Source organism: Pavona decussata, unplaced genomic scaffold (assembly GCF_977016875.1).
Source record: "Pavona decussata unplaced genomic scaffold, jaPavDecu1.1 SCAFFOLD_166, whole genome shotgun sequence".
Classification (NCBI taxonomy): Eukaryota; Metazoa; Cnidaria; class Anthozoa; order Scleractinia; family Agariciidae; genus Pavona; species Pavona decussata.
In genome coordinates this window covers 656377-800555 of record NW_028145577.1, presented here as the reverse complement: position 1 = coordinate 800555, position 144179 = coordinate 656377, and the positions used below count along the sequence as shown (strand labels likewise).

General features: G+C 37.3%; 11 protein-coding genes and 2 long non-coding RNA genes across 15 annotated transcripts in view; 7 read left to right on the top strand and 6 right to left on the bottom strand.

Annotated features, from left to right (window-relative positions):
• Window positions 1–8657, bottom strand: part of LOC146464289 (protein SSUH2 homolog) — a 21269-nt gene extending 12612 nt beyond the window's left edge. Inside the window, exons 1-4 of the mRNA XM_085129983.1 lie at window positions 8523–8657; window positions 5068–5156; window positions 2875–3246; window positions 917–1060 (exon numbers count right to left, since the gene is read on the bottom strand). Coding sequence (XP_084986109.1) covers window positions 917–1060; window positions 2875–3246; window positions 5068–5125 — 574 coding nt within the window. The 5' untranslated portion in view covers window positions 5126–5156; window positions 8523–8657. The remainder of the gene's footprint in view (window positions 1–916; window positions 1061–2874; window positions 3247–5067; window positions 5157–8522) is intronic.
• Window positions 1–12406, top strand: part of LOC146464288 (uncharacterized) — a 221212-nt gene extending 208806 nt beyond the window's left edge. The window contains exons 1-2 of one of the 2 annotated variants that reach the window (XR_014868542.1): window positions 8802–9240; window positions 11363–12406. This is a non-coding gene — a long non-coding RNA (uncharacterized LOC146464288). Of the gene's footprint in view, window positions 1–8801; window positions 9241–11362 lie in introns of those variants that run through there. The other variant, XR_014868541.1, reaches the window with a different exon arrangement.
• A 2739-nt stretch (window positions 12407–15145) lies between these two features.
• LOC146464287 (uncharacterized) lies at window positions 15146–16913 on the bottom strand. Its single transcript, XM_085129985.1, has one exon. It carries the CDS (start codon window positions 16488–16490, stop codon window positions 15360–15362), a length of 1131 nt encoding a protein of 376 aa, XP_084986111.1. The 5' UTR covers window positions 16491–16913; the 3' UTR covers window positions 15146–15359.
• A 4003-nt stretch (window positions 16914–20916) lies between these two features.
• LOC146464286 (pleckstrin homology domain-containing family A member 5-like) lies at window positions 20917–23364 on the top strand. Its single transcript, XM_085129986.1, has 2 exons — window positions 20917–20934; window positions 21353–23364. The coding sequence occupies exon 2, from the start codon at window positions 21537–21539 to the stop codon at window positions 22149–22151; it is 615 nt and encodes a 204-aa protein (XP_084986112.1). The 5' UTR covers window positions 20917–20934; window positions 21353–21536; the 3' UTR covers window positions 22152–23364.
• A 2414-nt stretch (window positions 23365–25778) lies between these two features.
• Window positions 25779–27325, top strand: LOC146464285 (uncharacterized). The gene has a single exon (XM_085129984.1). It carries the CDS (start codon window positions 26122–26124, stop codon window positions 26743–26745), a length of 624 nt encoding a protein of 207 aa, XP_084986110.1. The 5' UTR covers window positions 25779–26121; the 3' UTR covers window positions 26746–27325.
• Window positions 27326–40304: 12979 nt separating this feature from the next.
• Window positions 40305–41798, top strand: LOC146464284 (trace amine-associated receptor 7d-like). Its single transcript, XM_085130017.1, has one exon. It carries the CDS (start codon window positions 40686–40688, stop codon window positions 41733–41735), a length of 1050 nt encoding a protein of 349 aa, XP_084986143.1. The 5' UTR covers window positions 40305–40685; the 3' UTR covers window positions 41736–41798.
• Window positions 41799–42374: 576 nt separating this feature from the next.
• LOC146464282 (uncharacterized) lies at window positions 42375–75412 on the bottom strand. 2 transcript variants are annotated; one of them, XM_085130011.1, is made up of 12 exons: window positions 75065–75412; window positions 73914–74000; window positions 49264–49371; window positions 48640–48730; window positions 48381–48442; window positions 47567–47620; window positions 46826–46912; window positions 46569–46622; window positions 45625–45704; window positions 44413–44833; window positions 43852–43886; window positions 42375–42572 (listed from the first exon to the last, which is right to left on the bottom strand). In XM_085130011.1, exons 1-12 carry the CDS (start codon window positions 75125–75127, stop codon window positions 42506–42508), a joined length of 1209 nt encoding a protein of 402 aa, XP_084986137.1. In that variant the 5' UTR covers window positions 75128–75412; the 3' UTR covers window positions 42375–42505. The 2 variants fall into 2 exon arrangements, with proteins under 2 accessions (XP_084986137.1, XP_084986136.1); XM_085130010.1 differs by having other exon boundaries at window positions 48381–48446; window positions 48641–48730; window positions 75065–75277.
• On the bottom strand, window positions 65976–68143 carry LOC146464283 (uncharacterized). The gene is made up of 2 exons (XR_014868546.1): window positions 68027–68143; window positions 65976–66543 (listed from the first exon to the last, which is right to left on the bottom strand). It is a non-coding gene; the product is annotated as an uncharacterized LOC146464283 (long non-coding RNA).
• A 1137-nt stretch (window positions 75413–76549) lies between the features above and the next one.
• Window positions 76550–78687, bottom strand: LOC146464281 (BTB/POZ domain-containing protein 6-like). The gene has a single exon (XM_085130004.1). It carries the CDS (start codon window positions 78651–78653, stop codon window positions 77331–77333), a length of 1323 nt encoding a protein of 440 aa, XP_084986130.1. The 5' UTR covers window positions 78654–78687; the 3' UTR covers window positions 76550–77330.
• Window positions 78688–78739: 52 nt separating this feature from the next.
• Window positions 78740–84599, top strand: LOC146464280 (ragulator complex protein LAMTOR5 homolog). Its single transcript, XM_085130005.1, has 4 exons — window positions 78740–78884; window positions 78964–79025; window positions 81087–81204; window positions 84463–84599. Exons 1-4 carry the CDS (start codon window positions 78850–78852, stop codon window positions 84521–84523), a joined length of 276 nt encoding a protein of 91 aa, XP_084986131.1. The 5' UTR covers window positions 78740–78849; the 3' UTR covers window positions 84524–84599.
• Window positions 84600–88061: 3462 nt separating this feature from the next.
• Window positions 88062–135406, top strand: LOC146464278 (uncharacterized). The gene is made up of 8 exons (XM_085130001.1): window positions 88062–88150; window positions 91792–91876; window positions 128231–128384; window positions 128958–129136; window positions 130654–130849; window positions 131997–132042; window positions 132756–132810; window positions 134747–135406. Exons 2-8 carry the CDS (start codon window positions 91810–91812, stop codon window positions 134899–134901), a joined length of 852 nt encoding a protein of 283 aa, XP_084986127.1. The 5' UTR covers window positions 88062–88150; window positions 91792–91809; the 3' UTR covers window positions 134902–135406.
• Window positions 114766–115695, bottom strand: LOC146464279 (adenosine receptor A3-like). Its single transcript, XM_085130020.1, has one exon. It carries the CDS (start codon window positions 115693–115695, stop codon window positions 114766–114768), a length of 930 nt encoding a protein of 309 aa, XP_084986146.1.
• Window positions 135407–142384: 6978 nt separating the features above from the next.
• Window positions 142385–144179, top strand: part of LOC146464277 (sushi domain-containing protein 2-like) — a 31357-nt gene continuing 29562 nt past the window's right edge. Inside the window, exon 1 of the mRNA XM_085129991.1 lies at window positions 142385–142657. Coding sequence (XP_084986117.1) covers window positions 142448–142657 — 210 coding nt within the window. The 5' untranslated portion in view covers window positions 142385–142447. The remainder of the gene's footprint in view (window positions 142658–144179) is intronic.

Genomic DNA, 144179 nt, shown 5'->3' with positions numbered 1-144179 from the left:
GTGAACACAAATAGCAATGGAATAGAAGGAAACTGCGCACTATAGTTTCAATTCAATTCAATTTATTAAAGCACATTTTTCACGAAGGTAAGGCAAGAATGCACTAGCCCGCAAATAGCATAGGCTAATCTAGGCTGGTAGTGCAGTTGATTAGTTGATTAGTTTGTTCTGTATATGCCATCCGCTTACAGTGCAACACATCACACACTAATATTTCTGTCAATTTACACATTAATTTTTCTGAAAGCCTATGCAACAAAACCGTAAGACCTGTGACATGGAAAATTTATAAATTAAACTTACAAAACTCGGACTGATGTGTATTCACCCCTAACTACAGAAAATAAATCGCAGGGACAATTAATGGTTCCCTTACTTTTAACCATCCATTACAGCCGAACTACAAATTAAATATTCACAGGCCCGATACATCTACCTTTTGGACTTGTTGTGGAAGCTCAAGGCAATAAAATCTGACAAGGTTTAGATTGAAATAGCTGTAGCTGTACATGAACATACCCAAATGTCAGTGGTCCTAAACTTTCAACCCCTTAATTATTACACTGGGTTTTTCGAAGTGCTCTGTTTTAATTCTCCCACCACAACTAAAACAAAAAAAACCCGGCCCTGGCTAACATTTTTCAAATTCTCTTTTTATCTGGAGTCACCTGACAAGTGTAATGCATTTTCTTTAAATCCAATGTCATTTTTAACTAATACATTAGCTCGACTCAACTTCGTTAGCTTCTGACACTACTTTCGGGTGGGAACTGTACTGAACTTCAACTTTTTGTTAATTTTGTTAGATGATTGAATGATTGAGATTACATTGTGCGTAAACTACTTACTTTTTCATGAACACTATTTTACAGTTTTATATTAATAATATTATTTATAATTTTATTTGCAAACTAACCGAAATTAGTATTTTCATATCCTGCAAATGTGCCAAACATGTTGGATGGTGGTGCAGTTGGGGGTGGGGGTGCAGCATTCTCATTGTCATCTGCATCTTGATCAGGGACATCTGATCCACTGTAACTTGGAGTTTGTGCCTCACCTAATTATACAAGGCAGTAGTGTATCTTACATATATTTTATTTAAAAAAAAAATAGACTTATAACAACTATTTTAAGGATGGTGCCTACTTAAACCGAAGCATTTTTGCGTGTTTTATGACTATGCGCGAAAAGCAGATCTTAGCAAGGGCTACTGGAATCCAAAAAGAAAATTGGGGGTAACCACGGTTTTTTTAAAGAGATAATTAAGCAACCATTATTCTAAAAAGCCGTAAAACACAAAGCAATGTATGGCATTTTTTTCCAAATTGAAGCTTTATTATCTCTGAAAAATGCATGGTTACCCCCAATTTTCATTTTGGATACCAAGAGCACTTGCTGAATTCTACTTTCTCCAAATAGTTTTAAACCGCGCAAAAATATCCCTGTATTAGTAGGCACCACCCAAAGGAAACCCGAGTCTCTTGAGATGCACAGAACGTATGCGCAGCTAACAAAAGTAGGCACTGTCCTTAAGCCTTTTCAGATTGTTGCTCTGGTTTTAGACAATTATATTAAATCAGGGCAGGAAACTTAGGCCGTCCGAACGTCCGAGACGGGTAGCTTTTCCATTTAGACAAGGAAAAATATGATCCAACTTGTCCGACTGGGCAACCACATTATAGGAAAAAATTAATGAACTTTTTTCTTGACTTTGGATATAGAATGAATCATTCTTTCCATACTTGATCACTTACTGCCATAAAAAAGTAGCTTTTACAGAAAATAAAATATCATTTTGCGTAAGTTGTGTTAAGTTGTGTGTTTCGTTACGCAAAGCCTGCCGCCATTAATTTCCATGTAAGTCCAGCTGTACAGCATAATTGCAGGCGCATGACAACACATGCTTGTCAGGCTACCTTTTTCTGTCGCTTGTGGAGCGTATCGACAATGTCTTTGTCTCAATCAAAATTATTGAAATTGAAAAACCTGGCAGTATTGGCGTGGATGTTCCTTCCAAAAAGAAAAGAAACGAAGATGACAAGAAAAAAGATGAAGCAAAGCGTGCCAGGAAATTTCAGCCAGCTTAGCAGAAAGAGTTCGAGTTGGTTTGTTATGAGGAACAAACAGACAAATGCATTGCTCGACTTGTCGGAAGTATCCAGAACTAGCTGATAAAAGCAGCCCAATGTACATCGGATGTGGAGATGGAGTGCAAGGATTGTGAAGGGAATCACTGACAGCCCATTCCAAAAAGTCGTTGCCATGTTGTTTGCCATATACTAGATCGCTAAATGACCAGAAACCAGAGGACAGGCCATTGGAAAAAATTTGTCGGATTTTTTGGGCAAGTACTTTTGTGGTTCGTACAAGTAAAATACACATTACACTTGTCCGAATGGACAAGCGAATTGAGAAGAAAGTTTCCTGCCCTGTATTATTATAAAACAATGTAACTGTTAAGAGCGTAAATTATACACATCAAGAGAAAGCTCGAAGAAAAAAAATCACAAGTCAAACTAAGGTCAAGTTCTGAAGTCAATCTAATTTTTTAATAGTTAAATTAAATATGGTACATGTCTGCAGATCAGATGCTAAATGGAAAAATTTTCTTAAAATTATAAGAAAATTGTCTATGAATTCACACATGAAAACTTTTAATTATTAATAACTCATCCACACTTTCTGATTACACCTTTAATAATAATAATAATAATAATAATAATAATAATAATAATAATAATAAATTATTATATTTCACAATCTGAGGAGCTACATGTAGGTAAGAAATGAAACAATACATGTATTCTTTTCAATGTATGCACATTCATGAATTAAGTAAAGTGGACATGTATGCATACATGCATATATCACCTTGTGGGGCTCCAAATGCAGGTTTTCCAGGGGGCCCATCAGTCTGGTGCATGCTGCCATAACCTGGCTGCTGACCAACAACAGGGGCATATCCTTGCTGCTGAGGGGGTGGGGATCCATATCCTTGCTGCTGAGGGGGTGGGGATCCATATCCTTGCTGCTGAGGGGGTGGTGGTCCATATCCTTGTTGCTGAGGGGGTGGGGGTCCATATCCTTGCTGTTGAGGGAGTGGGGGTCCATATCCTTGCTGTTGAGGTGGTGGGGGTCCATACCCTGCTTGTGAGGGCGGAGCACCTTGTTGTGGTGGGGCGCCATACCCCTGGGGTGGATAGCCCTGTTGAGGAACTGTGCCATACCCTGGCTGTTGCTGTCCTAAATTGGATTAAAAATTACAATTTTAATCCCCGTATTGCATAAAGTCAAAAGACCAATGCGTTTTCTAAACAAGTTCAACACCGATCACTGCATATAATTCAAATCATACCATGTACATGCATCAATACTAGTGAAGAAATCAATATTAATTTTTGATACATTTAAACAGGATTGAGGCATAAACTGTAAAATTAAAAAAAAAAAAAAAAAAAAAAAAGGAGAGAGAGGAGGGAGTGTTCTAATACTTGAGAAAGGGGCCTTCATAGAGGATTTACAGTACATGTTGACACCTCTACAACAGAGTCTACACCTCTTCACCATAAAAACAGTACCTCTATAAACATACATTCTCTGTGAAGAATTTGGACACCTTTCTGGGACAGATACTTCTCTCAGATGGGCATGCAACTCTCTAAGATGGACACTACTCTAAACACAGGCACCTTTCTAAGACAAACACCTCTTGAAGATTGGCACCTCTCAAAGACAGGTCTACAACCTCTCGAAGGTGGACACCTCTCTAAGATTTCTTGACACCACTCTAATACAGGCACCTCTCTAAGACAGACACCACTCTAATACAGGCACATCTCAAAGACAGACACCTCTCGAAGATGGACACCACTCCAATACAGGCACCTCTCGAAGATTGACATCTCTCTTAGATGGACACCTTTCTAAGACAGACACCTCTCAAGGATGGACACCTCTTTAATACAGACACCTCTGAAAGACAGACACCTCTCGTAGATGAACAACACTCCAATACAGGCACCTCTTGAAGATTGACATCTCTCTTAGATGGACACCTGTCTAAGACAGACATTAACCCACTAAGACAGGCACCTCTCAAGGATGGACACCTCTCTTATATGAACACCACTCTAAGACACTGGCACCTCTCAAGGGTGGGCACCTCTGAAAGACAGACACCTCTCATAGATATACACTACTTCAGTACAGGCACCTCTCTAAGACAGACACCTCTCGAAGATGGACACCACTCCAATGCAGGCACCTCTCGAAGATTGACATCTCTCTTAGATGGACACCTGTCTAAGACAGACATTAACCCACTAAGACAGGCACCTCTCAAGGATGGACACCTCTCTTATATGAACACCACTCTAAGACACTGGCACCTCTCAAGGGTGGGCACCTCTGAAAGACAGACACCTCTCATAGATATACACTACTTCAGTACAGGCACCTCTCTAAGACAGACACCTCTCGAAGATGGACACCACTCCAATGCAGGCACCTCTCGAAGATTGACATCTCTCTTAGATGGACACCTTTCTAAGACAGATAATTAACCCACTAAGACAGACACCTCTCAAGGATGGACATCTCTCTTATATGAACACCACTCTAAGACAGGCACCTCTCTAAGATGCAAGATATAGCAATTCAGTGAAATTTGCTCCAAAATAACAATTATTAATAATGATATATCCTGTAATGTTGTGCAAGGCTTCTCAATGACCCCTTAATATTTCTCCTCCAAAATCCTAGTATTAAGCATTTTTATAAATTAATAAATTTTAAATAGTGAACAGCAATTTCACCATACAAAGAAACTTGATGCTGAGGAAAATATATTAAGGAGAAAAATTATTCTAAACAATCTGCCATTCTTCTATGCTTTCATACCATGGCAAGCCACTACAAATTTGAAATTTCTTGTTGTCCAAACCTTATTCTCTAATCTCACAGGTTTCATATTATATGAAACCTGTGAGATTAGAGAATAAGGTTCCCCTTTTGTAGTTCATAAAACTGTACTGAATAGGTATACTGTGGCATGTGACACTGTACCTGGATACATAGGCTGCCCTGCCTGTGGTCCACCAGGGGGATATGGTGCTTGACTCATAATAATTGGAATGAGTGCTCTATCCAACCAGCTGTTAAATGTATATACAATGTAAGAAAACAAAGAAAAACAAAAAATCGTGTAAGATTCTTCACATAGAAAGATGACTGTGTACACGTACAGAACTTTTCAAATTGCTCAAATACTCATCGGCAGAAAAGAAAAATTAACCTTTATTAAATAAGTGTCAAAACATTTAGCATTGCGCTGTTATTTGGTGACACTATAAATCAGTGATTGAAATATATAATTATACAAACTGAACATAACGTATTAAATTTGTTAAAAATTCCAACTGGTGGGAGGTAGACTCTAGAGGTGGCTATTTACAAACGTTATTTGTACAGCGCATTTCTCAAACTCTGGAAAAAGATTTTGGACCTGAAAAACACAGTCAAATCCAGCTAATTGCAATTAAGCTAAACGCATGGCAGTAGCTTAAAGCATGGACTGCATGGGCCTTAAAGTACATACAGTACTGTGTTGCCCAGTTTCCATAATTTACCTGCAGGATTAACCCCTCCCCCCCCCCCTCCCCAAAAAAAAAGTTGTTTCAGTTTTTAGTCGGATTTTAGTTTCTATTATATGAAGTTATTGAGTAAACCAGATCCAACAGCAATTCTAAAAACCTGAACGTTTAACCCCGACAGCACTATTTGAAGCCACAGTTTAATATCAACAAATGTGTGACCGGGTTCTCCAAAAATGGCTGACATTCTAATTTTCTTTTGTCTGCATTCAAATTAGGGACCTCCTAACCTCGTTCAAGGTAAAATATTCTTTTGATTTTTGAACTCAGGAACAAGGTTTATAGTAGGGCTAATTATTTGAATGCATTCAAAACAACATAACATTGTGCAGTTCCAGAAAATATCCATACCCCCGCCACGGATGGTCAAAGGAAATTCCGAAGGGGATGGGGGGTTAATGGACGGAAATTTCCGAGGGGTTCGGGGTGTTCCTATGAAGAATTTCTCCAGAGGGTAAGGAAATTCACGAGAAAATCGTAAGTGACGCACAAAGTTGGCTGACAAGAATTTTCAGTCACCACTACGGAAAAATAATTATAATCCAGCACAAAAGCAGCGCAAACGATGAATCATTCTGGAAAAATACATTTTGGTAGAAGTGTTGTCCGGTTAATCCTTTAGATAAGCGAAAGTAACGCGTGACAGGTATTTTTCTGCGAAGTTCAACTTCGCGGCGTGATCAGTCAGCCTCATATCATGCCGTGCATGGCTGTGACTTCACAATCATTTGAAGTTCGAGTTTTGAATTAAATAAAAGCCCCCTTTACTCGTATTGTAGCATCAAATGAGGAGATTAAAAAGTTTCTGAACAAAGCAACTATTTTGATGAGCATGGCCTTCTCGTAGTTCCACAGGCTAGTTTGCGGTTGAAATCTATTTCTGACATTTCTGACACAACGAAATGTACAACTGCGTGCTGTGAGCGCTGTCGTGTTCAATGAATTTTTTTACAATAACTGTCCAAATTTCCGCGCGCTGATTGGCTCGTAGCTATTGTCTATAAGAGTACAGACAATAAAAATGACGTCAGATGTAACGCGCGCGCTTTCATAACGAAAAAAGAAATAGCCAATTCCGCTCGTCCTTTTTCCATGTTATTGTAAAAAACAAATCGACGGCAGTTTTTTATGGTCTATACTCTTATAGACCATAAAAGATTGAATTCCGTTGGACGTGAGACAGCGACGTTTATTTTATAAAAACCTGACATAAAACATTGAAAACACAAACTTCTTTTCCTTCTCGTATTCATTTCATTCACGATCTCAGTGCCGAAACGTGAATCCACGGATTAATTTTGAAGTTTTGAAAGGAGAACCGAGAACCTTTTGAAACTGTTCACAAAGGCGGCTTTCAATTCTTGTGCATGCAGCCGGTTTTTGACTAGGTTTTCAAAGTTCTTCAAAATTATACTTGATAAATCCAGCATCGTATATTCAATGTGCAACTTATATTCATAGTGGTTTCCTCGCGGTATTAAAATAGCAAACGTTTCTCTGCGGACCGGAGGTCACAAAGAAAATTGAATGTAAAGGCCGGTCGTTTTTAGGTGAAAAAGAAAAGTTGTAACGTGGTAGAGATAACTTCTTAAGCGCTCGAGAAAGTTATAAACGTTAACTACGCAACAAAAAAGAATAAATAAGTGTTTTATTGACGTAAAAAATCGACCATTTTAGAGTTTTTTCTAATTTTTCCAGATGTAATTTTAGCAAAAGCATAAACAAGTAAAATAGCGAAGTGTTGTAAATAGCTGAACTAGCGTAGTCGACGTTGCTTCAATAATAAAAAAATTGATCGTAATAGTGTCCATCAACAATTTTCTTGGTCTAAATGGATTTTGAACTTCTGAGGGGTTCAGGGAGAAGGGTTTTAAAAACCTGGAAATTCCAGAGGGGTGGGGAGGTCATCATAAACCCTCTGGAACAGAAATTCCGAGGGGGTGGGGGGGTTAAAATAAAAAAAAACATCCGTGAGGGGGGGGGGGGGAATGGATATTTTCTGGAACTGCACATTAAAAGCCAGCCATTTTTGCATAGGGTCTTAATATTCTCTTCAAAAATATCCTGTAAATGATTCTTATGGCATTTGTAAATTGTGAGTATTTCAACATTAAGATTAGCAGTGATCATTTTTTTTTCCATTTATTTTAATGACACTGGTGTGATTGATCCCAGTAGTAATAATACTGTAATCTGATGGACTAATTCATGCCGAGCAGTTATCGATCATTTCCGCATTACTGCAGTGGAAACTCGATTTTACGATATGACATGGGAACAGCAAACTCATATCGTTAAATCGGGATATCGTTGTAAACGAACTCCCGATTTATAAATAACTTTTGCCGGGACACAGAATGTTGATCGTTAAATTGGGAATATCGTTAGATTGACGATCGTAAAATCGGGGTTCCACTGTAGTTTAACAAATTTAAAATGGGATGGTAATGTTTGATCGTTTATCCGGCCAATGTAAGTTTGTTTCCGCGATCTGTCTTGACAATAACCTGTGAGCGATATTTTTTACTTCTGTCATGAAATACAATACACTTCAAACAAAAAATGATACAAGCTTACGAGCACGAACAAGATTGCGATTAAACAACTCACTTAACCAATATACAGAATACTCTAACACACCGAGACCGTTACATAGAAGCAGTAGCTACAATTACGCCGTGAAAGTCGAAAGAATTTGTTAATTTCTGCAAGATATCTTCACAAGCTGCCTTTTGGTTGAAAGGGTAAACATTTCCGCGTATCAGTAGCTGGCTATGCAGAAAGTATTTACGTTCTTAATGTAGTAGGGTAATCACTACCACTTTTACATAGAGACATAAAGAATTAATGGATATAACAAGAAATTACCTGGTTTAGTCGTCAAGCAAAGTGAAAATTACGGCGTTAATACTTCAAAACGGCCGGGATGTTTGTATTTGTGTCTTCTTGATCGGAGTCACCGTGAAACACCTTCATGTACGCTAGGATCTGGGTACGAGACAGAATAAGGGGAGTGGCAGGGGCGGGGGGGGGACACTCTGGTCAGGCGGAGGTCAGGCGGCACTTTTTTTTAATTTTGTATCTGCATCAACTAACAAAATCTGACGTCACATCCGGTCAAATTGGCGCCCAGCAGCCTCTCTCGGCGAAGTCAAATGATGGCGTCCGGGTCAGGCATGATTTCTTCGGATTTTTGAGCCATCAGTATCAGGAATTGTGAACTGTGGATATGAAAGATGTTATAAAGATATTGCTTCGACTTCATGAGTAAGGGTTTTCCAAAGAAGTGATTTTTTTATTGTTTTGACGGAAAATACGAGACAGCTAAGCGTCGTGTCATGGCGAAAATTTCACACTTTCAAAACGAGTGGCGTTCAGACTTTTCGCTCTTGCGGCTTCTGATCGTTCGAAAGCTGAAATTATAATAGCCTATCCCGTGTGCAACATAATGGAGGAGACATCGTCAGTCATAGTTTGCAGTGTTAACATGAGGGAACCTAATTATCTCTCGACGTGAAGTGTTGGAAGCCTGTGTCATTGAAGCTGTTCCAATTGTCTTCGTTGTAAGGGACTCGTAATCTACGAGGTGAGTAAATGTAGTTATCTTCATTTCCAGTTCTTTTCTGCTGACGTGAGTACCTTTACATTTGAGCTTTAGAGTATTAAGTCGGTTTTGTGCTTCCTAGTTCTTCAATAAAGACGCAAGTGACGTTTAAGTTATAAATAGTAATTCTCCTATCTGATATGCATTCACATCGTATTGTCCTGCAAGTGCGGGCTTGAGGAGGGGCTTGAGTCAGAAAATGTATCTGCGTGGCCTGGTTCATGTTGCTAGTGTGAGACAGTTGTTAAAGTTATTGATGTCAAGCCATCTTAAACACTTAATTAAATAGCATTATTGTAAATGACATTATTTATCAAGTATTGAAAGAAACAACACCTTCACCCTTAACTTCATCTGCACTCTCACCACTTGGGGGGTGCTCATGGGTTAAGGCTTTTTTATACATTTGTACTATAATTATGCAAATGCGACGTCAAATTGTTGTAGGTGAATTTTTTTTTATTTCACTGGGACAAATAAGAGTAAAGGGGAAGGGAGAGGGTGTTATGGGGGCGTGGTCCATATTAAGAGAGGGCAGAAAGCATGAGTAAAACTAATTATTAGTATCTATGAATTACAAATAATGGTAGCAGTCTTACATGCGTTTAAAAATCTATTACCCACTTAGTTATCCATTGTTTGTCTTTGTAATCATATTTGGTAACAGCTGCCTAATAATATAGCTTTTCCTTGTACATAGTCCCACTTCCTTCTTGTCAGTGATGCAGATTAGTGGCTTGTTGCGTCGACGAAGGAGACACTTCCCAATCGAGTCGTCCTAATACTCTCCATCATGCCCAGCGCGCATATTCCTTAGCGCAAAAAATCAAGAAAATATGTCGGTGCAAAATCGCACCGTCACAATAGCATAATGAATATGACAGTCCATCATGCCCAGCGCGTTTCGTACCCAGTGCCTACCGCTGTAAATGTTCAGCGGCAGCAGCCTACCGCTGTAAATGTTCCTAAGCGCGAGTAATCGAGAAAAGAGGTTGTATATCGGATAGGATTGTATATCGGATGGGATTGATATAATCGAAGATTATAGAGCGTCGACTTAGGCCCCTAGCCTTTTAACTGGGTTGCATAAATCAAGTTAAGATTACAGGAACCTGTAAGTATAGTTACAAAACATTAGGTTATTGTCTGGGAACAATTGTCAACAGCCGTTAGAAACGTTTTATGCTACCTGTCCCAGGTGTTTATAAGGCATCCTACCAAGGATGTGGCGGATATTTCAGAAAGAAAAGGATCTTACCTTGTCTTGTACTTTTCGTTTTGTACTTTTCGCAGCGAAACCACGAGGAAAAGTACGAAACGTGCGCGGGACGTCCAGATGCTATTGTGACGTTTTTATAATGAACGGTGAAAGAAAAGTTCCTTGGAGATGCATGACATGACCACACTGAAGAAATGTCTATGCTTTTTAAAACCATTTTTGACACCTTTTGATATTTATTTTTATTACAATTTAATTTACAGGTTCCTGTAATCTTAACATGATTTATGCAACCCAGTTAGAAGCCTAGGGGCCAAAGTCGTCGCACTATAATCTTTGATTGCTACTAGTTGGTAAATTTGTAAAAATCTTGAAGTCCTATGGCTCATTGAAAATTAAAAAGTCAAATAACCATAGCAACAGTTCAAAAACACACATCAGTTCAGTGACAGTAAACCTTAAAACTATAGGTGATCTGTTTTCAATTTCCTTTCCTTCCTGCTTGTCAAGGATGGAAATGAAAGGCCTGCTTGTAAATTTCATATTAGTTCAATTCAAAGAAGGGTTGAAAAATTAAATCACCACACCAAAACAACAAACCTCCACCCCCTCCCCCCCCCCCAAAAAAGAGGGATTATATAAATCTATATATATTTATTAACCACCTGGGTGATAGCAGACCTCAAAATTAAGAAAATTTACTGGTATGGGTGTTTAATTTCATATTATGGGTCTTGCAGGGGTAAAGGGCAGGGAAGTGGACAAATATGTTTGCAAAGAAATAGTCATACGTTAAATTACCATGGTTTAGAATTTTCCTTACCTAGATGAAATTATTAGGGGTTTAATGTTTTCAATTTTTTTTTTCAATTCTTTTGTTTTTAGAGATTTAAACAAAAGATAAAAACTCAAATTAAGGAAAGGGCCTGGCAAATCCCCCTGAGACACGGCAAAAAAAGGAAACAGATAGCGAAAGGAAGAAAGCGACAAGACCGGGAGAAACTGCGACGGCCATACAGTTAGCAGAAGACAAGGAGGAGCTTGTAAGGGAAACAGGGATTGTGGCACTTGAGACGAGTCAAAGAGACAAGAAGATCAGTTAAAAAGTAGAGCGAAAAAGAAAAAAAAAAAGAAAAAAAAAAACAGTAATGGAGGCCAAGCAGGTGGCTGCCCAGCTAAGGCTTATGGCTGGTCGGCTTGACACCTTGGCTGACCAAATTTTGGATCATACGAATGCGTCAATGTAATCAAACACGACGCTGTACACCAATGTGAGAATTATTGTCATCAGAAATTTATTAGACGTTGACATATTGTATATTATAATAAATCATATAGCTAAGCGGCCATTGCAGTTACTCCCAGTCTTGTCACATTCTTCCTTTCGCTGTCTGTTTCCTTTCTTGCTGTGTCTCGGGGGATTGACTGGTCTCTTTCCTTTTGAGTTTTTGTTTAAATCCCTAAAAATAAAAGAATTAAAATGAAAAATTCCCTAAAAATTTCACCTAGGTGAGGAAAATTCTAAACCATGGTAATATAACGGCTATAAACCCTGTTAATATATTGCAAACATATTTGTCCACTTCCCTTTCCTTTCCTCCTGCAAGACCCATTGAAATAAAAACACCCACACCAGTAAATTTTCTTAATTTTGAGGTCTGCTATCACCCAGGCCTCAGTTGTTCAAAGAGCGGATAATTTTATCCACTGGATAGGTCACTATCCGGCAGATAAAATGTGTGCAAGATTTTCCTAATAGCCCTATAATTTGTGGACAAGGTAAAAGCATATATCAAATTTAAGTATGGGATTGAGTGGAAAACTTGCCTAAAGGGCTAGGTGGAGTATATTTGCTCCACTGGATGGTGACTTATCCAGTGGATAAAGTTATCTGCTCTTCGAACAACTGGTGCCAGGTGGTTAATAAATATATATACATTTATATAATCCCCCTTTCTTTTCTTTTTTTTTTGGGGGGGGGGGGGTGGGAGGTTTATTGTTTTGGTGTGGTGATTGAATTTTTTAACCTTTCTTTTAATGGAACTAATGTGAAATTTACAAGCAGGCCTCTCATTTCCATCCTTGACAAGCATGAAGGAGAGAAAGTTGAAAACACATCACCTATAGTTTCTTTTACATTTGAGGTTTACTGTCACTGACCTGATGTGTGTTTTTTGAACTGTTGCTGTGGTTATTTGACTAATTAATTTTCAATGAACCATAGGACTTCTAGATTTTTACAAATTTACCAACAAGCCACTAATCTGAAGTGGAACTACATGTATGTACAAGAAAAAGCTACATTATTGGGCAGCTGTTGCCAAATAATTATGATTACAAAGACAAACAATGGATAAGTGGGTAATAGATTTTTAAATGCATGTTAGCCTGATACCATTATTTGTAATAATTAATTAATTAGTTTTACTCATACCCTCTCCTCTCCCCTCTCCTTTCCTCCTACCTGTCCCATTAAGAAAAAAAAAATTCACCTATAGTTATTCTTTCAATTGAGGTCTACTGTCACTGAACTGATGAGTGGTTTTTGAACTGATTGTGTGGTTATTGAATTTTTGATTTTTCATTGGTTATTGAACAGGACTCAATTTTCCTTGTCAAAATGAATTTTGAATTTCATTGTTTCAAAGGAGACAACGTTATTAGAACTTAATGCATGGGTCCATTTTTGCTGCTAGTAAACCTCTGAATTCGCAATATTTTTTACTTTATGTTCTCTCCCCCAACCTTGGACACGGAGAAAAAAGACAATTCCCCACCCTTAAATATTTGGCATCAACTAACATGACTGAAATAACTGGCAACTAATTATATGAGGTACAAATGACATTGTCAGCCATAAAGAGTGTTTAAAGTCCATTTGGCCCTCCATGTGTCCTTTGATAAGCCAAAGAGGACATCAAAACAAGGTAAGAACATCAGTCATGCCACTTGTCTGTGGCTTGTGGCATACTGTTTGCTCTTACCACAATTTGACGTTGCATGTGCATAATTATAGTACAAATGTATAAAAAAGCCTTAACCCATGAGCACCCCCCGGCCAAGTGGTGAGAGTGCAGATGAAGTTAAGGGTAAAGGTGTTGTTTCTTTCAATACTTGATAAACAATGTCATTCACAATAATGCTATTTAATTTAGTGTTTAAGATGGCTTGACATCAATAACTTTAACAACTGTCTCACACTAGCAACATGAACCAGGCCACGCAGATACATTTTCTGACTCAAGCCCCTCCTCAAGCCCGCACTTGCAGGACAATACGATGTGAATGCATATCAAATAGGAGAATTACTATTTATTACTTAAACGTCGCTTGCGTCTTTATTAAAGAACTAGGAAGCACAAAACCGACTTATTACTCTAAAGCCCAAATGTAAAGGTACTCACGTCAGCAGAAAAGAACTGGAAATGAAGATAACCACATTTACTCACCTCCTAGATTACGAGTCCCTTACAACGAAGACAATTGGAACAGCTTCAATATGGATGGCACAGGCTTCCAACACTTCACGTCGAGAGATAATTAGGTTCCCGATGTTAACACTGCAAACTATGACTGACGGTGTCTCCTCCATTATGTTGCACACGGGATAGGCTATTACAATTTCAGCTTTCGAACGATCAGAAGCCACAAGAGTCAAAAGTCTGAACGACACTCGTTTTGAAAGTGTGAAATTTTCGCCATGACACGACGCTTAGCTGTCTCGTATTTTCCGTCAAGACAATAGAAAAAATCACTTCTTTGGAAAACCCTTGCTCATGAAGTCGAAGCAATATCTTTATAACATCTTTCATATCCTCAGTTCACAATTCCTGATACTGATGGCTCAAAAATCCGAAGAAATCATGCCCGACCCAGATGCCATCACTCGACATCGCCGAGACAGGCTGCTGGGCGCCAATTTGACCGGATGTGACGTCAATTTTGTTGGATGATTCTGATACGAAAATTTGTGGAGTCCCTGGGGGAGAAATGCCACACAGAGCCCTGACTGAAACTTTACAGGCCGCCCAGCAGAGCAAGATCCAATGATATACGTGTATGCTGTATATTTTTCATGTTTTTAGTGTTACGACAGTTTTGTCTATCCATATTTCCCCTATCGCGACATTAACATGATATTTTAGATTCTTTGCTAGTTTTTACCACGTGTGAATTTATGGACAACTGTCCCCCCAGAGGGATTGTTCCATTTCTCACAAGTATAGGGGTATCGAATGGTCCCATTCAATTTTAAAGTGCTCGCAAAATTTGGCCTTTGCTCGAATTGCTCGCAAAAATTACACGGGTGCTCGCTTGCTCGTACTCGCAAAAATTTTGCAACTGCTCGCATCGTTTTAAGAACAATTTGACAAGTGCTCGTGCTCTCAAAAATAAACACACTGCTCGCATGCTCGCAAATGCTTGCAAAGACCATTCGATACCCCTAAGTATCGTACATCGACGAGAGCCCACCAGGTCGAAACACCTTTTTATAAATTAATTAATTAATTAATTAATTAATTAATTAATTAATTTATTTATTTATTCATTTATTTATTTTTTCAGCAAGAAAATTAACGATAGTAAAACAGCATGACGTTTCGACGACTTCATATCGTCATTATCAAATGAGTAAAAAGGAAATAACGGAAAGGCATATGTTATTTATTATTATGTGCAGTTAAAAAACGTATGTATGCTAAAATAGAACCACATAGGGCGCGCAGCGTAACCTATGCGATGTTAAGGAACTATAAAAAGAAAACTGCTGAGTTAAAAATTAAAAAAAAAAATAGCGATAAAATATGAAAATCTCATAAAATATAAAAGTTCTCCGACACAAAAACGATATGGAGCTTCTACGCTATTCCTTAAAGGAAAGTCAATTGACGGTAGCTTTGAATGTTCTAACTATGTTGAGAGAACTCGAAATGGTAGCCTTCTGCATCCTTGTCAATATGTCATAACCCCTGCTGCCAAAGAGCTTCCTCATTGTCAGGTCTACATCCCTTGACCATCCCCCAAGCACGTCAATGATGATGTTACATTGTTCAACGTCATAGCCAGGGTACCGCTTCTTCAGCTCGAATCGCAGTGGCCCGTACTTGACCGTCTTCTCCTCGGACTTCTTTTCTCGATGCTCCATCCACGGACAGGACATCTCCACAGCCCACACCTTCTTATTCTTGTGGTCCACAAATCGAGCGTCCACTCTGTTAGCCTTGACGATGGTATGTTCAGCATAAACTGGAACATCCCAAAACGCTAATGCCTCAGATGACTCATAGACTGGTTTGGGCACTGCACACGAGTACCAGGGAGGGACTGAATCAATTAGCCTCAGATCCCTCGTCATCTCGAAAAAGAGGACTTTCAGTGCTGCGTTGTGTCTTTCTAGGTACTTAGACTGGGCCAGGGCAGAGCAACCCGCTAGCACATGCGCCAGCGTCTCAGGCGATTTCCCACACAGTCTACACGTGACGTCGCCCTGTTCTACACCTGTTTTGTGGACTGTGTACACCTTAGTAGGCGTAAGCTGCTCGTACAACTCCATTACCCCAGCGATGGTATGGGTAGGAGCACAGGTCCAATCACGCAGCCAAGCAAAACATCCACTCCGATTTAGCTCGCTATCCTGCCACCTAGCCTGCAAAAACCGTCCATGCCACTTCTCCTCTTTGATCTTCTCTTTCAGCTTCTCCATATCTGCCTTCTTGAGATGTTCTTTGACCTTTGGCCCCTGAATCTCCGTCTCAGGATCGCTCACAGACCGGCACGACGGTTGAGGGTACTCCAAAGACAGGCTCATGCCCAGTTCCTCGGCAAACTTATGCGCTTCCTTCATCAGTGAAGTGTGTCCCTTCTCTACCGTCCTCTCTTCGAACTGTTGCACTGCCCTCATAGAGGGATCCATGTTCTGACAGAGCTTTATTGCTGCCTTGATCTTGGTCAACTTGTATTCGCGCTCAACCGAGCGCAAGCCACGCCCTCCTTTCTCTCTTGCCAAATACATTATCGCCGTTTTCACAGATGATCTTTCTAGCCTCTCTGTCGATAACTCGCAGTTCTGTGATTGGCCAGTGTTGAGTCCACATCGGATAGGTTAGGACTGGCATTGCGTACTGGTCGCTGGCTCTTACTCGGTTAATATCTGACAGAGGACTAGACCATATAACCGATAGCCTTTTCAGATACACCTTGGCTGCGCACTCAAGGGCCAGCTTTTCATCTTGTGTCACTGTTTCTTGAACTCCTAAGAACTTATAACTGGTCCCTAGCTTGAGACTCTCAACCACTGATGACTGGTCCAGCTTCGTCCCCAACGCATCTTGCACTTGGTTGCCCCTCTTGACGTGAAGGACATTGCATTTCTTAGGGTTCCAATGTAAGCCCATATCCTGCATGGCGTTGCTAGCAGACCTCAAAACTCTGTTCAGCTTGGCCCCAGTCGATGCGAACGCCTTGAGATCGTCTATATATAACAGTTGGGTTACCTTTGTTCCTATAGGCTTTGAAAGCCTATATCCCTCGGTGGCACCTAGTAACCAGGCCACTGGGTTTAGGCACAAGGTAAAGAGGCGCGGACAGAGGGCGTCGCCTTGAGGTAACCCCTTGAGAAACCGGATCGAACGGGAGATCTCAGGTCCCTGCTTCGTGACAGCAACAATCTTGGTATTCCAGCGAGCAGCAAGATGACTAATTGTTCCACATAAGAGATGTCCTGAGATGTCTTAAGCTGCCAGGGCTCCTGGGGGGGAGGTGGCACTCTCCTGGCGATAGCATCCTCCAATTCCTGTAACCATGCCGCATCCTTGTTCCCAGACCAAAACGAACTTGCCTGCTCAATATCCTCAAACATTTCCCCCTCTCTGGTACCAGTGCTGGAGATCTTCTGGTACCTAGGGCGTGCCTCTTCCACATCACACAACAAATCAAACACTGCATAAACCCGCTTTGCATCCTGAGTAAATTGGCGATTTAGAGATCTTGCCTCGCCCTGCTTTTCCCCCCTGATGTAACAAGCCTTAAGTTTACGCAACTGTGCCTTCTTCTTCTCCATATAATTCACCAACTCTGAAGACGAGATCTTTTTACACTCTTCCAACAAGAGAGCCCGGTTTTTCCTTCCCTTCTTGGTGACTTTTTTATTGCCTCTCAGTCGCTCCCACTCCGCCTTTGCGATGGATATTCTTTTCCGCAACTCAGTCGCTTTGTTTTCAAACTCCCTTCGAAACTTGTCACTGTGACCTCTTCTGCATCTAGTATGTCCCGAATGCTCCTTCTTCCAGCCCTTTATTAACAAAAACGCAATCACAGTCGAGTAGAGAGCACAATTTGCAATCCACAGGTATCCAAACGGGTTTTTCACCGGCGAGATTACATTTTGCCGCATCAGCTCTTCCACGGTCTTGTTTATGTTTTCAAGATCATTCCCAGAAGGTTTCTCCTTTGTCCTGGTGTCAATCTGGCGACTTTTGTAGTCGCCCGGGTATGAATTAACTGAAGCGAATAACTGCGTCGCCTTCTCTAACAACTTGCACGCCTCTTGTGATAAAGTGCTAACCGGCCCCGTGGGATTCACATGGTCTTGTTTTTGCACGCTATGCAAATCTAAATCAACCTCCTCATTTGCATCTTGCTGTGACTGAAAATTATCACCAATCTCAACTTTTCCCGTTTCATTACTTTCCATATTTCCTGGTCTTCGCCTGCCAACCCTATTGACAATGTTACTAGCAGCATTGCCTAATGATTTTTCCAGGCGAGCAGCCTGATCACGCAGGTTTTGGCTTGATAAATCGAGATTCTCGTAACCCATTTCGTCCCATAGTTCTTTCATCACCAGCATATAACCCTTTCTGCCTCCGTTCTCTGCTAGCGGCGGCTCATTAGACTTCACCAGCAATTGAGCACTCTTCTTACAGCTTAACAACGCAACGTTCATTTCGTCCGTCCACTTGATCCTTGGTCTAGTCTGTGACTGGACACCAGCCCCGTACTGCTCCATAAATTTTATCCGATACGATAACCACGCAATGTTATAACTCAAATCCAAAAAACTGAAATACTCGCGTCCCTTCGCTAGGAGGTACCCAGAGTCTCACCTATCCCAGGTTTGACTGTTCACAAAGTAAAAGTACTTGTCTGAATGTATACTGGCGCTCCAAGCTTGGCTTGCTTTTGTGGTAGCCGAACTTTTTAACACAGCGCTAAAACACGTCTACACTACTCGCCGCCATGTATTATTATTATTATTATTATTATTATTATTATTATTATTATTATTATCGTTATTATTATTATTAATTTTTTTTTTTTGGCTTTCAATTTGTACTCTGTCATGTCGAAGTCACGTTATTTCTTTTTTCTTTTCTTTTATTTCTTTCTTCTTTTTTTTCAGTTCTTCCGTGTGTCAGCCTTGCTTATTGCCTTCTATTTGTAGACTCTGCGAAAATTCACTTCAGTTCTCAAAATGCTAAAATACAGAATAGGTAGTAAATATGGAAATAACCTCCTTTCACGCCAGCGTGAGGTTTTCGCTGTATTTTCTGTGTGATCTGGATAGATTTTTGTTTCTTCTGAACGTAAGGAAACTAAACAGAAGCTAAAACGCTAAGACTTGCTTGAAATGGCCACAAATTTATTTTAAAAACTGCAAAAGCCGTGAACGAAGATCCTGCTTGCTTGTACGTTGGATCTCACAGGAGATCTAATCAGCCAAACTTGAAAAATAGACGATGAGAAGTCCAAAGACTACTGCAAAGCTGACACAACGTAATATATTTTAAAACAATATTTCGGCTGGCCAAACCAGCCTTCTTCAGGTTTAGATGTTACTAAATTATATAAATGAAATTACAATATTATATTATAATATATATTATTATTATATTACATTATATTATATTATATTATATTATATTATATTATATTATATTATATTATATTATATTATATTATATTATATTATACTATATTATATTATATTATATTATATTATATTATATTATATTACACGCCGCGGAGCCAAACACAAAGACAACCTCACGCTGAGGTAAGCGAAGTTTATTTCCGTATTTTAGCATTTTGTCAACTGAAGTGAGTCATCAAAGGTCACGTTCGTGTGTACCGAGCTTGGGTTGCCTGTGCAGGAGGAACTCGGCTCCTGCTAATATTTCACATTGTTTGCAACGATCAATAAATGGCCTTCACAGCAAGCGTTTCTGAAGGTGAACGCACAAAACTCCAACGGAAATGATTGCTACATAGGCTAATCAATAAATGGAAACTATACCTCCACAAATTACTGACTCAGTTACCGTGAAGCAATGATTTTCATAACTGACTGGGTCTTCCGCGACATCCACACAAGATCATACAAAATCAGGAGCCCGTGGGCTCTGTACCAACCGTTGAATCTATTTTATTTCTGGAAATCTGAAATATAGTAAAGCCGGAAAAAAGTAAGAAATGATTCGGGGCTTTGCGAGTTTGCGGTTTGAAGGAGCATTAGGGAAGGGGGAGGGGAGGGGGCGGTGGTCCACCAAGATAGCTATAGGGACTGAGACAGTTACGAAACTTTTGGATGCAGGGGACTACACGACGCAAAATAAACTGTTCTGAATACGTTCCGTTGCCGGATCTGTTGTAGTAGAAATGCACGTGCCAGACGTCACTTTACGTAAATAAACCAAACTGATTGCAGGGCTGACACCAAGAAAAGCTTATTTATTTGGCCAATATTTCAACTAGTACAACAAGCCTTCTTCAATTCAGGGCCAGAGTTACAAGACTGAGACAGGATGTAGCTTATCCCCCCTTTGGCTTTTCCCTACGGGTTCCTTTAGCTTCCCTTCCCCTTCCAAACCCATTACCTCCGACAAAACCGGGATCGGACGCTTTCTGTCATGAAGTCATTGAACTGATAGATTAAAATTTGGGACTTTTCCCGTGGAATGCATGGGACCGATAATGATTGATGTCAGGTTAAAAAATAAAGGTTTTCCCCCAATCTTTGTTACAGGAACAATGATGGCAAGAAGCCAAAAGAATGTTAAAAAAAGAAAAACACTTGAATAAAGATATCGCATCCCATGTTTGTCACGGCTACTGCCAAACTGAAAAACATAGGGCCATCAAAATTCGCTATCACATACCATGTTTGTCTATTTGTTGACCCTGTAAGCCCCTATGGTGATCAACATCTATTTTCGCCTTACAATGTCACTGCTTGATTGAACATTGAAGTCAGGAGAATAAAGGACATAATCACCAAAGATGAAATACCTTGATTTTCAAACAAAATCTTCCAACTAGTAGCATACGAAATATACGGAGGACAGTGAGGAGAACATGTATGTTGATCAGTATTGCGGCTGAGAAAATCAGAAATCGGAACTCCTGGTAACTAATACCTTCACTTCTGAGAGAGATAAGCTTCCACAAATTTAAAAATCGTAAGTTTTTAGTATTTAATAAATGTTTTTTTTTTCTCAGTTTTTATGCAAGGATTGCTTTCAATTTCAAACGCAAGGATATCATGCACAGAACTAAAGTAAAATTCGGAACTAATAAACAAGACATTTGAGTATGGTGAAAGTGATAAGGGAAATTTAATATCTTGTTTGTTCACTACTGAGCTTTCAAACACCGATGTTATTTCAGTGAACTTTCACTCCTTTCCATGTACTCGGGCTACTCACAAGATCTTCCTCACGTGCGCCAAACACCACCGTCTTTGTCAAACTATAAAAGCGCTGGACACTGGTTTTTTTTTTTTGGCCTTCGTTCTCGTTTGCAGACCGTTTGTAGCTCCCAATTCAGCCAATTGCAAGATTTGAGATCTAACGTGCATCTTAACTGCACCTGTTTCAGGGAAAATATTGTTGTGCATTATTGAGACCTATTGAGGTGCCAATCGATGCTGAGTTTTTCATCCGGCACTTGAAAGTTCGCCGGCGCTTAAGTTGGACAGTCAAAAGTTGACGGCTAATACGACACTGTAGCATCCCGACCGGAAAACAATATCTTCAGCTGGTCCAAAACGCTTGTACGAAAGATGAAGAACGCAAGCGATACAGTCTTAAAACGCGGCTACCTACTCAAGCAAAGCGAGGTCTTAAAACAGTGGCATCTTCGATATTTCATCCTTAACAAGGAATGTCTGTGCTACTATCGAAACGAGCAGGAATCGCTTGAAGACGGCGCACCGAAAGAGTTTATCTTCTTCAACGACATGTCATTGTACATAGACGAACTACCAGACAAGCACACGAAGTACTGTTTAAAGATCGTTAAGAAGTCTCTATCGCCCAAGATGTCCTCTCGGACGCTGTTCCTGTGCTGTTTCGCTGAGCACGAGCGAAATGACTGGCTGTCGCAGATTCTCCATGCGAAAGCGATCGCTCTGGTCGTAGATCCTACTGCGTGGATCGGAAATCAGGAAATGTCAGCTGAGGGTTTGGATAGTTCTGAGCTTCCAAACACACCCCGAACGGCCCGGCACGCGTCCGCAAAGCAGGTTCTGCAAAGATACCGACGCAAGTTCTCGCTTGGTGGAAATACTCGGCCAGTTCCTCCGAGCTGTCTGATTCTCGACGACTTTAGCGTACACAGAAGACGGAAGTCTACAGCCATGTCGGAAGAATGGAGAAATACATTAATGGTGATTTAGTTTAATCCAGCGAACATTTCAAATTCAACAAGAAAATCACTAAGAACGCAAAATGAACGCAAGCACAATTACTAACTATAGCACAATGAAACTAAGAGAAAATTTTATTTTCTTGTGATGTTACAAGTTTATAGCGAAGATTCAATTCATATAAATAGCAGGAACTATCTTTAAATATAAACGTTCACAAACATGTGCCAGGCTCGGGCACTGTTCAAAGTTAGCTTCATATGCATATTTAACAGTATTTAAATTGTTTCGCCTTTGAGGTTATGAAGAATTTTGAGCAACGCTACGGAGTACAAGCCTGCATTGGCAATTCAGTTCCTGTCAAACGAAACTGCGTTCCACTGAAGGGCTCATCAGTTTCGCCAAGTATATCCTGTCATGTTCTTGACAACTGAGGTATCTAAGCAATGCTGTATGGTATTTAAAATTCTCAACTTTCAAGTCTTTTAGAGGAATTTAAACGACATCAAAAACACGGCGATAGCTTTTCATATGAGTTGACATCGCCGATTTCTGTGCATTCAAGTGAGTACTCGGTTATAAGAACAAGTGTGTATTTTGGACAATTTAACACGCTCAACGTACATACGATTTTGCTGTAATAGATCCCCAAGGTATTTAAAGAGAAAAATTCATTGTCAATTTATTGGCGAACTAAACCTTGACAAGGTTGTAAACTTTCCTAAGAACGCTTTCCAAGGCGTGAGTTGTTTTTAAATAGCTATAGCAAGATATAGAGGCCCACAACAATTCTCAGATTATCATAGTTGTAAACTATATTATATACTGTTACTTATATTACAAGTGTATACTGTTACTTGTATCATTAAGCCGGTACCCTGCTAGCAGAGGTTTCTTTCTGGCAAGTCCTTTTGGCACCAACGATATCTATGAGACCCAAACACGTGATTTAAATTAATACCAACTTATAACTCTATTACGTAATAACGTTTTGAGGATGTTTTGTCACTAAAAGCAAAATAAACCCGTAATTGAATAGAAGTCTCCACTCAGATAATCAGTGAATAACCGTAAAGTTTCGTCGAAGCTCAGCTCCCTTTTATTCCAAGAATTTTTCCATTTTCTTTACGAACGTCTTGTATTTCAAGTGCTTGTGTCAGCAATTTTGCATTCATTTGTTAATGACATCACGCAGTTATGGTATGGGAATTTTCTTCATAAGTAAATAAACTTTTAAAAGCAAGATATAACGTACTATGTGACAATATGGCTTTTGCTGGCGAGGACTCGAACCTTGCTCCTGTGATTCAAGGCAGGGGTGGCCGGCGAACCATAGTTTTACATCAAACTCATCAAGTTACTTTTGTCTTTCTTTCAAACGTTTACTTAGTTTGTTCTCAATTCCTTTCATATAACAGGTCATTACAGTGATTCTTACATGAAGATATGGTGGCTGATTGGTTCGAATCTTCTTTGCTATGTGTTTCATGCTTCATTAGTAAGCTCATTTAATCCTCTTCTATTCAGACGAACCTTCCGTAAGCGACCAGCCAAATGTCAAGATTTAGTAAACAATTCCTTGCAGATTGTTTGCTTTTATGTTTTGGACCGTAGATCTTTTCAGATCCAATAGCTGTAGTTCTTTTTAACATGGTTTGGCCATCTACATGTGAAGGAAAGTTTTGGTTTTCTCATTCAACTTATTGCGACAGCGACATGATATTCCAGTTAATTCTTTTGTTCATGTTCGTAATCACGCGCTATTAAGTGGACGGATGTCTGAATTTGGGCCCATCTGAAATCGGCTACCACGTGCATTTGGTAGACAACTGCTGACGAGAGCCAACCAGCTCGAATCAGCTGTCCACGGTTGCCGCATTCTGTTGATTCTCGGCCGTTTGGTCTCTATCATGTAGCTGTCGTGTTAAGTTTTCTACGCAGTCCGATCAGCCTTGCAGAAATTTGAGTCAAGATTCACTGGTCGCTTAAGAAAGTCGAACTTTAGTAGGGAGTCTTTCCGGGAACAGCTAAGTCTGACTAATCTACTCATTCGAAGGAGAGAGCCGGTTTATTGCATACATTTTCCTAGTTATAATACGAGTAGTGCTAAGTTGTAAATGAAAGTTCCTCATACATTCTGAGTAGCGTAGTAAATACTGCGAACATGAGTCACGTGGTGGCTTAAAAGAAGTTAAAAACAATAAAGAATTATAATAATAAAGTGGTCGCGGTCGCTTATGAGAGGTGGTCGTTTGCGAGAGGTTCCAACTATAGGGCTTTGACTGGGCAAAATTTGGTGCTTTGATCGTCGCTTAGAGGTGGTCGCTTACGAGAGGTGGTCGCTCATAAAGGTTCGACTGTATTTTGTAGCCAAAATAAAGCTAGCGTTACGGGAAAGCGGCGGGCGGAATTTTGTCCTCGCAGGAGGCAATTTTCGCGCACTAAGGGAGTCAAGGGAAAGCGGCAGAGAGCAGACGCCTTTCATCCGCCGCGACACCAATATTTTTTCACACGAATAACGTGAGCAACACACACGTCTCACACGTGCTGGTCGTCTGAATACAGTAGGCGAGCTGTGATTGGTTGAGATGCCGACGTCACGGAACACGTTGGTGACCACTTGTGGTCTATTTCGAGCCTTTTCCTCAAGTCAATTGAGATAACTTTCTAATACGTTACTATGCTACAGAATCGAAAAAAGGTTCTAACTGTTGGCTCCTTTAAACAGTCCTTTTTCGAATTCCAGTGATACTGTTGATGCTATTGAAGTTGTCGTCAATTTTTAAATCTTGAAGAAAGGTTTCGCCGTAACTTCTCTTTGGTACAGTCCTGAGGAATACTCAGTAAGTGAAAGTTTCATACGGCCACAGAGGGGCTCCACCCGGAGTTTCAATTCTTTAAACTTTCAATTCACGTGCCATCTTTTACCCAAATGTTACCCCCATTCAAACACATATAACTAATAAATGTACTAGTCCAAGTCCTCACGCGCCGGCGAATCATATTTTTATATAATACGTTTATATCTTTCTTTTTCATGTTTAAAATATGAACTCTACCCCCTCATTTATTTTTTCTGTCGGTATAGGGTCGTATAGTCCTCGCGTTGCAATTTCTGCTTTTTCTATCCATTTATCCTATAAATGGATTTAATTCTTTCCTTAACAGTGCACAGTCCCTTTTGCGAGCCCTTAACATTGAAAGAAGCACCTCATTTGAACGGAGCCTTTCGACAAAGCCAATAATATGGGGTAACCCCCACCCCCGTCCCCCGGTGGGCACGGGTCCCACAGTTTACTTTGCCGTATAATGTCATTTTTCTTGTGTTAAATTTTGAGTTTCACGTGGCATTCATGGTGTGACCTACAATTTGACTGAAGAGATAATATTACTACCTTCTGTTTACTGCTATTATTAGACAAAAACCTTTTTTTAATTTTTTGTTCAAACAAATGAAGATTTACAATCTTGTTATCATTGCCGTCTACACAAAAGCTCTGCCAAATGTTTAAAGCAGCACGCTATTCCCGGATATCCTGCAAGCTATCGTGATTTCTATTATACTCAAACAAAGATATTACCTCAACAGTGCACCATTGTTCGCTGTGTAAACCAGACGCTCGTGCGTGATTGTCATGAGATTGTTTTTCTAAGTCATGCGAGATACCATGATCACTTTTAAGTCTGAAGGTCATTTTCTCAAAATACTATTTATGTCATAATTCTCGGATTTAGTTTTCCAGTGAATCAGTGAAGTGAACACGGTAGTTTTAAAGCTGACTGTCTAGCTTCTTGCGTCAGTTTCTTGGAAAGTTACCTCTTAGATTTCGAGGAATCTGCACGTTCCACGTTGTTTAAAAAGAAACTCGGCTACCTGTTGGAATACATTCACGTTTTCGAGGCAACAGAAGCAAGACTGATTCGTGTTTATTTGAAAAGTTCACTGGTGGGATTTAGTTCAGCTTTCAACGTCTACAACTGCAAAGTCCAAGGATCTGACATGAAGCGTAGAGACGGGTATCAAAAAATTGGCATCTTAAAACAGGGCTACCTGCTCAAGAAAAGCGAACTTCTCAAACAATGGAACCTTAGATACTTTGTCCTCAGCAAAGAGTGCTTGTGCTATTATCGAAACGAACAAGAGTCGAAGACAGACGCGCCGAAAGAGTTTATCTTCTTCAACGACATGTCATTGTATATAGAAGAACTACCAGACAAGCACACAAAGTACTGTTTAAAGATCGTTAAGGAGTCACTCTCGCCCAAGACCTCGTCTCGGACCTATTTACTGTGTTGTTTCTCTGAAGAAGAAAGAAATGAGTGGCTCTCGCAGATTCTCCTTGCTAAAGCGATGGCTTTAGTCATGGACCCAACAGCGTGGATTAAAAACCAAGATACTCAAACAGAAGTTTTGAACTTTGAGCTCCCAAACTTGGCTCGTGCGGACAGGATAACCTCTGCTAAGGAAGTGCTGAGAAGATGCCAACGCAAGCTTTCACTTCGCAGAAACCGCATACTTCGCTCGCCGAGTTGTACGAGTGTTTTTGACTTAAACGCTAATAACATTTTCGCCGTGAAGTCAAATACATTGATGAATTTAAGGACATTAATTGATGCCGCTTAATGTGTAGATATATTTGCTGGGCATTCTGAAACGAGGATCTCAGCGGAAAGACGGAAACAATTGTGCTTACACGGCATAAAGCCATCTACAGCATCCGGCTTTTATTTTCCATGATAACATCCGCGATATAATTCATTGGTTAAACTGCTTTTTACAGACAGATTGTAAGCTAGACAATGAGAAAAGTACAAGAGCGGAAAGATACTTTGAACACGTTTCATAACTGTTTCATAGTTAATTAATTGTGACAACGCAGTTGAGAAAATCGTAACGTTTTCATGATAAATACAGTGGGGAGAAATTCATTTGTCGAACGTTCTCTTCTCAAAATTTGCACATACGTTTGTTCTTTATCTATCCACGTTTGTAAAATCCGTTTCTTAGGAAATTTGAAAGATTTCGCGGGTAAAGGATGGTTTGTCTACCATTGCTGTAAACTAAAATGATCGCCGTTCGAAGCGATCGAAAGGAAAGCTGCCTGAAGCTTAGGTTTATTTATTACTATTATTTTAACATATTATTTGTTTTGTTGTATTTTATGGAACTAAAAGATCTTAAATAAAGGTGTTATCGCATTAAACTGTTTCCGAGTGAAAATCTCATATAAAATTACGCTTTTGAAATTTCCTAAAATGGAATTTAGGAAATATGAGCGGGAGCTATTTTGGTCACTCCGTATCAAGTATCTAACACAAGCGTCGGGACATTTGTTACTAATTATATAACAACGCAATGATACTGAATTGAAGCCCTGTCCATATAAATTTATAAGAGAACAGACGCACATTACGTCACAAGGTAGTGTGCACTTAGCACGTGCTCATGCACGCTATCAAGTTGTTTACAAGAATCAAAATTTGATCACACGATTTAAGTGTTCTTTTGAAAAAAGAAAGGCTGGTTTTATGTGTGACGCAAGCCGATAAAGATAAGCATAGGAAAAAGCAAGAAAATTGAGCTAAAACACTACGACGCAATCTTAAGAAGAAATCCTTGTGCATCAATTCATCCATCCCATCGGCTGATTTTGATAATCAAAGCGGCATTGATTGGCATCGATTGGCAACGATCATCTCTTTTCTTTGTTTTTCTAGCCGGCCCTGTTTATTCGCATTGTTGGGACCGTTGTGCGTTTCTGATACACATGTACAGCTGCAAAAGCCTTTCACCCACAACGTATAAGGTTTTGAGTACCTATTTTTAAAACAAAGGACTTTGAACACAAACAGGGGCAGTGTTACCTTCAGCAGAAAGTGACCCGACACCGGAAGTGACATTTCGAAAGCTACAACTCCTTTTGTTAAATTGAAAACCGTATTGGTGTTCATCCTTGTGCTGTATGTACACACCAGCGTAATTGTTTTCTAGGGGAAAATGACAGGAGTTATTAAAGCTCTTTCCAAAACGGTCCCTCACTAACACAAGGCGTAGGCCTTTTTGACTGAACAACACTTGAGGGTTTTGTCTGGCCTTTGGTCGCAGCGGTCTGCGGTTTTCCTGCTTTTTGGAGGAAGGTGGAATGTAAACCCTTTGTTTGGCACGTTACTAATACTCACTCAATTAACGTCTAGACGAGCAATTTTTATATGGCAATTTTTATGTGGCAATTTTTATTTGCCCGTGTAGATGATGAGAAATGATCAATTTTTATGTGACAACTGCATTTGCTGAAAAGCTGGCGTGTTAGTTTTTATGTGGCAAATAAAAATTGCCGCATACAAAAAAATTGTCCGTCTAGACGAGATGCCACATAAAATGTAACAATTTTTTCAACGTCTGGCCCGTCTTCTGACTTTCGCCATCTTGCTTTTTTGCCTTTCCATGGTCATCTCCGCTGTGCGAAATTATTACTGACGCAAATAGGCCTTATCACGGTTTCCGACGCCATTTTGACGAGTAGGCAAACAGGCTCGAAATAACAGTGTTTGTATGGAAATCCGATGTCAAATAATTTTCATGAAACAACTCTTCTGAAAAATTCATGAATTGGAAACGTTTGGCCCTAGGAAAAAGATTTTAAGAAAAAAAAATTGAATGGTACAGAAGCGGGAGAAACAAAACGAGAGAACACTCATCATAAAGAGCTTTTCCGTTTCAATCGTTTCTGTGCACCTTGTGGAAACGGAGATAGTACTTTTGTGTTTGGTGTGACGCCACAAATTCGTGCTTGCCGTTATGGGCTAAGCTTGCAAATAGCTTCCTCATCAGTAGATGGCGCATCATAAACACTTTTGTAGGGAAATTCACCCTTAAATACAGAATAGAAGCCGAGTAGAATTAAGGATTAATTTTGACGCGCATTTTTAAAGTTTTCACAAATTGCCCGATTCGCGCAGCGACGAGGGCAATTTGTTAAAACTTTGAAAATACAACTGAAAATTAATCCTTAATTATAATTCTACGAGGTCTCATTGCGATTACAGTAGTCGCAATGAGACCTGGTATAATTATAATAAAGGATCAATTTTCACTACACTTTCACTTTGATGCGTGTCAAATGCGCGTCAAAATTAATCGTTAATTCTACTCGGCCTCCTCTCTGTATTTAAAGAGGAAGTATCACGCAAATTTGTTGTCACTCCCAAACCCAAAACTGTTTGTCTGTCAGCGGAAACAAAGAAATAATTGTCAAGTTTGTTATAAATTATCACCCCATTGCAATAAAACTGTCGATTAGTGCTTCTGGCCAGAGACAGAGTAGGCCGGTATGGATTGAGACTTGAAACTGTTAGGCTAATGTTTTTCAAGTTCTTGCATTTTTGTTTCCAAAATGCGCTAGAACAGATCACGAGTTGTTCCTTTCAAGAATTGAGTTGATTTCTTTCCTCTCGTAATTCTAAAATTATTTGGCAGCTGATCATGAGCAGCTTTGTGGGGGGGGACAGGGGGGCGGGAGCCCGGGAGAATAGGGGGCGGGAGGGGTACGGGAGACGGGAGAGGAAAGGGCGGGAGGCGGGAGTTCTAAGAGGACGGGAAGCGGGAGAGCAATACAAAACGGTGATTTTTTTTACTTTTTAATGCGTTAGAATACTATCAAAAAAAGAACTCAACAATGTTGTGCAATGTTATTTGTCTTCCATTTAGCGTCCTCCGAGGCTTTACGCAATATTTTATATCCGAGGGCACACGAAAATTCGTGCTCAGGCGATAAACAGGGTTACTTCCGGTGAAATTGTAAACCCTTTTATTGTGTTAAGTCATAGCTTATGAAATGTCAAGCGTGGCATGTGTACACATGTGTGAGTGCTGCGCAAGTTTTTAGAAGTCTCAAAAGAGGTGAGCAAGGCGAGCAAGTACGTGTCTTGTAAATTTAGTATCAGAGATTCAATGTGGTGTCCATTTTAGTAGTTCTTAGTATTTTTCAGTGCGGTAGTGAGAAATCTGGGGCATGGACGACCTCTCCCAATGACCGTCAATCGGACCGTACTAAAGATTTTGCTGCATGGTGTATGGGAATTTACGAACAGAATGCTGTTTCAATGAGCACGTGGAGAGTGCGGAGTGGTTCGTTTCACGACACCGTTTTTCGTTTAATGGACAAGGCAAAATCGATTCCTATTACAATAGGCAGCCAAACAGCATGGGAAGCAATCAGGAAAGACTTTATAGAAAAGAGGACTAGGATTAGGAGTAGGAGGAGATCAGTGCAGCCTCCTCGGCACATTGATGAAGACTTCTTTTTGATGAACAGCTTGTCCGGCCTAATTTCGGACGCTTTTTGCATTTAATGCAGTAATTCTTTCCTCAGAGCAGTAGCAACGAGCTTAGAATTCACCACCAGTAACCCAGAGATTTAAACCTTGGATTGAAAGTAGGTCCTAAAGTTTCATTTTACCTTTTCCCGAACTAAAAGCGACTTTTTTCACGCAGTTTTAGGGAGTAAGGATATCGAGAAAGATATCAAGATTATAATTAGTGTATCAAGTAAACGCGATGGATCCGCAATAAGGCGCCGAGAATTAGGGAGATGTACCGAACTCTAAACTGGGGCGTTTGGCTGCCAGCTCGCCATGTCCTACTTCCTTATTTGAATTACATGATCCCAACAAATGAATAATTAAGAAATGCGACAACTATTACACTGCACGATGGACAAGACTGTTGTCACTGAAAGAATGGTTAAACCGTCAAACAAGACGAACATGTTAGTCAAAAATTGAATACAAACAGCGGTGATAAACATAATAAACTTGCGCATTTCAACTTGACGTAGCTTATGAAACATCAAGTTACATAAAATGCGCAAGTTTATTATGTTTATCGCCGCTGCTTGTATTTTATTTCTGATCAAGCTACGATGGCTCAAGAACAAAAGTCTTTATTTTAGTCAAAACTTCATTAACTCAGAGTACAAAACCTATCAATAATGTTAACGTTATTCAAAATATATATAGTAAAAAATGAATAATGAAAGGCCTACGAATGGTACGTCCTGGTACAGCTTTGTGACTAATACGGGTTTTGAAGCCTTCTAATTTACTCGGGGACGGGAGAAACGCGAAAAAGGGCGGGAGGCGGGAGGCACAGGTACGGGAGGCGGGAGGTTCTGACCCCCCTGTCCCCCCCCACAGCTTTGAGCAGGAAAAAAATTCCACCCAGGGGTTCTCTTAATATTGTACGCGAGGTGTCATCATATGCCTGGAAATGTAACATGAAACAGCCACGGTGTATTATAGTCACGCAGTTTCATCTTGCGCTTTCGAGACAAACTCGTGCCTTGCGACGCGCAGTGTTTTCCGGAGTGGTATTGTATGATTTTCCACGGTCAACTGCCGATTTTGCCATTGGTTTGCCTTCGTTTTCATAACATTTCCCAGCCCAGACTGTCACGAAGGAATGGAATTTTTTGTATTTATCGGAGAGTAATTGCGGCGGGCAGCAATTTAATTTATTGAATAACAGCAGACCACTTCCTCCGCTCGGGGATTGACCTTTACACATGCATATTCGACTTGGTAAGTTGTATCTACCATAAGGCCGAGGAAAATAGTTCTTGGGTTATTCGCTTTTATTTTCTTCACCTGGGAATGCGATGCTCAGATAAATCGACGCCAGCTTCGATAAAATAATGTACTTCTGAAATTGAGTTGTATTAGTGAGAATTTACACAGCTTTATCTGTCTTTGAATTTGGCTAACAAATTTCCTCTCAGCATTTAACGCAAGTATCATAGGATTGAAATGACGAAAAGCAACGTATACGTTTAGGAATTAGAACGATATTTTGGAAGGATGTACCTCTTCAGACCATTGCCGAGAGTCGAAGTCTTGTTGAATCTTTGTTATTTTGGCGGGAAACTGATCGAGGTTGGGAAACTCGCGCGTATTCGACATGGATTCACGATCATATAAAAGCAAGGCAAGGCAAGGCATTGGTGAGTAGTGAAATTTGTAAATAGGCTATATCAATTTTAAGATTCTGTTTTTTGAACTTATTGTATTGCATAGCTTGGCTCTTAGTCATTTATTAACTGCACTGTTTTTATCTACCGCGCGCCACATTAATTCAACCATCACCGCGCGATATTAATTCTGTTCTGCTTTACTTGGGTAGTCAGTTTTTATTGAACTGTTGTTATCTGTCGAGCAGGCTGCTTTACTTGGGTAGTCAGTTCTTCCCAGAGCTGTTGTTATCTGTCGAGCAAACTGCTTTACTTGGGTAGTCAGTTCTTTATTAAGCTGTTGTTATCTGTCGAGCAGAACATTAACCGGCTAACCTCGCGCTATGAACACTAACTTGGGTTCTGCTTTAGCTTATCGAGCAGAATTCTCTGCTTCCACTAATTAATATCGCAATAACCAATTCTGCTCTACTTGGGTAGTCAGCTTTCTTTTCAGTGAGCTGTTGTTATCTGTCGGGCAGGATATTAATTAATCTAGCTTACTGTAATATTCTGCTTTGTAATATTTTGCTTCTGCGTTGCGCATAGCTGCTCTGTCGAGCACAAATGTAGTATACAGTAACACTGCTTTGTAGTTCCAATTGTTTATAACTCTAAATGAGAGGAATACCAACCTCGCACTCCAGTTTATAAACTATTCCTTTTTTCTTCCATTTTAGGGAGGACCGAATGCAACGCGCGGAGACGATCACTTGCTTTGTATCATCAATGTACAATTGTATCACTTTTCTTTCTTTCTTTTTTTTTTGTGGAAAATATACTCCGAATTTTGTTTAATGTGATTACAACGTTCATAAAGACACAGTCTAGCGCGGCTTGTGCTACAATAAATATTGTTACATTTTGTACAGTAAATAAATGTCCCCAACTCTGTGCCGCGATTCTACTGCTTTTGGCAGGAATTGTTTGGGTTTGTTCTTTGATTCGATGTTCTTTTAAAATGCTAAATCGCCCAGTTGCCTATTTTGAGTGGTTCATATTATATTAAGTCTGTGCCCTGGAGTTACTATTCGAGCAAAAAAACCATGTCTTACCGTTCGCGTGGATAAAACGAAAGCATTCCTCGCGCGTTCGATCTGCACAAACCACGATGTCTGGGAATCTGTTTCTTTCTGCGTGACTGCCGGAACTCCGAACGTGTGAAAAAAGACCATTCCGACCATGAAATATAACACGCAGAGGTGCAAAATGGTTTCTCTTGTTGCAGTTAATGATAAGCCATTGGTGATTTCAACTCACCGTAAGCTCATTAGCATACATTTTTTTCTTCACCTAAGCTCATCATGAAGATCAAAAAAAGATACCAAAAACCCCATGTTAAGGGTGAATTTCCCTACAAAAGTGTTTCAGTTTTATAACGTAGAAGGCAAAATTTTCTTGAAACCATCGAGGCACCTCAGTTGTAAAGCAGTCACCCCCGGAGTAAAATCACTCACTCGCGTGTAAGTAAAGCGAACAAACTTTTTTAAAATTGTTTCGTGGCGTACAAGGCAAACAATATTGATGAGAAAAGTGAATTGTTATACAAATGTAATCAAGAGAAAATTTGACCTGCTCCTTCCTCCCATCAAGAGGACACTGTTATGCTCAGTTATCTTTTGTTGGAAAAGAAATAGCGAGGTGAAAGCACTTTGTCGCCATGAATTATTTCAGTTTTTCAACCAAACAAATCCGAACCAAGTTTTCAGTTAGCTTTTGACATAAACAATGTTTTGCTGTTTCTTGCAAGACACGAAAATTCACTTTTAGGAGTTTCCTTTATAGATGCAGCCCTTGATTCCCATTTACATTGGGGACAAACAACCCGGCTTAAAATGCTGAACTCCAAAGAGCCTGAAAGAATTCGTTGTTGTTGGGCACACAACGAAGAAACCAACTAAATACAGAAATGCTTAGCCAATCAAGAGCGAGTATTTTCGCCGCTCTACCAATCAGGAGTGACTAATTTTGCCGTCAGTGAAATTAAGAAAAAAGACCTTCTGTTACAACTAATCAGTATTCAGTAATTTTGCCCTCTAGGTTAAAAACATTGTAATTGTTATGATATTGAAATAAATGTGTTGGTATATTTCAAGCCTGGTGAATGAATGAAAAAGATGTATTATTCTAGAAAGGGACACAGGCATACTCGGAAAAAAGAAATCCGATCCGAGTGCTCCTATCAGGAGTCGAACCTAAGACCTTCCGATTACTAGTTCGGATGCTCTACCACTGAGCTACAGGAGACTGGTGGGAGCTAAGGTAATTAAACTAGGTTCATGGGACAAATATCCTGCATACTGCTGTGCAAGTAAAAATTGGAAATATACGAGATAGACAGATGATAGTTTATTAATAAAAACGGTTACAATATTTAATAACTTTAATATAAGACTGGCTACGTTGTAAGAACATTTAAATCGACTGTTCAGTTATCTAGCCTGATGAATTTCTTCAAGAAGAGGTTACAATATTTAAAAAGAAACGATACTAATAAAAAGTTGAGATATGATTGGTTGATTAGCACAGAAAGCAGATTGAACGTGTACAGAAGCCATTATAAAAATAGAGATAACGACAGATCAATTATTTCAAACATTAAATCTTAAGCTTCTGAAGGGATACTTTTATGAGTTCTTTGTGATTTGCACTTTAATAACAATAACAATAACAATCATTTCAAACAGTAAATCTTCTGAATGGATACAATTATAAGTTCTTCGCGATTTGCACCTCAATAGCGATAACAATAACAATAATTTCAAACAGTTAATCTTCTTAATGGATACAAATATGAGTTCTTTGCGATTTGCACCTCAATAACAATAACAATCATTTCAAACAGTCAATCTTCGGAATGGATACAATTATAAGTTTTTCGTCATTTGCACCTCAATAACAATAACAATAATTTCAAAGAGTAAATCCTCTGAATGGATGCAATTATAAGTTCTTCGTGATTTGCACCTCACTAACAATAACAATAATTTCAAACAGCAAATCTACTGAATGGATACAAATATGTCAATTCTTCGTGATTACACCTCAGAATAACAGTGACTAATACCTTCAGCGACAAATAAGTTTGAATTTGGCAAGACTGATTTTCGAATACGTACGAACCCTTAAATTGGAAGATCCAAGCAACGTGCTCTGAACTTAAGCGAAGCAGAGCACATACTAAAAATCGTTGTGACTGACAAAAATCGCACAACTCAAATGGGACATCTTATGTGGTCCTACGTCTTCTTCCTTCATATTAAGACTACTTCCTTATATACTTACAGGGTCTCGTGCTGTTTCAACATAGTTTCATCGGAAACAAACAATAAATCCGTGCATTCACATTCCTCTGCTTCAGAATAACTTGATGATTCACTGGATTCTGGCTCTTAACCACTTTCATCCAAAGACAAGGGCAAATTGATATTCTTTTTTCTCAGACTTCCTTTCACTGTGTGCCGGCTCAGAACCCTTTCAGCTAGTTGTCGCTTACTCCCGCTGACTTTCAAACCTTATTGTGCAAATACAGTCTAAGCTCGTCAAGGACTTGAAAGCCTTTTCATCTGCCCAGCAAATTTCTCTGTTCCACTGGTTACTTTACCTTCGTGTCCAAGGAACTCAGAGTGTTGGACATGACTCTTACATTAGAAAAGTTAATTATTATTCGCGAAAGCTTGTGTAAGAAAAGTGTAAGGAAAGTAAAGAACTTTGTACAATTTCGATACGTTTAGTATTGCACATACCATTTTAATCATTGGCAGGACAATTACTTGTTTTCCATCGCGCTTGGTTTCGATTGTCAACCAGTTCAATTGTTTTTTTTTTTTTTTTCAGACATTATTGAAGTTGACTACCATATACTTGAATGAAGCCGGGCAACGAAGGTGTGAATACGTACTCTGAATTGTATACAGCGAAATGACTTGCCTAGTGCATCTGAGTATATGCTTGCAATTCCAGCTAATAGTATTGTTTTACTGTAGTATTGCACTATTCTTCTTCTGACAAACGTTCGTTCGTTCATAGATTTTATTACTTATTTTTATACAATGACTTGTGCATATTATGATTTTTCTACAATTATTGTTATTTAGTTGTATTTTATTTGTGTCCCGACATCATTATGGGACTTTATCTCCCAAGCCTTAAGGTCTGACATTTGAATGAAGTTTTTAATTTGATTTGATTGATTTGCTAGACTCATCAATTTGCAAGTTTTGCATGTAGAAATTGTTTAAGCATGCAAAGGTCAGTGGCGCCAAGTAGTTCATTTCTTTTGATATCTGTCCGGAATTGTAGTAGAGAAAAACTAAAGTTGTCATCGTCAAAATGTTAACTGAAAAGTTAGTGAAACTGGAAAACTAATTCGTTCCTTTTTCGGAACGGTCACCTTGTACTTAGCATCTTCGTAAAGCCAATAACAAGTCCTCGTAAATGCGAGGAACTTAAATTTTCAGCCAAAGCTTCCAAACAAATCAAAATATGATAGCTTACACAAATAGGTCTTCAAATGTTAACTAAATGAAGTGGAAACACTGGCAATAAAATTTGAAGCATTTACTTTAAATGTTCGTGTTACGGTGCATGCCACTGGCTGTTGAGACATATTCATTCAAGTATAACTACTTGCTTTCATCGTGCATTTGTTTTGTTCATGAATTGCATTCACATTTTCTTTCTTTCGGAACAAGCCATTATGGTTGCGATACTTTGCAATATCAAATCTTAGATAACAAATCCTGGGATTAATTTTGCACGCGGTAGATGGTACGTTCATTCAATAAAGCTTAGGTCATTAAGAAGCCAAATTAAAATGATCGGTTTAATTCTTTAAAGTTTAGTCAGCTAGGCGGTCCATATTATCAAAATTGACTGGTCGACTTTTTTTTCGCAAGAAAGCAATAAATCAAAGTTAAATTGCCAAACTGTCAAAAAATTTGTGAACGAGGTAATTGCTTTAAGGCGATTTCTACTGTTAATTGCAGGTCACTTTATTGAATGGCAAATATTCAAATTTATTCACTTAAAGGGCAATAAATCAAACTGACTGGAATCAGACGTGGCTGTCAAATAGACGCTGAGTAGCTTATTTTGTAACTCAAGAACCAATTCACAATTTGTATAGTTTTGTAATACAATCAAGTTCCATCTTCGCAGCTGTCGTGGAAATGCTCTTCATTAAAGGAAAATCGTGCCATGACTAAAGAGGTTTGTACTCGTTTGATATTTAAACCGTGAAAATCGCAAATGCTTTTAGCTGACCCCAATATATATGTATATTTGGCAGCAGAAAAACGCGGTTTGTAGCTGCCGTTTTCATCCCGGCAACGCGACTATAATTATTTTCCAAGGAATCACTCTAACTTCAGTTTGAAATCTTTAAGTGTAGCAATCTCATTTGCCATGCGAGGACACTATAACCGTTAACGATTCACGTTTAATTCAGCTCAAATAAAAGATGTTGACCAGAATTCTCAACTGTATAGTTCTTTACGTCACATTGTAGTTCAAACGCATAAGTCTAAATTTGTGAAAATCTTAAATGTGACCATTCAGAGGAAAAATATGAAGAAAATCTGTACAAACTTGTCGAATTAAGAAACGTGGTTTATTAAAACAAAAACAAAAACAAACAAAAAATAATACATGAATTTTTCTTCAAGGTTTCCATGGTCGTCAAGGTAATAAAGGTTGTATTCGGGCCAGTTCCATCTCGCATCTTGTGTAATTGTCTTTTTTTTTTTTTAATGTTTATCTCTTAGATATGTTTAATTTCTTTCTCGTTTCATGTGAAGCATGGTTGTTTGGCAACATTTATGTACGCTGTGGTGATTCAAACAAACATTATTCGTTATTCACCAAGTAGCGTCACGTTGTGCTTCATGTTTGCTTTACAGCTGCACTCAGAACTTCTAGCCGTTGTCTTTAAAGCTGAAATTTTTGAGGTACTAGCAACCATTCAAACGGAAGCCGTTAGGCAGTAGGTAGTTCCATTTAATAATGTACATGTGCAAAGAAACAACAGCAACAACAACAATTCCAAATTCGTGCATCGGCTTTGACAGATTGTTAAACCTAAATGAATTCATGATCCAGCCGTTAGTTTTGATAAAGAAGGCCACCTCATTGTCGCGAGGCTTTGTTTTGCGCGGAGTCCTTTTTGTGCCATCTTGATAACTCAAAACATTTCTTATTTTGTTTGATAAGGCCACTCATGAATACATTTTCCCATTAAAAAAAAAAGCAAAAAAAAAAAAAAAAAACAAATCGTTTATCACGAAAAAACGAATCTTGTTTTGGCTTTTCACTTTTCACATTAACAGAGAATTTTTACGTTAGCAAAATAATACTTAGCAACGAAAACATGTTATTAATTGTTATTTCGTTCACGCCGATCTGACTACATGTTTGTCTTTGAAGCATATACCTCAATCTATTTTTTAAAACTGATGTGCTTCGGTCCTGGCAGATGACATCAAGGGTGCTTTCCTTTGGGATGATCCAGATCAGGATCAATGATCCATGGTCACTCGGATCAAGGTCCATCAAAGAAACCGACGAATCCTAACCCAGAGTGGATTCGTCGGTTCCTTTGATACACCATGATCCGAGTGATCTTGGATCATTGATCCTGATCTGGGTCATCCCAAAGGAACTCACCCAAGTATTCGTTTTGTCTTCTTGTTAACCAAATTGTTGTTCAACTGGTTTCTTTCCTCGTATTATTTTATATTCTTAAAGGAGAGGCATTCTTTTTTATTAGAATTGTAACTTAATTTGGAAAGCCATGAATAAAGTAGGGATTTTGGACTCCAAATTTCACAAATTTTGACTCTTTTGAAGTTACCGTTTTTAATTGAAATTTTAAAGATTTAGCATAAATTGGTGATTCAATATATTTGTGCTCCATTAGTAGCAGAGTGTAAAAGGATGTTCCCTTGATTACAAAATACAAAAAATAATAGGACAGCTTCGTTTAATCTGCTTAGACGAGACCAACACAAAATTGCTTTTTTTCGCTTGTCTGAGGCCACTTGACAGGGTAAAAATCAAAATAGTCTCACCTGGAATATATTAATCCAAAAGAGCTGAATCGTATATTTTCGAAAATAGTTTCCTAAAGCCTTTATTACGATAAAGTTTTGGCGATTTCGATTTTTCTTTCTTACATGGCTGTACTTGGTTTTAAAGATAACTGCTCTTGAAGTAGTACTCTCACAGAGATATTTATGTATATTGGCAAAACAGCTCAAATATTTGACAAAGAGCCTCTTCTTTAACGTGAAATCGTTCTTAGAGTAGCGGAAGGAAAATATGAAATGGTTTAATTCTCCGGGGAAGAACAAACTAGAATAACTTTTTAGCAATTTCTCCAAAATTCACAGGACGAACTTGAAGAAACAACTGGCCAACTTTTTCAAGTTTCATACATATTTCAAGTTCTCTTTATTCATGTAAAAACAAAATAAAACTACTTTTGAGGGAACAAACAAGGACACACAATGGTCTATTTCGATGGCTGTTCGGATGCCATTAATTGCCCGCAGAAATTCGGATTTGGTCGCAAGGAAAATCTATTTAAAAGTTTTCTTCCGAAAAAAGCTGGCTCAAAATTTCGTAACAGTGGAAAAATAATCCCTTTCGTTTTTGAAGGATCAAATATGTTGTTAATAATGCGAAAAAGGATCCGTTAGTATTTTTCTAAAACCATCTTAACCTAGTAAATTCGGGGGTAAAATTCCGTTAACTAGCAGATGAATCAGTCCAAGTATATTAGCGTAAAAAAAATGTTTTTAAAAGACCGCAAAACGAACACAGGGAGCACAGGAGAAAAAAATTTAATACTTTTGCTTAATTTTTTTTCGTTGGGGTCCCCTGATCAAGTGCAAACAAAACACAGAAATAAAAACAAACTAAGAAACGAAAACAAAAACTAGGTCGCCATAAATTGTGCGATTTAAAATTTTTGAACAAACGAAATGCGATAACCTGCATCGTTAAAATGCTTCCATTCAAAATTTTAGTTAAAATTAGTGATAGATCAGAATCAAAAAGATACCGAAATTTTTCTTCTATTATTATTTTCGTTATTGTCAACACACCCCAGCGAGAACATTCAAAAGGCAAACTTTGCTCATAATTAACACTTGTGAATTTGAAGATGCAAATTAAAACTTTCATCACACGTTCTAGAGTCTTCAAACTATTCATGAAGAAAACTTGTAAGAAAATGAAATATTGTCAGCCAATGGTAAGGTCGGAAAATTTGCAGGTGTTTTCTATGTAACTTAATTGTATATCATTATTTTACGGGAAAAAAACAAAGCCGATCTACCGGTTATATATGACTGGGGGCAAATTGAATGTCTAATTATAAATTTAAGCGATTTTTAACGACACGAAATTTCATTTTCCTTTTTAGGGCTCCGCAAATGTTGTCTAAGTGAATTATTCCCGGAAGATCGAGCACAGTGGCAGCAGCGTTTAGGGTTGTAATTTCTTACAGGATTTAACACAAGAAAGATAAACTAAAACTCAAAGACGAAAGAGTTCTAAAATGGAAGAAGTTATAAACACAACTAATTCAACCGAGACGATCATTTGCAGAAACAGCAACCTTCCGACGAAAACTTTAATCATCTACGCAAGCCTAGTGCTTTTGGCTGTTTTTATTCTGGCTGCCAACCTTACAGTCATGATCTTGATTTTGCTAACAGGTCGATTACGTACTCGAACGAACTTTTGTTTATGTAGCCTCGCAGCGAGTGATTTCATGGCGGGATTAATCGCAGTGCCCTTAGCAATCGCATGCTCAGCAACACCATGTGTTATCCCCGAACTTTGTTTAGCCATGGACTTGTGTCAGCGATTCCTAGCGATATCAACAATTATTCATCTCTTGGTCATCACGACCGAACGATATATCATGATTGTTTACCCGCTGGTCTACCCTAGGATTCTGACAAAATCCCGTATTTTGGTCGTGCTGTTGTATACGTGGTTAATATCACTTTTTGTCTCGCTTATTCAACTCTCGTGGTACGATCCCGTATGGAAAGAAATGCCACTCCCAAACAACTACTTGATCTACGATATTTTCTGCGTGGCTGTCATCGTGTTATTGCCTCTGATGTTCATGATATATGCACATATTCACATACTGGTGGTTGCTAGGAAGCAACTACGCACCATAAAACGCCAGATCAACCACCTGCGGACAGCCAATCAGAAGACAGAAAAGAACAATATTCAGTTGGTCTATGTTGCTATGATCGGTGTTTTTATAACAGGGTGGATTCCCTATTTCCTCTTCGCCATTGATTATGACTCCAACAACACTTTCTTTCAGTCTGGTGTTCCTTTTTGGTTAGAAGAAGTCTTCTTGTTTTTCAAGTTTTTTACTGGCCTATTTAATCCTCTGCTGTATACCTATTTCAAGAGTGACTTCAAAAGAGAAGTTTTGCTGTTATGGGGCAGACTGAAACTTTGCTGTTGTTTTCGTATTAAGAGGCGCGTTACAAGCAACGTTCCCCCTAACCGCGCTAAATATTCAACCGTTGAAAACCACAGACAAAGCCAAATGATAGAACGAGTGTCTGTTGTATAGAACTCAAGATAACAACGAGGTCTTAGCTTTATTGTCATAGCTTACAACTGAGGGTACCTGAGGCAAGTTGGCCGGGCTTCCCCCCCCCTCCTAACCCCCTCCCCCCTCCTCTCCACCAAAAAAGACGGAAAATCGCCTGTGCTTTAAAATGTAATGAAGTTTAGGTAACTCTTGTATAATGCAAGCACCACTTGGACAAACAGCAGCACTGAGCGAAGCCGGATCTCAATTTTGTGTGGGCCAGAATCAGCAATATTGAATTAAACGCAAAACCAAATGCGAGGCCGATCGGACAGCCAAAACGGGTAATTTTATTGCCTAATAAAAATTTACACTACTAAAACATAGGAAATAATTTGAATTAATTAAAATGTTCGTCTGATTCTAAAACACACTACCTTGGTATTTTTTTGTTTACAAGGAATACTTCGTAATTCTATGGATTGGTCCACATTGCAGTTTTAGTTTTTTAGTTTATCTTTTTTCTGATATTTTGTAGTCTGCGTTGAGACGAAGCATGTTGAGCAGGACCAACCTTCACAAATTTTCCAAATGAACATGTTACCCCAGACTCCAAAAAGTAGGAGCCAAAAAAATGTACACGTCGATTTTTAAAACATTCCAATACAAGACTCTCACTTCACTTTTTTATACGTAATTTTTATTTCAACTGTTTTACTATGGCTAAGTGTAAGATTTTTAATAAGTGATAGTTTCTAGAAAACAAGTAGCAGATCGATATATCGCGTTCAGATGTAATTTCTTTTACGTTAAGGGAGCTTTCGGCAGCCTGCAATGTCTGGAATCTTGGTTGGTATCCTATCTTGTAGCCATTTCCTTTAAATAAAGATAAAAATATTGTTTTTCTGTTATATTTTGAAACCTCTTGTGTGATTTTTGTTACTATTCAGTTTGCTGTTAATTGTCATTTAACTTTGAATAGTCGATAAACATGCTTCAATCGATAGAATCATTAAAATAATGGTTCAGTTTTGTTAACAATAACCCTACTAGTGCACAGAAACTAGTATTAAATTATGTTTGGCTGCGGATGGCTAGGATGGAAATGGATTGAAACTTGAAAAAATTGGCCAAGTTTTTGTTCAAAATCCTTCTTGTGTATTTTAGAGAAGTCCCTAAAAACTAATTATAGTTAGCAATTCCTTGGAGAAACCCCTCAATATTTTCTTCTAGGCATTCTAAGAGCAATTTCGTGTAAGCAAAATGGTGTTTTGTCAAATATTTGGGCAGTTTTCACCAGAAAACAGCAAAATCGTCGTGACAAAGCCCTTTTAATTTGTACACCAGGGGAATAAGGAAAATGGTGAGACTCGGTACGGGTGTTTCTTGTCTTTGAACCGTCCACGGGAGAACAGTGTTTCTCAAACTTAGGCCTAGTTCACGCGTCGCATTTAAGTCGAATATAATGCAGGCGAAGTTAATACAAGAAATTAAATTCGTCGGTAAAGCTACGCAGGAAACCGTTTGCGGAATTAAATTCCTCCAGACGTTTTATCCATATGGGGCTGACGGACAAAGACGTCGTAGTTCAGACGAATCGAATTTAATGCATAAATTTGAAAATACATTAGTTTTCTTGAATCTGGAATCATCGTAAGTTGTCTACACCGAATTCCACTATCCCATGTTATTCAAGTCGATTCAATCTAATTCGTCGTCCAAATCGATTCTCTATTATTGTCTCTTACAAACGAAGTCAATTCGAAATAAATTCGTCCGAAATATATTCGACGCATGAACTAGGCCTTTCACACTTAAATGTAATCTTTATTATCATAAAATGTAGTGAACTTTCGCTTCAAGTTTCTCCAATAATTATCAATGGCTTGAGAAGCTATATCAAACATCCGCAAAGACTCTTTCATCCGATTTCCCAACACCTCCAAGTTGGCTTAAAGGAATCGTTTTTTTTTTCAACCCTCTTCTTGTTGTTACGAAATCGAATGATATACTTTTACCTTCTGTTTGATATATTACTCGAAAACCAATCGGATTGATTAGGTAAAAATACGTCCAATCTCTAGCTTGTACTATCTATCTTCCATTTTGTGAATGGTATGGTATGTAAACATATACACGGAGGATATCAGCTCACCTGGCGTACATTCTCTCACTTGAATATGGGATGTCCTACGAGATAACATATTGAGATAGTAACAACGCTTTTTAAGGCATCTATTTATCATCATCATCATCATCATCATCATCATCATCATCATCATCATCATCATCATCATCATCATCATCATCATCAACATCATAGAGCCGCAGAGAAGTACTCCTTTCATTTGAATAGCTGCTTTTTACAGTTTACATTTAGGATGTCCATGGGAAGAACCATCAAGTCATGATAACATTTTCAAGTGTTGCCATTTGTTCGTGGTGGGTCAGCTAATAAAGGTAAATATCCCATAGTATAGCATACAAAAGGAAAAAAAAATTCCCCACCCAGTGGACTTGTTCTTTTTAAAAAAAGTAATTCCAAGCAGAAAATAAAATAAATGATTGAATCACGTTCAAAAATAGAGCTCTTTAATATATAACTTTACCTCAGCAAGACATCTTCATATTGAATAGTGCTAGAAAACAGCCATGACTATAAAACCAGCCCTTTTCTCGGAATGAAAAGTTTCCTTTCTTAGCTCTGCATGCTTACCTCAATCGATTCCAAACCATCTTTCCTGTCACAGTGATCCCCTATTCCAATAAACTTTTGTTCACTCCATGCGCACGCGCTCCTAGTATCTACCACATCTCTAAGCGTCAGGCGCGGGGCACATGACTTGCACGTGCTGTTTAAATGAGATACACGTGAAGGAGATCTTCCTGATATCCCACCGTTGCAACCGCTTAAAGATTGTTTGTGATGTGATATGCTTGGCTGGGGATGAAAACGTTCAAGGAATCTTTTACCATTTGTCGTTTCTTGCGAAGGGCACGTCCGAATTCGTGTTTGCGTCTTCGCTACTCCGCACACAAACGTTGCTGACGAACGACATGGTTGCGTGGGTGCTATCTTAATGTCCATTACGTCATTTGCAGATAGCGTGTGAGAAACTCGGACAGAGGGAAGAAACCTTCATCAAGAAGAAAGTTATATATACGAGTATTTGCACCAATCTATGCTTAATCATTATCTTCACTAGATTTTTGTTAGCCTTTTTGCTTAATTTTTTGTTGTTGATTTGTCCAGCTGCAAACATGCCACGAGCGCTCATCCGCCACTTCTTAGGCTTCTCTTTCACTCTGTTTCAAAAGAAGGCTCAACAGGATTTCTTGAAACAAGTGACACTTATTTTCGACAATATAAACAGTATAGGGTTTGCAGTTCAGACAGATCAGACAAAAAGTGGGAAATTAAAAACCCATGCCAGCATCAGTTTTAATTATGTAGATATGGTGCATTATCCAAACGACTAAAAAACAGGTAACGAAAACATCGATAGTCAAGAATTGTCTGGACCTTCAGTATCAGTCGAGTGTTAGTGCATACTCGGAGAAAGGAAATCCGAGTACTGAATCGGGAGTCGAACCTAAGACTTTCCGATAACCAGTTCGGATGCTCTACTAATGAGCTACAGGAGACTCGTGGGAGCTAAGGCCATTAAACTAGGTTTATGGGAAAAACAAACTCCATACTGCTAGGATTTGAATGTCAATGTGTGCATGGCATATCCGCAACGGAATAAATGTGATGGAATATTTTAAGCCCGGTGAATAAATGAGAATGATGTATTATTTACTGAGTGACACAGGCATACTCGAAAAAACGAAATCCGAGGGCTCCTATCAGGAGTCGAACCTAAGACCTGGATGCTTGCTTGAAATAATCAGCAGCAGATTCACTGATATGGACAAAATGACCTACCGATCAAACATGGGCTGCAAATGATCTGGCAGGTGTTTGATGTTCACAAACATCATTGCATCTGGGTTGACTTCACAGGCCTTAAATAACGTAAAGTACAACATTACTGTAGCCCTGAATATACAATAAAATGCATTAATGAGATAAGATGAGCTTTGATGAGATATGACGAACGACGTAATTTCGTCTACGTCTCTGTTAATGTGACACTGTCACGAAGATTTCCCTGCATTTTAGGACAAAACTACTCGCATATTTGACAAGCTAATTAACTTCCCTCTGACATCAAATTGCTCTTAGAGTGCCGACGGGAAAGCATTAAGACAGCAATTTCTCCTAGGAAAAACAAACTATAGGTGTAATTAATTAACACGGTCAGGTGGAAATTGAAACAATTGGTCAAGTTGTTCAAGCTGAATTCCATTTTGGATGAGGATAGAAACAATACAGGCCTACACCTTTCAAAAGCTCTATTTTCACTGGACCCTGATAATCTACAGCTGCATTGTCTTTTAGGGTTGGGAGCATTGTTCTGTTGTAAATGTCTAAGAAAATTCTGTTGTTTCCGTGATGTATTCAAGCTATAGACGATAAAATTTCCCTGATTTAATTTTTACCAAGGGCCAAATCGGTCCTACCAGGAAATTTGAGTTTATCTAGCTAGGGAAGCTGTCAACAAGTCGAGTTTCCTTAGAGAAGAATTATTTAATGTGATCACGGCTAATGTTCTGAACCGTTGCCACTGATATTTGATAACAGTATAATATCTTGGTATAACTTGGTAGTAAAATCCACAATGACAGGTGGATAGGCCCCTCCACTGATGTTGTCAATAGAAAGTGTGCTCCAGACATAATGAGCTGTTTTATGCTAACAAATATTAAAGCGTATGCTTTATTAGAGTTTTTGTTTGCAAGAGACAGCGTATTTTCTCTTATATTTACCTTATCAAGGTCTGGCTCTTGTCTGACGTTCTGCAGGCCATTACTTTCTCCTCTCTGTTAATGGAAATATGTGGGATTAAATAACGTCTAAATTCGTGTTTTGTGACGTCTTGTGATTTCCATCAGTAAGAAACGTGGTGGAATTGCGTCACATTCCTTCCCATGCAGTCCTCGCACTTCGCTGGCCTTTTTTTCTCCACTGTCCACAGAGGAACCTGTTCACATAGCGGAGACCATATCACCGAAACATTTCTTACCTTGCGTTTCTTGAACAATCCTCTGAGAAGCCAACCACAAACCTGTGTTGGGTTGAGCTTGATGGCAAAGCTCGCGTCTGATAAGGCCTGGGGGCAAACGATATAAAAAAAATAAAATAAAAAAAAAATAAATAAAAAATAAATAAATAAATAAATAAATAAATAAACAAATAGAATGCTACCACATAGCTTTGTTAGAATAACAAACTAATAAACCAATCAAATTGCTTTATTGTTGTGCCACAGTTTCCGCTTAAAAGTTCGCTTTTCATTTAAATAGGCGGGTTTTTCGAAATATTGCACAGCAAAAATTGAATATTCGCAAGCTGTGAACGCGTTAGACGTTTCAACTCCTTTATGAGTTTCTGCTATTAATTCACTATAGGAATGATATAGATTCCTGTGTGATTTGCCATGAGATCATAATTTTACCCTAACTCTCTCACCTCATGAGGGTTGAGGTTTGAGGACGCAATCACAAAAGCGATGTGGGAATTATTTTTCAGCAAGCAGCTTTGTTTTTAGTTCGGAATTTAACTTAGACCAGGCAATTTCCTTGTCTTTCCTGGTGTTAGCTGTGTCCTTGAGTGGGGGAAGGTCAATTTCGGAGGGGGTTATGTCTCTGAACTGGGTTCCTATTTTATTGATGGAGGAACGATTATAATTGCTCGCCCAGGCTCAAGGAAAAGTCCATGTCAAAAAGATTGATTAATGTTTGTTGAATGTGGTGAGTTGTCATACCTTGTCCTGTCGATGCAGAAGATAATTAACCACTGATCTGATGCAAAATAAGTCCTGTGAAGAAGAAATTATCATATCAGTTTGGTCGGACATTAAGTACAACAAATAACCATTAAATATAACGAGTCTGATAGTTTGGTAATGGTCCATGCACGAGAGGCTTTCTATCGGTAATGATGATATATAGAGGGTCCTGAAAGGGTATGTGCGTGTGTTGGGGGAGAGGAAAGGTACAAATCCTATTTCCCATCTCAACTTTTGTTCAAACCCCAGCTTCCAGCCAAACGTTCTCCCTAGATTCCATTCCCAGTGCCCAAGTTAAATGACCAAATCCCATACCCAGTTCATTGAATCCTATTTCCTAGTGAAAAATTAAAGGGCAACTTATTGTATCCCCTCCTGTTTTAAATTGTAACGTCTTTTGCAATAGGGTCAGTTTGTAATTAAAAATACTTTGAAGAAGAAAGGCCGTGCCTTTCGAAATATTGGAAAAATATATTTCCCTGAAGCCTTACCTTTTTTTTTGGATTTCTGATTTTTTCTACAACTTGTTGCTGATTAGATTCTTCTGACTACAGGAATCCGGTACTTTTAGTTTTTCGCGGTGGTCCTTCAATCATGGTTACTGGTTTTTATTGAAATTGCAGTTTACCCCTCCAGCACGCTCTATAAAGCATCACTGGGTAAAATTTGGGTTAAAACTTTGGAATGAGATACACAGACGAAGCACTGCAGTTTCTTTAAGAACTAACCACCTTATCTATTAGTCAAAGTTAGACGAAAATCTATGCAAGTGTAAAATCATAAAACTAACCGGATTTCTGAAGTCAAGAAGTATGGCTTCCTCTGCATTGTTGAGGGCTTTTCCGAGATCTCCTGCGGGAATTGAATAAACATTAGCTCTGATTTGGGTAACTCGATATGAGTGGGTGTTTAATTAAACGATCAAAATCGTGTTGTATCGCACTATGCACTACCGATAATTTGCATTTTATCGTGGTGAGGTTACGTTATGCTGATAAAGCAGTTGTTGTTGATATAACAATTTTAATGGAAGCGTAAATTCTTCCAACCTTGATAAATGAAGCAACATGCCATCCTTGCCAGGGTGGGGACATGCAGATGAAGAACCCTTCCCGTGATGCATCCTGCTTGGCACTTATCCTGAAACGAGATTATCGAATAAAGCATGTATAAACACTTCATGTAATCATCCGAATGGGGTCCTTTGCTCAAGTTCTGCACAGTAGTATAGGGGAGATGTTTACGGAAGCAAGAAGTACCTGATTATCGTTTACGGCAGGCGCTACAAAACCGGGAGGCAAGAGTGGAATTGGGGCCTGCACCCGAAGCGAGAGAGCTCTTGGAATTCCTGATTTGTTTCTATTTTCTCTTACGATCAATATAACACGACAGTTTCCGGTAAGGCTCGAACTAGCGACTGACGAGTAGCAACATCCCACAACTAAAGCTTTCCCCTAACAATTTTGTTTTATTTCTCTGATTTTTTTTGGTTCTTTTCTTTTCATATGCCTCGTGTTAAATGTTTCAAAATATAGAGAATGTGTCGATAAGAAATGCCTCGAACGTGCAGATATGACATCTCGTCGACTCTTTAATGATGTCATAAATGTGCTAAATATAGATGTGATTTATTCTCACGTGTAAAAATGATTAATGATTTAATTCATATCTACCTTTCTCCAGCTGACGGCCTCCATGGCTTGTTTGAAGTGTCGCAATGCCCCCTGGTAGTTCTGACAGTTTTGCAGCGCAACAGCACAATGGAAATGACATTCAAACAGCTATCAATTAAAAGGGAAAGAAACCTTCTTACTAGGCAAAAACCGACTGCAAACTTTTCGTATGATCAAATTAAATTTAATCGTGTATATAATCTAACTCGGTGCACCTGGTGCAAAGGATTCTTATTTCAAACTTGAGGATTTGTGGATATTTTATCTGCATCTGATAAGTCTTTTTATCCTCATTTCATTTTTTTCTTAAACCCATCGACAATCCTTCCAATACCGTATGTTTTAAGATTAAACACAGGAACGGAACAGAATGTGTCAGAGCGACCTGGAATCAGACCAGAATGGACCGGAATGGTACCGGAACATACCGGAATATTATTGGAATAGTAGTTAGATATATGAGGGTATCAACCCACGTTTCAAAAAATGATAAAAAATCCCATACAAATCCTTATAAATCCAATATTTTACCCAACCCCATACAAATCCTTATAAATCCAATTCTTGCATAAATTAACTAACACAGCCTTTGAATTCAGCCCTAAACCTAAAAACCTAAATCCTCGGTTTTCAAAAACCTAAACTCAAAAACCTAAAAACCTAAAAACCTAAATTTAGCTTTTGACCTAAAACCTAAAAACCTAAATTTTCCTTGCTTTTTTCAAAACTGGTTTAAACCGGTTATTCAATTTTATGTAACCTTATTTATATGAACAACCAATTTGATCACAATGATAAAACATATTTTATTCATCCAACATTTGAAAATTACGGAGCCTCAGTTGATGGTTATATAATCAATCGTAAAAGATTAGAACCTAGAAAAGGATATTTGTCTGAGAATGGCTATTATATAATTTCTCCGGGACGTAACAATACATGCCCCGCTCATCGATTCGTCTATGAGGCCGTAAATCAAACAATAATTCCACCTGGATTGCAAGTTAATCACATCAATTCCAACCGTCAAGACAATTTCATTGAAAATTTGCAATTGGTTACAGCCTCTGAAAATATGAAACACATGCACAAAGCCAGAAAAGAATTTTTGAACAGTTCATACTCTGAAGAAGAATTGCAAACAGTCAATAGATTAATGGAATTTCCACCAATGGAAGACAATGATTGTGAGTTTACACGCACAGAAAATAAAATAATCAATAAGATGTTTTACAGAATGTGTAACGATTTGGATGACATTAATTTTCCATTTTACAATGATTAATCATCAATGAATTCAAGGGTTGTTTGGCTATATTTTGAATTCAACAATGGTTGATGTCTTTTTGGAGGGTAATTTGGACATGAATTTGAAAACCTTAACGATATAAAGCTTTGGTGATAGATACTATTATAGAAGAAATGAGAGGAACAAAAAAATCAGACAACGCAAACATGAATTTTTCTGTCAGTGAAAATTCATCAACGAAAATTCTGGCATCAAAGACTATTATTCATAATGAAAAAACATATCATATTCATCCAATTTATACAAATTATGGATCTTCAAAAGATGGTTACATTATTAATTGCAAGAGATTGAAACCAAGAAAAGGAAGATTAAATTTAACTGGGTATTTGGAAACATCTGTTTGCAATCAAAATAGTAAAAAAAAATATCAAGCTCATCGATTTATTTGGGAAGCAATAAACCAAAAAATAATTCCAGAAGATTACCAAATCCATCATGTTAATTGTGATAAACAAGACAATTCGATTGATAATCTTGAACTTGTAACCCGACAACAAAATATGATATACAAAGGGAAGGCAAGCAAAGGAATGAATAACAAATCACCTCAAAATGTTGATATAAAATGTGAAGTTTTTGAATATCATCATATTTATACAAATTTTGGAGTCAATAAATATGGTCAAATATTTAATAAAAAAACCAAGAGATGTTCAATTGGAAATTTACTATCAGGTGGTTATAGACAGATTCGGTTATCACAAATTGGATTACCACCAAAACATTTTTTTATTCATCGACTTGTTTATGAAATATTCAATGGTCCAATTCCTAATAAAATGGAAATAAATCACAAAGATTCCAATAAACAAAATAATTGCATCAACAACCTTGAATTAGTTACTCCGTCAGAAAATGCTAAACACGCTCATGAAGCCAAGAAATACAAAACAAAGATTGAAATTGAAACTGATAAGCCCATTGAATCAATCAAAATGGAAATTAAATTGGAGAAATCAGACGAAGAGTTTACAGAAGATGAGAAACAAAAAATTGATAAAAAATACAATGCAATAATCAATAAAATCAAAAATGGTAACTTTCCATTTAAAAAACAACTTCAAGAACATTTACCAAACATTGAATTTTGGTAAATATTGTGACAGTAGTTAGTGACCTCCAATTTCATGAAAAATAAATGGAATTTGAGGCCATGTTGCCACAAAACAGAAACAAATCAACGAAGCCGTCAGTCCTTCCACAGATGACTGGCATGGATGTTGCCTCCAGTCTTCATCCATTAGCAAATCTGGAATCACAAAATAAAAATAATCTGTCGTATAATATTATAATGAACGAATCTAATCTATCCAAATTAACGAAAGATCAATTAATAGCATTATTATTGGAAAAACAAAAACCGGTTCCAATGCCGAGAACCAAGAAAGTGAAACCAATACCCTATCCACGAAAATCTGTCAAACAAATGGTAAAAGAGTACGAGAATACAATCATCAAACCACCTGTTCAATTCAGAGATCGACCAATTGTTCAACCAAGAAACAACATTATTCCACCTCCGATTCAATTTGCTGATAAACCCAAAGCAGCACCAAGGACTAAGAAAATGGCTCCGATTCCTAGACAAAGAACTCAAATCACAGAAGTTGCAAGAGCATTCAAGGGATATAACAAATCTTATGAAGTTGGAATTAAAAATGAAACAGATCCTTTGATACAAATGAGTTCAACCAGGTTAGCTATTGCTCATTTTATGAAACAATTATTAACTCAAATGAAAGGAATTAAATTTATTGAAACTTTGACAATTTATTTTGAACAACAAAAAGGAAACCAAACTGTCTCCAGAATTGGATATTTTAATAGTAAACCAAAAACAATAACTAATGCCAATGATTTTCAAGAATCTTTGGATGTTAATGTTGAACAAATTATGAATGATATTCACAAATGGATTAGTGAAGGTTCAGCTTGGATAATTAAATCAATCAATGGACATTACATTAATATTATCAAATATCAGCCTCTTACTGGAAGTTCTTACATTAAACTTCCAACTGAACTACAACATAACAAAAGTGGATTGATTAATCTCAAGAATAAAGATAATGAATGCTTTCGATGGTGTCACGTTAGACATTTGAATCCCCGAGAAAATAATCCACAACGAATCAAAAAAACTGACAAAGCATTTATGCCACAATTGAATTACCAAGGAATTGAATTCCCTGTTTCAGTCAAACAATACAACAAAATTGAAATCCAAAACAGTATCAACATCAATGTTTTTGGTTATGAAAACAAACAAACTTATCCAATTTATGTGTCCAAAGAAAAGTTTGAGAATGTGATGAATTTGCTACTGATCTCAGAAGATGAAAATAAACATTATGTCTATATTAAAAATTTTAATAGATTTATGTATGGAAAAACAAAAAATAAAAATAAAAAACATTTTTGTATGCATTGCCTTCAATGTTTTTCATCAGAACGAGTTTTAACCAAGCATCAGGAAGTATGTATTGAAATCAATGGTGTACAATCAATCAAAATGCCCGAAGTTGGTTCCAAAATAGAATTCAAAAATTTTAATAAACAAATGCAAGCGCCATTCGTGATATACGCAGATTTTGAAGCAATCACTGAACCAATTCATGGTTGTAATCAATCTAACCAACAATCTTTTACTGAAGCTTATCAAAAACACACTGATTGCGGTTATGGTTACAAAGTTGTATGCTGCTATGATGACAAATATTCAAAACCAATAAAATATTATCGTGGAGAAAAAGCTGTTTACAAATTTATGCAAGCAATGCTTGATGAAGTCAAATATTGCCGCAATACAATCAAATACAAATTCAATAAACCATTAGTTATGTCTCCAGAAGATGAAGACAAATTCCAAAAAGCAACATCTTGTCATATTTGTTGCAAACAATTCACAAAAAATGATAAACGTGTCAGAGACCATTGCCATATTACTGGAAAATTCCGTGGCTCAGCCCATAATCAATGTAACAGGGATTTTACAATAACTAACAAAATCCCTGTAATATTTCATAATTTGAAAGGATATGATAGTCATTTTATAATGCAAGAAATTGGTAAAATTATTGAGACCAATACTTATGTGGATAGAAAAGGTGAAACCAGACAACACAAAATTAATGTAATCCCAAATAACATGGAACAATACATGGCATTCATGTTGGGTTATAATTTAGTATTTATCGACAGTCTTCAGTTTATGAATCAATCATTGGCAAATCTTGTAAAGAATCTACCAGAAGATGCCTTCAAATATACCAGTGAAGTTTTCAAAGGTCGTAAATTACAATTAATGAAACAAAAAGGAGTTTATCCGTATGATTATATGAGTAATTTTGATAAATTCAATGATACTCAATTACCAACCAAAGATGAATTTTACAGTCAAATGAATAATACAAATATTACAGATGAAGAATACAGTCATGCACAAAATGTTTGGAATACATTTCAATTGAAAACCATGGGCGAATACCATGATTTATATCTCAAATCTGATGTACTGCTGTTGGCTGATGTTTTTGAAAATTTCCGTAAAACATGTTTGGAATATTATAGATTGGATCCATGTCATTATTTTACATCTCCGGGATTATCTTGGGATGCAATGTTGAAAATGACTGAAGTCAAACTTGAATTAATCACGGATATTGATATGTATCAATTTGTTGAAAAGGGCATGCGTGGAGGAATCAGTTACATAGCCAATAGATACGGCAAAGCAAACAACAAATACATGCAAAATTGGAATCCAAATGAACCCAGTAAACATATCATGTATTTGGATGCCAACAATCTCTATGGTTGGGCTATGTCACAACATCTTCCAACTGGGAATTTCAAATGGTTGAATAAACAGCAAATAAAAAACATTAATTGGAAAACGATTCCCAAAGATAATAAGACTGGATATTTATTGGAAGTTGATTTGGAATATCCTCATGAATTACATGACCTGCATAATGATTATCCATGTGGCGCTGAACAAATCAAAGTGGCACCAAATATGCTGTCAGAATATTGCCAAAGAATTGCAGAAAAATTTGGAATAACAAGTGGACAAGTCAAAAAACTGATTCCAACATTGGCAAACAAATCAAAATATGTATTACATTATCGTAATCTGCAATTGTATCGTGAATTGGGTTTGAAATTGACTAAAATATATCGTGTTCTATCATTTGACCAATCACCCTGGTTGAAGGCATATATTGATTTCAATACACATCAAAGAACTAATGCAAAGAATGCTTTTGAGAAAGATTTCTTCAAACTGATGAACAATAGTGTCTTCGGTAAAACAATGGAGAATATCAGAAAACGGGAAGACATTAAACTGGTGACTAATGAGAAACAATTATTGAAAATGACTTCCAAACCAACATTCATCAATAGCAAAATCTTTAATGAAAACTTGGTTGCAGTCCATAAAATAAAGGAATCGTTGACACTCAACAGACCAGCCTATGTTGGTATGTGTATCCTTGATTTGAGCAAAACATTGATGTACGATTTCCATTACAATTTCGTTAAAAACAAATATGGTAACAAAGCTAAGTTACTGTTTACGGATACAGACAGTTTGACATATGAAATTGAAGCCGAAGATGTGTATCAAGATTTTTGGAATAAAAAAGAAATGTTTGATAACTCGGATTATCCATCAAATCATCAATTTTATGACTCCACAAATAAAAAAGTTATTGGAAAATTCAAAGATGAAGCCGCTGGTGTACCCATTACTGAATTTGTGGGATTGAGATCCAAAATGTATTCATATATCAAAGATAACAACAATGGTGGAAAAACAGCCAAAGGAATCAAAAAGAATGTCATCAAAAATGATATTCAACATTTTGATTACAAAGATGTGTTGTTCAATGAGAAACAATTATTTCACCAAATGAAAACAATCAGAAGTAACCATCATGAACTTGGTAGTTACACCATCAACAAGACATCGTTGTCATGTTTTGATGATAAACGATATTTGTATCCTGATGGAATACACTCATTGGCCTATGGTCATTATGCTATCCAATGATAGTATCAACTTGTGATCAAAACATTGCAACAAAAACTTGTGACAAAACTTGGTTTTTATTTGTTTTTTGATAAATATTTGATTTGAACACTTTGACTCATCTTTTGTGATGAGATATTTTCGAAAACATTTTTGTGTAATTATATTATATACTATATTTATACAAAAATGAAATCCAAAATATTGAAAAAACCAAAAGATGTTTCCAAGCAGGTGGAATCATCTCTGTGCCAATTCCTGCATTGCAAAGATGAATGTGAATTTTGTGGATATCATGATGAATCCAAAGTTGAAACACAACAATCAATGCCTGAATGTTGTGAATCACAAAATTTGAGAAACATGGAATGTCAATTAACGTGTGTTGCTTGTGGACAGGTTGTTGGTGAAGAATACAAAACAGAATATATCAATTTTCATGCCAATTTGTTCAAAATATACAAGAAAACAGTGTATAATAGAAAATACCATTTGTCGCATACATTAGATAAAATTATTTTGAAAAATAAAATTGAAATCAGTTGTTCAACCAATTTCAAAATTCATAAAATATTCGTTGAAATAAACAAAATACTGCCACAAATCAATGGTAAAAGAAAGAGAATAATCAGTTTGAAATATCTTTTGCATAGAATATTGCAATTAATGAAAATTGATTCTTCCCAAATTGAGTTGTCAAAATCCAAAAAAACAATGAAATTATACAATGTTTATTGGGATAAAATTATGGACATTATTGGCCCCCAAATCATGCACATTATTAATCAAACATAAGTGAATATCTGATATTTTTTATCATATTTGTTACCCCATTTATCGACAATCGGCGAATTATCCAAAATGAAATCATCATTTTGAGTAAGCTTGTTTGTCAAATCATCTCTATCAAAATGTCCACTTCTCATTATTTCTTTTATTTCATTTAATAAATGTCCGTAAGTTTGAAAAGCATATTGGCATTGATAAAGTTTGATTTCAACTTTTTTATGCTTCATATAAGCTTGAATTATGACAGACACCGATGATATTGCCAATAATGAAGCTCCACTGGTTGCAACCGATGATGCAATACCACCAGTTGCAAATACAATGGATGAAATATTACCAGCGAATTCCCATTTTTTGAATCTTTTGTATGCACTTTTATACATCCACATCTTTTTGTGATATGTCATGTAATAAGCTTTCAATTCATCAATTTCTTCTGTTGATAATTGATTTGAAATATGATTGAAATCAATTATTAATTTCTTCTTTTGCATATATTATATGGTTATCTTATTTTTGATGCAATAATAGAGACCAGTTATTTGACCCAAAAACATGCATTTTTTCATCCAATTGAATGTTTTTTTCTCATTAATGGTGTACATGTATCCTTTGTCATGATGATATCTGTTGTAAAATTGGCCATAAGCATCATGTAATATTCCATGTGATCTGATATATGGTTGCCAACCAAATAATCGATGGAGAATAGCTGTTAACCATCCATCTCCAGGCCCAATTAATCCGATTCCATCATGAATTAACTCTTTGTAAACTTCATCAGGTAAACCTGTGTTGTAATGTTTTTCATACAAATATGTGAATATTACGATACTTTTTATCATGCATTCCTGTCTGGGTAATATTGGAAGACTCAATTTACGGTGAAAATCTATCATCGATGTTCGAATGTGTTCTTGCAATTCTGACAATTCTTTCATTATACAATTTGATTACAATATTTTTATGAAATAAAGTAACGGAGTCCACGACCTAGTGGTTATTGTCAGGTAATTGTATCCTAATATATTCAACAAAATACTTCATTGTCCAATCAGATGGATGATTGTTGAAGTAGCAATAATAGTTTTCAAATGACACATCAAAGAAGAATTCCAATTGATCAAATGATGATGACACCAAACCGGATTTGGAATGATGATATCTGTCATTTCTCCTGATATATGTGTTTGTCACAATAATCTCTTGTAATGTATTGATTCCTTTAATGTCATCTTTACTCAATAATTTTATCCATTTGTAATTTGTTTTTGGTATTGTACCACTTTTTCTTCCTATTCTCATTGCAACTTGATTGTTGAGAAACGTTACAGCTTCCTGAGCTTGTTGAGCTTTAAACTGAGCCAGAGCTTGTTGTATTTGTGTTTCAACATATGGTTTGATGATGTCCTCATTGTTGTTAATTAATTGTTGGAGTGAAATTGCATGATTTGAATTAACTCCATCTTTTATCACCAAATGTCTGTTTTCTGTATCCAAATGACCATCATCATTCACATGGATAGATTCTCTGTGTTTGTATCCATCTTCTAAGTTGTCATAAGTTACTGTGTATTCTATTTTATCTCCATTTTCATCAAGAATATGGTTTCCATTTTCATCTTCAACGTATGGCATTATATTAATAGTGTTGATAAATAAATTTCAAAAGTTCCTGTGACTTCTTGGTTTATAATTGGAGAAGTAAACCCTGGACGTCTTTTAAAAATCCCCATTTGAATTATCATGGGTTTGATTGTTGTATTTGTAGTTATGAAATTTCTCCCAATTTTCATATTAAATTGTATTAAATGGGAAAATAAAGTTTTACTGTTAGCAATGGCGACAAAAGAAACTTGGTAATGATTTTTTGTATTAATTACAATATTTTTTATTTTAACCGGCCCTAATGTTCCAAATTGGAAACCATGAACATTTTCAAAAACCCCATTTTTTATGTTGCCGTTAACAACACTTGAAGTTTCAATATTTGACAACCAACTTTTATTGACAGCATGATATCTTTCAAAATAATCAGAGTATAATACTTTCAATTCAAAAGTTCCATTAACAGCAGTTCCTGCTCCTATGCTATCCAATATTGACATAGAATCAATACTGACAAATTTTCTTGATTTGGGCAAATCAAATGTATTGCTTCCACTTATTATGTTCCCGATTCTGTGGTATGTGTCAGTGTTGGTTGTTTCACCTTGTTTTTTCCCATTTATCAAAATTTGTGCATTTGCAACTTGTTGATTGCTTTGGAAAACAACGGAGTATAGATTGAAAAAGTTATTTCCATCAGCAGCGATTTGAAAATTATTTGTTGGATTTGTTCTTTGGAAAACACCACTGGCAATAGTTCCAGTGTATTTCGTTTTGAATAAGTTGGTAAAATAACCCAAATTCATTGCTTCAGAATCAAATATCGGATTTATTAAACCAGAAATAATCTTATTATTCATATCCATATTGACTTTCATCTCCATATCTCCATTTTTATATTCAAACATTACATTGTCCAAGCCATCATACACTCCTGGATAAACGCTATCTGACCAATCTTTGACACCGTAAACAACCAGATGACATTGTACTGGAGTCGCTGTAGCTGTTCCATGCATCGTCAAATAGATGTAATTTGGAGTTTGTTTGCTGTTGTTATTGAATTGAACCAATAGCTTGCTATAAGCAGTGAAATCACGCTGTACAGCTTTGTGGATGTATGCTTCAGAAGCAGTACATGATAATTGAATATTAGTCATTTCTGGTGGGTAGAATTCAAACACAATTGTGTATGTTCCAATAGCAAGAGTATAAATATTGAAGCCTATCCTTGATCTGTAATCATTACTTCCACTGTCTTTAATCAATGTGATATCATAAGCTTTTTTATTCTGATGTGGGGATTGATTGAAAGCAGCTATTCCATACACTGTTATATTATATTCTGAACTGCTTTCATCGGTATCTGTAAGATATTTGAATTCATTTGTTTTATGGCTGCTGACAAGATGACTTTGCTCCAATTTGTCATCAAAATATTTTTTGGTAGTAGCATCATTATCATCAGTTGGTTGAGCCATATCTTTGATTTGTTTATTATTCATATCAAGGTTTCCAGTCATTGCAACACTTCCATCTTTTTTCAAATATACACTCAAATCACTTCCAACAGATGGTATTTTAGCTATTTCTGTATCAACATATGCTTTAGTGGAAGCATCATTGGGATTGGAAGGATTTCCAAGAACGATTATTTTATGACCTCTCATATCTAATTCACCACCAAGAGCATTCGGTGTTAACCTGTTGAGAAAGTTATGATCAACGTAGTGTTTATTAACAGCATCGTTATCATCAATTGGTTGAGCCATATCTTTGATTTTATGATTGTCCATATCGAGGTCACTATTGGAGACTTTTTGTAAATATTTAGTATCACAGAAACCTAAATTAACAACATCATATGTATTTTGTATATTGGCTCCAAGATTAGTAATTTGTTGATTACCCATATCCAGATTTCCAGTCATTTCAACAGTGCCATCTTTTTTCAAATATATAGACAAATCAGGTGATGGTATTTTTTTAATCTCATCATCGACATATTTTTTATTCGCCGCTTGATCGTTATTATCAGGTTTTAAAACACTAATATCAAAAAATGTTTTCCGTCCAGTAATATGTTGTTCTGTTGATGTAACCATTATTTCACTTTTAGCTCGTCCACCATGGCCATCAAAGTTTTTCAAATCTGGTATATTAAGATGAATGTTTTCATAAGACTGATGCTCAGTCAATAATCGAACATCATTGGAGCTGCCAGCACCGTCTGGCGTGTCTTGTAGATAAATACTATTGGTATGAACACTTCCACTGTTGCTGTAAATTACTGCTTTATTAGCTCGCACATCACCAGGAGCATTATCCAACAATTGTATTTGGCTCTTTGTGACAACATCATTGGGATCAGCTCCTTGTTTAACATTAACAAGTTTTTTGTTTTGTATATCATAATTTCCATTTGGGGTTAATTTAAACCCTATTCCTTGAGGCCCAGTAGCTCCTTGAAGAGGAACCGTTGTGAAAGAAGACGATGAACTATGTTCGTTGAATATTCCCATTTATATCATTTGGTTATATTGTTCCATAAAAATTCCTGTTAATTCTCTTCATGGGCTTATCAACATATAGAAATGAAAATGGCTCTTTGGTTGCTTTAATGTATTTATCCTTTTCGACACCCAACTCACGGGATATCAGACCTCTTTCATTGCTGCTAGGAAAGTCATAGACACAGAAATGAGAGCAATTGAGTCGAATATCTTTTGGTGTTTTGTAGAACGATTGGCTCAGATAAATAACAGAGCAGTTCTTGTGTCTGCCACGAATAAAATAATCAATCAATGGTTTCTGGTTTTTTTCACAAATAAAGTCATCAAATATGACTATCTTCTGGGCATCTTCATCCTTCAATTCCTCCACTGGAATTATATCATCATTGCTACAAACAAGGACATTATACCCGACACTATTTGATATATCAGTCAATGTTTGTAGCATATCCTTGTATTTTTGTTGCTCCAAATTTTTGGCATACAAATGTATTCTATCATAATACAAAAGTGGTTTCATCAGCATATGATACAATAAATTTGTCTTTCCAGATCCTGAATTACCACATATTAACATCCGAAACGTGTCACTTGGCATGTAACCATACAATCTTTTGAAATTAGTGTTTTTATCATGTCTATCATAATTTGGGATTTCCATGTATATCAATACATTATATAAGTTAATAATATAATGGATCTACAAAGATTAAAACAACTATCTGAAGCCAAGATTAAGGCTGGAACAATAACCAAACAAGTTAGAGATACATTGAAGGAGTACAAGCATGATAAACAAGATTTACAACAAGGTTTAACAGAAACTTTCAAACCAATTATTAAAGCTCAAGAGGAAACAAAACAAACAATTGATGAAAAACAAGACAAACTGATTGAACAATTGGAGAAAAACCAAAAAGCGTTAACTTCAGGTTTGGAAGACATTGCTATGTTAACTTATCAGCCTGAAACACAATCACCAGAAGCAAAGCTACCAATTGACTATAAACCATTAATGATGTCACCTGATGTTGAATCAAATTTGGATGTTGGTTTTGATATTGATGAAATCCAAAAATTGATGCAATACGATCTTGCACCTCCGAGTTCTGTTCTCCAAGCTTCTATGCAAGGAGATATTGACATCAATGATTACGATGCTTATATTGGCAAAATGTTGAAAAAACTTGGAACAAAGAAGGGTCCTTTATCCAAGGGCCAAGGAAAGACCAAGAATAAAGACAAAATTGATAAAATAGATGAAGATATAAAATTATTGCAAAAATACAGAGGGCGCATTAAAATAATCCCAGAAGGAATGAAAACCATCAAAAAAGGTTCTGGTTATACTCAACCAAAGAAGAAATCCAGCAAAAAATTCAAGAAATTGGGCTCTGGTGTTGTTTATTTCAATGATGCTAATGATTTGATTGACAGAATGGAATTGCTTGGTGGATCCATTTTGGCTGGCAATAATGGAGTCAAAGAGGAATTTTCACAAATAGCCCATAAATTGAATCAACTTGGCTTGATAAACAACAAACAACTCATTGATTTATTGCAACAATATATAATTAGCTAGGTCGCGTAATCAGTTACATAATTAATTATATAACTGAAGTATATATATGCAAGAAAGGGCGATACATATTTCATCTGTTAACCGTCAAAAAATAGGTCGAAGTCGGCCTGAAGACTTTATTATCAAATTTGATCCCCCATTGAAGCTTGACACAACAATGAGACATGAGCTAGCTGTTGATCGAGTGTCAATGACATACTCGTGGCATAATGTCAATGCAGGATACAACAATAATACAATAAAATACAGCCCAGATAATGGTACAAAATGGGAAACAATCACATTTGTTGATGGAATGTATTCATATGATGATCTTGATGATTATATCACTCAATCAATAATTCAAAATGGAGATAAACCATCTTCCAGCAAGGGCATCAATCTATATTTTGTGCTTTCATCATATAGAGTTGTCATTGAGCTGGACAACCAATGGCAGCTTGATATTAGAAACTCTAATTTTGGGGCGCTTATTGGATTTGAACCAAAGTTAATTAACCAAACTGAACATGGGACAAAATTGCCAAATATTACCAATGATATTGACGTTTTGGACATTAATTGTGATATAATAACTGATAGCCTCAGTGATGGACGATTCACAAATACACTGATAATGATACCCACTGACAATTTAACAAGGAGTTATCCCTTTACTTTTGAGCCAAAAAGAGCATTATACAGCCCAGTTTCCAAATCAATTATTTCAGAAATGGGGATAACAGTGACTGACGCTTTGGGTCGGCCAATTGACTTGAATGGCATTGACTGGTTCATGAGCTTGATTCTCAGGTCTAGTTTAATATAATATATCAATATATGGTACGACAAAGTGAATTTAAGCCACGTTTTGACCCAGAATTGGGTCGTTATGCGATGAAACATATCCATGGTGAAGGAATTATGGATGTTTTCAGATCAGTTGGATCAAAACTTTTCGGAAAAACAGCAAAAGAATTAGCTAAAAAAGGAGCCAAAACTGCAGCTGAAAAAGCAGTCACCAAAACTGGTGAGTTTGCTGGTAATAAAGCAGGTGATAAAATAATTCAATTATTGAGCAAAAAACAACCTTCCAAAACAAAATCAGTGACAATGAGCCAACCAAAAATGGTGCAGCCACTGACTGATTTTCAAATAGCTGAGAGAGTTAATAGGATGATATCTGGTGGAAAACTCAAAAGAAGGAGGAAATGAAAATAATGTAACATATCTGTATAAATGAAATCATTCAGAAATCCAAAATACCTTGAGAGATATGAAGATGTCTTCTTCCAATTGGAGACACCATTGAATACTGGTAATCCAGGAAATAATAGGTCACAAAAGAAAGATGGTTATCGTTTTGTTGTTGACAACACAGGAGAAGTTACACCATTTGATTGGTATAATGCAAGAATATCAGTTGGTTTTAAAGTCCAAACAATGCAGAATGCAAATATAGCAGCTGAAGACCATAATGGTATTGTTAATGGTTCACACAGTCTTATACATGATTTCGATGTAAGATTGAATGGTAAAATGGTATATGATTGTAATGATGCAAATCATTGTGTAAATATCAAGAATCTATTGGAATATAGTCCAGGATATGCTCAATCGACAGCAACAAATGAGTTTTTCTATCTGGATACAAACCGACACGCTGAAGAACGATCGGCTGAAGATATAACTACAATAAAGGATTTGCTGTAAGAAAAGCACTTTTGGGTCTATCAGTTGTTGTCAATACAGAAATACCATTGAATCGATACTCATTCTTTGAAGCATTGATGGATGAGTTATTGCCATCAACAAGATTGGAATTAAATTTGCAGATTGAATCTGATACTATTCTAATATGGCAAGCTGGGGCTGATTGTCGTGTAATTATTACCAGAATGGAGCTTATTGTGCCACGAATCACTTTCAATTCAGAAGGACAATCACTGTATATGAGTCAGTTTTTGAAGCCACATAAATGGGTTTATTTGCGAGAAAATATTGAGAGAAGTAATTCTTCAACACAAAGAAGTGGTAATTTTCAGATAACAAGTGGGATTTCAAAGCCAAGGCATGTATTTGTTTTCATTATCAATGATGCAAATCTTGCTGCACAAACAGTAAATCCATTTTTGTACAATACATTTAGTGTATCAACAGATCCCAGAACATTGCTAAATTGTCATTTATCTGTGGCTAATGGCAATGAATATCCTGATGTACATTACACTCCAGAGGCTGATTTGACTCGAGTTTACAGAGATGTCCTCAAATATGTGCATGCAAATAATGAATACAGTCAGGGGACTTTGTTGAATATCAATAACTTCAAAACACTATTTCCATTCTTGTATTTCGATTTAACAAAACAAAAAATGGATATCAAAGATGGTACCACAAAGCTGACATTCCACTATGAATTATCTGGCACAACTGCAACTGCATATTCAGTTTATGCATTGACATTATACGAGCAAGACGCGGAGCTCATTCAAAAAGATGGCAAACTATTGTTTCGATAATTAATGTAACGTTAGTTATATAAAAGATATGACAACTTATCATTCACATGGAGTAAAACTATCAATTGGGCAAAAAGATAAACTTGCTCGGGCTTTGAAAAACAATTCAGCAATAACAATAAGATTATCCAGTTCTGAATTAACTGGTCCGGATCAGCTGATGTTAACCAAAACACAAATAAATAGGCTGAAAAAGGCAATGCAAAACAAAACTGGAGAAGATATTAAAATAAGCAAAACACAGATACGAAAAGCTGTACAACAAGGAGGCAGTCTTTGGTCATCATTATTCAAAATTGGCACAAAATTACTACCAATGGCAACGAAAGCAGTTGGACCATTAGCTACTGGAGCACTTTCTGGGCTTGCAAATGTGGGTGTCAATAAAATATTTGGTGGTTTCCTCATTCCTCAAAATAAAATTGATCAATTAATAAAATACAAAGATTGGCTCACTGAAGCACAAAAGAAGCAAATTGTCAATGCAATACATACTGGTGGACAGATTGTAATTAAACCAACTAAGACACAATCAGGAGGTTTTTTGGGGACATTATTGGCTTCAATTGGCATCCCAGGTGGAAATCTTATTAAGATCTTAGTAAGATCTTATTAAGTTTCTTATCAAGATTCTTATTAAGAATCTTATTTAAGAATCTTACAAGAATCTTACAAGATCTTGTCACAAGATTCTTACAAGATCTTACAAGATTCTTACAAGATCTTGTAAGATCTTATAAGATTCTAACAAGATCTTAAAACATTCTTACTTAGATCTTACAAGATTTTATAAGATTCTTACCAAGATCTTACAAGATTTCATAAGATTCTTACCAAGATCTTATAAGATGTCATAAGATTCTTGCCAAGATCTTACAAGATTTCATAAGATTCTTACAAGACTTTATAAGATTCTTACCAAGATCTTACAAGATTTCATAAGATTCTTACCAAGATCTTACAAGATTCTTTCCAATATCTTACAAGATTTCGACAAGATCTCTTCAAATGTTTTTCTAAGATATTGTCAGAATCTTACCAATTAAAATTGTAGAAAGTCTTGGGAGATCCATTACCAGGATAAATTGAAGGGCCAAGATTTGATTTTGCTTTTCAAGCAAGCTGCAAAATAGGGAAAAACCTGACGTGTATACTTAAATTTTCTTTTGGATTGCCCTGACATTTCTGGCAATGACCTACACTGGTTCATTCAAAATTAAACTAGAATCATGTGTTCCTGAGAGTTTGATCACAGCTTGCTGACAATACAAAATCTATACGTACCTAGAAACTGACTTGAGGTGGATATGCTCATAGAACTTAGATTCAAAGGATGGGCCATTGCTAAACCATAACCAACAAGAAAAATCATGTGTGATAACCTTTTTATTGCTAAATCTTGGCTATTGTGAAATAAATTTATCACAACAATCTTCACAAGTTAACATGATGGAAACTTTCATTGACTACAATGCCATATACAGCTTTTTTACAAGGCATACAGTGTATATTCAAGTCCTTGTGATGCATGCTCACAAGATCAACAGCACTATAATTATTATTGTAATCCACAAGAGTGACAGAAACAAACCGTTACCAACAAATGTTCTCTAGACTAGGATAAAGTTCTACATGTAACTTTTTCTTCTATTTGCATCAATTAATGAAGCACTAATAATAATGTATTTGACTTAATTAATCTGGCAGCTTTAAAGCCTTTCTAAACAATCCAGAGAATTATTATTTGCCAGTATTATTTTCCCAAGAAAGAAGCAACCTTAAAAACACTTGTACATATGAATAAGAGCTTGGTTTCCACTGGTACAATAATGTTCTTTAGTGTTAAAAAATAAACATAAAACAAAAAACCCCAATAATTCCTTTTAGTTGCATGTTAAAAGCAAGAAAACATGAAAGCTTGAAATTATCCTGTATGGCCCCTGTGGAGAAAAAAAGAAATAATTAAAAACAAAAGAACGCTTATATCATTTTTTATGTTTTTTTCCTATTTTTTTTTTTTGCTAATTTCCTTGCTAAAAAAGCTACCAATTAGAATAATAATTAATAATTAACTAAGGTTAAGTGTATGCCTCCATTGGTCAAATCATCATGTATTGTTTGCCTCTGAGCAAATGCTGACAGCAGCCTTCTATTGGCGTCAAAATGTTGAAACACTGTTTGTTAGAAGTGTCTCCCTCCCTCCGCCTCCTAAGTAAAGTACAATGGAAGCAATGATGACCTGCACGCCAATTTGCCCAAACAACATTGACCCAGAGGAAATGGGAGCAGCGTTTCAACAACTATTGAGAGTTGTTATAGACTTTCTACTCAGGCGAGTAATTTATACTGTTTGCGAGCAGAGCCTTCCAACTTTTCAGCCAAAAGAATGGCACCAATATACGAGAGATACTCAGTGAAGCAACTAAAAACAATTATTTGTTTTACAAATGTAGGGGATGGAATGTAGCTGGATTAAGCCACAACCCACTGAAGAGCAGGATTACATCATCATTGTGTGAACCGCACGAGAATGCCACTTTTCAGTTTATTTTTGAGGATTTCTCTAAGCCAATTGCCCATTTACATTTCTTTTATGCTTACAAAACTCCAGAGTGTAGGCTGAACCATTTACAATGTGCTAAATATTACTATTCCTAATGCAGGTTTGACAAGTTCATAAAAGCCTAATTTATAAGAAAAAATGATTGCATTGATCAAAAGGATTGTTACTTAGTGTTCCCTTTATAATTTATTGCTTGCTGTTGTCAACTATGATATCAAGTACTGATCAAATACTGCCATTATGTAAGTTACAAAATTTTATTTAGTATTATTGTTCCTGAAGTCACAATTCACAACAAAATTAAATCAGTTAAAATAGATTCCAGCGGTCATAATTATAAGTGACTTTATTGAGCAGGATTTTGACTTGACTGTGAAGTTGCAGTCTTGAGTCTCAACCTTGACAACAAAATGGAGATGGGAGTTGAAAATCTACAGTAAAACAGAAAATTGTGCATTTTAAATCAGTTCTTCTAAGTGATCACAGTGACCACTAAGCTGCCATTAACTTTAATTTAGACAATGTTGCAGTGAGCTTCCCACCCATAACAATCTTGTTTTGTTAGTTCCTGATGTGAGTAAAATGAGTCATACACTCCAAGAAGATCATAAACTGATCTTCAAGCCAAATCAAGGTCGATCACTCAAGTCTTCAGCTTATTCCAACTCTGTCATGATATCAACCCGGCTACAAATTACTCCGTAAAAACGTTTGCAAAGGCTTCATATAAAAACTAAATAGCGAATGACCACCTCAACAATCTTCAAGAAGCAGCATGCATATGTAAATGTCTGTAATTCGCGTGGACGATCACACATTTTCAAGCAGTCTTTCACAAAATAATTGGTAACGAAACTTACCTCTTTCTAAAAAGTGGTTGTCCACAGTTTGCTGCTTGAAGCTATTATTTTTTTTAGCTTAACTGAGGCAAAATCCAGAGGAAATGTGTGCTGTATACTTGAATCCCGCCTAAAATCTAACATGAAACGGTCTTTTCTCCGCGCCTGCAGTGGCATACCTGCTGACCAAAATGGTGCCCAGTCTTCCCAGTCAGAATGAAATCTGATGGCTGATGGCAAGATGGCTGCCGGTGTTGCTGTGATTCCACGCTTTTCTCACGTTTTCTTGCTCATTTTAAAAGCTAGCATTGTGCATGAAAATCGTAGAAATTATGATTTAAAGCATTTTTGTTCTTTCTGGCATTAAATGGAGTTGAGATTCATAAATGCAGGTTTGTAAGTAATAATGTTTTCACAAATGAGTTTCAGTGTAGGACTGTGTATTTAGTTTTTTTTATGCAAATACAATCTGTAAACTGCAAACTGTAAGTCTTAACAGTGATATCTTTTAAGCCTTTTTTTTAGAAACACACATGTCTACATAGAGTTTATCAACTTAGAACACTGAAGAAAACAGAATTAAGATGTACAAGATGTCACAACCAACAACTAAATTTCAAAGAAAGAAAAGAGATTATCACAGTCAGTGTGAGAGTCTTGCTGGCATGTTTATTCTTAGATTCTGTCAAGATTCTTGTAAGATATTATGAGATCTTAATAAAAAATTGAACCAAAGAAGAAGTTTTTGTTTTTGTTTTACAAGATCTTTATAAGAACTGTTTTGAAAAGATCTTATTCTTTATTTTTCTAAGATCTTACAAAGATAATTGTAAGTTGGTAAGATCTTAATCAGAATGGTTGTAAGATCTTGGTACAAATTTCAACTAAGATCTTATTAAGAAAACATTAGGAAATAGGTAAGATCTTATCAAAATATGTTTATGATCTTATTTTAAATTTATAGTAAGATCTTAACAAGATTCTTGTAAGTTAATTCTTAAGATCTTAACAAGATTGCTAATAAGATCTTGTCACAAATTTTGATAAGATCTTAATAAGAAAATATTAAGAAATGGATAAGATCTTATTAAAAGCTGTTTAAGATCTTATTGATTGTTAGGTTGAGGATTTTATCAAGATTCTTACAAGTATCTTACAAGAATTTAGTAAGATCTTGTAAGATCTTATAAGATCTCAAAATGCTGAAGATTGTATAGTTTGTATTAAGATTTTATTAAGAAGTGTTGTAAGATCTTATTAAGATATGAAATCTTAACAAGATCTTATTAAGATCTTAGTGTTATTTTCATTCTTATAAGATTCTTACAAGATCTTGTAAGATCTTACAAGATCTTAATAAGATTTCCACCTGGGATTCCAATGGTTTTGAATGCATTAATGGGTAAAGGCTTGCAGGTGGATAGAAGTAGATCCAGAAGATCGGTCCCAGTTTTTGTTCCAAACACAACCAAAAAAGATGGTGGTTTGGTCCTACCACTTAATTATAGACCCCCTCCATTTTTCGGTACATGGGATCAGTATGGTAAAGGGAAAAAAAAAACCAAAAAAGGAAAAGGTCTGTTGTTAGGCAAAAACAGTCCATTCAAGGGGATTCCATTAATCGGAGACATTCTGTGAAATTCATAAATAAACCACTCAGTAACTTTGAACTCATTGACTGGGTCAAAAAACTCAAAATAAAACACTTCAGAGGCATTTACAGCAGAGATAATCTACCACAAAAGATGAAAAAAGATGAAGTTGGTATCATTAACCTGGATTCACAGATTGGACCAGGTACACATTGGGTTGCGTATCGAAACGGAGACAAATATGTAGAATATTTTGATAGTTTTGGGTTAATTATGCCAAAAGAAATTATGCAATTCATGTCAACAAGTGGCAAACGATTAATGTATTCAGGTGATGAAATCCAGGAAAGAGATTCAGTATTGTGTGGCTATTGGTGTTTGTATTATTTATTTGAGAGACAAAAGGGTACAAGTATATTGAAAACAATCCACAATGCACATTTTGACATGAACAATCAAAGTGTCAATCATAATTTTATAATCCAATATTTTAAAAAATTATCTAATTAGTTTGTATAATGGTTGATATAAGATATTGTGAAGAGTGTGATGAATACACAGAATTTTCAGGAAAATTATGTTTATGGTGTACATTGGTAACAGATTCTGAGTCTGACTCTGATGATAATTAATCTAATATAGTGATATAAAATGGTGAAATCATATTGTGTTAAACAGAGAAAAGAAACAGAATGTGTTCAGCCTTCAGGTTACAAGCAAGCCAAAAATGGTCGGCTTATGTTCTTCTGTACATGTGCTGAATGTGGGATAACTAAAACCAAATTTGTTAAAAAACAGGGAAACTAAATAGCCCCTCTGAAGGGGGGGGCATAATGGATACTTTAGCATCAACTGGTGCTGATATGTTAATTCAACATGCAATACCATGGATGGGAAAGAAAGCTGTTGAAATGGGACGTTATTATGGGTCTGAAGCATTAAGAAACCCCAAATTGCAGAAAAAAGCTATTGATTATGCTATCTCTAAAGCAACACCTTTTGTTCAAAAGACTGGATCAGAGATGTTTGATAAATTATCAACCAAAGTAAGGCCAAAAAGAAGGTACAAAACTGACCGAAAAGAACTTGATGGTGGTAATTTAGATACAATTTTAGAACAATTTGGCACACCAGGTAAGGTTGCGTCGAAGTCAATGGATGTTGTTGGAACATTAATTCCATCAACAAATGAAGTCTTTGATAGATACAAATCTGGAGACATTGCCAAAAGTGCATTTAGCACAGATACTGGTATATTGTCGAGTCAATTTTGGTCTGGCAAGGCTGGAAAAAAGACATTTGAAAAATACAAAAATTATCCATGTGAAAGCATGGTAAAAATTGGGAGCAAATTTCACAACACACCGAAATGCTCAAGCTATGATTCAATTGGTTGGCACCCACCAAATTGGGGTGAATATGAAAAGGGAATCAAAGGTCGTCCCAAAAGCGGTGGTTCAATTGATATACACAAAATGATTGGTAAGCTCCCAAAACCCAAAGCTGGATGGGTATTACCTGGACACAAATACACTGGTCCATACAATGATTTGGAAAATCAAGTCAAATATAACCCCAAAACAGGGCAAATACTGGAAATATACGATAAACCAACAGGCAAAACAGATGCAATAGCCATGCAACATGATGTTGATTATTCAGTTTGCAAAGATGATAAAAAATGTAAATTAAAAGCTGACAAAAAGATGGTAAAGTCATTGGATGCTGTTCCATATTCCGAACGACAATGGGGACATTGGTTGGCAAGAAATACAATAAATACAAAACAGAAACTGGGTCTTGGGGTTCCAAAAAACGTCAAAAGCCGTCGGGTAAAGAGGAAAACTGGCAAGAAGAATTAGCTAATGAGCTGCATAAACCCATAAGACGTAACTTTACTCGGCGGCGTGTTATTGTAAATAATATTGATGAAATATGGGCTGCTGATCTTGTTGAAATGCAACAATTCAGTAAATGGAATAAAGGTAATAGGTATCTTCTCACGACTATAGATGTTTTTAGTAAATACGGCTGGATTGTTCCATTAAAAGATAAAAAAGGTGAGACCATAACGAAAGCATTTCAAAGCATATTCAAAGAGGGTCGAAAACCAAAGTATCTGTGGACTGATAAAGGCTCAGAGTTCTACAACAAACATTTCAAAGACTTGCTCAATAAACATAACATTAAACTGTATTCGACTGAAAATGAAGAAAAGTCCTCAGTGGTGGAAAGGTGGAACCGAACGATTAAAAATAAAATGTGGAAACGATTCACTGCTCAAGGCAATACAATGTATCTGGATATTTTGCCTAAAATATTGAAGCAGTATAATAACACTAAACACAGTTCAATAAAAATGACACCGACAGAAGCATCTAAGAAAAAGAATGTAGGAACTGTTTACTTCAATCTATTTGGCAATTTGAAACCAGTATCAAACAAGCCAAAATTCCGAATTGGTGACAAGGTTCGAATATCAAAGTACAAAAGAAAAGTGTTCGATCGGGGTTATACACCCAATTTCACAGAAGAGGTCTTCATTATCGATAAAATACAATACACGAATCCGATCACATATAAACTGAGAGATCTCAATAATGAAGAAATTAAAGGGAGTTTTTATGAACCAGAATTATTGAAAGTTAATCAGGAGATATTCAGAATCGATAAAGTTATCAGGAGAGATTACAAGAAGAAACAAGCTTTGGTAAAGTGGAAAGGATACAATGATACTTTTAATTCTTGGATCCCAATCAAGGATTTGGTCGATGTGTAAAATCATTTCACGGTTTCACGAGTATTCGATAGCGAGTCGATTCAATAAAAAAAATCTATTGTTGTGTGCAAGATAAATGATATTCTTACCTCAAAAAGCGTCTACAAACATCAGAACGATGAAAGTGGAGAAATAAATGTTCAAAAATCCCAAAACAGGAGCCATAAACATTAAAATACAACCTCTTAGCAAAATGGCAACAAAATGGCCGACACGTGTGTTAAACAAACTAGTGTCCAGTCCGCTTTGGGTTGTGTGCATGAAAGCGCATGCGTGTTAATCCAAATCAAGCAATATTACGCAATATACAGAAAAATAGCACCACAAGTGTAAAAATTTCAGAACTGAGTGTAATATATAGGTAATCGGGCCATTATTATATTAGTTCACAAACTTTGGTGAAGCTTTAGGGTGGTGTCAGCTGGCCCCTGACTGAAACCTGTTTAACGGCTTGTGCAGATGGTGAATTACTGAGTAGTGTGGGATGTCTTCCAGTAGACGGTACCTCCAGGGTGAGCCCGCTCAGGCCCTACTGGTTTACAGCGGGGTGCTCAGAGTTCTTTCCCGAACTCAACCTCCCTCTGTCCCAGAGGTAAACTGGGAAGAGACAGCCGCCTTGTCAGCGGCGGGAAAAAGACCTGGCTGGGGCCAGGCAAGTAAACAGCCAACCGAGCACCCCACGTTCAGGGTTTTGTCCATTTTCGTGACAAGTCACACAACGTCACGCGTGACAGTAACGGCATCCAGTCACACAACAACCATAATGATTATTTTTTTATCCAAATTGGTGTTCAAAAATATTGTATTCATCATTCAAATCAGCGATTGATGAGTTGGTTGGATTTAATCGATGATTGTTTGTGAGTTTGGTGTCATTTATGAAAAACCTAAATTTAGGTTTTTAGGTTTTAGGTCAAAAGCTAAATTTAGGTTTTTAGGTTTTAGGTCAAAAGCTAAATTTAGGTTTTTAGGTTTTAGGTCAAAAGCTAAATTTAGGTTTTTAGGTTTTTAGGTTTTTGAGTTTAGGTTTTTGAAAACCGAGGATTTAGGTTTTTAGGTTTAGGGCTGAATTCAAAGGCTGTGTTAGTTAATTTATGCAAGAATTGGATTTATAAGGATTTGTATGGGGTTGGGTAAAATATTGGATTTATAAGGATTTGTATGGGATTTTTTATCATTTTTTGAAACGTGGGTTGAAACCCTCATATATCTAACTACTTGGAATGACAGATGAATGGCCCGGTACCATTCTTTCCGTTCCTGTGTTATACAAACACCCAGCTTAAACATGCCATTTGATCCACGAGCAACACCGCTATTGCTTCAAAATGTTAACGGGGCAATGAAAAAACCTTAATTCTACGCGCTACATTTCCTTTCATTGTGATTTCAGTTGCTAGAAAAGTCACGCCCATTCGTTAAGGCACGTCGGACGACATAAGAAAATTAACGTGAATGCCGTTATCAGTGTGATAACACAATTAGTGGAATCCTTTTCGGTCAATCCTAAGTTAAATAAGCTTGTTTTCCATCTTACCAGAAGCCGTAGTTTTTCCATGTTGACCTCTTTCTTCCATTTTGTCTCGTAGATCAGTTTCAGTAATTCCTCGTAATTGGTTGCCGCCTACGGAAGGTCCAACAAAAACATTTCAGTTATTGCATTTACAAGCACAAGGATGTGTTGCTAGTTTTTCGAGAATATGTCAATGATACCCCATCCACACTAATACATAAATAACAAGAAAATGCTGTTAACACCATTAAACCACAGACCAGCTCTGCTTTCACAATTCTCCTTTTTGGCGAACGTTTTTGAAAGCCCTTGCTTCATAAAACAAAATGAAATAAAGAAGTAGGGAAAAAGATGTCTGATCCCATCATTTTATAATGGAGCGCAAACTACATAAATGAAGGAAAAAGCCGAGTATGCTTGAATTTCTCACGGTGCCAACTTTTATTACTGCGCATACGTTCTGCGCATCTCGAGATACTCGGGTCTCCTATGGGTGTTGCCTACTAATACAGGAATATTTTTGCGCGGTTTAAAACTGCTATGCGAAGAAAGCAGAACACATCAAGAGCTCTCGGTATTTGAAAAGAAAATTGGGGATAGCCATGCATTTTTCAGAGATAACAAAGCGTCAATTTGATAAAAAAATGCCATACATTGGCTTGTATTTTAGCACTTTTTAGAATTATAGTATCTTAATTATCTCTAAAAAATGCGCGGTTACCCCCAATTTTCTTTTTGGATTTCATTAGCCCTTGCAAAGGTCTGCTTTTCTCGCATAGGCACCATTTCGAATTTTCCTAGAAATTAACTAAAATTATAAATGCAGATCACTTAAATAACGTTTTAAAGTTTAATTTGGTCGCTTAATATCGAAATACTTTACACTGTCAATTTTACATACGTTAAAAAGGAAATGAAAGAGAAAAATAAAAGAAAAAAAAATGAAAATAGGGCCAAAAAATACAAAAACTAATGAACCGACGGGTTGTTAAAATATGTGAATAATGTTTGAATTTTCCTCTCCAATTTTTTGACTATAATTAAATCGACAGAAAGGCAAACAGTTGTATACAGCGTAACCAATGGTTACCTAATTTGTCAGCGCTTTCTACAATGTAGGTTAATTATACTGAGCTAAGCTTGAAGCTCTAAAAATGGTAATCATAATAGCTTACCTTGTACCAAGATTTTTGCCTTTCTGACAAAAGTGCTGAAACAAAAGCTTTTTGAGCGGCCATGCTGTTTACCAGTTATCGAAGCTCTTTAGTGAAGATTTTTGTTATCAGGTGATTAGCTACTTTGAGCTGACAGGTCGTTGGTGAGAATTTTTTGTCTCTCTATATTCAATAAACAGATTGTTATCGTTCCCATATTGTCCGCGCTATCTTTATCTAAAAAAAACCGACTGAAGCCTTCGAATAGACAGAGAAGCGAGCGAACAGTTCTACGCTTGTTTGGCGGATGGAAGTTATCCTCGAAAACAGCTTACGTGTATATTCATAAGGCAGCTGATTTCATATGGCGCGGAATAGCCTATTTTATTATGAATTTAACCGCTTGATTTGCATAAACACAACAGAAACATCAAGTTGAATTTTTATGTTTTGATGGTTTGAATGATGTTTTCTGACGTGGATATATTTAATTTCCAACAAGTTTCTGACGTCGAACGAAAATAAAATAGAATTTATAATTCAGAGTCCAGTTTCTAAGCAAACTGTGTTTTGTTTTTCCATATTTAAAAGAAGGGTTTTCGTTTCACTTCAGTTAAACGCTTTTTTTCATTTTCTTTAGAAATCTTTTTTTTTCGTTTATTTTGTAGTACAACAAATTTTCAATCCGTAGCGTGTTAATGTTTTAATCGAGTTTGTTTGAAAGGAAGATTTTTTGGCATAAAACTATTAATGAAGTTGTCTATCTGACGTATACTTGTTTAAATTAAAACGTCCCACTCGTCTGTTATTTAGTATTCTGGAATAATAATAATAATAATAATAATAATAATAATAATAATAATAATAATAATAATAATAATAATAATAATAATAATAATAATAATAATAATTCTAGTCATTTGCAGTCCATGACTGAATTCCTGACCGATAACACCGATAACGATTCAAGGATTAATATAATTATTCATGGTTACAAAGTTCTTGAATCTTTCAGTCCTGATTGGCATTGGATACTTGGTTTTACCTGACCTCAGGTTGTACCGGCCAGTGGATTGTACGACATTTTGGTGTGTAAGATCGTAAATGATCCCAGCAGGGATCTATTCTTCAATATCATAAGTTTTGGTTTTGTGTCACGATACAGTTGCACAGACCGAGAAGAGAGGGAAGTCATGTTCTTTTTCTATGATAAATTATTCATCCGCTAGAGGTCTAGTTTAATATCCGTAATCGTACAAACCTAATTCAACCGTTCACAATGGTTTCATCGCAGGTGGAAAGCCTGTTTTGCATGTGAGTGAGGCTATACTTGTGCAGACCCTTTAGTGGACTAATTATATTACTTAAAACAGTGCATGCGTGTAAACCAGTACTTTTTCTTTCTCGTTAGAGTTAAAGTTTCTAGATAGTATATTTAGGATAGTATTCGAAAATCTTTACATTGTAATCTGGACACTTATAATGACAACAATAATACGACTGATGTCAAAGCACACATTTTTATTTTGCACTCATTTCTTCTGCTATTTCTTGGCCGTTAAGAGCTCATTAACCCCTAGCATTAAGCTACACAATCGTATATAATGCACCCTAATTCAGTTTCAAATTCTCAACTGCACTTTGCTTGAAACTACATTTTAACTATACTTGTACAGGTATGTACATGCTATTACATTACATCTGGTTTAAAGTCTACACTGGACTATGCTTACATACATTTCTTATATTGAATGCTTTGTCGATAACGTCCAATGGCAAATTGATTTACGTTGCCAGCGGCTAACTATCAGCCAAATGGGTGGGCCACTTCAGACTTCAGTCATGGGGGGGGGGGGGGGGGGGGGGGGGGTGGGTAATTACCACTGAGACATTCAGGTCAGAATAGCAACTCACAGCTGAAAATTTTAAGCATACTCTTGTTTTCTCTACTCTAGATTAATTATCTGACACAACCTGTTTCTTTGTGCTTAGAAAAAAAAATCAGCATTCTGGTCAGTTTCATAGACTGAAATGAAGGAGCATACTTACAGCCTATCACCAAAGGAACTTATAACTCGAGTTAATTGACTGCTATGACCATATAACACTTAGTACATGGCAACAATAATTTGCACATGCAGCTACTCTTCAGACTGACTTGGATTGTTTGAACTCTAGCAAGCCAAATGTTAATGAGTTCTGAACATGTCTCTTAATTGATAAAGTTTCTATTCACAGAATGATTGCAGACAACTCAGTTTGTTACTTTGGGTAGCTAGTAAAGTAGCTAGTAAAGACACGAGAAAAGAACCTCAGGAAATTGTCCTACGCTCGACCCATTGAATTGTGTATAATCGGTAAATTCAAAGGTTACCTTCTCACAGACAACCTGCTTCTTGCCTGATACACCATAGAAAGATCTGGGCCCACGTATAAACGCTTGCAAAACACACGGTGAATTAGGAGAGAGCTGAACACATTGTTCGAAAATAATATCAAAGCCGTAATACCCATCTACTACTCCATCTTCTGTTTGAAATTGGTTTGCCACCACAGTTTTACCACCGATAGTTAGTTTTACAAAATATTTCTCTCTTAGAAAGCCAAATAGACGGACCCCTCTTACCAATACAGGGACATTGACTGTGAAGCAGATCTTATCAGGAAAATCACGATTGTAATGCCAGAAACAACTTGACCCTGAGAATCTTTTACAACGCTGGATATTTCTACTGCCTCTTGGAACAAACGAAAACCGCCCAGGATTTCTACGCAAATTGAAATACATGAACAATTGAACGATATCCTTTGCTTTCAGTAGTCCGCTGTCAGGGACGCATTTTGCGAATTCTTCCTGCGACATCAAAGGGAAACGTATGAGTCCCACATTCCTGTCACCTACAAGCGACCTTTTTTCTTTTCCACTGTTTTCCACTCCTCGCTTTCTGCAAATTTCTTCGGCCCAGCAGTTAATGGCTTCGAAAAGTTTAATTTCGCTTACATTTAGTGAATCCCTTCTTAACAGAGAAGATAAAAGTTCTTCATTCTCAAGCAGCGAAGAGGAAGCGGCCTGCAAAAACTCTTCCGTATTTGAATCAACAATTTTCCAGCATACATTAGCCAAGTGATCTTCCTCAAGTTTTCCTAAATAAGGTAATACATCCAGAACATTTTGAGCGTTTATATTTACTTCCAGGAAACTCCTGCACTTGGCTGTTAGTGAAGGAATCATGTATTTCTTTGCTAAGTACAGTACTTGCATCACGCAATTTCCGGTTAACTTGATTTCGTCACAGTAAATGTATCGCAAGAACTCCAGAAAACCTTCCAAGTCGCAGTCTGGGAGGTCAATGAATTCTGCTGTTTCTGGCATTTGCCCATAGAACATCGTAAAGAATACAGGGCTGCTGACAGCTAGAATAAACTTATGACAAGGAACTTTACGTTTGGGTTGATCACTGCCCACTTTGTCTGCCACAAGAAAATTGACATCGGCCATCAGGACATTGTTGTACAAATGCTTCATTCGTTCACCGATAGTTGTCTTGGTAAGCTGCCATTGGTAAATTTCCACAGTATTTAGGTTAGAGGCATCCATTTCAACAGCCATTTCCCGACCAGTAACAGTGATCGAAGCTTGGAAACCGAAAATCAGAGCCCCGAACGAGAGGCCCTGGAACGAGGATGGAATCTACGTCCGCGGTTCGTCAGCGGACACAAATTACGTTGGCAGATGCTTCATATACTCCACTTCAAAGTAAAAGGCCTGTTTCATACACGGTTTTCGCATCAACCCGATTTTCACGATGGAAAAGACCTTAGATACCCATTTAGATGATGTGTAAGCCAGTCATTTGCACTCTTCTAAAGTGACAAAACTTCTGAGGATGTAATTATTTCCAATATTTCCTTTCTAACAGCATGTCGGAGCATGGCGTCATTGGAGTACTTTGCAGCGATCAGCAAGGTTTGGCATTGTCGGGTCAGTAGATTCATTTTTTTATAGACATAAGATAACGGTTGTTAGTCTAAGTCGCTTATATATGTGTTTATATGGACTCTAAATCATATCGTCCGCGCCAGCATCAGTTACAAATTTTACACTCAACGAGCCGGTCACTCGCTGGTCATGTGACTCTTCGTTCACCAAATTGTAAGTGAAATGCACCTCGAGTTTGAGGATTTGGTGGAAATATTTGTTTAGATTTCCTACTTTAGTAGTTAACCAGCCAAGAGATGGTCGTAGCTCATCTATAGTGATGGGCTACACCCATTGCAGATTATATAGTTAGAATTAGAATTAGTAGGACCTTGTAGGGCTAAACTATACACTTAATACAAGGCCACTTACATGTACAACTGTACATGTATTGACATGCCATATCATTCAATAATAAAAGTGTCCATTGTTATATGCTTCATTTTACAAAAGCCTCTGACGCATGAATGAATGGATGATTGAATGACACGTGAACTCTCTCCTCCGCAGAGGAGAAACGTAGAAAAAAGGAGGGGAAAGGAAGAAAAACGGGGGAAATAAAAATTCGGGGGCGCGCGGGGGACAGGAGAGAGACATGTGAATGAAGTGGACCAAAGTGGCCCTGTATTCTATAGTTGCTCTGGTCATACAGTTATGGTATGAAAAATTTGGTGCAGCGTCACACCAGTGATAAATGCAGATTTTATGTATAGCTTAAAGCTTACGCACCAATTAACCCTCCAAGCATTTGAAGTTTTGAAGATTTGCTGGTTTAATTTACTGCCTCCACCCCACCCCCCAGGCCAAAATTGCATTCGAGTGCCCCACAGTAGTCCCATATCTGATGTTCAAATGCCTCTCCTTAAGAGCAAATTTCTAATAGCGAGAATATAAAATAGGTGTTTCCAACTGAACCATGGAAGCTCATACTTAGCCAATACTTAGTAAAGAGATTTGAGTGCTGACGTTTCAATTTTTTGCCCTTCATCAGAGGGAAAGTAGTCACACTTTATAACATGTGATGTGAGTTGAAGTTCTATGTTTTCCAAGCACTTGCCGAACCCGTTAAGTTCTGGCTGTTATACAGAGCTGTGATTTCATTCACATAGAAGCCTTTTAGAGAATCATGTAGCCTGCGAGCAAGCTCTCTTTTAGGTCAGGGGTGGGAGAAGAAGAGCTTGCAACAATAACTGGAGAATTTCATTTCCACTTTGCCAAAGAAAATTGAAGTACCATTGGCTGAAAAATGACATGCAGCTGAACAATTAGTCAGTTATGATTTATGACAGCCCCATGTGAATGCATTTTTTTTTTCAATTCCGATTAATAAAGAGTTAGGAAGAAAGTGAAAGAGGAGTTTGTTAAGGAAAACTCTATTCTGTTTGGCAGATAAAGAAAAAAGAAAGTCATGGAAATAACATCAGCGATGTTGAAGTTGACTGTCAGAAAAGCGGCTGTCAAATTTCACATTTCCGGTGAAAGTTAACCCATCTCTGCGGTTTCCCGTTGTTTCTGGGATGGAAATGGATGAAAATTCTTCAGTCATCTTGCAAGCTTTCTTTCTCCCGCCCCAGCTTCAATCTTCTTGTGGCTCATTTTGCTTGCTGCTCATGCTATATCCTTCCGTGGCTGACCTAAAAAAAGAGCTTGCTTGCAGGCTAAGAATCATGCCAAGCCGATCACATGCTAGCACTGAACCAAATTTCATTACAATCTACACTGTACATAAGTGGTTCTTTTAGGCTCCAAATTGGAGATTGGACTACCATTTTTACCTGGCCATCCTTAGAAGCCATGCGAAAGTCTAACCATTTGTAGATGTCAAAGCAAAGGTAGCATTTCCTCAGTTATTTTAAGATCCTCAGTGTTGGTCTGGCCAGGGTTTGAACCTGTGACCTCCTGCTCAGCATCTGGTGCTCTGCCTACTGACCTCACCAGGCTATGGTTAGCTCATTATACAGCTGTATAAGAGTCACTAATTTGTAACTCAACAAATCGACTTCACTTCAAGTAATTAAAAATAACAGGAACAACATGAAGCATTATAACTTTTTTTCCCAACAGCTAAAGGCACAGCAAATCCCCTGCATTCTGGACTTATTTGCTCTCTGGTGGAAAATGCACAGAAACTGTATCCAGATAAGGAACTTCACCCTGTCATCTGTTTGGAATCAGATGCTTGGTAAGTATTTTGTATTTATTTCTATTTGAACTCATTTGCTGCCTGGTGTGGCTGGAAATTAAACTGGTAGCATGTATGTTTTTGACCTGGCCATAACATTTTTAGGTACTGTATGGTGATTTGTTGCTGATCCAGGTGCCATCCACTGAAATTTTGTTGTTTTCTTTGCCAAGAAACTCTGTCCTCATAGTTTCTTACCAGTTTATACATTGAAGTATTTTTTTTTGGTTTAAAATTTTTGCAAGCCGGTTCAATTTTTTATTTTCCTTTGTGCAACTTTAATAATCTGAGACAAAGGGAAATAATAATCAAACTGGTTTGAAAAATTTTAAACCAAATTTTGAACCACAACATATATACATTTTTTTTTGTTGTACATATGCCGCACGTGATATTCCTATCCTAGCAGTATGCAGGATGTTTGTCCCATGAACCTATTGTAATGGCCTTAGCTCCCACGAGTCTCCTGTAGCTCAGTGGCAGAGCATCCAAACTAGTAATCAGAAGGTCTTAGGTTCGACTCCTGATAGGAGCACTCAGATTTTTTTCCCAGTATGCCTGTGTCATTTACTGATTAAATACATCATTCTCTTATATACATGTGTTAGCATCCAATCTAGAGAGAATCAAGACTGCTAGAGGGGAGGGGGGTGGGAGGGGAGAGAAAAAATAGTAAACAAGAAGACTGATTTGATCCGTGGGGAGTCTGGCATGTTCCCATCTAGAGAAGTTTAAATTTTCAAATCCTCAGAAAGACTACTGTATAAATAATTAACTTTGGCAGAGTTATTAACTAAAGCTGTTTCATAAAATGTAACTTGCCAGTACTAGCAGTTACAACAAATTCAGGTGTTCTCATGGTCAAATTCCACAAGCTTGCTTAACAACATGTAAAATGAATGTGACTCATGTGATGTAAGGTTTGTTAGCCTGTCTTAAATATGTTGCAGTAAGAGTTGTATGTACAGTTATTAACTTTTTAAGTTATAATTTTTTTATTGTACATGTACAAGTCTCAATGACTTTTGAATAATTTATATGGCAAGGAATTATTTTAAAGCAAGTATAAAATCTAAGATAATTACATAAGTAGTAAAAAAAATGATAAAATTTAATAAAGTAAGTTGAAGTATACCTATTAAGTTGCTTGGGGCATCCTTTGGCATCCTCTAAGATAATAAGAGAAATAGTAAGAAATGATAAAAATAATTTAATAATTGAAAGGAGCAGGGGGCTAGGGGGAGCAGCTAGGGGGAGCAGGGTTGGTGCAGTGGTAGAGCACTCGCCTTCCACCAATGTGGCCCGGGTTTGATTCCCGGACTCGGCGTCATAAGTGGGCTGAGTTTGTTGGTTCTGTATTCTGCTCCGAGAGGTTTTTCTCCGGGTACTCCGGTTTTCCCCTCTCCTCAAAAACTAACAGTTGATTTGATTTAATTTGTGTTGTGTTTAGTTGAGTTGAGTGAATTGCTTTGATTTAAAAGGGGATACCCTCGATAGGGATAACCTCTGGTATCTCCTGTTCATGGTATCGATGTTTACATTGATCAGATTGAATAAAGCCTTATTATTATTATTATTATTATTATTATTATTATTATTATTATTATTATTATAAAAGTAAGTTGAAGTATACAGTTGTTCCTATTAAGTTGCTTGGGGCATCCTTTTGCCTAATTGCCCTATTTAGTGGACGATATGAATTTATTGCACGTACACTGTAGTGTGGCTAAAATGTTGTAAAAAAGGTGATGACAGACTGACGAGTGAAATAAAGGATTATGACTGATTTAAACATTCAAATGCACATACATCTTATGATCATCCACACATGATTACCTTGTCACTAAGCTACAGTAAATCATAATTTTTGATTTTCTGGTTTTATGCAAGTAATTGATAGTGCTAATGCAGAATGGTTTCAAAATAATATATATGTAGATTATGGAGGAGGGGGGTAGTTTCTAAAGAAATCGTAAAGCTGCAGCTGTCGGAAGTGGAAATGACTGTTTGGTTTTATCAACATAATTTTCAACCATTAAGAGATTCAAGCTCTGACATTTCCAGCATTTTGAATTGGTGAATTATAGTGATTCGCTCTGAAGAAGGGCTAACGCTCAAAACATCAGCCCTCGAATCTCTTTACAGTGACCAAATTACCTTATCAACTCTGTTGATAAACCAAGACGTTCAAAAAATAATACACGTCTATATAGTCGTGTTCAAAAAGGTACATGTACAGTGCATTCATTTTCCAAATACAGTGTATCTTTCTAATAGGAACATCCATTTCCTTGGTCAAATTATTGCACCCCACTCAAGGTGAACCTGATCAGGGATCAGTGCAAATTAACAAGCCAATATATATATTTTTTCTTTTTCCTTCAATAATCCCACAATGCTACACTCTAGAATAGTTACCCTGATTACTTAAAAAAAAAACAAAACCTTTTTACAACAACTGTCCAAATTCTCGCGCGCTGATTGGCTTATAGCTATTGTCTATAAGAGTGCAGTCAATAAAAATGGCTTCAGATGTAACACGAGTGCTTTCGTAATGGAAAATAAAACAAAATCCGCTCATACTTTTTCCATGTTATTGTAAACAACAAATCGACAGCACTTTTCTAGAGACCATAAAATGGCGCCATAAAATGTCCAAAGACGTCATTTAATGGTGTGTAAGAGTATGGAACATAGAAAACTGATGTCGATTTGTTAAGTATACACGGTCAAGATAATTTTCATAATGTGATCTTTAAGAAATTTACTGCAGAGTATTGGTGAATGTAAAACATAATAAATCTTAACTTTGCTCTTTGGTGTTCTCAGGCTTCATCCAATGAGCAATATTTGTTGTCTTTCATAGCAGAGGCAGTGTGGGCGAGTAGTCAGAGGCGCGGACTCATAATCTGGAGGGCCCATGGTTCGAGTCCCCTCTCTGACCACAAGTTGGATTTGTTTCGTTGTGGTCCCCTGTTCAAATACTCGGTGACACTTTTTAAATATCCCACTGGGAAGCCTCCCTGGCAGTCGGGATTTTTAAGGAGTTTCTGTTATGTTTGTTAAAAATATTTGTTTGATTTGATGTACACGGCCGCAAAAACGTCCAGCTTCAAATCTGACCGTGTATAAATTTAATTAGTTATACCTTTACCTTTCAATTTCTCTCTTTCTAAACAATCACAAATGAACAATTTCGTCAACAAGTTACATCATTTTACAGTCGTTGATGCATTTTCTTTCCTTTCCTTTTTTCAGTAATTTGCTCGTCAGATCAGAAGGAAATGTCACAGTTGCTATCCACAAAGTACCATCATGAAAAACGAGAAAATAATTAAACTATTTGTAAATGAAAATGTCAGTAGTGTTGATTAAAGCATATTTGTTATTTTGCATTTTGCTGTTTATTTTTTTGTTTTATTTTTGTAATTGTTGACAACCTTATCTCCGCCCCTTCCCCTTTCCCATAATCAAGAAAACCGCAATTGATAAAAAATTATGCCTTTTCGAACTTGTTACATTGTTCCATTGTTACTGATCATGGAAGGGTTTTAATACACGAATTGCGGTCTTCTAATTTTGTATTTGGTTGTTTATAAATAGGGAGCTTCTTGGTAAAGGCGGTTTGCATTGCTGCCATGTTGCTGGACAAAACAAAAGAAAATTTGCTCTTATAGTTTGCATAAAAAATGGCAGTTAACTCCCAGAGGAGAAAAAATCTTATTGTTCCTGTGCACCAACATGGCCGCCATGACGTCACATGCAAACCATCAATATCAGCAACGAAAAAAAAACCATAATACATCGTTCTTTTATCCAAATTGTCAGGTTAATTTTTCTTTTGTTTTCAATAGTTGAATGGAGTGTTCATAGAATGCCAAACAATGGTTGTTACACTGCGACTAGTGTTACCGTGGTGTCTTAAACAAAACTAACCAATCAGATTACAGGATACGAACAGTGAATAATTCAAAACTTTGGAGCTTTAACTGTTGTTTTCCTACCACTCGTGATTAGTTCAATCGGCTTTTCTTTAAATTCATTGTTCTTGTCCTGCAATCTGATTGGTCAGGTTTGTTTAAGTGACCCGGTAACAGTAGTCGCACTGTAATATATATCGAGAAAGAGCCTATCAAAACAGCAAACAAAGTGCACCATTACGTTAAGGCCCCTTTAAAAAGTTACGGTGAAAAGCTAAGTCACAAACGTTAACGATGCCGTCCTGTCGTGAGGGTTAATTTTCCATGTTAACATTTAATAATGGCACTAACCTAGTTAAGGCGCAATTTTTGTTCAACCTCGACTTCCTGTTCTGGTTTACGCCCACTTTAACTTATGGTTCCTATCTCGCTTCCCTCTGGGACTTAACGTGTCAACAGCCCATTCTACAGTTGCATGCTTAGTGACTTGGCCTTCGAGTGGAAGCGAGGCTGGAATTGACTTTGTTTTGATACAAAGCTCACTGCTTTTATATGTAGACAATGCTCTTCTTCTGCAAACTAGTTTGAAAACTATGAAAAGCACTGAGGTTTGTATCAAAACAAAATCAATTCCTGCCTCGTTTCCACTCAAAGGCCAGGCTGCTAAGCACACCCCAGTTTGGTGTTGTTTATCGAATGTTAAGAGACTGTTTTGCATTCTAACCGAAACATGAATGGCTAGTGAGGCACGTACACACTTCACTTCGATGACGTGGGATCAGTATATTCCAATATGTTACAGATCTGGGTTTTGCGGCTTTGTGGTTGAAATAAATTTTTGCGGTTGCCATTCATACAACAACACCTTCAACAAAGTGACTGTAACGTGATTGCGTCGATAAGTCAATGGAAATGTGTGATAACGTTCTTAAAAGGTGTTACTAATTTGAGAGGAAATTAATTGAGATCTAGAAGCGGTTTAAAGAGCCATAGAGGTGCTTAGAAATTGGGACTGACGACTCTTTTAGGTTGCTCAATATCAATTAGGCATTCGTAAAAGCAGGACATTGGTAATAAAAGCAGACGTTTATTCATGAAAACGGTCTGGCATGTTCTGCAAAATAAAATATATTCCTAATCCAATATTATTGGCAATCATGGGTATTGCAGACTGAAATTTTTCTTCACTCAAATATAGCTGACTTTTTCAGGGATAGTTTGCGTTCACTTTCTGTTTTAATAGTTGACAAATTTGTGTTGTAGTGTTGGTAGGACACGTTAATCAATACAATTAGAGACGTAATTGTTTTCTCGCTTGGTAATTTTACAACCAGCTTCAAGAATCAAAAAGCAGTTGATTTATATAGAATATTGCTAGCATTGTCTAAGCATTAATTCCGGCGCAGCTAATTTATATTGTGTTTTCAGCTTATCTTAATATGAAATGTTTTGATGTTTAATTAAGATATTCTTTGGACACGTACACTGTACGGTAGTGGTGAAGCTTGTACAGCACCGAGATACTGTTGGTAAGTTTAATTTTAAATAGTAGTGTAGAAAGTTAACGTTTGGCCATGATATATACACAGTTATTTTTAAGTCGTTTCTGAACATTAAGCTTTAATTAAGAAACTCCGTGACTTATTTCAAAAGCTCTATGTTGTTGTTGTTTGGAAAAAAATCTCGAGAGCAAGGAGATAACTAATTGGAAATCTCTTATTTAGACCTTTGCGTTCTTTCAGTGGGATTCAAATAGCAACCAATCCGTTTTCTTCTTCTTCTTCTTTTTCTTCTTAAAAACCAAAACATGGCATTAATTGAGTGATAGAGAATTAATTTGCTGGCTAAATTTCAGACCAAAAGCCCATTCATTCTTTTTAATAGCAAGTAGCGGACAGAAAACTAACGTCTGCGTCATGTTGTACTCATCAATGAAGTTAGAGCTGAGTTTAAGTTACCTCAGCGCCATTGTCTTATTCGCTCAAAACACCGACATGTTGCTGAAATATCCGTTCATCGACGGAATATAAACTGTAATATTAGCGGTTAAAAAGGTTCAGGGCACTTTTAGATATGAGTTGAACAAATTAGGTGATCTTAACCTCACTCGTTGAAGCTGCTCCTAGGAATTTTCCTTTCTTCGGTAGAAATTATCTAATATCAATAATTCATCCTGTTGTACTTTTGTCTTTATAAACCCTTACTGGGTGTTTTATTGTTTGGAAGTGCAGAGAAGGTTAATGATTTATTTGAACACTTGATTGATGTTGCATTCAGTTGTGTTCAACTCCTTGGCTCCGTGCAAACTAATCTAGAAAACGTTTGGATTCCCGGCCGCACTCAGTATACTAAACGGCAATTTTCAAACGCCGAACTGAAAGACGGCTCTTTTTAAAAACGCTCTCCAAACTGAAGTGACTAAGGCCGCTGTTCACACTTATTCTAGTAGAAAGAAATGCGTTTTTAAATTTTTCAAGAGTTGTGTGGGCAGAGCTTTACTCATACGGAAGTTCTCAGAATTCTAGTTGATAATTAAATGTATTAACGTGGACGCTGCCTTGGTCATGCGTACAAACATCTTCAGACATCTAGGCCGTAAATTGAAATGGGACCAGATTTTATGGGTATTTTGACTTGTCAGTCCTCACAAGTTTTTATTTAATTTTTGCATTTAAAGTAATATATTGTACGCCAATCCTAAGTTAATTTGACTCAAAAGAGTCCTGATCATATTTGTGCCTCCTATCTGCTAAAAACAACTGAAACCATGACATTAATAAACATTGTTAGCCCTTTCAGTTATCCTTAAGGACTTTTAAAGAGGAATCAAGGATTAAAAGTATTTGTTTTGATATTGGTCAAGAACTTGTAACGGGCGCCAGATTAATATGTAAAACCGCGAAGCGATATTATGCTAGGAAACCGCGGTGAGTAAAGTAAAACAGACTGACAACGCAAAACATGTTTTGTCACTTATTGACAAAAAAAGGAAATTCCAAAGATTAGAATCAGCGGGAAATGTGAAAGTAAGTTATCTAGACTACTCTTGGCATTCTTCATTCGGGACTCTACAAAAATAAAGTAAAAATAATAATCGTCGAAGGATAATATTCAGATATTTAAATATTTATATTTTTAAGTGAATATCTGAATATATAGTGTACCAGAAACATTCATTACATAGAAACTCTTGTTTCTGACAATGAACGCGTGAAATGTTGAAGCCAACTTAATTTAGCTGTACAAAAACTCGTTTAATACCGATTAAAAATGAGAATGGTCTGCATTGGATGATACTGGAGTCAGACTGCGAGTTTGTGGAAAGCTGGAGATCCCGGTTTAGAGTATTATTCTGACCACAAACTGGCAGTAGATAAGGCGATTGGTTTCTAGAGAAACTTTGATGCTGCGTTTGTGGGGGAGTGAAAATGAATATTTGTTTTTTATCAGCTGATTTGATAAGGTAAATTGACCATCGTCAAGAGTTTCGCGAGTTGACATCTCGATCGCTTACCCTTCGATTTTTCAGAGCGAGCTCATATGAAAGGGGCGGTGATGCTCGTCGTCTCGCTTAGGGGGTGTAAATTTCGGGTTTTGGTCTCACTAGGGTGTTCTGGGTAAAACGCCAATATATTTAGCCGTGAAGGTCTCGTTTAGGGTTGCACGCGAAAAGTTACTGTATTTTTTATTTGTCTGTGTTTTAAAATGGTCTCTTTAAGAGGGTCAAAAAAGTTTTGGCCAAGCCCAGATTGGTCTCCTTTAGGAGTTTAATTCAGAACTTTCGACGAGCATCCTCGCCCCTTTCATATGAGAGTCCCCCCCGGTGGGGTTGTGTGCGGCTCACATAGTGGAGTGAGCTGTGGAACTTCGTTGACATAGTTCCGTGACATCCCTGACTTCAACTTATCGGCCACGCTCTCGATGTAGGCAACTGGTCTGCCTGGAGGGAGGTGGGAGGGGGATTGTTTGCAATCCCCACACCCTTGTGTTTTTGCTGTTTTATCAGGTCCCGTCTGTTCACAGGGACCGCGGAGCCGGGGGGCTGGGGGGGGGGGGGGGGGCTTCAGCCTCCCCCAATAATTTTGGAAAAAAAAAAATTTTAATTGGAAAATTACTGTTTTACAGCTTTCATAGATATGCGGTAATTAATGAAGACTTTCGCCAGTGAGCGTTGTGGTACGCGGTAAATTGATTTCTTCATTAAGGACATGCAATACGGCGGCCCTCCCTAGGACATGGTTTCTATGTTTTCTCTTAAGCTCTATTATAGAAGTCGTTTTTTACTTCCATGAGTTTCATCAGAAAAAAGCTCATTCTACACATTGCCATGCTCATTCGATAACTTTAAGTGTAAAAGACGCAACGAGTCACTGCAAAATATTGTCAGACACAGTAAATAACACAAATGAAATTGTAAAGCTAGTCAAGTTCTCGCCAAAACGCGAAAACTTGCTCGGGCAAATTAAGTCAAATATAGAACTGTATAAGATGAAGAAGAAGGCATTTCAGCATCCGGTTTGACTAAATTCTGTGCAACAAGGTGGACTGTGAGGACACCTGTTTCCAAAGAGTCATCGAGAATTATGACGCATTGTAAAAGCTATGGAATGAGTGCCTTGAAACGAGACTAAAATCAGATGTTCGTGGTAGAATAACTGGATGCCAAGCACAGATGAAAAAGTTTGACTTTTTCTTTGGATTAAACTTGAGTCAGAGGATTTTCTCCCATAGAGATAATCTATCGGAGACCTTACAGAAAGCCGGCATGTTAGCCACCAGTGGACAACACAATGCCAAGCTGACGAAGGATGCACTCAAGAAGATTAGAAATCATGACTGTTTTGCAACTTTTTATTAAACAGTGCTTCGCAAAAACAGCTTCATGTTTCTATTACGGAGCGTGAGGTACCAAGAAACAAAAGAGCTCCTGGAAGATTTGAGGTTGGAACTGGAACGCCTTTCTTTCCTGTGACTCCTGAGCAAGTATATCGAAGAATATACTTTGAAGCACTAGCTTTAATAGTCTCGTCCATTGAAGAACGTTTTGATAAGCCTAGTTTAAGCATATTCGAAAATGGAGTCTCTTCTGATAGGCGTTTTGAGCTCGCAAGACGTATCGTCACAAATGGACTACATGAAAGAAAATTATGCTGACGATATATAAATTGGATATCTTTTTTCCCAACTCGAAAATTTTGAAAGTGTTGATCAAGGATGCGCAGATTAATTGCTTTGCCGATGTTTTGAAAGCGGTTAAGAGTCTTACTGATCATGAGAGACACATGATAACTGAGGTTATTGTTATTTGTAACTGAACTCCTGTTGGTAAATCCTGCCACAAGTGCTACAGGTGAGCGGTCGTTTTCCATGGCAAGAAGAGTGAAAACGTGGTTGCGTGCTAACGTGAAACAGCAACGTTTTAATCATGTAGCTTTATTGCATACCCACAAGGCAAAAACAGATAAAATTCGGCTTCTAGATGTAGCGAATGAATTTGTCCAGCGAAATGAAAACCGTTTTCGCAACTTTGTAAATTCACTGAATTAGATTTGTAAACGTGCTAAAAAGTAATTATTGGGATTTTCCTTGTGTTTGATGCTTTGTTATTTTAGTTCAAATTTGGTGTTTGTTAGCCTGATAAATAATAAAATAATTCACTGTGTCTGCTATATTGGAATGTGTTTTTAGCCATTCTAGAAGCATTTATTTTAAAAGATTTTCCGGGGGAGCATGCCCCCGGACCCCCTAGGGAGCTTGCGCCTGCCTGCAGCGCGCGCTTAAAATGCCTTCGGCATTTTATTCAGCCCCCCAATCGCAAAAATGCTGCGCGGTCCCTGGTTCAAAGAGGACGGCGCGGATAACTTTATCTAGTGGGCAACTCGCTATCCAGCCGATAAAATGTATTGGTTGGGGTACATTTTATCCGCTGGATAACGATTAATCCACTGGATAGAGTTATCCTTTTTTGAACAACTGGGGCCTGAAACGATTTTCGTTTAATGGATAGGAGACTTTGACGTGATCTACAAGAGTAGGTAAAGATTACGAGGTATGGCGTTACGTCAGCCTGTCACGTCAATGAAAAAGGCAAACAAAATGATGTACTCACAATTGGATTTGGTAAAAAGGTGTATGAATTAAAAATGTACATTGCTGGCTACGCGGAATATGATCTAATCCCAAACCTTGTATCTTTTTGTTAACATCTTATATTTTGTCGCCAAAAGAATCGAAAGACGTATAAGAATCCCGTCAGAAATAATCTGCGGAAAACCTGAACGGGGGAGTAGCAGGGGAGGGGTGGGGAAGAAGAGATGAGACCCTTGATTATAACTATTGTACGTTTGTTACTATGAGAAGCACCTTCTTCAACTAACAAGCTGTTTCCATATTTAAGCCTTTCCTACCTCATCCTTGAAACATTTTCATGGCTTTAACAAAAGGACAGGGGTAATAAGGAGCTTTTTTATTTGTAATATAAACGAAACTGCTTCAAACTGGTCAGTATCGATAACCTAGTGATTGAGACGCCAATGATGGATCGGAGTTGTTTTACAAGAAAAAGGTGCAATTTTATTGTCCAATTTACAAAATTAAAGCTGATTGGCTCTACGAAAAAAGTCATAGCTGTGTGCTTGATGGCTTCTTTTGTTTTCTTTTATTGCAGAGCAGTCGACAACACACAATGGAAACGAAAATTTACTTTCTAATGATAGTGATCACGGTAGCTTCAATGAGTGTGACAGTCTCAGGTAAGAGTATTATTTCTACATGTACATATTTTACTTACAAGATCCTTACTTGGTACAGTTCGCGAGTTGAGTACTGTGCTCTAAGATAAACAGGCGAATAACTAAAATGAATGGTTCACGCATGATAATTGGTATCATTAGCACCAGTTTGAATCGCTCGGATCCCCAGCCAACGATGTTATGGTCCTTGGTCAGAAACTGTATTTCTTATATCTAATTTAAAGTACAGTTAATTACTGGCCGATGACCATCACTAACTGGAGCCGTCGTAAGTAAGATTATCTTCGTCATTACAGAACAAAGCTGGGATGTTCTATATATATATACTTTTAATTCGTCACTTAGTGAATTAAAAAAGAGGGAGTTTTAAGGAGGCTCGCAGCAGTTTATCTGGACTTAGGGTGGAAGTTTTGAAATTACAATCTCGCATAGAAGATAAACTTCGATCTCCTTCATACAACATCATCATTTCAACATATGATCAAAGTTAATTTTCTCATCGGCTTCCAAGCAACAACTATTACCATAGCAATGGTAGCGCATAGCCTTTCATTTTAAACATTGTCGATTATCTCGAAATCTAGTCAGACACTTTATGACGAAACTTTAAGGATTTAAACTACTCAATCCAGACAACTTGTAGGCGAAATTAAAAACAAATCTGTAAGAGCGTTTTCAAGTAAATAATGAATCAATTTTTTACGGGGTGATTTTGTTTGTTGCCGCATTTTTCACTAATATCTCTGACATAATAAAAATTGACACTTTGTCTTTTGTGTTAAAAAGTCTTTCCTCATAGGAAAATATTCTAAATGTGTATTGAGGTTCATGGGTGTCTCCGATTTTAAGATATTTATGTTTGCAAACAGTTAAATAAAGGACAGATGAATGAAAAAGTTCCTACTTTGCATAAATCGAGATATCTTTAAAATGCCTCCGCAGATTTTTCCTCTTAATAGGAATAACGAAACTGAAGTTTGGGACCTCCAAAATCAGAAGCGCGTTCAACCTTGATTTCAGGTGCATTTTATCTGTAATATTGGACAAAATAACATGTCACGGACACTTTAGCTACAAATTCTACAAGTTTGGATATAAACACTTATACTATAACTACATTTGTTTGATGGATATACCTAAAACGCTATGACTGTTTATTTTCTCGATTTTTCCATCGCGTCGCTTTTTTAAAATCTTGCTAAACTTCTGAATGAAACACTGGTTCAACTAATTTTCATTCAAAAGGTATGACCTTTCAATTTCAGCGGCTCGGATTTCATTTGATTTCATTTCACTTGCTCAAGTATGCAAGTAGATTTCATTAAAACGTTTTCCAGTCACAACTCTGACCAAAGTGACTGAAGAACAACCAGTACTAAATCAGTAAACGATTCAAGTACATACAGCTTTCGTAGAAAACCTCTACTGAACTTAGCTTATTACAGCATATTGCCTCGTCATGGAGGCCTCGTCTCAGTTCTTTGTTGTTTTAAAAACATAGATGTTTTTTATGATTTAATACTGAGATTGTACATATCGCAACGTGAACAAAGTGATCTCACCTTGACTAAGCCTGTACAGCTCTCACAAATGCTTAGAAAAGACGTCATGTCTCAAAGTACACCCGAGTGCCCAGGAGTGACCACGACTAACCTCGAATGACTACGGACTAAACACGAGTGAGAATGCTTCAAAACATTACACTATGTTTTTCATTACGTCATTTTTTTCAACGTTTCTGGAGACTTAAATAGGCAAATTCGACATTTAAGGCCACAGGCAGCCCAAGCTCAAGCCGTGAGCGATCATCATCTTGAGTAATAGCGGTCACGGCGCAAATATAAGAGTTTGTATGGGAATATTTACGATCGGGTTTGGGGGGTACAAATATTGGAAAGTTCTTAATAAAAATGACATACCTTGCTTCTAAGGTGTATTGCCTATTGTCTGTTTGTTATTTTGTGCTGATTGTAAAATAATGTACTAACGTTCTTTGTTCCGAATTTTGTGAGCTAACTGATTGTCAACCTTCAATTTATTTTCTCTTCTAGTTGACTTAATTTAAACCTTCTCAACGTTCTGTCGTATTTCTTAATTAAAAAAGCTCGTTTGCCGAGATGACACAGTCAATACCTACAAATAACTTTTCTTTTCCAATCGATAATTTAAAAGGCTTTTACTTTTAGACGAATACAATTTTATATCTTACTTCCGTTACAAAGGCAGCATTCTACTATTATACAAAACTCAAAAAGTTTAATTGAAAAAGAATGGTTCCCCAACATTATATTTTACCATGTTTCCAGACATTATTGTAAGAATTAACTCGATCAACAAGAAAGTCCACTGAGTGTGTCCTTTACTGCTTGTCTTTCTTCGGCTCTGATCCTCCGACAGTAAAGAATTGGGTTTAATGTCGAGTTTAGGAGAACCAAAGTTCCTGAATAAAGGCACGCGACACTAATGTCTGACGTGACTCCTCTCTGAAGGTACAAACCCTCCACGGCAGCAAGTGGCAAATAACAAACAACTAACGCAAACTGCACCCAAAGTGCGCTGGACACTGTCCTTTTGTAACGCGCTATGTTCAATTGAACTGTTTGGCTTGGTTGTCCTTGATTAACGTTCCCTTGTGCATGAATCTGGTGATGCTGGAGAGTGAGGAAAATTTTCGTGTAACAGAAGATTGACGTGACTACACAAAATACTACAGCAATGCAGGCACACAACGAGGTTATACGTTCATTCCAAAGTAACATTAAATTATGGAGTGCGATAAAATCTGCAATTGGAAGTGATGCTAAAGATGGCCAAATTCAATCTCTGGAAATTGACGGTGAAATCATCACAGATCCAAAGCTAATCTCAGCCAACTTTGCATTCTTCTTTAAATCTATAATAGCAACACTGCGGCAGACTCTACCAGTGCCAGTGGTCCCAACCAGCAGCTCTCCTCAACTACTAACAGGTGCACAATTTAGTTTGTCACAAATAACAGTGGATTTTGTTTACAAACAACTGAAATCACTGAACTCCAAGAAATCATCCGGTCTACCTGATATTCCTGTGCGACTTCTAAAGGATGGGGCAGAAGCCCTGGCGAGACCCCTAACCCTACTTATGAACAGAACAATCAATGAAGGAACGCTACCGGCTGATTGGAAACATGCTATTGTCACGCCGGTTCATAAAGCTGGATCGAAATCGGACCCGTCAAACTTTCGGCCAATCTCAGTACTTCCCGTCTTCTCCAAGATACTTGAACGGGCTGTCCACCGTATGGTCTACAACTATTTACAGGAGCATAAGCTTCTTTCTCCTCTCCAATCTGGCTTCCGCCCATTTCATTCAACATCCACATGCCTCACACACGTGACAAACACTCTGCTTGAAAACATTGACAAAGGACTATTAAATTGCCTTATATTTTTAGACCTAAGTAAGGCCTTTGACACCTTAGATCATAACATCATGCTTGATAAGTTAGCTTTACTAGGAATGAATCGCTCCGCTGTCCAATGGTTTAGGTCCTATTTAACTACACGCACTCAAAGTGTTTGCGTAAATGGGCTCTTGTCTGAACCCCAGCCTATACCTTTTGGGGTCCCCCAGGGTAGCGTACTCGGTCCTTTACTCTTTATTATCTACATAAATGACCTACCCTTGGCGGTTCAAGGTTGTAGTGTTGAGCTTTATGCTGACGATACACTTATCTATTTTGCAAGCAAGTCTGTCAGTGAAATTCAAGCTCGGTTAACTGATGGCCTAACTGATGTCCTAAGCTGGCTTCATGCTAATTTTTTAATACTTAATCTTGAGAAAACGAAGATTATGCTTGTTGGTACCCATCAGAGGACCGCAGAGGCTGACGATCTAGTTATAGAAATCAATAACACGCGTTTAGAAAGGGTTAACAAGTTCAAGTACCTTGGGGTCCTCCTAGACAACACTCTATCTTGGAAGGACCACATAGAATAGATTGGTAACAAGATCTCGTCAAGATTAGGTGTTCTGCGTCGAGCGCGTAAGGTTCTCCCCAAGCCAACTTGCCTAATGCTCTACAATACTATAGTTTTGCCATTATTTGATTACTGTTCGCCTGTCTGGGACAGTTGTGGGGCTGGAAGCAAAGATTACCTAGATAAGCTAAATAGACGTGCTGCATGCATTATTGAAGGTCGATCAGTCGGGGCTGAGGAATTAAAATCAACACTTGGTTGGCCCAACCTACAAGAGCGCAGAAATTATCTCAAATGCCTTTTAGTCCATAAATGTCTTCACGGAATAGCGCCTTCGTACTTACTTTCAGAGTTTAGGCACGCGCATCTTTACCATGACTATAACACCAGAAGCCGTGATTTGTTGCGCCCTCCCTTCGCAAAAACTGCTAAGTATCAGGGGAGCTTCAGAATAAACGGTGCTCGAACTTATAACACCATCCCGAGAACCATTAGACAGGTAGAGGCGTTCAGTAAATTTAAAACCAAACTAAAGTGCCATCTTAAACAGTAACGCCCGCGGTACATGCTGCATTTATAACTTAATTATTTGTCTAGTTTTTTATTTGCTTTTTTTTTTTTTATTTCAATGCTTTGTGTTTTGTCTTGTGCTGTGTCAGGGCTCCATTTAAACTAGCTCTGCTAAATTGGATGCCCCTGGATAAATATTGAATTAAATAAATAAAATAAATAAAAAAAAAACATTGTCACTCCGGTAGTGCCGGATACCACCCAAAACACAACTACAACGCGATATATTCGCTTTAAAGTTACAACTTGTCTGTATCTGAGTCCTAATAACAGGGCGAGAAGCCTGTCCACGCTTATTATGGTAAGTGTAAACAAAGACACACAACCCAAAATATGGCCTGTGATACTGGAAACAGCAAATCCGGCGTACGGGCAAATATGCCATGGTTCGTTAAGGATAGATATAAAATAAGTAAGAAAAAGAGGTTCTACAATGAGACCAACACAAAGATCAGTTGTCGCTAAGTTGCGAAACAAAAGTTTTGACGGCGCATGAAGTGAAGACTCCTTGTGAAGGGCAACTAGGATCAGAGTATTCCCCAGAAACGCGGTAATGGCCACAAAACCATTTAGGGCTAACAGTAATATCAAATGGTTATGGACTTCTCCGATAAATTCTGTTTAACACGCGAGCTCTTTGTATGTATGCCAGTTTGGATTTCCAGTTAAGTTTGTGAACGCCATCCGTTATTGTCGCCCAAAACGAGCTCAATTTGTATCGCTGCTAAAAGTATTTATAATGACTACTTGCATTAAAATTTTATTTATCTTATGAATTTTTTTTGCATCTGGTTTTATCAGAAAGGAAGTGAAGAAGATAGTTGAAAGATTAGGAAAATTTCATTGAAAATGTATTAATTTTCAAAAATTCAATTCCTTAGAAAAATCTATTTATTATAAGTCAGTATACCACAGAATCTTAATGTACTATCGCCACCAGAATATTTAATCACAGTAGAAATGTTTGTGTATACAGTAATTAACAGAAGCATGCGAAAAGATGACACAACAGGAGAGATATTTTCAGCCACATCATCACTTTTACATAACTAAACAGCAAGTTTTAATTTGCAGTTCAGCGAATGCTTTATGTACCGTCGCACCTGTGCAAGCTCAATTCAAATTGTGCTTCCAAGGAATAAACTACCTTTAGTTTTGATCATGGTATGGTTATCAGAGCTTCAAAAATACTGAAACAAGAGAAGATAAAATTTGTATGCATTCGACGTAGAAGACGAATCCCGATATAAACTTGACATCAGAAATGCCACATAAATAATCACCTTGCTTTTGATCTAAATTAAGTATGACGGGAAATGCCGACTCAATAACATATTATGCAAATGTCATCTGACTGATAAACGTATTTGAATATCGCGAGTATTAAGGGTCGAAATATGACAGTGTTCTGAGCGAGCTTCCTCTACCGTTATGATATTTACCTCCACGAAAGCTTAACAGAAACGTTCAATGTGCAGTTATAACATTTTTTTTATTGACGTATGTTGACTCTAACAGTTCCTGTTCATAAAGGTTGAGTCAGGCTGCTTTTTCTGTAACTTTTTTTTGGGCTGTGTTTGTGATAAATTCGGTTTCAATTTTTGTATCTTAATTTATTTTCGGGAATGTCACTCTCTGACTTATCTTTTGGTCACTTGTTTACATTTGCCGTACACCAACAGACATATTAGGGACCTTACGAAAATACGGCGGCGACGATGACGAGGGTTGATGTGAAAAAGCAAAATGTTTCGTAAACGAAACAAAGGCTCTGCACGTGCGTTAAAAAGTTAGAAAATTACTTTGACGTCTTCTGCAAGAGAATGCTGTCGCCATGTTATGGCAGTGCTCGGGAAAAAAGCTTAAGCTATATATGGCGTAGTTTATTGACGACTAAAGTCAATTAACTTTGTCAAATTTTACTGAACCGCGTTATGAGCTTTAGTTGAAACAATGAGTTTTATTAGAAAGCAACCGACAAAAATTATGAAACATTCGGATGCGTTCTTTGCAACTTTATCTATTACCAAAGGCTATAATTCAACAGACAATCCATGTCCTTAAGTCCATATATATAATATGATGATACCTTAATGCATAAAAATATTGATATACAGTTAGTACGCAGCACGGAGAGTCCATAAACACTAGTCACAAAATATAAAAAACAGCATGGTAGGCTCAAACAAATTATCGCTTCATAACTAAAAGGGAAGTTCAATTTGGAGTTCAGGGAACAACGATTTCATGCACTACTCATATAATCATAGCCAAATCATGTTACCGTGACAGTACAAAATTAATTGTCGTCTTCCTTTTATTTATATTCATCCCAAAAAATTATTGAAAAATAATTAAAAGACAGAAGTTTTATGCCGCCAGCTAATTACAAAAGTCTAGGAATTTATATAATTTGACAAGCAACACAAGTTTTCAGGTGTGCGCATGCTCTTAACCGCCACATAAGTTTGTCCCTATTACAGGTGTTTTCCATTCTCGCCCCCAGAGCCGCCTGATCCTCTTAACCGCTGGAGGCTGGACATAAGGACCAAGTGGCTCTGGGGACACAGGATTACAAATCCTTGATATTCGAGCTTTTGCCCTTTGTTTTGACTCATGGCTGGAGGTCAGCGATTCCATCATTTTGGTCGCATCGCCGTTGAATGTGCTGATGCGGGATCAGATATCAAAGTTGACAGCATGAAACTACCATCTGCAATGGTTCTTTGAGGCGAATCGTTCGACTTCTGTGTATCCCAAATGGAAGGAATATTATAATTTTATTGGAAAAAATTAGGAAGGTTTGGACAGTGTTGAAATTAGGGAAAAGATCAAAGCAGCTGTAGTTGACGAGGCACATCTCATTGCAGAATGGTAACAAGTTTTATTCCACTTCTTTTCCATTAAACATATAAGTAGTCTAGAACTATATACTTTGTGATCAAAATAATTCACACTATACAAACCTGTGAGGGTTAATTTGTCATTATATTTAAGTTGTACAATGTTATGCAAATCAAGGGAAACGGTAAAGGAAAGAGGGTAGACAGAGTCAGGATGCTTTTTATGTTCCTTTTTTTGTTTTAAATTCGCTTTCGTTTTTCCTGAACAACGATTTAATGTACTACGGATATAATCCTTCTAAAATGATGTTACTGTGACAAACATTATGATCACGCTTCTTTGATTGAAGCAAGTTGTGGAGCCACGCTCCCTAAAATTATTTGTCGTCTTTCTTAAATTCATATTTATTCCAAAAATATTGAAAAAAAAATTTAAAGACAGAAGTCATCATATATTTCACATTTACAATTGGAGTTTTGTGCCACCGCCATGATGCTATAATTTGACAAGCAACACAAGTTTCCAGGTGAGCGCATTCTCTTAAGTGCGTCACAAGTTTATCCCTATTACAAGTGTTTTCACTCTGTCACCAATCTTGTTCTCAGTTTTTTTCCTCTACGAGACGGTGCAAAGACTGGTAACCAGGCTACGTTTCATTCGGCTATATGTAGTTTAACGAGACATGGCTCTCAGTCTGCATTGGTCCACGTTTCTTTTTTTCCAGAAAACTGACTCTTAAGAGAGAATGTCTGTGAAGACCGCGTGATATCAGTAAAATGTGGCACATGCTTCAAAACTTCAAAATCTTCATATTTCGCTCAGAGATACCCTATGATAAGCCAACAAACGTGATATATTTTTTTTGGTCAAAGCTGGCTGTATTTTCAAGAAAATTCTCAAAAACTGTAACGGGCGCCGACCGTCATAAAATGGCGGAAATTAGTGCGTCGAGTAACAACACAAGAACTTCGCTCGTGTAAAGCGCAAAAGGAAGCACGGTTTTTTCAAATTGGTATATTTGTGTAAGAGACATTGGCAAATGATTCAAGTCTAAAACCAGGATTGTTTACCTGACTGGGAATGCACGGCAAGAGTTTAAATATTACCAATATTTTATTGTTTAAAAATCTCATTTTGGAGCAGTTTTTCAATTAACGTTTTTCCCATGCGGTATAACTCAGAAGCGCTTGAAATTAAGGCTGTGCTTAGTGGAAATAGCCTTCTTTTCAAGGATATAAAAATTAGTCTGGGGCTGTTAACTTCTGCACGGAAAAAACACGCTCTATGTCGAGAAAAATCACAAACTCCACTTGTCAACAAACACAAATAATCGAATTGGAGTCTGTTGTCGAAGCCAATATTACGAGCAAATCTTAGTGCTTAGCACCGTATTTGATTTGAAAGTCAACATTACAAGTTTACCTTGCAAAACTTGTGGCTGTAGATTGCTTTTCATCGCCACTCTTCCTTCAACCCTTCGACCATGTGTACCAAAGCACAAGTAATCAACAACCATACGTATGACTCCTGCATGAAACATTACAGTTCCTGACAGATTCAACCATATTTGAGTCTCCACACAGCTATAGCAAATAAGGTAACTCAATTGTACGATTAAGAACGATGATTCAATTATCTATAGTCGCAAAAGAAGAAATTTTGCAGCCCGAAGACGCAAGAGGAATCGTCTGTAGAATGAGAAGATCATGTTAGTCACGCAATGAGACCGAGCGCGCAGGACACCCAACAAAATTAACAACCATATTATATTTTTTCCGCGGCAGTTTGTCTGCGTCCGACTTCAAGCTTAAAATCCCCTAGCTGACATAGTACTAAATCTGTTACCAGCTTTTTTTCTTTAGGATGGGATTTTTTAGTACAAATGTTTTACAAGCTGATGCTTTGTACATCGTGCACGTGCAGTGGACAGAACGGTACCACTGGGGGGGGGGGGGGGGGGGCTGGTGTCAAATGGGCACACCATATCCAGCTTAATAGCCCGGCCTTGCCTGACTTTATCGACGAGACTAAAACAACAAAAGAGAACCGCATTTAAAGGCAATTACAATTACTTCTTTACGATAAGAAAGTTCGCGCTTTATGTAAGCTACGCTCAAATAAATCAACCATTTTTTTTAAAATCATCTTTTACATTATTCAGACGTACACTACCCGCGTTTAGCGAAAGCTATTCAAGGCGGGTAGTGTAACACGGGCCGGTGGTGTAAGTGTCGCCTGAAGGTTAGCCTAACAGTGGTAGAAATGCCACCAATGCTTTAAGCACTCAGCTTGTAAGGCCAATGAAGAACATACTTAAAGCGAAAAGCAGATAAGAGCCCGGAAAACGAATCTTATTGCTGGCAGATGCAGCCAAGACAAAGTGACTGAATCTTTTTCATGTACGGCTGTTTGCGATGAACTGATGTGTCAGTGACATGCTAAAAGACAAACAAATGTCCTTTAGAAGGACAACATTTTCAATGCCCTTTGTAACATCAGCTAGGCTTAGCTTGAGCTACACAGTTCCATATGGCCGATGAATCCGGATTAATCGCAATTTACAGTCACGGCATATTCCTACCCAAAGCAACGATAATTATTAGGATAACTGAAAATAAAAAAAAAAAACAAAACAATAAGTTTCTAGAATAATATTAAGCACCGCAGGGTTCTAACCACGGCCGCACCCATACTCATGGTCAGAAATATTTAGAGAAGAAGGTTAGACCCTCAAATGGTTCGGATGGCCACGTTGAAATTTTTTTGGCGGCCCCGTCTCCAATTTGGAGATGTAAAATAACCACTGTAATGAGCCCTGGATATGACCACTCTCAGTACCAGCGATTAGTCTGAAGGGCTTCTGAGGGAATATAATGAGACTACAAAATTGTGTAACTGTTAGAGTTCAGTTTATTTGAGAGAACTTAACGGAGTTCTTCACAGATTAGTAGCTACGGCTATAAAAAAGTATCCAATAATAATAATAATAATAATAATAATAATAATAATAATAATAATAATAATAATAATAATAATAATAATAATAATAATTAATAATAATAATAATAATAATAATAAAAGCATAAGCGTTGCATTTATAGTTGGGTTTCCAGGAAAATAAGCATGTTGGTTTCATTTACGGAAAAAAATTTAAGTTCGTGATAAACATTATAATTAAATTATCGCACACCAAAAACAGGCTAGTTATTAAAAATCCGAGCTTCTTGTTGCAAGTATATGTTAATTTTTTTCCGACTTACGGCTTTTCGCTCAGTTTGAAAATAAGGCACAACTTTTGAATTTCATATTGACCTTCCCCTAACATGAATTAGCAAAACTACGTTGCCTTACGGGAAAATTTGTACCTGTTGGCTCTGGTACGTCTTAGATAGTCTCCGAAAGCGCCTTGCTAATACCGCGGTCAGCCTTGCGCGATTTCCCTTTGGCGTAGCTCGATAAGGTATCGTTGGGAACCTCTCCACCACCCAATGCCCAAAGAGGAGGGATGAACTGGACAGATGGTCATGCCCGAAATGTCACAAGGTGTAGTAAAAAATTGAAGCCCGTGCAAAAATTAAGTTGATCTCCGACTCAACATCACTTACGCTGACAGACTGTGTGTGTGCTGAGATGCTTTTTCCACACGAAAGCAATGGGAAGATAAGGGCACTTTTTTTCTTTTGCTCGTCTTCGTTTATCTTGGGAGCACTGTCCCCCAGCTAACCTCTGAAAAGAGCAATTGATATCCATTTCATGTGTTATCCGGAAGGACAACGTGGCTGCGCGATCATCTCTTTGTTCAAAAATTTTGAATGACGCGATGGTCATTATATCATTAGGATTGGTTCACCTTATTAAATTTGGTTTTCTTTAGTGTTGAGCGCTCCTGCTTTTCCCTTCCCATTATTTTATTACTACTTTCCTTCTTCTAAATTTTACATTTGTTTATTTCCTTCATTTCTTCCTTTGTTTGCTTACAAGTTCGTTTCTTTCTTTCTTTTTTTCTCTCTATTGTTCGGGCTGCTTGTCTGTCGGTCGGTGGTTCTTTCTTCCTTAACCTAGCTCGTTCTTTTTGGCGTTCTTTCCATTTGTTTTAAGAATTTTAGATCACAGAGTGTCTTTTTTAACAAACCAAAATTATTTCCTTATCCGCAAAACTTGTGTAACACCTGAAGGAATATTGGTAACCAAGCCTTCCTTGTAAGGAGTGTGATATGTCATTGCGTGACATACAAGTGTTATGCATGGATTGAAGAAGTCAAAACGACAGTGTCGCTCAGTAATCGAAAATCTCGCTCAATGGTCATTTTTTTACGATGAAACAAGCGCAGTTGTAAGTTAGAGAAAGATAGCAGATATGGTGTATTTGAAACTGCGAAGAATAGCGCCGATGTTTGTACAAGAGCCACCCAGGTATCGTTCAGATAGTTGTTGATTTCGTAAACTCGCTGTCAGAGGGAAGATGGTAATTTTGAAGAGAAACTAGGAATGAAAACCAATCTACAGTTACTGTTTTAGCGAGGTAAACTTGTAATGTCGACCTTTTAATCAAATAGGTGCTAAGCACTAAGATTTGCTTGTAAAATTGGCTTCGATAACAGAGACTAATTCGATTATTTGTGTTTGTTGACAAGTGTAGTGTTTGATTTTCTCGACATAGAGCATCGTTTTTTCGTGCAGAAGTTAAAAGCCCCAGACTAATTTTTATATCGTTGAAAAGAAGACTATTTCCACTAATCCCAACCTTAATCTCAAGCGCTTCTGAGTTATACCGCATAATAAAAATGTTTATTGAAAAACTGCTCCAAAATGAGATTTTTAAACAATGAAATATTGGTGATTTTCAAACTCGTGCCGTGCATTCCCAGTTAAGTAAACAATCCTGGTTTTAGACTTAAATCATTTGCCAATGACTCTTACACAAATATACCAATTTGAAAAAACCGTGCTTCCTTTTGCGCTTTACACGAGCGAAGTTCTTGTGTTGTTACTCGACGCACTAATTTCCGCCATTTGGTGACGATGGGCGCCCGTTACAGTTATTAGTAGTTTTCTGGAAAACAAAAGCAGAGCTGAACATAAGAAATACACCACGTTTATTAACTCATCATAGAGTATGTCTGAGCAAAATATGAGGGTAGTCAATTTTTGAACCCTGTGCCATCACTCACTCGGTCATGAAAAAAAGGCGCTCTTAAGTATTTGTATTTATTTTATTTGATATTTTTTCCTCGCTTTGTTTGCATTTGTCGTATGCCAGTGGGTCCAACCAAGAGACTGAAAACAAATTATAGAAAAACATCATCAAACAAAAATAACTAACTACGCTCCCCGAATGTCAACTTTCAACTATGAGATATGCTTATAGCGGCAAAGACAATTGAATTAACGCCTTCATATTTTTCACTGGGAGTTTAAAAAGCCAGGTAATTAAACATGTAGTATAAACATGACAAGGAACACAATTATTTGGATGAAAGCGTCCTCTCAATCACTGAAGTATTTAAATATTTTTTAACGCATGCAAGAAATTAATAACTAAACGCTTCGCTATATATAGCACTTGTATTTATTGTATTCGTTTTTTTCCCCGCTTTGTTTGCATTTGTCGTATGTCAGTGTCCAACGAAGAGACTGAAAAAAATTATAGAAAAACATCATTAACAGAAATAACTAACCACGCCCCCTGAATGTCAACTGTCAACTGTGAGATATACTTATTGGGGCAAAGACAAGTTAAAACATTCCGTATTTTTTACAGATATTTTAAAAAACCATTTACTTAAAAAGTATCGTATAAACATGACAGGGAACACAATTATTTGGGTGAAAGCCTCCTCTCAAGCAAGTATTCAAATATTTTTTAACGCATGCAAGATATTAATAACTAAACGCTTCGTTATCTCCGTATCATTTAAGCCTTAAAATCTCCTTTTTTATCATGGAAATTGGTCTATATTTGATCCAAAACTGTACATTCGCTTGCTGTGAATCTAATGAACTCATAGATTTTTCAACGTTTGATTAAAACTCTGGACATTTCTTCTAAATTCCTTTTTTTGTTAATCTGAATTCTTCGCAGAAATTGGTGTATGACAACGATCGACTGTAATTTTGACCTCTGATGATCGAGCACGTGAACAGTGGTGGCATATGAGATATGATCACATGCTGACCTAATTATGGGGCTTTTTCTCTTCAATTTTCTTTTCCAGGTTTGTTTTCTCTAGTTTTACCCATTTCTCCTTCGCTCCGTTTGCATTTTTAGCACGTCAAACGGGACGTCGACTAAAAACAAATCTTAGGAAAAAAGAAATCATCAAACAATTTTATTTATTATTGCTTTAATGTCAGAAACAACTAGCCACAGGACTGTCAACTGTTATGCTTTGGTTTAACGCAGAAGTCGTAAATTCAAATTAAAAATGCCTTCTTTATTTTACTCTAATATTTAAGTTCGATTCTTCTAGCATTACTCGATTGTAGAATGGTTCACTCACGTTCTTTGTCCCGAATTTTGTGAGATAACTGCTAGCCAATCTTTAATCTTTTTTCCTCTCGTTGACTTAATTTAAACCTTCTCAACGTTCTGTCGAATTCCTAAGTCAGAAAAGCTCGTTTTTCTAGATGACACAGTTAATATCTACAAATAGCTTTTCCTTTCCAATCGATAAGTTATAAGGATTTTAGACGAATCCAGTTTTTAATCTTACGTCCGTTACAAAGGCAGCATTCTACTATTATACAAAACTCACAAAGTCCAATTAAAAAAGAATGGTTCCTCAAAATTATATTTTACCATGCTTAACAGAGAATATTTTAAGAATTAACTGGATCAACAAAAAAGTCCCCTGAGTGTGTCCTTTACTGCTTGTCTGACTTCTCTGATCTTCCAACAGTAAAGAATTGGGTTTAATGTCGAGTTTAGGAGAACCAAAGTTCCTAAAGAAAGCCAAGCGACGAAAATGTATGACGTTATTCCTCTCTGAAGGCGCAAAACCTCCTCTATAGCAACTGGCAGATAACAAACAACAAACGCTACCTGCACCCAAAGTGCGCTGGACACTGTTCTCTTGTAACGCTCAATGTTCAATTGAACTGTTTGGCTTGGTTGTCCTTGATTAACGTTACCTTGTGCGTGAATCTGGTTATGACGAAGAGTAAGGAGAATTTTCGTGTAAGAGAAGATTGCTGTGACTACACAAAATGCTACAACAATGCAGACACACAACGAGGTTATACGTTCATTCCAAAGCATCATTATCCCTGCGGCAGTGGAGAGAACCCAAAACACAACTACAATGCAATATATTCGCTTTAAAGTTACAACTTGTCTGTACCTGAGTCCTAATAACAGGGCGAGAAGCCTGTCCACGCTTATTGCAGTCAGTGTAAACAAAGACACACAACCCAGTATATGGCCTGCGATACTGGAAACAGCAAATACGTACGGGCAAATATGCCATGGTTCGTTCAGGATAGATATAAAATAAGTAAGAAAAAGAGGTTCTACAATGAGACCAACACAAAGATCAGTTGTCGCTAAGTTGCGAAACAAAAGTTTTGACGGCGCATGAAGTGAAGACTCCTTGTGAAGGGCAACTAGGATCAGAGTATTGCCCAGAAATGCAGTAATGGCCACAAAACCATTTAGGGCTATAAGGACTATTAAATGGTTATGGACTTCTCCGGTAAATTCTGTTGAACACGCGAGCTCTTTGTATGTATGCCAGGTTGGATTTCTGGTTAAGTTTGTGAACGCCATCTTATTGTCGCCCAAAAGGAGCTCAATTTGTATCGCTGCTCAAAGTATTTATAATGACTACTTGCATTAAAATTAACTTTATCTTATGAATTTTTTATAAGCATCTGGTTTTATTAGAGAGGAAGTGAAGAAGATATTTGAAAGATCAGGAGAATTTCATTGAAAATGTATTAATTTTTAAAAAATTCAATTCATTAGAAAAATCTATTTATTATAAGTCAGTATACCACAGAACCTTAATGTACTATCGCCACCAGAATATTTATTCACAGTAGGAATGTTTGTGTATACAGTAATTAACAGAAAGATACGAAAAGATGACACAGCAGGAGAGATATTTTCAGCCACATTGTCCCTGTTACATAACTAAAGAGGAAGTTTTAATTTGCAGTTCAGCGAATGCTTTATCTACCGTCGCACCTGTGCAAGCTCAATTCAAATTGTGCTTCCAAGGAATAAACTACCTTTAGTTTTGATCATGGTATGGTTATCAGAGCTACAAAAATACTGAAATAAGAGAAAATAAAATTTGTATGCATTCGACGTAAAAGACGAATCCCGATATAAACTTGACATCAGAAATACACAATTGACCTGCCACATTAATAATCACCCTGCTTTTGATCTTTGTTTCTTAAAATTACCATTCTCTAACGTTTAATTAAGTATGGCGGCAAATGCCGACTCAATAACATATTATGCAAATGTCATCTGACTGATAAACGTTTTTGAATATCGCGAGTATTAAAGGTCGAAATATGACAGTGTTCTGAGCGAGCTTCCTCTACCGTTATGATATTTACCTCTACGAAAGTTTAACGGAAACGTTCAATGTGTAGTGATAACGTTTTTTTTTATTGACATATGTAGACTCTTGTTTCTTGCAATATATATTATTACAAAACTGAAAGTTCCTGTTTATAAAGGTTGAGTCGGGCTGTGTTTGTGATAAATTCGGTTTCAATTTTTGTATCTTAATTTATTTTCTGGAATGTCACTCTCTGACTTATCTTTTGGTCATTCGGCTTTGTTTACATTTTCCGTACGTCAACAGACATATTAGGGACCTTACGAAAATACGGCAGCGACGATAACGAGGATTGACGTGAAAAAGCAAAATGTTTCATAAGCGAAACAAAGGCTCTGCACGTACGTTAAAAAGTTAGAAAATTGCTTTGACGTCTTCTGCAAGAGAATGCTGTCGCCATGTTATGGCAGTGCTCGGGAAAAAAGCTCAAGCTATATATGGCGTAGTTTATTGACGACTAAAGTCAATTAACTTTGTCAAATTTTACTGAACCGCGTTATGAGCTTTAGTTGAAACAATGGGTTTTATCAGAAAGTAACCGTCAAAAATTATGAAACATTCGGATGCGTTCTTTGCAACTTTATCTATTTCCAAAGACTTTAATTCAACAGACAATCCATGTCCTTAAGTCCATAATATGATACCTTAATACATAAAAACATTGATATACAGTTAGTACGCAGCACGGAGAGTCCATAAACGCTAGTCACAAAATATAAAAAACAGCATGGTAGGCTCAAACAAATTATCGCTTCATAACTAAAAGGGAAGTTCAATTTGGAGTTCAGGGAACAACGATTTCATGCACTACTCATATAATCATAGCTAAATCATGTTACCGTGACAGTACAAACATTATGATCATACTTTCGTGATTGAAGCAAGTACTGGACCCACGCAAGCTGAAATTAATTGTCGTCTTCCTTTAATTTATATTCATCCCAAAAAATTATTGAAAAACAATTAAAAGATAGAAGTCATTATATATTTCATATTTTTAATTGGAGTTTTATGCCGCCAGCTAATTACATAAGTCTATGAATTTATATAATTTGACAAGCAACACAAGTTTTCAGGTGTGCGCATGCTCTTAAGCGCCACATAAGTTTGTCCCTATTACAGGTGTTTTCCATTCTCGTCCCCAGAGCCGCCTGGTCCTCTTAGCATCTGGAGGCTGGGCACGAGGACCAAGTGGCTCTGGGGACACAGGATTACAAATCCTTGATATTCCAGTTTTTCCCTTTGTTTTGACTCATGGCTGGAGGTCAGTGATTCCATCATTTTGGTCGCATCGCCGTTGAATGTGCTGATGCGGGATCAGATATCAAACTTGATAGCATGAAACTACCATCTGCAATGGTTCTCTGAGGCGAATCGTTCGACTTCTCTGTATCCCAAATGGAAGGAATATTATAATTTTATTGGAAAAAAATTAGGAAGGTTTGGACAGTGTTGAGATTAGGGAAAAGATCAAAGCCGCTGTAGTTGATGAGGCACACCTCATTGCAGAATGGTAACAAGTTTTATTCTACTTCTTTTCACAATAAACATAGATATTCTAGAACTATATACTTTGTGATCAACATAAATCACACTATACAAACTTGTGAGGGTTAATTTGTCATTATATTAAAGTTGTACAATGTTATGCAAATCATTAATAGCAAATGACTACAATACGTTCCCATTTTTTGGATCTCATCTCATTGCAGAATGGTAACAAGTTTTACTCTACTTCTTTTTAAACATATGAACACTCTAGACCTATATATAAATAAATCACACTATACAAACCTGTGAGGGTTAATTTGTCGTTCGATTTAAGTTGTACAATGTTATGCAAATCATGAATGGGAAAATGACTACAATACGTTCGCATTTTTTGGATGGAAGTGGCATTTCGAGGGCTCGATTTATAATACAGATGGACCATCTGATGGATCATTCAATAATTTATTCGTTTCACGTTTATTAAACCTATTTTAAAATCACTGGTGATCCTTGCAATCTGATTGGCTCTCAACAGTGGGATTTATTCACGAATCGCACTATTTTTGTCTCCCTTTAGCCCATGAAAATAAAATGAAATAATAATAACCACTTAAAAAAATGGGTTTCTTGAAGCAAATCAATAAATATTAACAGGGACAAAAAGAAATGTGATTTCAAAATGGGTATAATAAATTGCTAAATATTGAACTTTGCACTTCACTCAGTTCTATTAAAAATTATGCTTTTAATCATTTTAATACATGCATGAATTCCATTAGAAGTATAATCTGTGCCCATGCTGTCATCCACAGATGACTGATTATCAGACAAACTAGAAACACTTGTCAGTTCTAGTTGTTTTTCCTAGACAAGAAGTCCATCTCTAGTACTTATAACTGCAAATTAACTACCATACATATTCTTTGGGTTGGATTATCCATCTCTGCTATAAATTCACCCATTTTGACTTCAGCGCACATTAACTCATTCACTTATTATATAACGCATTGACATTTGTGTGTTTAATCATGTTGTGTTTGTAGCCTTCAAGAGTCTTATGTTGAGTTCATTGGGTTCAACGAGTGTTCTAAATATTAAGTAAATTAAAAAGAAGTTGTTCTAAAAAAGATCAAATGTTGAATGCAATTTCTATTATGACATGAAATACAAATATTTTAAGGAATTTTCATATTTTCAGTGACACTCTTTTTATGTCTCAAAGATAATCCTAGTAGGTGTAAGATTTGAAGGGATGACAGTGGACATGTAAATTATTTGTGTTGCCCTCTTCCACTTTCAAGTAGGTAATTTCCCAAATTCCGTCACCACCCCCCTCCCCCCCTGCCCCCAGAAAAAAAACAAAAAACAAAACAAAAAAGAAAACAATCAGAAAATGGATGTTGCAAAACAACTGCATATTAAACATTGTTAATAATTAATAATATGCATAGAGAAATAATTATTTTTAGACCTGTTCCTAGGTTTCGGGGGGGGGGGGGGGGTCTCATATGTGAAAGGGGCTGGGATGCTCGTTGTCTCGCTTAGGGGTGTAAATTTCAGATTTTGGCCTCACTTAGGGTGTTCTGGAAAAAACGCCACAATATTTAGCCGTGAACTCAAGGTTTCGTTTAGGGTTGCACGCGAAAAGTAAATGTATTTTTTGTTTGTCTGTGTTTTAAAATGGTCTCTTTTAGGGGTCAAAAAGTTAGGGCCATGCCCAGGTTGGTCTTCTTTAGGGGTTTAATTCAAAATTTCCGACGAGCATCCCCGCCCCTTTCATAAGAGAGTCCCCCCACCCCCGAGCTAGGTATGCTAAGTGCCATGTTTCCAAATGTACCTATACTTGTACTGACAGTAACAGCAACCGAGAAAACAAGAGATGTAATTTCAAATTCCTTAGGGATGGTGGATCCTGTCATCATATCATTGCAGTGAACTCAAACAGAAAGAACATATTTTACACTGCTGCTAGATACCAACATACATGAAATAGAGGCCCTCTTGCCTCCTTACATCGCAAAGCTAAAGGATCTGAGAGAGAAGATGTCCCTTACTGTAGTTTATTCCAAGTTAGAAATTTGTGGGGAATGCTCCAGCCATTTGTGATCGTCAGCACTTTGGCGAGAAGCAGTTTGCACCGATAGGCTCGGGAAATTTAGCCATTCAATGGCGTAGAAGTGCGAGCTTTTTCACTTTTGTCTCAGCCAAAGAAAGCTCCTTCGAAGATAGACTCTTTTTCATTTATCCTGTGCAAACAGGGTTGACAGATTTTTTTAGGGAAATTATCATCGAGCGAAACTTCCTTTCCCCATAAAAAATAGACTTTTGCCAACTTCCTTCATGAAACTATTGACAGAGTGGTTTCTAATTAAAACCGTTTGATTATAACACCTACATATGTTAAAAAGATTGCCAACGGTTTTTTCGGAGAATCTTTAGCAACTTTTTAGCGTCCGTCATCGTGGTGCATTTCTTTTTGACGCTACTTTTATTTTTTGCACCAGGCCAGCCTGTGTCCCCAGAGCCTCCTTTCCCTCGTGCGAAGGCCCCGCCGGCTAAGAGGGACAGGAGGCTCTGGGGACGAAAATGAGGTGTTTCCACTTTGTCACCAACCTTGTTCCCAGTCCTTTTTTCTCTTCGCGACAGTACAAAGGCCCTGGTAACCAGGCTACCTCGCCAATACATCTCATTCGGCTACATGTAGTTAAACGAGACATGGATCTTGGACTGCATTGATCCGCGTTTCTTTTTCCTTGAACTTTAATTTATCTTATGAAGTTTTTAAGCACCTGGATTTATCATAAAGGAAGCTGAGAAGAAATTTGAAAGATCAGGATAAGTTCACTGAAAATGAATTAATTTAAAGTTAAAAAAATAATAATAATAATTAATAAATAAATAAATAAATAAATAAAATAAAAATAAAAATAAAAATTACGATTCAGTCAAAAAAATCTGTTTTGTAAGTCTTTATACCACGCAACCTATGTCAGCCCCTGACGAACCAAGAATATTCATCCACAATAGAGATGTTACTATGAACGGTAAATAACAGGAAGATGCGAGAAGATGACAGAAAATAAGACTTGGTTCAGTCTCTTAATGACAGTTACACCATTAAAGAGGAAGTTCCAATTTCAGTTCAGCGAATAATCTTTTAACTACAGTCTCAGCTGTGCAGACTTACTGAATATTGTTCTTCAAGGAATAAACTACCTTTCTTTTTTTATCATGGTATGGGAGTAAAAAGAGAATCAGAGAACTAAAAATTTGTATGTCGTGACAGAAAAGGTAAAACCTCTATGATGATGTTTGAACAGTTTATTGAGTCAGTCAACGTTTTTCATAGTCTTTAGTGGGATTTTTATTCAACCAATTAAGAATGCAAATTAACTTGTAGTGGCCGGTGCGCCAAAGAAATTCCTGTCAATAATGAACACAGCAGAGATCTCATTCAATAAAGGACCTTAGAATAAACTTAATGTCGAACAACGACACCACAAACTTATCATAATAGAAAAGCACGACTGTCCTGGCACATAAAACATCGCCCGGGTTTACGCTTTGCGTAAATTGTCATTCTCTAACATTTAATTAAATATGGCGGCAAACGGTAAAGAGTAGACAGAGTCAGGATGCTTTTTATGTTTCTTTTTTTGTTTTAAATTCGCTTTCTTTTTGCCTGGACAACAATTTAATGCCTTATATAATCCTTCTAAAATCATGCTACTGTGACAAACATTATGATCACGCTTCTTTGATAGAAGCAAGTTGTGGAGCCACGCACCCTGAAATTATTTCTTGTCTTCTTTTAATTCGTATTCATCCCCAAAAATATTGAAAAACAATTTAAAGACACAACTTATTACATTTGTCATATTTTTAATTGGAGTTTTGTGCCGCCAGCTAATTACAAAAGGCCGTGATGCTATAATTTTGACAAGCAAAACAAGTTTTCAGGAGAGCGTATGCTGTTAAGTGCGTCACAGGTTTATCCCCATTACAGGTGTTTTTACTTTGTTACCAATCTTGTTCTCAGTCGTTTTTCCCCACTTCGAGTAGTGCAAAGACTGGTAACCAGGCTACGTTGCATTCGGCTATATGTAGTTTAACGAGACATGGCTATTTGTATGCATTGGGCCACGTTTCTTTTTTCTTGAGAACTGACACTAAAGCATTTGTATTTATTGTATTCGTTTTTTTCCTCGCTTTGTTTGCATTTGTCGTATGTCAGTGTCCAACGAAAAGACTGAAAACAAATCATAGAAAAACATCATTAAACAAAAATAACTAACCACGCCCCCTGAATGTCAACTGTGAGATATGCTTATTGGGGCAAAGACAAGTTAAAACATTCCGTATTTTTCACAGATGTTTTAAAAGACCATTTATTCAAAAAGTGTCGTTTAAACATGACAAGGAACACAATTATTTGAGTGAAAGCGTCCTCTCAAGCAAGTATTCAAATATTTTTTAACGCATGCAAGAAATTAATAACTAAACACTTCGTTATTTTTGTGTTATTTAAGCCTTAAAATATCCTTTTTTTTATCATGGAAATCGGTCTATATTTGATCCAAAACTGTACATTCGCTTGCTGTGAATCTAATGAACTCATAGATTTTTCAACGTTTGATTAAAACTCTGGACATTTCTTCTTTATTCCTTTTTCTGTTAATCTGAATTCTTCGCAGAAATTGGTGTATGACAACGATCGACAGTAATTTTGACCTCTGATGTTCGAGCACGTGAACAGTGGTGGCATATGAGATATGATCACGTGCTGACCTAATCAGTTATGGGGCTTTTTCTCTTCAATTTTCTTTTCCAGGTTTGTTTTCTCCAGTTTTACCCATTTCTCCTTCGCTCCGTTTGCATTTTCAGCACGTCAAACGAGACGTCGACTGAAAACAAATCTTAAGAAAAAAGAAATCATCAAACAATTTTTATTAATTATTGCTTTAATGTCAGAAACAACTAGCCACAGGACTGTCAACGGTTATGCTTTTGTTTTACGCAGAAGTCGTAAATTAGAATTAAAAATGCCTTCTTTATTTTACTCTAATATTTAAGTTCGATTCTGCTAGCATTACTCGATTGTAGAATGGCTCACTCACGTTCTTTGTCCCGAATTTTGTGAGATAACTGCTAGCCAATCTTTAATGTTTTTTTTTCTAGGTGACTTTTTTCAAACCTTCTCAACGTTCTGTCGAATTGCTAAGTTAAAAAAGCTGGTTTGTCTAGATGACACAGTTAATACCTACAAATAGCTTTTCCTTTCCAATCGATAAGTTATAAGGATTTTTGACGAATCTAATTTTTAGTCTTACTTCCGATACAAAGGCAGCATTCTACTATTATACAAAACTCACAAAGTCCAATTAAAAAAGAATGGTTCCTCAAAATTATATTTTACCATGCTTAACAGAGAATATTTTTAGAATTAACTGGATCAACAAAAAAGTCCCCTGAGTGTGTCCTTTACTGCTTGTCTGACTTCTCTGATCTTCCAACAGTAAAGAATTGGGTTTAATGTCGAGTTAAGGAGAACCAACGTTCCTGAATAAAGCCAAGCGACGAAAATATCTGGAGTGACTCCTCTCTGCAGGCGCAAACCCTCCACGGCAGCAACTGGCAGATAACAAACAACTAACGCAAACTGCACCCAAAGTGCGCTGGACACTGTTTTTCTGTAACGCGCTTTGTTCAATTGAACCGTTTGGTTTGGTTGCCCTTGATTAACGTTACCTTGTGCGTGAATCTGGTTATGACGGAGAGTAAGGAAAATTTTCGTGTAAGAGAAGATTGACGTGACTACACAAAGTGTTACAACAGTGCAGTCAATCCACAATGTTATAAGGTTATTCCAAAAGTGTATTGTCGCTTTGGCAGAGGAAACAACCCAAAACGCAACTACGATTCGATATATTCGGTTTAAAGTTACAACTTGTCTGTATCTGAGTCCTAATAACAGGGCGAGAAGTCTGTCCACGCTTATGGCGGTCAGTGTTAACAAAGACACGCCACCCAAAATACGGCCTGTGGTATTATGAACCTCAACTATGTAGCGGCATATAAACCAACGTTCTTTCAGGGAAGATATAAGATAAGTAATACAAAGAGGTTCAACGATGAGACCAATGCAAAGATCAGTTGTCGCTAAGTTGCGGAACAAGAGTTTGGACGGAGCATGAAGTGAAGACTCCTTGCGAAGGGCAACTAAGATCAGAGTATTCCCCAGAAATGCGGTAATGGCCACAAAACCATTTAGCGCTAAAAGGACTATCAAATGGTTATGGACTTCTAGAGTAAATTCCGTTGAACACGCCAGGTCTTGGGATAAGGCTTGCTTTGGATCTGTAGTGAAGTTTGTGAGCGACATGTTACTGCCGTGCAAAACGAGCTGAATTTGTATCGCTGCTTTGCATTAGTATTTATTATGACTACTTGCATTCAACTTTAATTTACCTTATGAATTTTTTTAAGCACCTGGATTTAACAGACAGGAAGGTGAGAAGAAATTTGATAGATCAGGATAAGGTCACTGAAAATGTATTAATTTTTACAAATTACGGTTCAGTCCAAAAAGTCTGTTTTGTAAGTGTTTATACCACGCTACCTGAATATCCCTAACGCCCCAAGAATATTAATTCACAATAGAGTTGTTTCTATGAACGGTGGATAACAGGAATACGCAAGAAGATGACGGAAAATAAGACTTGGTTCAGTCTCTTTATGACAGTTACATCATTAAAGAGGAGGTTCCAATTTCAGTTCAGCGAATAATCTTTTAACTACAATCGCAGCTGTGCAGACTTACTGAATATTGTTCTTCAAGGAATAAACGACCTTTCTTTTTTTATCATGGTATGGGAGTAAAAGGGAATCAGAGAACGAAAAATTTGTATGTCGTGAGAGAAAAGGTAGAACCTCTATGATGATGTTTGAACAATTTCAAGTTATTGAGTCAGTCAACGTTTTTAATAGTCTTAAATGGGAGTTTTATTCAACAAATTAAGAATGCAAATTAACTTGTAGTGACCGGTGCGCCGAAGAAATTACTGTCATTAATGAACACAACAGAGATCTCATTCAATAAAGGACCTTAGAATAAACTTAATGTCGAACAACAACACCACAAACTTATCATAATAGAAAAGCACGACTGTCCTGGCACATAAAACATCGCCCGGGTTTACGCTTTGCGCAAATTGTCATTCTCTAACATTTAATTAAATATGGCGGCAAACGGTAAAGGGTAGAGGGTAGACAGAGTCAGGATGCTTTTTATGTTTCTTTTTTGGTTTTAAATTCGCTTTCTTTTTTCCTGGACAACAATTTAATGCCGTATATAATCCTTCTAAAATCATGCTACTGTGACAAACATTATGATCACGTTTCTTTGATTGAAGCAAGTTGTGGAGCCACGCACCCTGAAATTATTTCTTGTCTTCTTTTAATTCGTATTCATCCCCAAAAATATTGAAAAACAATTTAAAGACACAACTTATTACATTTGTCATATTTTTAATTGGATTTTTGTGCCGCCAGCTAATTAAAAAAGGCTATGATGCTATAATTTTGACAAGGAAAACAATTTTTCAGGAGAGCGTATGCTCTTAAGTGCGTCACAGGTTTATCCCCATTACGGGTGTTTTTACTCTGTTACCAATCTTGTTCTCAGTCCTTTTTTCCCACTTCGAGTAGTGCAAGGACTGGTAACCAGGCTACGTTGCATTCGGCTATATGTAGGTTAACGAGACATGGCTATTTGTATGCATTGGTCCACGTTTCTTTTTTCTTGAAAACTGACACTAAAGAACTTGTATTTATTGTATTCGGTTTTTCCTCGCTTTGTTTGCATTTGTCGTATGTCAGTGTCCAACCCATAGACTGAAAACAAATTATAGAAAAACATCATTAAACAGAAATGACTAATCGCGCCCCCTGAATGTCAACTGTCAACTGTGAAATATGTTTATTGGGGCAAAGACAAGTCAAAACATTTCATATTTTTCACAGATGTTTTAAAAAAACCTTTTATTCGAAAAGTGTCGTATAAACATGACAAGGAACACAATTATTTGGGTGAAAGCGTCCTCTCAAGCAAGTATTCAAATATTTTTCAAAGTATGCATGAAATTAATAACTAAACGCTTTTTTATTTTTGTATCATTTAAGCCTTAAAATCTCCTTTTTTTTTATCATGGAAATCGGTCTATATTTGATCCAAAACTGTACATTCGCTTGCTGTGAATCTAATGAACTCATAGATTTTTCAAAGTGTGATTAAAACTCTGGACATTTCTTCGTTATTCCTTATTTGTTAATCTGAATTCTTCACATAAATTGGTGTATGACAACGATCGACTGTAATTTTGACCTCTGATGATCGAGCACGTGAACAGTGGTGGCATATGAGATATGATCACGTGCTGACCTAATCAGTTATGGGGCTTTTTCTCTTCAATTTTCTTTTCCAGGTTTGTTTTCTCCAGTTTTACCCATTTCTCCTTCGCTCCGTTTGCATTTTCAGCACGTCAAACGAGACGTCGACTGAAAAGAAATCTTAAGAAAAAAGAAATCATCAAACAATTTTTATTAATTATTGCTTTAATGTCAGAAACAACTAGCCACAGGACTGTCAACGGTTATGCTTTTGTTTAACGCAGAAGTCGTAAATTAGAATTTAAAATGCCTTCTTTATTTTACTCTAATATTTAAGTTTGATTCTGCTAGCATTACTCGATTGTAGAATGGTTCACTCACGTTCTTTGTCCCGAATTTTGTGAGATAACCGCTAGCCAATCTTTAATGTTTTTTCTTCTAGTTGACTTATTTCAAACCTTCTCAACGTTCTGTCGAATTGCTTAGTTAAAAAAGCTGGTTTGTCTAGATGACACAGTTAATACCTACAAATAGCTTTTCCTTTCCAATCGATAAGTTATAAGGATTTTTGACGAATCCAATTTTTAGTCTTACTTCCGATACAAAGGCGGCATTCTACTATTATACAAAACTCACAAAGTCCAATTAAAAAAGAATGGTTCCTCAAAATTATATTTTACCATGCTTAACAGAGAATATTTTTAGAATTAACTAGATCAACAAAAAAGTCCCCTGAGTGTGTCCTTTACTGCTTGTCTGACTTCTCTGATCTTCCAACAGTAAAGAATTGGGTTTAATGTCGAGTTAAGGAGAACCAACGTTCCTGAATAAAGCCAAGCGACGAAAATATCTGGAGTGACTCCTCTCTGCAGGCGCAAACCCTCCACGGCAGCAACTGGCAGATAACAAACAACTAACGCAAACTGCACCCAAAGTGCGCTGGACACTGTTTTTCTGTAACGCGCTTTGTTCAATTGAACCGTTTGGTTTGGTTGCCCTTGATTAACGTTACCTTGTGCGTGAATCTGGTTATGACGGAGAGTAAGGAAAATTTTCGTGTAAGAGAAGATTGACGTGACTACACAAAGTGTTACAACAGTGCAGTCAATCCACAATGTTATAAGGTTATTCCAAAAGTGTATTGTCGCTTTGGCAGAGGAAACAACCCAAAACGCAACTACGATTCGATATATTCGGTTTAAAGTTACAACTTGTCTGTATCTGAGTCCTAATAACAGGGCGAGAAGTCTGTCCACGCTTATGGCGGTCAGTGTTAACAAAGACACGCCACCCAAAATACGGCCTGTGGTATTATGAACCTCAACTATATAGCGGCATATAAACCAACGTTCTTTCAGGGAAGATATAAGATAAGTAATACAAAGAGGTTCAACGATGAGACCAATGCAAAGATCAGTTGTCGCTAAGTTGCGGAACAAGAGTTTGGACGGCGCATGAAGTGAAGACTCCTTGCGAAGGGCAACGAGGATCAGAGTATTCCCCAGAAATGCGCTAATGGCCACAAAACCATTTAGCGCTAAAAGAACTATGAAATGGTTATGGACTCCTAGAGTAAATTCTGTTGAACACGCCAGGTCTTGGGATAAGGCTTGCTTTGGATCTGTAGTGAAGTTTGTGAGCGACATGTTACTGCCGTGCAAAACGAGCTGAATTTGTATCGCTGCTTTGCATAAGTATTTATTATGACTACTTGCATTCAACTTTAATTTATCTTATGAATTTTTAAGCACCTGGATTTAACAGACAGGAAGGTGAGAAGAAATTTGATAGATCAGGATAAGGTCACTGAAAATGTTATAATTTTTACAAATTACAGTTCAGTCAAAAAAAGTCTGTTTTGTAAGTGTTTATACCACGCTACCTGAATACCCCTAACGCCCCAAGAATATTAATTCACAATAGAGTTGTTTCTATGAACGGTGGGTAACAGGAATATGCGAGAAGATGACAGAAAATGAGACTTGGTTCAGTCTCTTTATGACAGTTACATCATTAAAGAGGAAGTTCCAATTTCAGTTCAGCGAATAATCTTTTAACTACAGTCGCAGCTGTGCAGACTTACTGAATATTGTTCTTCCAAGGAACAAACTACCTTCCCTTTTTTTATCATGGTATGGGAGTAAAAAGAGAATCAGAGAACTAAAAATTTGTATGTCGTGAGAGAAAAGGTAAAACCTCTATGATGATGTTTGAACAGTTTCAAGTTATTGAGTCAGTCAACGTTTTTCATAGTGATCTTAAATGCGAGTTTTATTCAACCAATTAAGAATGCAAGTTAACTTGTAGTGGCCGGTGCGCGGAAGAAATTACTGTCATTAATGAACACAACAGAGATCTCATTTTAATGAACACAACAGAGATCTCATTCAATAAAGGACCCTGGTATAAACTTAATGTCGAACAACGACACCACAAACTTATCATAATAGAAAAGCACGACTGTCCTGGCACATGAAACATCGCCCGGGTTTACGCTTTGCGTAAATTGTCATTCTCTAACATTTAATTAAATATGGCGGCAAACGGTAAAGGATAGAGGGTAGACAGAGTCAGGATGCTTTTTATGTTTCTTTTTTGGTTTTAAATTCGCTTTCTTTTTGCCTGGACAACAATTTAATGCCGTATATAATCCTTCTAAAATCATGCTACTGTGACAAACATTATGATCACGCTTCTTTGATTGAAGCAAGTCAGTTGTGGAGCCACGCACACTGAAATTATTTCTCGTTTTCTTTTAATTCGTATTCATCCCCCAAAATATTGAAAAACAATTTAAAGACACAACTTATTACATTTGTCATATTTTTAATTGGAGTTTTGTGTCGCCAGCTAATTACAAAAAGCCATGATGCTATAATTTTGACAAGCAAAACAAGTTTTCAGGAGAGCGTATGCTCTTAAGTGCGTCACAGGTTTATCCCCATTACAGGTGTTTTTACTTTGTTACCAATCTTGTTCTCAGTCCTTTTTTCCCACTTCGAGCAGTACAACGACTGGTAACCAGGCTACGTTGTATTCGGCTATATGTAGTTTAACGAGACATGGCTATTTGTATGCATTGGTCCACGTTTCTTTTTTCTTGAAAACTGACACTAAAGCATTTGTATTTATTGTATTCGTTTTTTTCCTCGCTTTGTTTGCATTTGTCGTATGTCAGTGTCCAACCAAAAGACTGAAAACAAATTATAGAAAAACATCATTAAACAGAAATGACTAACCACGCCCCCTGAATGTCAACTGTCAACTGTAAGACATGCTTATTTGGGCAAAGACAAGTTAAAACATTCTGTATTTTTCACAGATGTTTTAAAAAACCATTTACTTAAAAAGTGTCGTATAAACATGACAAGGAACACAATTATTTGGGTGAAAGCGTCCTCTCAAGCAAGTATTCAAATATTTTTTAACGCATGCAAGAAATTAATAACTAAACACTTTTTTATTTTTGTATCATTTAAGCCTTAAAATCTCCTTTTTTTTATCATGGAAATCGGTCTATATTTGATCCAAAACTGTACATTCGCTTGCTGTGAATGTAATGAACTCATAGATTTTTCAAAGTGTGTTTAAAACTCTGGACATTTCTTCGTTATTCCTTTTTTGTTAATCTGAATTCTTCACATAAATTAGTGTATGACAACGATCGACTGTAATTTTGACCTCTGATGATCGAGCACGTGAACAGTGGTGGCATATGAGATATGATCACGTGCTGACCTAATCAGTTATGGGGCTTTTTCTCTTCAATTTTCTTTTCCAGGTTTGTTTTCTCCAGTTTTACCCATTTCTCCTTCGCTCCGTTTGTATTTTCAGCACGTCAAACGAGACGTCGACTGAAAACAAATCTTAAGAAAAAAGAAATCATCAAACAATTTTTATTAATTATTGCTTTAATGTCAGAAACAACTAGCCACAGGACTGTCAACGGTTATGCTTTTGTTTTACGCAGAAGTCGTAAATTCAAATTAAAAATGCCTTCTTTATTTTACTCTAATATTTAAGTTTGATTCTGCTAGCATTACTCGATTGTAGAATGGCTCACTCACGTTCTTTGTCCCGAATTTTGTGAGATAACTGCTAGCCAATCTTTAATGTTTTTTCTTCTTAATTTAAACCTTCTCAACGTTCTGTCGAATTCCTAAGTTCAAAAAACTCGTTTGTCTAGATGACACAGTTAATACCTACAAATAGCTTTTCCTTTCCAAGCGATAAGTTAAAGGGATTTTAGACGAATCCAGTTTTTAATCTTACTTCCGTTACAAAGGCAGCATTCTACTATTATACAAAACTCACAAAGTCCAATTAAAAAAGAATGGTTCCTCAAAATTATATTTTACCATGCTTAACAGAGAATATTTTTAGAATTAACTGGATCAACAAAAAAAGTCCCCTGAGTGTGTCCTTTACTGCTTGTCTGACTTCTCTGATCTTCCAACAGTAAAGAATTGGGTTTAATGTCGAGTTAAGGAGAACCAACGTTCCTGAATAAAGCCAAGCGACGAAAATATCTGGAGTGACTCCTCTCTGCAGGCGCAAACCCTCCACGATAGCAACTGGCAGATAACAAACAACTAACGCTAACTGCACCCAAAGTGCGCTGGACACTGTTTTTTTGTAACGCGCAATGTTCAATTGAACCGTTTGGTTTGGTTGCCCTTGATTAAGGTTACCTTGTGCGTGAATCTGGTTATGACGGAGAGTAAGGAAAATTTTCGTGTAAGAGAAGATTGACGTGACTACACAAAGTGTTACAACAGTGCAGTCAATCCACAATGTTATAAGGTTATTCCAAAAGTGTATTGTCGCTTTGGCAGAGGAAACAACCCAAAACGCAACTACGATTCGATATATTCGGTTTAAAGTTACAACTTGTCTGTATCTGAGTCCTAATAACAGGGCGAGAAGTCTGTCCACGCTTATGGCGGTCAGTGTAAACAAAGACACGCCATCCAAAATACGGCCTGTGGTATTGAAAACCTCAACTATGTAGCGGCATATAAACCAACGTTCTTTCAGGGAAGATATAAGATAAGTAATACAAAGTGGTTCAACGATGAGACCAATGCAAAGATCAGTTGTCGCTAAGTTGCGGAACAAGAGTTTGGACGGCGCATGAAGTGAAGACTCCTTGCGAAGGGCAACGAGGATCAGAGTATTCCCCAGAAATGCGCTAATGGCCACAAAACCATTTAGCGCTAAAAGAACTATCAAATGGTTATGGACTCCTAGAGTAAATTCTGTTGAACACGCCAGGTCTTGGGATAAGGCTTGCTTTGGATCTGTAGTGAAGTTTGTGAGCGACATGTTACTGCCGTGCAAAACGAGCTGAATTTGTATCGCTGTATTTATTATGACTACTTGCATTCAGCTTTAATTTATCTTATGAATTTTTTAAGCACCTGGATTTAACAGACATGAAGATGGGAAGAAATTTGATAGATCAGGATAAGTTTACCGAAAATGCATTATTTTTCACTAATTACAATTCATTCAAAAAATCTGTTTTGTTAGTCTTTATACCACGCTACCTTAATGCCCTAACGCTCCAAGAATATTCATTCACAATAGGGTTGTTTCTATGAACGGTGGATAACAGGAATCTGCGATTGATTGAAGCAAGTTTTGGAGCCACGCAAGCTGAAAATGTCGTCATCCCAAACAATATTGAAAAACAATTTAAAGACACAAGTCACTATATTTCATATTTTTAATTGGAGTTTCATGCCGCCAGCTAATTACAACAGGCTATAAATTGGTTTATTTTGACAAGCAACACAATTTTTCAGGTGTGCGCATGCTCTTAAGCGCCATACAAGTTTGTCCCTATTACAGGTGTTTTTACTCTGTCACCAACCTCGTTTTCAGTCCTTTTTTTCATCTTGCCAATACATTGCATACGGCTATATGTAGTTAACCATGATATGGATCTTGGACTGCATTGATCCGCGTTTCTTTTTTCCATGAAATTTAATTTATCTTATGAATTTTTTTAAGCACCTTGATTTATCAGAAAGGAAGCTGAGAAAAAACTTGAAAGATCAGGATAAGTTCACTGAAAACGTCTTAACATGATCAATTAAATTTACACAAATTACAATTCAGTAAAAAAAAAAACTGTTTTGTAAGTCTTTATACCACGCTACCTTAACGCCCGAACGCCCCAAGAATATTCATTCACAATAGGGTTGTTTCTATGAACGGTGGATGACAGGAATCTGCGAGAAGATGACAGAAAATGAGACTTGGTTCAGTCTCTTTATGACAGTTACATCATTAAAGAGGAAGTTCCAATTTCAGTTCAGCGGATAATCTTTTAACTACAGTCGCAGCTGTGCAGACTTACTAAATATTGTTCTTCCAAGGAATAAACAACCTTTCTTTTTTTATCATGGTATGGGAGTAAAAAGAGAATCAGAGAAATAAAAATTTGTATGTCGATGATGATGTTTAAAAAGTTTATTGAGTCAGTCAACGTTTTTCATAGTCTTTAGTGGGAGTTTTATTCAACCATTTCAGAATGCAAATTAACTTGTAGTGGCCGGTGCGCCAAAGAAATTCCTGTCTTTAATGAACACAACCGAGAGCCCATTCAGTAAAGGACCTTAGTATAAACTTAATGTCGAACAACAACACCACAAACCTATTATAATAGAAAAGCACGACTGAGCTGGCGCATAAAACATTGCCCGGGTTTACGCTTTGCGTCTTAAAATTGTCATCCTCTAACATTTAATTAAATATGGTGGCAAATGGTAGAGGGTAGAGGGTAGACAGGGTCTACGTGTGCTAGTGTGACAAACATTATCATCACGCTTCTTTGATTGAAGCAAGTTGTTGAGCCACGTACCCTGTGGAGCCACGTCTTCCTTTAATTCATATTCATCCCAAAAAATATTGAAAAACAATTTAAAGACACAAGTTATTATATATTTCATACTTTTAATTGGAGTTTTGTGTCACTAGTTAATACAAAAGGCCATGATGCTACAATTTGACAAGCATCACAAGTTTCCAGGTGAGCGCATGCTCTTAAGTGCGTCACAAGTTTATCCCTATTACAGGTGTTTTCACTCTGTCACCAATCTTGTTCTTAGCCCTTTATTCCTCTTCGAGACGGTGCAAAGACTGTTAAACAGGCTACGTTGCATTCGGCTATATGTAGTTTAACGAGGTATGGCTCTCAGCCTGCATAGGTCCACGTTTCTTTTTTCCTGAGAACTGACCCTTAAGTACTTGTATTTATTATTTTTTCCCTCCCTTTGTTTGCATTTGTTGTATGCCAGTGACCAACCAAGGGACTGAAAACAAATATTAGAAAGAAACATTATCAAACAGAAATAACCAACCACGCCCCCTGAATATTAACTGTCAATTGTGAGATATGCTTATTGCGGCAAAGACAAATTAATTAACACATTCATATTTTTCACTTGGAGTTTTGAAAAGCCAGTTAATAAAAAAAAATGTGGCACAAACATGACTAGCAACACAATTATACGGACGAGCACTTGCTCTCTAGAAAGTGTTGAAAGATTCCTTAACACATGCAAAAAATAAATAACTAAACGCTTTGACGTCTTCGTATCATTCAAACCTGAAAATCTCCTTTTCTATCATTTGAATTGGTCCTATTCGCTTGTTGTGAATCTACCTCTTTCAAAGTTTGATTAAAACTATGGAAAGTTCTTGATTAATTTTTGCCAGTTTGAATTATTCGCATAAATTGGTGCATGAAGATCGACTGTAATTTTACCGCTGCTGATCGAGCACGTGAACAGCTATGGCATACGAAATATGATCACGTGTTGAAGTAATTTGGTTGCTAAGTAACGCTAACGCATGCCCAAAACAAGACCTGACGATGATGCTTTTTCTTTTCAATTTTCTTTGCAGGTTTGGTTTTTTTCCCGTTTTACTCATTTTTCCTTCGTTCCGTTTGCATTTGCAGCAGATCAAAAGGAATGTAGACTGAACTTTTTTTTTTAATATTATTCGCCACCTTATTACGATACAATATTAATTTACAGAAATTTGTGGAGGTATGGCAGAAAAGACCAAAGAAACCATGAAGCTTATACAGCGTGGGCTTTCCATGCTAAACTGAATAAATTTAAAGAAAAGAAATCATCAACAATTTTATTCATAACTAATTTAATGGGACAAAGAACTAGCCAATGACTGTTAACTGTTAAGCTTTTGTTTAACGCAACCTTTTTGTTCACTCTTATGATTAAGAGATGGATTTGCTTTGACAAATCAAAAATGAAAACCTCACAATTTTTATTTGCTGTCTAATCTAAATTATCGGCCAGCTTACCTTTGCTAATACAGTGATAAATAATGACACGTTGACTTCCTTTTGTTTATATGCCGATCCTTGCAATTGCAAAACTACTTGTGCTCGAAAAACTACGTCCAAAACCCGCGGTTGCGCCTGCAAAACTGCGAAAGTACACTGCACGTAACTGATTTATTTAATTGTGGCACGGAGAGCAAGTCGGCTTGTCAAAACAATGAAAGCGGTATTTGTATTCATGTCTGATTTACACTCATCACATGTCAGTGCATTCATAGCAATATCGAGGTCAAGCGAGGTCTAACAACACTTATAGCTATACAGGCAAATCCTTTGATGTCCTCGATTCCAAACTTTATGTTTTGTGCCGTTGCTGCCGTATATTCTTTTTCGAATGCAGCCCGAACGACGGCCGCCGCGAGTGGACATCGCAAATCCACGTTAATAGACCTCCAAGAGCAAACGATTTCAGAAATATTTCAACAAACAGCTTCTGTAATTACTGAGGAACGTTTGTAAAAGTTGGGCCAAAGTGATTCAATCAATGCACGGACTCTACTGCGCATGTCCTCCTGCTGACATAGTCCCTTTAAGGTCTCGTTCCGTGTCAAGTGCGTTTCCTGGTATGTGTCAAGTTTTAAGTTAACAATTTTTCCTCCAAGAGATTCGGTTACAAGGCAGTCAAATATTAAATTTGATAACATTCAATATGTCTAACATTAAGCTAAAATCCAATATGGCGGCCATATCGGCCACTATCTTTTAACACGTCACAGGTCCCCACCTGCGGGTTAACCCGTCACATAAGGTTATCCTTAAGGTCTCGTCACATTTTACCCGTTAAGGGTGATTTTTGTTTTCGATCTATTGTAATAAGTAAAAAAAAAAAAAAAAAAAAAAAAAAATTATCAAGATGGGTATAAGATCAACTGATCGATATCCTCATCGATATCCTCAGTTTTCATTTCATTTTATTTTGCCATACTTTACAATGCAGATTTAAGAAAAAACAAATTGACAAACAAAACAAAACAAAATAAAATGGCGAGGAATCCTGACAGAAATCAGGAGGTTTATGAAAAAATAGGTTTCCTCTGTACTGTCCTCACTACTAAAAAATGTTAGTCAACAAGAAAGAAAAAGAAAAAAAAAAGGGAGAAAAAAAAATCAAAGATTACAACTGTTAAAGATTAATAATTATTTCAAAAAGCAAGTTTTTAAAGCTTCCTTTTGAAGGAAATATGAGATGAAGGGATATTGATCTCGGAATTAAAGAATAGAAAAAGCTGTAAAAACAGAAAACTACGAGATTGTTGTTCTACAGTACGGTAGAGGAAAAATATGCATGCCTAATCACATATCTAAAAGTTTGATTGTTTAGTAGAAATATAAAATTCTAATATACATTGAAGGAAGAGTAGAGTTCGGCCTAACTGGAATTAGTGGTTGTTCTGAAATTTTGGTACATCTGAGGGTCATACTAAGGCTTGGTCGCAATTCATTTGGTAATAGGCCTTATCACGGTTTTCAACGCCATTTTGACGAGTAGGCAAACACGTCTTGAAATAACAGCGTTTGTATCGAAATCCGATGTCAAATAATTTTCATAAAACATCGCTTCTGAAAAATTCATGCATTGAAAACTTTTGGCACTAGGAAAAGGATTTTAAGAAAAAAATTGGAGGGATGTAGCTCTTCCAGAAAAGAGTACAGTCGAGTTTTGAAATTTCCATACATTTCCCTGTATTTTTTTCCCGCGAATTATTTTAAGTAGCAGTTCACGGCTGGTTCGCTATACAGACAAAACTATGGAAATGTCAAAACGCAACTAGATGCTTTCTAGCACAGCTACGTTCCTCCGTTATTTTCTGTAAAATCCTTTGCATAGTGCCTAAAGTTTCCAATTCATTTATTTGACATCAGATTTCCATACAAACACTGTCATTTCAAAACGTGTTTGCCTACCCGTCAAAATGGCGTCGAAAACCGTGATAGGGTATATTATGCATTATAATCTAGTGGATTTTACATCCAAGAACTTTTTGGAAGAATTAAAAATATCTCATAGAAAGATCAGTGCTGGAAACATCCGGAATAAAAGGGTTGCTTTTACTTTTTGCAACACTTGTAACACTTTCTTCGGCATTTGTAGAGATATACGTTTAAGATTTTTTAAAATACCTAATAGAGATATTTACTAAATTTATATTAGGATGTGGCGGGACGCTTAGCGGATCTACAGGATCGTTTTGGACTCCTGGGTATCCTGGATGGTACAACAACAACTTAAATTGCACATGGACTTTCCACATACCTATTGATGGATACCTATGGCTCAACTTTCGCACGTTTAATACTGAACCATGGTAAGGTCTCTTTTAGCAATCTAACGTTTCCTTTTAGGAAATCAGAAGTTCGACTTGGAAGGCATCAATCGTCTGAAACATTCTGGGCCAGTACTTAAACTGAGTCTAACTTAGGCCGCGGCTTAACACAATCAGTGGGACTCCAAATCTGTTTATAACTGGTTTTTTTTAAGTAGATAAATAGTTTTTTAGTCTGGGATGCAAGCCTTCTTGTTACCGTCAGCAGCAGACAATGTTTAGATATGACTGTTGACAAAATTGAAAATGGCCTAGCTTAAAACGTGGTTTTGCTAATAACCGACCCTCTGAGTTTATTTTGGAAAGAACTCGGTTTTCCTGTAAGCTTTTGTAGGCAAAACAAAACGAAACAAACAAACATTTTACTTTCGGATGGCTTAAGACGCCAGTTTAGCATCAAGAAAAGGCAGCTATGATTAATTTTGTTTTATCGTACAGAAATACCCGGTTTATTTAAATGCTTCAGACGGTATGCGTTATCTAAAGTATACTGTAATGTTTTTTGTCAACTAGCTCTCCAACTAAATTAAAATATTGAATTCATTTGTCTTCCAGTTGCGACTTCGTTGAACTGACAGATGGCGTAGGGACGATAATACATAAGTACAGTGGTCTGAAGCCTGCATTTGCTGTTAGAGTGTTCAGTAACAGGACACTTATTGTGAGAGTAAGATTCACCTCTGACAGCAGCGTGAAAAGGCGTGGCTTCCTAGCTAGTTACGTCATAACATCACGTGAGTAGTATATTGCTATTTCTTATATGGACGGGAGCCTTTTACTGTAATCCGTGATAGTTTGTTGTTCGGAATAAGACAATGGCGGCCGCAAGATTTGTTGTGGTAAGCAACCATGATGAAAATCCCTTATCCGAAAAACAAGAGAACGAGAATACCAATAAGAAAACGCTATTAATCTAAAGATTTTCAGAGTATTTCTCGGAACTTGCGACGAGAAAAGAGAAATATTACGCCCGTGGAACTACAAGTAATGATCAAAATATCGTGGTAACCTTCAAAAAAAAAAAAAAAGAAAAAAAGAAAACGTCGACGAATATGAGCCCTCGTCTATCAGAGCTTTTCTCCAAAGTATCGACCGCTATATTAATATAATAAATAACTATGGATTCAGTTCTTAACGACAAGGAATTCCACGAAGTGTATAATATTGTAAAGAAGAAACAAAAGCAGTTAAAATCTATCGGTAAGGAAACCTTGGAGTCTGAATTGACGCCCCTAGTCCTCTACTTAATTCGGGATGAGGCCTGGTAAGAAACAGATAGATCTTTGTCGGGGTGATTGCAGTTCAGAGGGAAACCGCTTCGTCGATTTCAGTAAGGAAAGACAAACGAAAACGCACACGGGTGAAAACCCTCGAAATTTGGGAGAGAAAAAGCCTGAAATGTACAAGTCAGATCACTTTTCTATTAATACTTACTTGGCCTACAAAAATTACCGCCCCACAGACACGATGACCGGTGAATCTTCTATCCTGCTGTTCATAAGTGGTGTTCAAGACAGAGTCAGTAATGGAGATTTCATTACTTAAAACCAGTTCTCATGTCCGGTTCACATGTATTTTGACTGTTTAAACATTTTTATACCTTGGGCACCGAGTGTTTTGTATTTATTATTTTGAATTAAACCCAACTTTTCAATCTCCATCATGTATGTTTATTGCCCATATAATACAAAGAAAATTACACGGTGGTTTGCAGATATGAATTTTATTTTCGAGTGGTGAAAACAATATTTTACGAATGGGCCCATTGACAAATGCCTTAATTTATTAAGTGCACTCAAATAAAGTAAACATACACAACGGTGATTTGGATATCTCTGCCTTCCCCACCTTACGCCATTTCCCTCCCTGGCTCCAAGAGTGTGGAGGCTGTGAACATAAATGTTGAAACGGAATATAATAAGACGCGACGATGTCATGTGTAGTGGAACAGAGCTTTAAAAGCACCCCAGATAGCTTAAACAGCGTTTTAAAGCAAGAAAACCGTCGTTGGGTGCTCCTGATGGAATAGAACTTTCCGTTGCGTTACCTTCGGCGTTATGTTACATTAGACCACATCATGCTTTGTTATGTCATGGCTTGTTAATTTTGTTATCTCATGCGTTTTCATGTCGCGCCCTGTCTTGTAACGAAACTTTGGCAAGATTATTTATCGGTTCATCTATTCTTTTTTGCTTCAGACAAAGGAAGAAATAAAGGCAGTTAAATTTGCAATTTAATAATTATTTTTTAGCACCACCAACAACGTCTGTTCCGTCGACGCCGTCTTCTCCAATGGTTTCCTCTTCGTCCCCAGCTACTGCATTACCGCCATCCTCTCCATACATGTCAACACCCCTAACAATCGCTCCAACCACATCAAGCTTAGCACCAACCATGTCATCTTCAGTAGTGCAGCCGGGTGCATCACTTCCTCCTGATTTGCAGAGGTTGGTAAACATTTTAATTGCCATTAACGTTGTTTGCAATATTTAAAATGTGTAATAAATGAGCATCAGTAGAATGCTTTTTCTAGGCACCGTTCTCGACTGTTTGTATAGATACAGATAAGAAACTTCCTTCAAATTTGTCTCCTTTTCCTATCACCAGTCTGGAGGATAGATCCAATGGGGCTAACTTCTTGTGTTGCGACGTAACTGAGTGGTTGACTGACTGACTGACTTACTGTTAACCATATCTCGACCTCAATATTTTCGCCTTGTGTGGCTGAGGGAGCAATCTTCTCTATAACTCCGAAAGCATCAAGGGTGATATTGTTTAAAAACGTAAACGTAACGGGCAACACGTAAAAATTCAAATTTCAAAAACCAGGCTGACCTTTTTTTTCTGCCCTGGAAACGTCATTGCACGTTGACAATTATATGTCATTTCATATTGTTTTCAGGCAAATTTTAGGAAATTACATATAGTGCACTGATTGACTTAGCTTCATTTCTAAATGATTTGTAATATTGCCGAGCGAGATGGACTGAGTTAACAGGTCACAGATTGATTTATTGACTGACTGGCTCAAGCTCCTTTAGGGTACTACATGGTGGAAGAGTGACAATGTTTATTTTACTGACGAAAAAGCAGACCGACTGTCTCTAAAGGGGTACTTTCACGAGGATTTTGCCGTATTTTGGTCAAAATTGCTCAAGTATTTAACAAAGAACCTTAGTATGCTCTTAGATCACCGATGTCTCGGAGGAAAAACGAACCTTAATCAGTTTTTAGTGAATTCTGTAAGATACTGCAAATACAAAACTAAAACTAAAACGAGATTTACCTAATTTTTCAAGTTAAAATCCATATCCATCCTAACCATCCCCAGCCAAAGCTGATTAATGCTATTTTCTGTTCACTTGTAACTTTGTTGTGAACAAAACTGAACCATTATTCTAACGTTTCTATAAGGTACAAATATATCTGTTGATCATTCAAAGTGATACTAAAAATAGGTGACACAGCCCCTTTAAGTGATATCCTATTGTAACAGAGGTGTTTGTAGGACATTCAAGATCAAAATCGTTGAGGCCTCTTTTCATACGTGATCGGAATGTCAGACTTGTGCTTACCAAGTGATCTATTTTGCAGGTTATTCGGTAATGTGCTGCAATCTCTCACGGGAATTATCAATCAGGTATTTACTAACAAAAAAAAGGGCTATACAACATGGAAAGTTCATTTGGGTAATTCACATAGGTAAAGCAAAATCTCTTCTTAAAGTCTTACTGATAGTATATCTTGGTTGAATTAAAGGCCACTTTTGCATTAAAAAAATTATAACGTGTGTTAAAGTAAATAAGGTTGAAACGATTAAAGAGAACCTTCACTCTGACAACAAATTGACGTTACGCTGTTGGAAATAATTTATAAATTCTAATTTCTAGTTTGACAAGTAGAAATAACATTCAAGAATGCTAAAAATTAGATATGATTACGCCTGTTTTCCCTATTAAATCTCACCCGCGCCGCCATCTTGGATTTTATGATGTCATAGGTTGCCGCTATTGTGAGTAAGCGGAGCTCTTTTGTGTGAATAATCGAGTAACCTTATTACGTCATAAAATCCAACATGGCGGCGTCCGTTAAATTTCATAGCGACAACAGGCGATAATTAAATCCTGTTTTGTCCGACACAGCAATACTATTTCCATGTTTTCCAACGAAATTAGAAATTAGATGGTATTTTCAACAATTTAACGTTGACGTATTTTAAGACTTGGAGATTTGCCAGTTAACGAACTTAAGCATTACTTGCCAATAAGGTTGCTTATATTAAAGGAAACAGATATGCTTGTCAGCCATTTGTCTACTGTGCCTTTTCGTAACGATTTCTCTTTCCTTGTTTAGATTATAACTACTCTGACAAGACCGATATCTCCTGGGGATATTGCGAACTTTAGAAGTATGTTAACGCCTTGTTATTTCTTTCTGTACAAGTCTCTCAATATACCACACTTGGGGCACGACAAAGTGGTCGCTTACGGGAGGTGGTCGCTTGCGGGAAAGATCAATAAAATAAGCCTTATACTGAATTGATTAATTAATTACATAAAAATATTACCTTAGCAGCTAAAATTAGCCAAATAGGAACTAATTTGTAGTTAAAAATTACTATAGACAATAAGAATTTAAAATTATTAAATTCACAGCCTCGGATATTGCATTTCTAGCGTTCTGATTGGTTCACTAAATCTCGGTTATCAGCTCATATACCGCAGTTTGACCTTATATGGAATACGAATGCCCTAGGTGTCGCTAAGCTTATTTTTTTGTTTTCGGCGGGAAGCAAAAGTTTCTTCGGAAAAATGTAGAAAAAAAAAAGGAAAGGAAAGAAATACCAAACAATGCCATCTCAATATAACAACAATAAAAGCCACAAAGTTCGGTATGACACTATTTAATGGTACGTTTTTCTGAAGTTTCCTTTTAAATCTTCAAAATTGCAAGATTTTATGATTTTTTAGATCACATAACAACAACAATAACAACCGGTTACCTTAAAAAATTTCAGGATGGCTTGCAAATCTTGGCGGTAAGGGGTTAAAACCAATCGAAGAAATTTCTCAGGAAGAGCTTGATGCCTGCCTTTATGTTTTTACGAATTTACGAGGACTTCAGATGGTTCATCTATGAAATCCGTACGAGCGGCGGCCACAATGTTCGTTTCCGTCGCTCGGCACCCCTCAGCAAAACATTTGCACTAACGTGCACAGCTCTTACGCTTCTCAAAAAAGCTTGAAGTTTAAAAACTTGCACTGAATGCTTGTCTCAGTGAGGTTGTACCTCGTACACTTGGACTTCCCTGTAGTGTTTTAAATCGTCCGCGAGGATTTCAGTTCAGCATCAAAATAGCCGTCCTTGCCCTGATCTCTTCCTTCGCTTAGCATCACCCAGCAAAACATTTGCTCAAATGTGCACAACTATTACGCTTCTCGATGAGCTGGAACTTCAAAAGCACTTGAATGCTAGTCTCAGAAAGGTTATAATTCGTACATTTAAACGTTTCTTGAATTTTAGATGTCCGACTGTGTCCGATTTTCTTCGCTTTCGATTTTTCATTCAACTCCGTTTGCAAAGAGCTGCGCGTGTCATGTGATCATTAGGTTTCGCGCGCTTTGGTCGGAGGTTGCCTCAACATCCGGTCGTTTTAATTTGAATGAAATTTTTTCTTAAAATATAAAAATTCAGTAAACTTCTACAGCAATGTCCAAACGCGGAGAATTTAATAAAACAATTATTCCATTCGCGCTTGTTGGATATGAGATTAGTTATAGCCAACTCGGCGCTTCGCGCCTCGTTGGCTATTTACCATCTCATATCCAACGCGCGCTCATGGAATAATTGTTAATTATCGCGAATTATCTAGGAACAATAGGCTTGCTTAATAGGGTATGACTTTAAATGGCGCTTAAACGTTTGAAGGTTTTCTAATTCCCGGATGCTAAGTGGAAGAGAGGTCCAGAGTTTGGGGACAGCGAATGCTAATGCGCCATCACCAAGGGTTTCCGTGGTAACCTTCTTTGGCAAGTCTACAAGGACTGGTTCACATGTTAACACTTCCTATCGTGTTTGCTAGCCACACTTGCTTCAAATTCTTATTTATTTTACTATCTAGTCTAATTCAGGACCAGAACTGGATGCTTTACCATTCGTTTAACTTTAGCGTTGATTTCAATTTCAATTTTAACTTTCCGTTACTTTACTATGTTTACATTAGGTTTTAACCTCATCTTTTGTTTTTTGGTGTATGTGTTACTATCTTCAACCTTTAACCTGATTAACTTATTCCTACTGAGAAAAAAATATATATTGATACTGGGGATTTTTCTACACCGCAGATGCAACGTTGCAGATTCTACAGCAGGTGCAGACCCAGTTAATGGCCCCACCACCAACCAGCGCGGATAACCTGGTGAAGAGAGCGATCCCAGAATTCCCGAATCCTTGGGAGTTGAAGGAACTGATCGAGAGATTGCAACGGAGAATGGGCTGAATAAAATTTCAATTATTCACAAGATGGTTTTTCCGTCACTATTTTTTGTTGTCAAGACTGTGTTGCTGTCATAAACAACTTCACTGGAAAAAATCTCTAGCCAGTTTCAATTTGTCCATAATAAGCCACATTAATGCGATAATAGAGATTTCAATATTAATTGCCTTCTCATGTTTTCAATAGTATCAGTAACAAACAACTAACGAAACAGATGATACAGACGGCAGTAGAGATAAATGATAGACAATTGAAAGCAAGCGCGCAAAGCTCCCCAGAAGCGTATAATCCCGAGCGGATTTTGAACATATCAAGTATTTACTATGCCAACACTAACTTTCAGACTTTTCCTACTATCTCTCTGGCTCTGGCAACATTTGATTGTTTTGATGTCTTGAAGTTTGTTTTAATAGTATTATGACAGCCATGTTTTACGACATTTGTATTTGTAACCTTTTTGTGAAAAAATAAATAAATTTGTAGTATCGTCTCTACTTTTGCATTTTTACACCATTTGAATTGTTTCCTGCTTCTTTAGATAGAAAGCTCCGAATGCAATTCGTATATTTACTTAAAACTTGCGAGAAATGATTTTTTAATTCATTTTCAAATTGCTTGAGTCCTGAAATTACCACGGACATCGTTTAATGCGTTTATCTTCCTCTCACTAGCAAAGACGCAAAGCTTTTAGAATTTATTGATTGGCATTTCTATTGTATCTTTACGTTTGACAAAAATTCGTCGAGCTCCGAGGCAGGACGACAACGCCTTTGAAGATTGACAAACTTTCACAAAATTTGCTTCAAAAACATGTAAAGTAAATTCAAACTTGTAACAAGTACACAATGTACCACAAGCTAATTAGGCCAAAATCCCAGTGCGATCAGTTTAACGATCTTTCCCGAGACCCAGCAGAAGACTCTCGTAGCCGTCTAGTGAAACCGCTAACCAGATGTAGTGTGAAAAAACCAGAGGCGATAAGTTTCGAGGACGTGACTCGAAAACAACCATTTTTAAACACAGTTTTCCAGAGGAAGCGATCTGCTCAAGTTTAAAGCACCGAAGAGCCATTGCTATTGGTTTGACCTCGCTCTCGAATCGCAGGAGGATATTTATTGATCTTGAGGCTTGAAGATGCTAAACGGTTACTTTTTGGGCAAAAGCGTAAGAAGTATGGTAAGCACCGTTTGGGAGTTTTTTTTTGCGGGAGAATCTAATTAATTTTCGGGGGAAGAAGTTAACGCCAATGGCGTCATAGGCAATTGTCTTGATCTTCTAAATAAAATGCGGTGCAGTTGAAGCCATAATCCCGAGGAAATGACGTCAAAGGAAGCTACAGTCGAACCTCCCCTTGCGACCACCTCTCGTAAGCGACCACTTTTCCAAAATACCAAAACGTTGTCAAGTCAAATCACTATATACGGAACCTCTCGTAGGCGACCTCCCCTCGTAAGCAACCACTTTTAGATATGATTTTTTGAGAATTTCGCTTGTTCTTAACCTCCCGTAGACGACCACTTGACACACAATCTGCTGAATATCTCACGGGCGGAAATTGAAAAGTGTGTCGCTAAAACATGTTAGCCACATCAATGGAGCGGACGCCGTAAATCTCACAGTCGGAGCTACCGGAAGTATCTCCCGAAATAGCTTAGCATTAGCATAAAATACACATGCACTATAATGTACACTGAAATGAAATTTAATCAGATTGAATCCCTTGTAGGAGAAAAAACTCTCTTATCTTGTACATGCATGACTCTATCAACCTTGTATAACTCAACAGAAAAATTGCGGCGAAGCTGTATAAGAGAACGTCAACTGGATTATGTAACAAAGAAACAAAGAAACAAACAAACAAACAAACAAACGCAAAAGTTGTCTGTTTTACGCTTGAAATGTACATTGCAAAAATGCCGTTTACTGTTTGCTCCCATATCAGGTAGTCTAAATCATATGGAGGGTCCACAACAAAATGTAAAATACTTGTACATCGTCCTTAGTCCAACTTATATCCAAGGCTTTCGATCTTTGATTTCAGCCAAGGTATCGATGTTTCATTGTCGCCAAAAAAATTGTATTCACATGGGATTTCAAGTCCATATCCCGCTCCCCTATTGACACGTTTCCCAGTCACCACCACTTTGCTTTTGTTAGTCCTTCTCTTCATAAATTTGCTGACACAAGAAGCCATCCGCAGAGGAATGTGTCCAACGACGTCCTCGTTTGTCTGTACTGTATTCGGACGATCTTCTGCCGAAGGACAAGGAACTTGGCCTAGGTCGTTATCTTTTGGTGGTCTGGTCAAAGGTCGCACAACCGCCACAGCATAAGGATCTACTTTGTTTTGAGGTTCACGTTTTAGTTCTCGTTCCTCATTAAGCTCGGGTTCCCAGTCCTCTTTGTACACATGATACCCACGAATAAATGACTTAACTCTGAAGGGGGCGAATGTAAACTTCTCCATGTTCACTATGGCAATCAAGAAGTGTAGCGTTCGCACTCATGTCACTAATTTCCGCTGTCAAACGTGTTGCCACGTGATTCTCGCTTTGTTATTAACAGAACTCCTATGGACCGTGGAATAAATTTTTTTTGGCTTGTCCTTTGGGAGGGAGTTCAGTACCTACTGACATCTACGTATGGTTTTCTCATTTTCTTAACGGGTTATCTTGCTTCAACAAGACTTTCAATTGCTGACAACTGAAAGGCCAAACAAAATGGCTTTGTGTGTGAACTGTATCAGTCAGACAAATTACATTTGCTTGAGCTGCAGCAAAGACATCTGCAACAAATCTGCCGAATGCTCTGTTCCTGCTGACGAGGAAACACCCGGGTGGAAGATGGGAATCTCTGTTGCCTTCTGTTTGCCGTGCTCCAAACATCATCAAGGGTCAGACAACCTTGGTGGTCAGGGTTCAACTAACAGACCGCTCGATAAGGAAACCAAGTCCCCTGCAGTGTCACGCAATGCCAAGGTTCCCTCGATCAGCTCGACATTGTCGAAAGAACCCACTGCAGGCAGAAAGTGCCTAACACTGAGGGAGAAGATTGAGGTTATTCAGCTGTCTGGCACAGGAGGGATAAGTACCAGAAAGTTAGCGGATAGATTTGGAGGTGGCAAGACACAAATTACCAAGGCACTTAAAAATAAACAAAAAATCATGTCAGAGTGGAATTCTTACTAGAGCTCATCAACGCAAAAGAGATCAAACAACGAGAAGTTCAGCAACGTCAATCAGCTGTTATGGGAGTGGTACGTACGAGCACGCGAGTCCAACATTCCCGTCAGCGGACCCCTCCTGGTTGAAGAAGCAAAACTAATTGCTGAAAGCCTTGGCGAAGAAAACTTCAAAGGTACAAATGGTTGGTTGCAAAAATGGAAAAGAAGGCACAACATCACTGAAATGAGTATCGCTGGAGAAGAGGGAGACGTAAGTGCCGAGACAGTTGAAAGCTGGCAGGAGAGGGTTAAAGAAATCACCCGAGGCTACACACCACAGGACGTGTGGAACCAGGATGAAACTGGGTCTTTCTGGAAGGCCCTGCCTGAAAAATCCTTATCGGAGAAAGGGAAGCGTTGCAGAGGTGGGAAAAACTCTATGCAGCGAGTTACAATTGCTTTCTTTGTGAATGCAGCTGGTGGTAATTAAAGAAAGCCTAGTTTTGATCGGTAAAAGTAAAAAGCCCCGCTGCTTTTCGAAGTTAAAAGACGCCTCCCGTCCCTGTGGTGCTCACTATTTCAGTAACGATAAGGCATGGATGCACACTGAAATTATGATTGACATCCTTACAAAACTCAACACTGGTATGAAGCGTGAGGGTAGAAACATCCTTATGTTTCTTGACAATGCGCCATGCCATCCCCCAAAGCTGAAGGGTATGTTTTCAAATATTCGAGTGGAATTTCTTCCAAAGAACACAACTTCGCGTACCCAGCCACTTGATGCAGGCATCATCAAGACATGGAAAGTGCACTACCGTGGGAAGCTTCTTCGGTACGTTGCCAGCAAAATTGATGTCAAGCAGTGTGCAAGTGACATTATCAAATCAGTCAATTTGTTGATGACCGTGAGGTGGGAAGAAGTCAAGCCAGAAGTGATTATTATGTGCTTTAAACATGTTGGCATGCACCCCGAGGAGAACCACGCAGAGGAAGATGATGATCCATTTGCTGGAGAAGAGCTCTTGGATTTAAACGAGCTGGTTACGAAAGTATCTGGGGAGAAAAACGCTGATGCTGCTACATACGTCACTGATGCTGACTGCGAAGCTCTCTCGCATGAGCCCTTTGTTGATACCGGTGATCCAAACTGGCGCAGGAATCTTCGGACAGAGATAATCGAAAGTCACTCATCAACCGAAACAATGCAAATTGATGACAAGGGTGACAGTGAAGACATGGACCGACCTCTTAGTCGTCCTGAGGTGGACTCGGTCAAGGATGCCTTGCGGCTCGCCAAGCAGTTAGTAGAATTTGCTGACTGGAGGGGTGAGGAGCAATTATCGTTGGCGATTGGACGGGCTCACGACCTACTATGTGATTTGCAGCTGAGTCACGCAAGCAGTCATCTCTTGACTCTTTCGTTGTTAAAATGTAAAGGACAATTTGAACCTAAAATAAGTTACTGTATAGCTTATACAACATGTATTTGTGCTTTTGTTTCAGTTTTGGTAGACATTAATTGGTCATTTGTAAAACTGTTCTATAGATACAGTATTCATTACTACTGCTGTTGTTCGTCAAAAAACGCAATGCAACTGACAATCGATCATGAAGTGTGGAATTGTTTTGCAACCTACAGGCCTGCTGGTGTTCTAATGCTTGTAATGCTTGTAACTTTTGCTTATGTTACGTTCTCTGAAAAATTAAGACAGCGCCTCCTGGACTAATAAAAGAGTCAAGCTTTGTTCACAAGAATTGTCTCAATCGGTAATTTGTGAAACACAAACAATAATTACCATAGACCCTAAGATGTTTTGCCTAGAATAATTTTGGAAAAGTCTTAACAAAAAGGGTTGTCTCCGCAATTACCATACATGTAAATTACCCGAAAAGTAGACCCCCTGTTGTCTGACCTCTGGTAAGCGACCACCTCCCGTAATCACAGCGCTCAAATTAAAACGCAGTTTTGAAATAACGTGATATTTTCGTGTACAACCATTTAGTAGTTTCATTATAACAATAAAACACTTGAGAGCTATGTGTACATGTTTACCAAACCTGTTCAGCACGGAAAAATCTCAGTATGTATAGAATAAACAAATTACAGCATGGAACGTGCTTTGTACGGTGTTTACGCACTCGTTGTTTTGTATCAGTAATCTCACTCGTTCTTTTCGCTCACTCGTTCGATTTCTGATACGTCAACAACTCGTGCGTAAACACCGTACGCACGCACTTTCCATGAAGTAATCTATATTTACGATACATCTCAACTTAGGAGGGCCTCATAAACATGGTTCCTGCACCACTTCCTATTCACCAATTTTTTTTTGAGTTTATTTTTGTGAAATTGTTGCTTGGTTGAAATCACAAAGTTGAAAACAACGTTTGTTGTTGTTGTTGTTGTTGTTGTTGTAGTAGTTATCAACATGTTCAATTCTCTACTTTCACTCCTATCCCTAATTTGCAAAAATAAATAAATGAATAAAAGAAATCGTTCACGTTTAGAACCTTTTCGGAACCATTTTAAATTGTATTTACTCCAGGGGTAAACGGGTGTCACAGACGACCAACGCTCCTACCCCTCCCACAGTACCAAAGTCGTGACCCAACTACGATAGGAGTAGCTTGTTATGAGCCCCTGGATCCATCAGATCTTAATAATAGTGGGCCGTACGAGAGACTGGATTTTAGGACCTTGGACAAGGCCCACGATTACGATAATCCAGATAAAGACAAGAGCAAGCCCATCCCTGAGTACCTTGAACTTGTGAGTGACGCAAGTGCACCTCCTGGAAATATCACATCAGGAGGGGCAGAGACAGAGAGATATGAGCCTATTGGGGGTGGTGTACCTAGTGATGCAGTCCACGTCAACAATCCACTGCCAAGTTATGAACCCATGGATATAGCAGCGAGCAATGTGACAAACGCAGCTAAACTTAATCCTTCATCTCCTCCAAAGTATTACAAACCAATGGATACACAAAAATCAAGCTTAAAATCCACGTGTCCTTCTTTACCTAAGTATTACGAGCCGATGGCGGGAAACAACTTAAATGACAACAGTGCAAACACTATGGGCTCACCGCCATCAAGACAGAGGGAGAGACTGGACATGCTCGTTTCACAATCTAATATCCAACTTCTGTAATCCAACATGTATATTCACGATTCATGCCACGATTACATGCCAGTTTCCCAAATGATGACTAGAAAGTACTACTCATGTAAAATGCGACATTCCCGTCTTCAATTCCCCATTGATAATCGGTGTGTTTAATTTTCTCTCTCTTTTTGTGACTTGTGTTGTCGACTTTTCCCAAAAATTACACACCAATGATGTAAGTTTTCTTTACTGTATTCTTCACACTCCAAGTTTACTTCAAAATATGTATGTGTCACAATCCAACATTCTTGTTTCGACATTGAACCTCACGCTCCAGTGAGCTGACCTTGGGATGGTAAACCGCTGAACAAACATAACATGGGCGTTCGTATTCAAGATGGTGACGTTTGAAATTGATTTTATTAGAACATTTATCATCATCATCATCATCATCATCATCATCATCATCATCATCATCATCATTATCTTTACCATCATCATCATCATTATAATCCGTAGATCAAAGTACGGTGGTAAGAACTTGAATCTTGCCCTATGTTTGACTCGAAACAGACCATGATCCTCAGTACAGTCATATGAGCACTGATTGCAATCAGTGATATCATGCGGAGAACGAACTAAAAAGCACTCAGTATTGAATATAGTGAATATCAAGAAAATGTCCTTCATCTTATGTTCTGACCATCCCATGTTTTCTTGATGAAAGTTTTACCTTGGTTTTACTGTTTACTTTGGTTCTTATTGCAGTGTTGTTTGTAAAGTTTGGTCAAGTTGAAACTGCGTTGAATACGGGAGTGTTGAGTTTAACTTGCAATTGTATTTAGTGAAGGCCCCGATGTCTCCAAATTCTAAATTGAAAAAGTTCCGTTTGGAATCATTTTTAAATACTGGTAAAACTATAATACTTGACGAAAGATACAACACACGGTTTGTTTTTCTGGAGTGATCACGTGCGCTGTGTTGAAGGAGGATACATTCGAGGATATCAATACGTTTGGAATATTACTCAGTATCGTTGGTTTCGAAAATTAAGTATCGGTAGAGGCCAAGACTCTTCCAAGCGGGGCGAACTTTGAATGTTCTTCTTCAGAATACCCGTCAAGATACGAAACCTAGTTATAGAAGGTAACTAATATAACTTATACAACTTCCGCCTTAATCTTGTTTTTATTCTGTGTGGTTCTTATCTAGATTAGTATATTGCACCATCAGTTGCTGGTGGCGCAATTGATTTTCGCCTCTCGAAGCAAATCATGAGGATTTCAGTATTTCATATAACCTGTTTCGTTTTTTCCTGGTGCCAAATTTCATTCTTGACCGAGGCTATTCTACTTCCGAAGTTTTATCCTTTTGGAACAAGTGAAGGAGATCAGGTTGCTTCGAGGAATGATGATGGCAGCTCCGGAGAAGTTCAAATATCAATCCCTTTCCCTTTCTTTGACCAGTATCACAATTCACTCTTTGTAAGTATAGCTTGTTTTAATTTATAGCAATGTTTAATTTTTAAACTGCGCTTTTAGCCAACATTTGTACATTTGGCAACTCAAGCCTGGTGATCAATAAATAACCTCTGGCTGTTCAGAGAAGACAACGCCCAATGCAACGGTTCTTAAATCTTTCGATGCTTTGACCTTGAGCAAATTGTTGACTCTCAAAACGTTGACGTTTACCGACAGTTGTCTGGTTCGGGCTTCCTACATTGTAAGCTGTCCAGCAATTTCAACACATGGCTGCGGCACTTTTGTGCCAGGTTCTCCGGCTTTCATGTGACAAATAGACCAAGGGGTAAGTTTCTAAAGAACGTGAGGTTCTGCGTCGGATCTCTGGGCTGATGGATTCATTATACATGTCTTTGAACCGTTTTGTATGCATTCTGTATCTGCATCTAGGATTGGAATTTTGTTTATTTGGAACGGAAAAATACTGAACTGGAAATATTGGTTGAATGAAAAAATTCCTTCCCAGAGTAACATGTCTTATTAAATTAACAAGTTATTATTTAGTAGATCCCATGGAAAGCCAGGTGCCAACTTAGTGTTTTGTTTGTAAAACTGATCATGTGTGGTTTAACACTGCATTGAATATATAGCTTCCGCTCAGAAACTTCAGCTTTCAAAACTATTGAGTTGACGAACCCAATACAAGGTATGCAAAAATGTGGTAAAAGGAAGTTGAATGCTACTTATAGCTTAGACGAAAATATCTAAGACGAAAATGTCAAGCATCCTATTAAACAAGCATCCTCTATGTATGCAAAATGGTGATACTTACACGTGTCTTCAGAAGCTTCTGGTATTCCGTAAACATACTGAAGTGTTACAAAATAATTCAGTGAATTAACTCCCAGCATGCTATCTCACCCTATCTTTTTCTGTAGGACAAGAAGTTTTCTGAGCGCATTTCAGTATAAAGGGCTTATTGCAAATACCCTAAGCACGCGGATATTTGGACCCTTAGAACAGTACTGGACTTCCAGCTATTCGGAAAGCTTATCAAACACGAAACCAAGATAATAAACTTCCGCTCGCCTTTTCTTCTTTCATTACCTTCACTGTTCTTATATGAAGAAGTTTATCGTTCCATAATTGTATCTCGTCGACACTGATTTTTGTCTCTTGAAGCATTATAATAAAAAGGCTTTCGGTATTTTGTATAACCCGTTTCGTTTTCGCCTGTTGCCAATTTCGTTCTTGACCGAGACTCCTGTGCTTCTGATGTTTTATCCTTTTGGAAGAAGTTAAGGGTAGCAAATCTGTTAGACAACAATGGCTTGTCAAAGTTTGGATGCGTTGGTCTTGAGGAGATGGTTGGATGGACTGAGTGGTTTGCTCTGGCCTCCAACTTCGTGTGCTAGTTAGCAGTTACACTTCAAAGGAAAGTTTTTTTAAATAATCGACTGAGGACTTTGGCCACTTTTATTTAGGCCGTCGAACATAAACATATTCCCTTTTCTTTTATCTTTAAGTCAACGGTAAATATTGTAAG

Coding starts and splice junctions, on each gene's coding strand:
- LOC146464286 (XM_085129986.1), top strand. CDS start 21,537: ATGAAGAACGCAAGCGATACAGTCTTAAAACGCGGCTACCTACTCAAG.
- LOC146464285 (XM_085129984.1), top strand. CDS start 26,122: ATGAAGCGTAGAGACGGGTATCAAAAAATTGGCATCTTAAAACAGGGC.
- LOC146464278 (XM_085130001.1), top strand. CDS start 91,810: ATGGAAACGAAAATTTACTTTCTAATGATAGTGATCACGGTAGCTTCA. Junction 91,877..128,230: donor AATGAGTGTGACAGTCTCAG/GTAAGAGTATTA, acceptor AATTTATATTAG/GATGTGGCGGGACGCTTAGC. Junction 132,811..134,746: donor GGATATTGCGAACTTTAGAA/GTATGTTAACGC, acceptor TCTACACCGCAG/ATGCAACGTTGCAGATTCTA.
- LOC146464282 (XM_085130010.1), bottom strand. CDS start 75,127: ATGGCCGCTCAAAAAGCTTTTGTTTCAGCACTTTTGTCAGAAAGGCAA. Junction 48,731..49,263: donor AGGCCGTCAGCTGGAGAAAG/GTAGATATGAAT, acceptor ATCTCGTTTCAG/GATAAGTGCCAAGCAGGATG. Junction 46,913..47,566: donor TTCTGCATCGACAGGACAAG/GTATGACAACTC, acceptor GTTTGCCCCCAG/GCCTTATCAGACGCGAGCTT.
- LOC146464279 (XM_085130020.1), bottom strand. CDS start 115,695: ATGTCGCTCACAAACTTCACTACAGATCCAAAGCAAGCCTTATCCCAA.
- LOC146464280 (XM_085130005.1), top strand. CDS start 78,850: ATGGAAAAGACCTTAGATACCCATTTAGATGATGT. Junction 78,885..78,963: donor GATACCCATTTAGATGATGT/GTAAGCCAGTCA, acceptor CCTTTCTAACAG/CATGTCGGAGCATGGCGTCA. Junction 79,026..81,086: donor GCAAGGTTTGGCATTGTCGG/GTCAGTAGATTC, acceptor TTTTCCCAACAG/CTAAAGGCACAGCAAATCCC.
- LOC146464284 (XM_085130017.1), top strand. CDS start 40,686: ATGGAAGAAGTTATAAACACAACTAATTCAACCGAGACGATCATTTGC.
- LOC146464287 (XM_085129985.1), bottom strand. CDS start 16,490: ATGTATTTGGCAAGAGAGAAAGGAGGGCGTGGCTTGCGCTCGGTTGAG.
- LOC146464281 (XM_085130004.1), bottom strand. CDS start 78,653: ATGGCTGTTGAAATGGATGCCTCTAACCTAAATACTGTGGAAATTTAC.